Below are 103,794 nucleotides of genomic sequence, written 5' to 3'. Positions count from 1 at the left end.
AAATTGGCAGGCCACTTTGGAATGGAATGGGACAATCTTTTCTCAAGAACCTCAATTCCTAACAAGACCTACAAAGCCTTTGTGATCTGGCCCCTATCTACTGATTTCAGATCACTTACCTCCACTGATGAAGTGGTAGGTTTTTGGTTCTTCTGTGCCAAATTTTCCCTAATAACCCTTGTCTGTGCCCTTTCCCCCTCTCCCCAGCGTTAACATGTACTATTCCCTCTTGTGCTTTGACTGTCAGCTTAAATGTCTCTTCCTCAGAGAGGCCTTTTCTGACCAACCCCCTCATCTAAATTAGAACCATCACTATTAGATTTGCTATTCTACATCTTGTGCTTTTCTTTTTCCAAAGCACTTACCAAAGTTTTTAACTATGAAATGGCTTGTATAAATAAATCTGTTTAATCTTTCTCTTTCACTTACTGTAAATTCCATGACAATGAGAACCTACCAGTCTTGTTCTTTACTGTCTCTCTAATACTTAGCATGCAGATGGTGCTCAATAGTCACTGAATAAATTTTTCAATGTTCAAATGATCAAATTCTTTAAGCCAGTATTTCCACTTCTAAGGGAATAATCCAAAATGCAGAAAAGGCTTTACAAGATGTTCATCCAAATACTAGTATAAGTGTGAAAAACAGAAAATGATTCAAATGTCCAATCGGGAGGGAAATTTAAAAGATAACACAGAATGGAATGCTATATACCTATTAAGAAGGCCACTTATAAAAATTTTTCAATAACATGAAAACTCTGAAGCTACAAAGCTAAGTGAAAAAAGCATAATATTAGCTCTAGAAGATAGGATGCACTGGGAATTTTGTTTTGTTTTTGTTTTTTAACAGGGAGATTCTGTCTGGTTTCTGTTTGCCAGAAGCCTGGCACAACATTTGATGAAAACATGAGAATGGGAAATGGATTATTTCTAAGTGCTGATATGAAGTAGACTGTGAAATTCTTTAAATCACATTATAAAAAGAATCAGTGAATTGACATGCCTAAGATTTGGACATTTTCACATTGGCTGAGGGACCTAATCTACATAATCCTTGACAACCAGGCTTCTTGAGAAACATGAGCAGCAAATTTCCTTCCTTTCCCCAAGAAAATACTGTAATTTGGATCAGAAATTGCCCACTCAAAATTTTTACTTCTCTCAGCAGTTAATCAGTATCTCCCATGCAACACTAAAGCATTTAAAAATAACAGAGCATAACTTACAGAAAAAAGGCACATTATTTGCCCTTTCTTCCATAAGCTACACATGTGGAAAACAAATGAGTACCTCCTAAGTTTTACACAAAAGAGAAAAGCCTGTAAAAGGGGACAAGTATGTCCTTTCACTTTCAGTTTCCCTTGCTTGCTTCTCTTTACATAATTCTCCCCATCCCACCCAGCATAGCAGATAATAGGCATATACAAACTCTACCTGCTATTTCTTTCAGAAAAATGTCTGAGGTCAACAAGAGTTAGAAATGAAATTTTTTCAAGGAGCACACACACCATTAAATTATATGAAAATATGAAACCTTTAAAGTAAATCTAACAAAAAATGTGTAAGACTACCACAGAGAAGACTGTAAAGCCTCACTGGGAGACCTTACAGAAAATCTAAGTAAATGGAGAAATGTACAATGTTCACAGTATAATATTCTAAAGATGTTAATTCTCTCCAAGTTAATTTACAGATTTAAGGCAACCCCAATCAAAATCCCAATATCCAAAAAATAAAGAATAAGCCAAAAAAGACACTCTTAGAAAAAAAGAAAAAGAAGGGAGGATTTACTTCTCCCATATAAAAGGGCTCTTTACAGTTATCACAGCTAAGACTGTAAGGTATTAGTGCAGGCACAAACAGACCACTGGAACCAGATCATGAGCTCAGAAACACGCCCACACACAGGTCTAAGTCCTTGATATATAAAAGAGGTAGCTCTGCTGATCAGTGGAGAAAAAAAGACTATTTTCAATAAATGAGAATCCATTTGGAAAAAAAAATTAAATTGGGCCTTATCTTATCCCCAAACAACTTAAGACACAAAACTCACTAATTATAAAAGACTCATAAATCAATACATTAAATTTATAAATTGTTAATCAAAAGATACCATAAAGGGAATGATAAAGATACATCACAGAGTAGGAGATGTATAACACATTAAAGCAACTGGTAACAAACTAGTATTTAGAATATATAAAGAACTTCTATTAGTTATAGGATTTATATATATTATTTTAGAATATATTTTGGATATACATATTTAGTTCTAGAATATATATATTTAGACTATATAAAGAACTTAGTTCTTTTTAACTAGTATTTAGAATATATAAAGAATTTCTATTAGTCAACAACAAAAAAAGATAACAGTAGAAAAACAGGCAAAAATTTCACTGGACACTTCACAAACGAAGAAATCCGAAAGGCCAATACATGTAAGAGATTGAACCTCATTAGAAAACAGTAAAGTGACAATCAAAAATATCATAAGATACCTTTACATAACCAACGAAGTAGTAAACATTTAAAAAATCTAACAATTCCAAGCACTGGCAAGGATATAGAGCAGCAGGAACTTTCATATACAGGTTATAAAAACTGGTACAACCACTTTGGAAAACAATTTAGTATTTCCTAGTAATTTTATATTACTATATATATTATAGGAACTTCCATTCCTGTGTATATATGCATGTGCTCATATACTAGGAAAAATGAAGAACATTCACAACAACACTGAAATAACCCAAGCCTGGAAACAACCCAAATGTTCATCAGCAGAATGGATTTTTTAAACTCTTGGAGCCATTTCCATGGGAGCATTTATTATACAGTAATGAAAATGGATGAACTATATACATGAATGAACACCACATATGTGGAGCAAAAGAAGAATACAGAATTATTCCATTCATATAAACTTCAATTAACCTATATTGCTTATACAGAGAGAGTTGGTGAAACAAATGGTTTTTCAAGAAGTCAGAATGGGTTACTCCTAGGAAGACGAGACCAGCTCGTGATGAGAGGAGCATTATGGGAGGTGTCCTTAGAGCTCACAATGAGCTATTGCTGGGCTGAATGGTGGTTATGCAGCTCTTTGCTTTATGGTTATTCTGTAAACTATCTTATAATACATGTACTTTTCTGTATATGTGCCATTTCCACCCCCCACCCAAAGAAATAAAAAAATACTTGAATGGTACATATATATCATCAATCTAATTTCAAGGGGGATGTTTAGTATAAGAAGCTTTTTCAGTTTTGCAGACATAATTTCAAATATTCTGTCCCACTGTTCTTTAAGCATACTCATACCTGTTGGAACATGAACAATCTGTGCTTCAGAAAAGAAACTTCCTATAGGTGTAGGTATCAGCAAGTTTTTGGGGGTGATATTTCAAGTGTTTATTCAATCTTTGGTGGGTTGGAGAAAGGCATTTTCTCAGTAATGAGACACTCTTGAAAATGCAAAAATTCAAGTGATATAAAGGTCTCATCAGCTTTAATATCCAAGCAAAGATTCATTATCCAGAACACAATAAATAGACAGCTGTCTAGGGGATACCTAGGAAGGGGGACCAAGAAGGAAAGAACAAAGGTAAATCTCACCATTTTCAAAAATGTTGCCTGGTATTCAACCTCTATCCATGATCCAAAAAATTATCCCCCATAAACAGATCACTATCCCAAGTTTAGTTTGTAGTACCTAAAATGGGGGAGAGAATAGAAATTTGGTATTGATTAGCTCTGATAAAAGAGCAAATGGCTTATTCATTAAAGGAACAGGAGGGAAGGAGGCAAAAACTACTAGCTGTGGTACAATTTATTCTTCTTTATACCTTTCAGTGCCTGCCTGCCCTCCTTTCTCATTTACTACAGGCACTTTATAGATATGTGCTGAATATTAATTTCCACAGTGGTCACAGCATTGAACAGTAGCAGAATTGTAGGAAAGAACAAATGCCTGTCCTGAAGTAAATCTTTAAAAGTCAAGGACAAAGTAAAAAGATCAGGAGTATAATCTCCCAAATCCCAGCTTTTTCTTAGAAATTATTAAGAACTTGTCATCTGTTAATCTATCTAACTTTTGTCTGCAATGCCTTCTGAGCAATGCGTTCCATGTCATTACTTTTCACTGTGTTTTAAATCTATAACCCCAAACTTCAAGAGGCATACCTCTTAGGATATAAAGCGAATCCCCAATTTTTGAATGGATTATATACCAAACACTCACTTGTGATTTTATCATTTGGAACATGAAATACACTTTCCCATAGAAGCCATGGAATATATATTATGGCAAAATTCCCAGGTTTACCCACAAAAGCCTATTAGATAACTGAAATGCAATATATTTGCAATGAGAAAAAGAAGCAGACAGTATTTCAGCTTCCATCCTGGAGACTCCTGAAAATAGGCCTTACACAGTCTCAGCCAGTTCTGAAACCCATTCATATTTAAAAGACTGGTATCAGATTAGTGTGAAGAAGGGGTGGATATGTAAGGAAAAGCTAGCCAAAGAGCACTACACCATTAAAGTCAGAAACCAAGTGAAACTTAAATTTCCATTATGACACATTCATCCAGCGTGTGCCAGAACTCCTTTAGCTGGAGCCAACAGGGAAGGGGTTAGATTAGAGAGGTTTTTCCAGGTTTCTCCAAGCCCAGGTTGACAGGATCCACCGGTAGATCAAGTTTTATCTTTTAGACCTGAGTACTCAACGTAGAAGACAGATGAGTAATATTTTTAAAATACACCTGGAAACGTCTCTACCAACTTCTTCCAATCAGGCTAATAAGGGTTGGGTTAGCCAAAGGCACCCCCTCTTATTAGGGCTCCATCTTTGTTGAGGAAATAGAAGCATCAGGACCTTGAGTGCCTACTGCTCTGTAAGGACCCTTGCTAAACCACTGAATTTCTACAAAATATGCTTCTAAATGTAACAGATCTGAAAAGAAGTAAATTTCTCCTCCCTTTTAACACATGAAAAAGTACCTCTTCTAACTCCAGAATTTACTCTCCTCTATAACACCACACTTTCCAGTTTCACAATCTTACTGGGAATCTTCCATTTCTATTTTTACCTTTACCTCCCTATAAATAACCATGCAAAGAAGACCTAGTGTGAAATATAATAATGATTTTCTTACCAGTACACCAGCCTCTTTCCCCTTTTGACAGGAAGAAGAACTATTAAGGTACACAAATATAAGACCCAATTACGTCCAGGAAAGCCCTGCAACTAGACATTAACAACACTGCCTCTGTTCAGACATTCACCTGATGGTTGTTGGATAGAATAAAAAAGAAAATAAGCATGTTCCACCAGGGCAACAATTACTCTGCAACTCTCTAGTTTCTTCGATCAATATTTCCTGTTTTCTCCCTATAATAACAGAAGCTAATTCTGATAATTAGTTGAGTGGTTTTAAGCAATTAGTATTTCTGGTCCCTGACATATATTACACACTTGTAGTCATCAAACTTGGTACAGAGTTTATTAAGCCCTTCTCCCCTTCAGCATTATTCTAATCCCAGTATTTCACCATGCTTTCCTTTCTGATGTTGAACACAATTTTGCCTTCTTGGGTTTCTTTTCTCCTGCCAAAACGATAATTTTGTTGTATATACCAATATGTTTGTCTGTCAGTTTCAAAAATCCATAGTCCCTTGTAAGTATGATCACAATTAATCAGTTTCGGGATCCTGGCAGTTAGGAAACCATTCTGGCAACTGAAGAGGTTGACTCAGGTACAGCTCAAACTAAAGGAGACAGATGATCTAGATCAGAAGTTTTCAACTTGTGTGCTTTTGAGAGCTTCCAGAGGGGCAGAAAGGATGCCAAGTGAGTGGGGTCTGACTCTTACATTCAGGTTTCATTCCACCAGAACAGCTACTGTACACGCTGGGCTCATATATATAATATTTCAAATTTATCTGAAAAGAATAGTTAAAGCTTCTGGTCTAAATTTTCTATCACTAAGAGAATAAAAAAATTACCCACAAAATACCTGTCACCTATACAGGGATGGACTCAGGTCTTTCTTCCAAATAATCTAAACCCTGAATTAAAACAAATTTTTTTTTCTGTCCAGCCACAAAGTCGACAATCATTTTCTTAATTGCCTAAATCTAAGAAGTCAGTGCCTCAGTGAGTTAACAGTTCTAGTTTCATTATTCATTTGCTCATATATTCAACAAAATATTTATCATATTCTAGGACTTGCTACTTAAAATGTGGTTCTCAGACAAAGAGCACTGGCATTACTCAGATGCTGGTTAGAAATGCAGAATCTCAGTTCTCATCCAGATCTAAACAGAAGTGAAATCTGCATTTAACAAAGCACTCATGTTGATTCATTAGCAACTAAAGTTTTTAGCTAAGCACTAAGGATAACACAATTAATAAACAAACATAATCCCTGCTTTCACAAAGCTCCCCTTGTAGTAAAAAATAATTAAAAAATAAGTAAGCACAGGGTACTTTGGAAGAACACCAAAAGGCAATCAGAAGGGGAAAATGTTCCTTATGTCCGTATCTTTTCATCTACTTCTGTGAGTTTGTCCTATAGTTATTTGTACCACAATTTATATACCAAGTCTAAGTTAGGAGTCTAAGAAAGAAGTCCTAAAGGAAGCAGCACCTTCTCCTGACTCTTGACCAGATAGAAACATCAGCCAGAAAAGGAGAGTGAAGGTCATTCCAGGAAACAAAAACAGAACATGAAGTGGAACTGAGATGTGAAAGTGTTTCTTATGGGAAATCCCAAATCACTTAGTGTGAATGGCAAGAGATGAGGGGTGAGGCAGAAGCTAGCTATGAAGGACTTGGTTCACCATGCTGAGCATAAGCTTTACCCTGAAGGAAATGAGGAACCACTGAGTGATTTCAAACAGGAGAGCAGTAACCTCATTTATGGTTTAGAAAAATCATCCTGGTGGCCATAGGGACAAGATTTGGGACAAGGGGAGACCAGGTAGAAGGCCATGGTTGCAGTAATTCAAGAAAGAAATTATGAAGTCCAAACTAAGTAGCAGCTGTAAACATGGCAAGAAAAGAATGAATTCAGTAGGTATAAACATTGAAGAATCTACAAAAATTGGTGACTGGTAGCTGAGAAGAAATCTGGAAGGGCTAAGAGGGAAATAAAAAATTACTTCCAAAAATAGCATGTTATAATCTTTCTGGGAGACAATGTGGAGACAGTCACTTAAAAAAAATTAAAAACTTCATACCCAAACATGTTATTTAAGCAAACATATGTTCTTTGTGTCCATATCTTTTCATCTACTTCAAAGAGTTGTCCTATAGTTATTTGCACCATGATTTATATACCAATGTCTAATGTAGCATTAGTTATAACTAATAAACAAACAAAAAACAACATATAGGTCTCATAATAGGAGACTGGCAAAATGCTGTATATACACAATTCAGATATCAAACAGAAAAAATGTTTCCTAAGACTGTTAATATAGGGAAATCTCGTGAAATAATATTACATGAAAATAATATATATAATATATGTGTATAAAAGTAAATAAATAAAAACTGATAGAAAATATATTAACTGCTTATATGAGCTATCACTGATTATATAATTATGAGGGTATTATTTTCTTTTTTCTTACACTTCATCTGATTATAAAACAAATAAAAGTCAAAGTTTTTATTTAGGAAGAAAACAAAATAACCCCTGGTTTGAACATCTGGATAGAAGGCAGTGCCAATTCCTACAATAGAGAATTCAGCAGGAGCTGCAGGTAATGTGATGAGTTTAACTATGAGCACACTGTTTATGGCACATCCAGTGAAGGTATTCAACACATAGCCAAGCATATGACTCTGGCTCAGAGGAGAGTCAAGAGCATAATGGAGGTTAAAGCCAAAATTTTGGGTGAAATCATCAAGATAAAGACAGAGAGTAAGAAGCAAAGAAGCTAAAGGGGCCAGTCCTCACTCCTGCTCAAGGCAGAGTCTATGCTGCTGGACCCCACCTCTCCCACCTCCACAGAACGTAACTCATTACCCTCAGCATATAAATACAATGAATTCTCTACCATCTTGGGGGGAAAAAAAGGAAATCAGAAATGGAAAAAGAACAACACACACAAAAAAACTGCTTGAGTGTCCACTATTTCCCAAAATAACAACTGTATAGTTTCCATTGCATTTCCCATTACAAATGTAAAAACAGAGTTCTTGCCTCTAGTGGGACAAACAAGTAACCCACTCATTAATTAATTCAACAAATATTTATTGGGTGCCCACTATAAGCCAGGAGTCAGATATACACCCATGAACAAAATTAAGTTTTTAGCCTCATGAAATGTACTATCAATGGCAGGGGTCAAGGGGTAATATACAATAAACATATGCACACACACACACATATACAAATATATATATACATACATACAGAGAGTTGACCCTTGAACAATATGGGGGTTAGGGGCATTGATCCCTCCACAAGTAAAAAATCTGCATATAACCTTTAACTCCCCTAAAATTGAACTACTAATAGCCTTCTGTTGACCAGAAGCCTTACCAATAACATAAAGAGTAGATGAACACATATTTTTGTTACATGTATTATATACTGTATTCTTATAGTAACCTAGAGAAAAGAACATATTTTTCAAATTGTTGCAAATCTCCAAAAAGTTTTCCAGTGTATTGGAAAAAATCCACATGTAAGTGGACACACACAGTTCAAACCCATGTTGTTCAAGGGTCACCTATATATACATACAGATTATGATAAATGCTTAGAAGAAAAACAAAACAGAATAGAGAGTAATGGAAGGTGCTATTTAGACAAGATAGGTAGAGAAGGCTTCCCTGAGGAAATGATATTTGTGTAGGAACCTCAGTGAAGGTACAGCAAATACCAAAGGCCCTGGTACAGAAGCAACCTTGCTCCATCAGTTATCCTTTTTTGGCTGTTCAAGGAACAGCAAGAAAGTCAGGGGAGCTGAAGCAGAATAGACAGAGATAGGGAAAAGAGATAAGAAATCAGGTCAGGGAGGACACTAGGTTCATGTCATAAAAATCATGACTTCATCCTAAGCCCCAAAGGAAGACATTAAAGAGTTCTGAAAGGAGTATGATTAGTCTTCAAAGATCCACTTATGTTGCTGAGTGGAGACCTACAATTACAATATAGGGTGATGAAATACAATGATAAAGGGCAATTGGGCAACCCAAAAGACGCCGAACACTGACTGAATAAAGACAGGCTTAAAGGGAGTGATGCCTGAACACAATACAGAAAGACCAGTAAGAGTCAGTGAGAAGAGTGTTGGGGAATCCCAAACAGAGGGCACAGATGTAGAAATGCCAGGAGAGTTTGGGAAAGATTTGGTATTTCTATCCCCCAGAAGCAGTCAGACAATATTTTACAAAGATATAACACTTACGACTCTGTGGCATCTTACTACACTGATGGACAGTGACTTCAATGGGGTGGAAGTCCCAATGACTTCACCAGCAGGAGACTTGATAATATGGGTGAATGTAGCAACCACAATGTTTTTCATGTGAAACCTTTGTAAGAGTGTAGAGCAATAATACCTTAATTGACTGATTGATTTATATATCAATCAATCAATCAATCAATCAAACACTTTACAATGTCTACCCAAAAAAAGGACACCTGGAAATAAACCTAATAAAATACTTGCATGACATTTATGGAGAAAATTGTAAAACTCCATAGGAAAGACATTAAAGAAGACCTATTTAATTAGAGATAAAACCAACTAATGGACAGGAAGACCCCAATATATAAATGTATATTCTCCCCTGAGAGAGATTCAAGATGACGGTGTGAGAGGTGAGACAGAGAATTCCTCCCAAAACCAGATAGTATGAAAATGGAGTTAACTGATGCTAAAACAACAAGAAAGAAGGCTGAACCAGACTGCACACAGACCTCACAAACAGAGCGGAGCTCAGAAACAGGATAACCTATGAAAGCCTTAATCAGGCGGGACCCAAGCCCTTCTCCAACCCCAGCTCACTGGCGGGAGGAAGAGAAATGGAGCGGGGGAGGGGGTGAAAGCCTGGGACTGCTGAACCCCCAGCCCTGGAGGTCTGCTTTGGGGGCAGAAACCTACACTGTGTGGTGCTCTGGGCGTTGGAGAGCTCAGACAGGTGGAGTACTTGAGAGACAGACTCCGACCATTTGCGGAGGTGGGGATCCACATCTGGCCACTCTGGGAGAAGGGAAAGGCAGGTGGTCTGAGAGGCTTCCTAGCAGCGAGAGGGCTGCTGAAGGAGCGGGGTTTGCATGGAGCTTGCTGCACGGGGGAGGGGAGAGCTGGACAAGGTTGTCTGGGCACGCTCTGCCCAGCTAGTTGGGAACTTTGAGGAGCTTCAGGTGCCCCATCCCCCTGGCTGGCTACTCAGCTCCAAGGCCCCCCACTGTGACACGCAGCCTGCTGTGCCTCCCTCCTGGCCTGCTGGCAACTGGTTAACAAACCTGCAGTCACTGTGCTGGCATCAGGCCAACCAGAGGAAGGCCCCGCCTACAACAGCTAGAGATGCAAAGCACAGAGGCTTATACCTGTGTGCTTGCCCACTGGCTCTGACACCGGAGACAGGCACAGCAGACAGGAATCAGGAAACAGCTCTTCCCTCACCCCAGGCACCAGCTCCGCTTCCCTACGACCCCCAACCTCACTCCTGGGGCTGAGCAGCTCCAGAGATTGGAGCTTCTGGGCACTAGTGGGCACCACACAGAAATATGAAACGTCAAAAGAACATGGTTCAGACCAAAATCTCACAAACCCCAGAAAAAGGGTAAAATGAAACTGAACTCACCAATCTGCCTGAAAGAGAGTTCAAAATAAAAATTATAAACATGCTTATGGAGGTACCGGAAAATATTCAAGAACTCAGGAATGAATTTAAGTAGGAGATTCAATCATTAAGAAATTCCATATGTGAAATGAAACATTCAATGGAGGGATTTAAAAGCGGATTAGATGTAGTAGAAGAGACGGTAAATGGAATAGAAATTAGAGAAGAGGAATACAAAGAAGCTGAGGCACAAAGAGAACAAAGAATCTCTAAGAATGAAAGAATATTGAGAGAATTGTGCGATGAATCCAAACAGAATAATATTTGTATTATAGGGGTACCAGAAGAAGAAGAGAGAGAGAAAGGGATAGCAAGTGTCATTGAGGAGGTAATTGCTGAAAACTTCCCCAATTTGGGGAAGGAGTCTCTCAAGCCATGGAGGTGCACAGATCTCCCAACATAAGGGACCCATGGGAGACAACATCAAGACACATAATAATTAAAATGGCAAAGATCAAGGATAGAGACAGACTTTCACAAGCAGCTAGAGAGAGAAAAAAAGATCACATATGAAGGAAAACCCATCAGGCTATCATCAGACTTCTCAGCAGAAACCTTACAGGCCAGAATGGAGTGGCATGATGTATTTAATGCCATGAAGCAGAAGGGCCTTGAACAAAGAATACAATACCAGGCAAGGTTATCTTTTAAATATGAAGGAGGGATTAATGATTTTCAGATAAGAAAAAGTTGACAGAATTTACCACCCACAAACCACCTCTACAGTGCATTTTGGAGGGACGCCTATAGATGGAAGTGTCCCTAAGGCTAAACAGATGTCACCCAAGGGATAGACAAAGAGCACAGAATATGATTCATAACATACAAAGAATGGACGACGAAGAAAAAGGAGAAAGAAAAAAAAAAAGAGAGAGAACCTTTAGGTTGTCTTTGAAATAGCACACAAAGTGAGTTAAATTAGACTGTTAGATAGTGATGGAATTACCCTCAAACCTTTGGTAACCACGAATCTAAAGCCTGCAATGACAATAAGTACATACCTATCAATAATCACACTAAATGGAAATGGTCTGAATGCACCAATGAAAAGACACAGAGTCACTGAATGGATTAAAAAACAAGACCTGTCTATATGCTGCCTACAAGAGACTCACCTCAAACCCAAAGACATACACAGACTGAAAGTAAAAGGATGGAAAAAGATATTTCATGCAACTAACAGGGATAAAAAAGCAGGAGTTGCAGTACTTGTATCAGACAAAACAGACTTCAAAACAAAGAAAGTAACAAGAGACAAAGAAGGATATTACATAATGATAAAGGGGTCAGTCCAACAAGAAGATATTAACTGTTATAAATATATATGCACCCAACACAGGATCACCTATATATGTGAAACAAATACTAATGGAATTAAAGGGGGAAATAGAATGCAATGCATACATTTTAGGAGACTTCAACACACCACTCACTCCAAAGGACAGATCAACCAGACAGAAAATAAGTAAAGAGACAGAGGCACTGAATGTATTAGAACAGATGGACCTAATGGACATCTACAGAACACTCCATCTAAAAGCAACAGGAATACACATTTTTCTCAAGTGCACATGGAACATTTTCAAGAATAGATCATATACTAGGCCACAAAAGGAGCCTCAGTAAATTCAAAAAGACTGAAATTGTACCAACCAGTTTCTCAGATCACAAAGATTTAAAACTAGAAATACATTACACAAAGAAAATGAAAAAGCCCACAAACACATTGAGGCTTAATAACATGCTCCTAAATAATCAATGGATCAATGACCAAATAAAAACAGAGATCAAGCAGTATATGGAGACAAATGACAGCAATGACTTAACAACACAAAAATCTGTGGGATGCAGCGAAGTCTGTGCTAAGAGGAAAATATATTGCAATACAGGCCTATCTCAGGAAAGAAGAACAATCCCAAATGAACAGTCTAAACTCACAAATAATGAAACTAGAAAACGAAGAAAAATTGAGGCCCAAAGTCAGTAGAAAGAGGGAGATCATAAAGATTAAAGCAGAAATAAATAAAATTGAGAAGAATAAAACAATAGAAAGAATTACTGAAAGCAGAAGCTGGTTCTTTGAGAAAATAAACAAAATAGATAAACCCCTAGCCAGACTTATCAAGAAAAAAAGAGAGTCTACACACATAAACAGAATCAGAAATGAGAAAGGAAAAATCACGATGGACACCACAGAAATACAAATAATTATTAGAGAATACTATGAAAAATTATATGGAAACAAACTGGATAACAAAGAAGAAATGGACAACTTTCTAGAAAAATACAACCTTCCAAGGCTGACACAGAAAGAAACAGAAAATCTGAATAGACCAATTACCAGCAAAGAAATTGAATTGATAATCAAAAAACTACCTAAGAACAAAACTCCTGGACCAGATGGTTCCACTGCTGAATTTTATCAAACACTTAGTGAAGACCTAATACCCATCCTCCTTAAAGTTTTCCAAAAAGCAGAAGAGGAGGGAATACTCCCAAACTCATTCTACGAGGCCAACATTACTCTAATACTAAAACCAGGCAAAAACACCACAAAAAAAGAAAACTACAGACCAATATCCCTTATGAACATAGATGCAAAAATACTCAACAAAATATTAGCAGACCGAATTAAAAAATAAATCAGAAAGATCATCTATCATGATCAAGTTAGATTTATCCCAGGGATGCAAGGATGGTACAACATTCGAAAATCCATCAACATCATCCACTACATCAACAAAAAGGATAAAAACCACACGATCATCTCCATAGATGCTGAGAAAGCACTTCACAAAATTCAACACTTATTCATGATAACAACTCTCAACAAAATGGGTATATAGGGTAAGTACCTCAACACAATAAAGGCCATATATGGCAAACCCACAGCCAACATCATACTTAACAGAGAAAAGCTGAAAGCTATTCCTTTAATAAGGATGACCACTCTCCCAACTTTTATTCAACGTAGTTCTGGAGGTCCTAGCCATGGCAATCAAACAACACAAAGAAATAAAAAGCATCCAGATAGACAAGGAAGAAGTCAAACTGTCCCTGTTTGCAGATGACATGATATTGTACATAAAAAAACCCTAAAGAATCCACTCCAAAACTACTAGATCTAATACCTGAATTCAGCAAAGTTGCAGGATACAAAATTAATACACAGAAATCTGTTGTATTCCTATACACTAACAATGAACTAGCAAAAAGAGAAATCAGGAAAACAATTCCATTCACAATTGCATCAAAAAGAATAAAATACTCAGGAATAAACCTAACCAAGGAAGTGAAAGACCTATACCCTGAAAACTACAGAACACTCTTAAGAGAAACTAAAGAGGATACTAATAAATGGAAATGCATCCCATGTTCTTGGCTAGGAAGAATTAATATTGTCAAAATGGCCATCCTGCCTAAAGCAATCTACAGATTCAATGCAATGCTTATCAAAATATCAACAGCATTCTTCAAAAAACTGGAACAAATAGTTCTAAAATTCAAATGGAACCACAGAAGACCCAGAAGAGCCAAAGCAATTCTGAGAAGGAAGAATAAAGCAGGGGGGAATCTCGCTTCCCAACTTCAAGCTCTACAACAAAGCCACAGTAATCAAGACAATTTGGTACTGGCACAAGAACAGACCCACAGACCAGTGGAACAGAATAGAGAGTCCAGATATAAACTCAAGCATATATGGTCAATTAATATACGATAAAGGAACCATGGAAATACAATGGGGAAATGACAGCCTCTTCAACAACTGGTGTTGGCAAAACTGGACAGCTACATGTAAGAGAATGAAACTGGATTACTGTCTAACTCCATACACAAAAGTAAACTCAAAATGGATCAAAGACATGAATGTAAGTCATGAAACCATAAAACTATTAGAAAAAAATATAGGCAAAAATCTCTTGGACATAAACATGAGCAACTTCTTTATGAACATATCTCCCCGGGCAAGGGAAACAAAAGCAAAAATGAACAAGTGGGACTATATCAAACTTAAAGCTTCTGTACAGCAAAGCATACCATCAGTGGAACAAAAAGACATCCTACAGTATGGGAGAATATATTCAGAAATGACATATCTGATACAGGGTTGACATCCAAATTATATAAAGAGCTCACCTGCCTCAACAAACTAAAAGCAAATAAGCCAATTAAAAGATGGGCAGAGGAGCTGAAAGATACTTCTCCAGAGAAAAAATTCAGATGGCCAACAGACACATGAAAAGATGCTCCACATCACTAATCATCAGGGAAATGTAAATTAAAACCACAATGAGATATCATCTCACACCAGTTAGGATGGCCAACATCCAAAATACAAACAACAACAAATGCTGGCGAGGATGTGGAGAAAGGGGAACCCTCCACACTGCTGGTGGGAATGTAAACGAGTTCAACCATTGTGGAAAGCAAACTGGAAGTTCCTCAAAAAACTCAAAATAGAAATACCATTTGACCCAGGAATTCCACTCCTAAGAATTTACCCTAAGAATGCAGCAGCCCAGTTTGAAAAAGACAGATGCACCCCTATGTTTATGGCAGCACTATTTACAATAGCCAAGAAATGGAAGCAACCTAAGTGTCCATCAGTAGATGAATGGATAAAGAATATGTGGTACATACACACAAGGAATATTATTCAGCCATAAGAAGAAAACAAATCCTACCATTTGCAATAGCACAGATGCAGCTAGAGGGTATTATGCTCAGTGAAATAAGCCAGGCAGAGAAAGACAAGTGTCAAATGATTTCACTCATATGTGGAGCAGAAGAACAAAGAAAAAACTGAACAAAACAGCAGCAGACTCACAGAACCCAAGAATGGACTAACAGTTACCAAGGGGAAAAGGACTGGGAAGGATGGGTGGGAAGGGAGGGATGAGGGGGAAAATGGGGCATTATGATTAGCACACATAATGTCAGGGGTGGACATGGGAAAGGCAGTATATACAGAGAAGACAAGTAGTGATTCTATAGCATCTTACTTTGCTGATGGACAGTGACTGTAATGGGTATGTGGGGGGGGACTTGATAAAGGGGGGAGTCTAGTAACCATAATGTTGTTCAAGTAATTGTACATTAATGATATAAAAATTGAAAAAAAATGTATATTCTCCCAATTAACTATAAATGATACATTTCAAATCAAAATCCCAACAAGTACACCAAAAGACATATACAAGAATTTCATAGCAGTATCTTTCATAAGAGCCCCAAACTAAAACAACCCAGATAATTATCAAAAATAAAATGGACAAATTGAAGTATATTCATAAAATTGATTACATAGCAATGAAAACAAACAACACCCACACACAGGTCAACACAGATGAATTTCAAAAACATAGAAGAACCACCAACACAATACACACAGAATGACTCCATTCATATGAAGTTTAAAAACAAGCAAAACTCATCTATGGTGTTAGAAGTTGGGATGGTTCTCTGGACAAGAAGAGGGAATACGATTGGAAAGAAGCAGATGGATGGTTGTAAGATACTAGTAATGTTTTAATTCTTCACTAAGTAGTAATTACACACAAGTGTATTCACTCTGTGATAACTCAACAACCAGAACATTTACAATTTATGTGTTATTCTGTATTAATGTTATACTTCAGTAAAATGGAAGTGTACTGGCATCCAAAAAATAAGATGGATTGATGGACAGACAGAAGGTTGGATAGATATTATAAAAGCAAGTATTATAAAATGTTAATGATAGAATATAAGAAATGGACATAAATGTGTTTACTGTAAAACCCTTTCTACTTTATTGGACATTTGAAATTTTTCATAATAAAATGTTCTTAGAGAAAGAAATCCCAAAAGCTTTTTTTTTTTGCAGAACTTCACAACGTGATTTTAAAATTATGGAATATTTAAAGAGCAAGAATAGCTCAAACAATTTTGAAGAAGAAAAAGGCAAGGAGAGACTAGTCCTAACAGAGAACAAGCCTAAGTGTTAAGCGACAGTGACTTAGCTAATACAGTATGACAGAGATGAATAGAGAGACCAGTGAAAACAGAACAGAGAGCCTAAAAACTAACTCCTGCACAAAATAAGGCAGGTATTAGAGATAAGTAGGGAAAAGTAAGACTATTCCATAAATGGTGATTCATAAATTAGATTATGTGAATTATAGAATATCTTACGTAATTCACAGGGAAAATAAATATTAAACAATCAATACAAATTGCAGAATACATATAATATAGTTCTCTCTAATTAATATATATTACATATATGTATCTGTAGCTTTAAAAAGTGAGAAACTATATTTCTTAGGAATATGTTCATGTTTTGTTTTTTTTAAATATAGAACTACTTGGTAATGAAATACCAAATCTAGGATAGTAGTTACCTCTGGGGATGAGTGAGAACCCATGGAGTGTACATGAGGTGGGTGGTATGTGAGTACATACGTATTTGCTATATTACTCTTTATACCATTTTTGAAATATTAACATATTTCAAAACAAATTATAATTTTCATAACAAATTATAATTTTTTTAATTAGCAAAAGTTTGAAGAGTGAGTGTATGGCTTGTAAATAGTACTCAAAATTATTAGTAGGCTGGAGCAAAACTAAGAAAGGGAGAACAATGAGAGAAGCAGCTAAAGAAACAGAAAGAGACCATATCCTGCAAAGTCTTGTAAAGCATGCCCAAAATTTTATTTTGTTTTTGTCTTTATCCCAGAGTGCAGTCACTGAAAAGTATTAAGCTAGTTAAGTTCTAGAAGATTACTCTGACAAGGTGTAAGTAAAATAGGGTAAGTTTCCTAATAACAGAGGCTTGTTTACCCTTTAATCCCTAATCTTAGCACAATCTATAATACAGTGATTGCTCGATAAACATTTGCTGAATTAATGAATTTATGGAGGGGATGAGGAAGGAGAAGCAGAGAAGTAGGAAGACAAATCAGAAAGCAATTATGATAACCCAGGCAGGAAATGTTGGGTTTACAATAACCACCTAAACTTACTTTTCTCTATTTTACAAAAAATAGTAAAATAATAAGAAACTTCAAGAGGACAGAAAATAAAGTTAGGATCTATAACATAAATATGAAGACCTGAATTCCAGTCAGGCAATGAAGTAATCCTGTATCTACTCACCATTCTTCCGCTCACTAAGGGGAGGCAAGTTGGGATTCCTGCCAGCGTTGAGGCCTAGGGTCAGCTCGGGCTGCAAGGAGAGCTCCTGCAGCTCATTGGCAACAGCTTCACTCTGGGGGCTGGGGGCCGCAGACAAGGACACCAGAACTGGTTCATCATCATTTTCGCCAGCCCCTCCTCCGTCCAGCCCATTCACAGCAATGACGGAAGGGGGCAGGCACACTACACTGGAAAAATCCACTTTGGCTTTCGTGATGGCAAACTGGAAATGGAAGGAAAAAAGTTTAGATGTTACTGTGAAGACTATTACGCTGAGTATATGCTCAATATTAATAATATAAATTATATTATTGGTAAGCTACCATTATTCTTAAAAGTTTTTTGTAAAGTAAGCTAGCATGATTATTAAATTAATATTTACTATGCTCATAATGTACACGTGATTTCAGTCTGATTCTGTCAACTACATCACTCAGGAGGACAACATACAACTGAAATAAAAGCAGTACACAAACACACACACACACATATATATTGGGATAAAAACAAATACTGGCCAAGAAGAAAGAACTATGTCACCTCCCAACTACTAAGGGAAAGTATCTTGAGAAATAATATTTAGTGAGCATCCACAGGTATTAAAGTACAGTACTGCACCAACATAATCTGGGGGAGAAAATTTTTTTGAGCAAACAATTCTCAGCCATTAGATTCCATAAAGAAATATAAAGATGTCTGATGATGGATATTAGCCCAAATATTTTAACCTACACTAGTATTTAGTCATAGTACTCAGGAGAAAGACAAATACTGTATGTTCTCACATATGGAATCTACAGCAAAACAAAACAACAAAAAACCCACACTCAAGGAAAATGAGATCAGATTTGTGGTTATCAGAGGCAGAGGGTGAGAGGTGGGAAAACTAGATGAAGGGGGTCAAAAGGCATAAACTTCTAGTTAAAAGATAAGTATAGGGATGTAATGTACAACAGGATAACTATAGGTAACACTGCTCTACAGCATACTTGAAAGTTGTTAAGAAAGTAAATCCTAAGAGTTCTCATCACAAGGTAAAAAACATTTGTTTTCTCTTTTTTGTGTGTACCTATATGAGAGACGGACATTAACTAAACTTATTGTGGTACTCATTTTGCTGTACACCTTAAACTTAATACAGTGCTGCATGTCAGTTATATCTCAATAAAACTGGAGGGGAGGGGACTGTTAAGTCATTATGGACTATGAGTTCATACCTCAGTAGAAAATTGAGAAATTTAACTGAGATGGTAACAACTGTGTATGCAGTAGACAGACCCTGCAAATAGTATTTGCATATTAACAGACACTCAGTAAATACTTGTTATTTAAACAAAGACAGAAGCAAATGAAAGATATCTAAAGATAATCTGGGGACCAACACAGGCAGACCTTGAGGAAAAGCTAAATGCTATTAAGGACCACTGCATGAAAGATACAGAAATACTAAGAATAATGTTAAATCAAGTACAGGAATCAGCAAACCTCATTCCACTTAAATACTCCAGTTACACTGTTGTGTTAGAATTATAGTCTTACATAAAAGTTATTAAGCAAACAGCAAAACTCCATTATTTCAAACTTAACTGGTATCTGTGATACTCTAACAGTCTGAGATTAAGTAAAATTTTATGCTACTTTGCGGGTGTTGGTTAATAAAGAGTGCCAACAATTTTACAGTGCTTACCAGATAAAGAGAAAAACTGAAATATTGCGTCATAATGTATAATTTTTACATGATTCCTAAAGAGACTAATACATTTAATGTCAACATGCAAATGAGTATTTCTCATTTCAAATGAGTTATTTTTTCATTAAAAATGGCCTAGCAATACAGTTTATTGGGTAAAGAGTTTCTGTTTTGAAAGATAAAGTTGTGGAGTTATGTTGTACAACAATGTGAACACAACACTACTGAGCTATACACTTTTAAAAATGGTTAAGATGCTAAATTTAATGCTGTATGTTTTTTAACTACAGTAATTTTTAAATGGCCTGGCAAGATCACTGCTTAAAAAATAATTTACGAAACTAACTCATATCATTCATCAAGCTTGGAAGAATAAGTTATTCTCTAAAATGTTCCTTCACTTACTTTTCACTAATTCAGAGCAAACTGCCCCTTATTACTTTGCATTAAGTATGTTATTATTGCTGAGATTCAGAGATTTGACATTCATGTATTACTACTCCCAAGAGACAATAAAGATTCATCATATGATACCGTGTTTCTTCTAATGAAGAATGAAGTTTAATTGCATGAGCCTGTAATTCTGGTACATACTTAACACACATAACCAGTACTTCTAGAACATAATTTTTTTTAAAAGAAACTGCAAAATGGCCCCCAAAAGAAAGTCAAGCCAAGTCTAGTGCTAGGCATGAAGAGAAAAGAAAGGAACTTGAAAGTGATGTCTCTTAGAACACATACACTTTAAATATATTAAATAAAGGAGATCAAATTCTGTAGTGACTTGGACCGTGATTGTGCCTGCCACTGCCTGGAATGAAAGGAAAAGCAATTTGAAAAACTGCTTTAGTGAGTGCTCCTTTCAGTATTTATTTTAATAGCTTAGTAACTGATTAAGTTCCATATTTATAGGATCATTAAGGGTTTGAGGAGATCACTTAAAGTTTTTATATATATACTTTACCATGTATTTTTATTGGGTAAATTACACACTATGGTGGTATTTGTTAATTCTGAGATTTCAAAAGTTTTCAGGATATACCCTTTTAAAATGTGAATATTAAACTGTACTACAATAAAATTCTTCCATAAAAATCATGGGCTAAGCAGAGGGGAGGACAGATAAACAGGTGGCAGAATACCGACAACTACTGAAGCTGAGCATTGGATACATTAGGATTCATTATGCTATTATTCTCTCTACATCTGTGTGTGTTTGATAACATTTCTGCAGTTCTTTTTTAAGAAATAAGGTACTCCCATAAAACAAAGTGAAGATCTGGTGATACATAAAGCAACATTTCCTTAGTCTCGACCTTAGAAAACAAGCCAAACAGAAGTCAAGCATAAGCACAGACAAAAGGAAATATTAAGCATAAAATATATACATTGGGAAGATTTATTTATTTATCTAGCAAACACAGTGCCCTCTACTCTTTTAAACAGTCGGACGCTTTATTTCTACTTATTGCCTTACAAGTAAGCAACTAAGTGGCTTTTCTTTAATTACTATTATTATAGTATTTTACATGAACAACATTGTGGGTTCAACATTCACCCATATTATCAATTGCAGTCAATTGTCTATCAGCCTAGTAAGATGCTACAGAGTCATTGCTTGTCTTCTCCATGCTGCACTGCCTTCCCCATGACCCACCTATATTGTGACTACAAGTTAGAGTGCCCCATTCCCCAACCCCTCCCCCCTTTGGTAACCCCTAGTCCCTTCTCCGAGTCTGTGAATCTGCAGCTATTTTGTTCCTTCAGTTTTGCTTTCCTTCTACTAGTTTAAAAAAGCCCACAGGATAAAATTCCTAGTAAACTTACAATCAAGACAAGATCCAAAAATGCTGAGGTATAGCTGTCATGCATAAAGAAGTTTCCTCTACCAATTACTGGATACTCCTAAAATTTCTTACTGTAAAACTTGTAAGAAAGAAAATCTAAAGGAGTAATAGTTATCCTGGATTATATGGATCATATTACTTAAAAAATTTAAGTTATATCTCAAACAAAATACTTTCTGAAATACCTCAAGGGAAAAAAAACCAAAAGAAAAAATCTGCATCATGTTTTAGTGTTGTAAATTTATAATTCTACTGAGTCCAAGATCAAATTTTCTTATTCATCACAGGATTACCAACTCCAATTTCTTGGCTGCTGATTTGCATCCAATCAGTAGCAACCAGAACAAAAACAACATGGGGGCAGGGTCATCTCCCACAACCCATCTGTTTCCCTCTCTTGCTGGCCTGATTCTGCCTCATCTTTTCTCCACCCCACCCCCTTTTTGGGCTGCAGGCCTTGTGCATATGTTAACTAGAAGCAACAGCACAAAATGTGTTGAAGAAATGGAAGAGCTCAGGGTAGACAGCTGATAGTTCTAACAAAGTATATCTTAGGATTCTTTATTATGACCCTTGACAAATATTTTCATACAACCAAATAATACAGTGTTTCCAGAAAAAAAAATTTTCCTGTATAGAAATTGTTTTTAATCAATTAATCAACTTTCTTTTAGCTGTATTTTTATTTTCCTTGCTTTACTTTTAATGTAGTAGATACACTAAAATCTTAAAACTCTTACTGTCTCAACAACAAATATATAAAATTTGACACAAAGGAATTCAAAAACAAATATTTTCTGAGAGCTTCTGCCCTATGTCCTACAGAAGGTTAGGAAAACATCAAGTCTTGGATAACTAGCTGCCCTTATCTGTCACCACCACCCCCATCATCTTCAGATGTCTTAAAAACTACTCAGACTTTTAGAGATGGCAAAGAAAAGGCCTTTCTGCTCCCTCTTCATCTCTGAGGTCATCCAAAACCAAGGAATAAGAGTAACAGAAAAACATAAAACCCATTTCAAAACAATGGAAAGCACCGGAAGAGTGGAATGGCAGATGAAAGACAGCTGCAAATTATCTGACACTTCTCCAATTGACAGGAGAGGTCTATTTCCCGCCCTTGCACTTGAGCTGGCCTGTGACTCCCTTGACTAAGAGTACAGTGAAAATGACATGATGCCAATTCCAAGTCTAGAATTTAAGAGGACTGGCAGCTTCTACCTTGACCTCTCAGAGCCCCGTGTCCCCCTGTAAGAAGTCTAACTCCTCTGCTATAGAGACTATAAAAAAAAGGAATCAAAACTATACTGAAAGGAAGAAGGACCAAGCTGAGATTAGCCTCCCAAGACATCCCCACCAACGTTTCAGGCAGGTACACACTTGGACCCTCCAGACAAACCCAGTTACTTACTTGCTGGGTGCCACCATGTAGACCCAGTTAACAAACACCATGTAGAGCAGAATTCCCAAGCTAAGCCCTGCCCAAATTCCTCGCCCACAAAACTGTGAGATATAATAAATGATGACATCAGACTTCTTAATTTCAACATTGGAAATTAAGACAGGAGAGTATGCCTTCAAATTCTGAGGAAAAAATTATTTTCAAACAAGGATTGCTTATATAACTTGAACTTATGAAGACACTGTACAAAACAAAATTTTTACCTCCCAAGCAATTTTTTCAGGAAGCTCCGTGGAGCTATGGCCTTTGCTGACTTCAGGTTTTAAGATCCTCCAGGATCATTCTACAGGGAATCAGTCATCCAAGGTTTTCCTCTTCCCCACTAAAATGGATACAGTAACAATGGAACACCACCTCTTCAATTAAAAAACAATACAAGGCTCTTCAGAGTACTTGCTCACCATTCCCCTTTATGTATCTACTGCTCCAGCTATGGACCTGTTAGGCTGCTCTCTCCTTGGAAATGCCTAGAATTGCCTCTTCTTCCCAAACACCCCCTTCTCCCTATCATCCATTCCCTTCCAATGGGCTATGCTTCTACAGGATCTCAGAATTGCTTCTATCATTGCTTACTTTTACTATTATTATAATGGACTGATCCTCCACTAGACGGTAAGTTCACTAAGGAAAGGAATTCTGCTCTGTCTTTGTGACTCAAGTACCTAGATAAAATCCTTGACACAGAATAGGAACTCAATAAATGTTTGTTAATTTATTGGCTACACAAACACAGCATATATACAAAGTCAGCACTGAAAAGAAAAAAAAAGGAAAGTGGTTCTGTCACAGGTAGGCATTTATGTTTAAATAGAAATACCTAAAAGGTCATAAAAAGCTTCCTGAGAGAGGTAATATTAAAATTTAAAAATAGTCATTAAAAACGGATAGGATTCATATTATTGATAAGTTTTCACAAATGCCTAGGGTACCTAACTGGTTTTCTTGGTTTCACTGGATATGGCTGGTAACTGTAGGTCTGCTTTTGTTATGTATCTGTATTCCTATTCTGTTAATGTGTGTACGCAATTTAATTAATAGTTTGTTAAAACCTATACATGCTTATGTTACTCTACAAGAAGTTATGTCAAAGAAATAATCAATCTTCCCATGTTTTCTTCCATCTGCTACTTCTATAGCTTTTCTTCTTCCTTCCTAATTACAGCCCTTTAGTAGAATTCGTGCCTCATATCGAAAATTACCGAGTATCATAATTCTTCCAAGCAGTAAAGATACCTCAAGACAAATGCTGGGCATAGAAGCCACAGGGCATATATCTGCAAAGAAGTAAAAAGCTAACCTTTTCAAAAAATATTGCTTCTCTCTCACTTACAACTTTACATTTCCCTGTATGGCCCCGGAAGATGGCTGGTTAGCCAGACGGGTAAGATTCCTCAAGGGAGGAACAACCTAAGACAGGCACAGTCGCAGGGGGGCCATCAGGTGAGAAATTGGGGATCAACAGAGGGGAGGCTTAGAACCTCACCCCCCCCCCTGTTTTGAGAGACATCTTCTGCATCCATGGATGTTTTGTTGCCCTTGTCTAGCTTGGATTAATACTTAGTCTATAGGCACACACCTGATCATCTACATTCGCCCTCTTACAGCACTAAATTATGTTTTCTACCTTTATCTTGCATCTACCTACCACTTCAGCATTAAAAATAATAATAATAATAATAATAAGGGAGAAATGTGGGATTCACATATAAATCAAGTATAAAAATCAAACAAATAATCATATCTGACTTGATTGTTTATAGTTCATGATGCATGATCAAAACCAAAAGTTTCTGTGATATGACTGCCCTTGCACTGTTCACCATGTAAGAACTTACTCACTATGTAAGAACTTGTTCACCATGTAAGAACTTGTTCGTTATGCTTCAGAAGATTGGAGACTGACAAGAATTAGGCTTAGGGTTGATTAATGATTGTGCATTGAGTCCCCTATACAGAATTTTATTGTTGTTAACAACCATTTGATCAATAAATATGAGAGATGCCCTCTCAAAAAAAAAAAAATGATAGGATTGACAGGATTCACTTACTTTTCATTCATTCTTTCAATAAATATCTATTGAGTATCTACCACACGCCAGGTACTTTCTAGGTGCTACAGATATCACAGTGAATAAAAGAAATCTCCTGCCCTCAGGGAACTTACATTCTTCCAGGAGACAGAACAGCATGAACAAAAATGTGGATATGAGAAAGTGTGGATTATGTTCTGAAAGAGCAATCCAAACTGGCAGATCACATAGTCAAGTACAAGTTACATGACATGTATCTGGAAGAGCAAGCTGAGTTTAGCTGTAGGAAGTAGGGAATGACATGATCCAACCAAGGTTTCGAGAATTAATCTGATGGTGTGTAAACACTGGAAGGGGAAAAATGTTACAAAACTACATCATTGGGCCAAGTATAACATGTTGAGACCCTGAATTTGGGTAGTAAATGTAGAAGGAAGGAAACTGCCACACAACACAGAATTGTACCTGGCACAGAGTGAGAACTGAGGCCTTTGTTGAATTAATGTGGAATGAGTGAGACAGAATTTAAATGTGATAGGATGTGTTTGTGTCTGGTTGGGGTGGTGGGCAGGGTGAGAATAATAATGATTCTGCTAATAGGGAAGAAAGAGGCAGGAATTTCATCTGAGGGGACAATGAATCTGACTTCAGATGTGTGCAGTGAGCCTGTGTAGAGGGAGCACACATCCTGAGCAGCAAGTATGGCACCCAAGGCTCCTTCCCAGGGAAACACAGTGCATCAGCCTTCACAGCGGATCAAGCAGCCGGAGCTTTGAACTATGTCTGTGAACATCTGTGCTTTCTCTCCATTTATTTTGTGCATCTGTTAACAAGATGTGTCCAAAGCTATCAGAAAAGCCTAAGAGATGTTTTTTGGGGGGTCTGGGAATGCTGAAAAATTTTTCCATATAAATTAATGGTAACACTTCTTCACCACTTTGGCTTACAAATACTTATAGGAATGCTCTACTTAGGGATAGCAGGGGAAACCTGTAATAGAAACATCCACTAGGGGCAAGAGAAGGAGAACATGGAAATGAAGGTAGAATGATAGAAACAAAAAACAATACAAGAATAGGAAAAGAACAACAGAAAAAAGTAGGGTGAATGAGAAAAAAGAGGAAGAGGTATAAATATAAGGGAACAATAAATGGCTATCAAACCTGTCTACTGATAATTCAGGAATTCCAAGTCTTCTCAGATTGCCTACTTTGGGTCTTAGACCATCCCTCTCACTCCTAAAATTATCATATACAGCTGAATATCTAGTTATGTGTCAATACTTTCTACTCACACTATTTTAGAAGCAGCTCAATAAAGCTGTAACTTTATAATGCTGAGGGGCAACCAGCTGTCCCCAAACTTAAAAAACACAAGTAAGCTCAAGGGCTTATACAAAAGGAGATGAATTTACCAGCTGGAGGCAGCAGAAATAGATAAAAACAGAAGAAAAGTAAAATACATACTTTAATCCCAGGTTCAACTCCTTTTCTACTGATTTACCTCTACACCATTCTCAACAAGTCCCTACCAGATATCCATAGAACATAACCTAATAATCCCATTAGAACATAACCAAATAATAATGAGAACATCTCTTAATTAAGTGACACAAGCCGCCTTTCAGCCTATGTCACCTAAGAAGACGTTCTGGAGAAGAACTGACTTCTATTAAGTCACTCAACAAATATATACAAATATTAGATAATCTTCTAGGCACTGGCAGTGCCAACAAGACAGAAAATATTCCTGTTTTCATGGAGCTTACATTATAGTGAAAGAGACATAAAAATAAAAGTAAATATATAATAATTTCTGGTAACTATAAGTACTATATGTGGGGGGGTAGGGTGGCTAATTTAGATTAAATGGTCAAGAAAGGTGTTACTGAGGAGATGATACCCGATGCAAGACTGGAAAAACAGCCAACACACCAACACTTAATTAGCACTTACTATGAGTGAGGCACTTCATGTTGTATGTATTCAGTCTTCACAACACTAAGACACATTTACTTATATTATCTAATTTTTTATAGTTGAGGAAACAAAGGCATTGAGAGGTTAAACCTGAAAGCAGGCAGTTAGGTTTCAGAACCCATGCCCCTAACCACAACAAAATCTGACCACCTGAATTTGACAAGGAGCAGCCAGCTATGCAGAGAAAACAGCATGTGCAAATTCAAAGGCCATGCAGTGGGCATGAACTTGGCATCTCCAAGGAACTGTAAGATCAGCATGGCCAGAAAGCAGAGCAGGAGGGAAGAAGCATTTTCTATGAAAAACTGGATGCCACTGGGCGGTTTTAAGCAATGGAGTGATAAGTTCTGATGTATGTTTTTAAAAGATCACTTTGGCAACTGTCTCGAGAATGGATGGTATGGGAACTTGTTCACCTTAGCCTGCTGCCTATGAGTTTGGTAAAATTTACCACTGTGCCTGGCCCCCTAGTAACAACCTGTACCTTAATACATCACATATCACTGAGTTGGTGACAGGACCTTTAGCAAGCCCTTTTGAGTAAAAATTGATTGTCACTATCTGTCCTGTTACCTTAAAGGGTCTTATATGAGAAGTTATATATTCTGAGTTTAACTACAAGGTGGTATGTTCTTGCAAAGGTTTAACAGGAATTTGACAATCTACCTTAACTTCTACCTTCAATCCTCCCTCCCCAGGAAAAAGCTGCTTGAAATTTAATGCACTATTTTGGCAAATGACTTTGTTACATTCCCTGAACTATATTCATGACCATGAACACTACAGATATACTCTATGATTCCTAATCACTTTTCTATGGTGTTCAAATATGTTCCAGTTTTTAAATGTGGAATTAAATATCTCTTTTGGAGATTTCTTCTCTAATGGAAAGAATGATGGAAGTTAAGATGTACACATACTATAAATAAAATACCTGAATAAATTTAAATATCATCTGAATATATTTTGTGTATTCACCTACAAAAGTATGAAGTCCATCATGAGAAGTTAGGAATTCTTCTGTCATTTCTACTCTTACACCAAAATTGTATACTCCAATAAGCCAGGACAACCTGAAATGTTGCCACATCACAATATATAAAATCTGCCACAGACATCCTACTACACTGATGGACAGAGACTGCAATGCAGTATGGGTGGGTACTTGATGATATGGGTAAATGTACTAACCACATTGTTTTCTTCATGTGAAACCTTCATAAGAGTGTATATCAATAATACCTTAATAAAATTAAATCTGCTACAGAGATCCTGCTCAGCTTTGAATAATGTGGGGAAAAAAAAACTAGTTATTTTTGAACATGCTAACTTTGGAATGAAAAACCTGTTGAGACAACCCTCACCCAAGATGAAGACTGGCAGCAGCTTGGAGAAAGGGAAGACATCCACAGTACTATGCTTTGTTTCCACACTACAATGGAGTGTTTCAAGAGAATTCCTATCCAGAGCCAGAGCCCCCAGAGCCTCATCTCCTTAGGTTTCCCAATCAGCTCTCTCCCTATGTTATATTATATATATAAAGAATATGCTCTCAGCCATGAGTATTTTCCTAAAAATCTTAATCAAATATTTTACACTGGCAATCAAACATCTTGCCACTAAAAGAAGAAAATGAAAAAATCCAAAAACTATTACAATTTTGTAGGAACATCCAAATACAGCAACCCACAGTCAGAGAAAATGTATACTCAAGACTTAACTATTCAAGACTAGCGAGTCTGTGGGTCAAGGAGAGGAGGCCAAGCTAAAGCTCCCCAGGCACTTCCTGGTGCCACAATGGGGGGCAATGTAGTCACCTGTGACAGACAGCTCTGCAGCGTTAGAACTCAAACAGCAAGGGTAGCACCAGCACACTCATCAATTAGTTTTCTGATTACTTTAATGATAAACACTAACTTCTTAATTAAACAAGTCTACTCTGGCAAAATCAGTTACCACACAAAAGCCTTGGCTCTGCACGTTACCTTCCTGGTATACACTGCAAAGTTTCTATTTAAAACTGCACTTTCATAGTGAGTCTGGCATCTTACTACACTGACGAACAGCAACTGCAATGGGGCATGGGGAGGGGACTCGATATTATGGGTGAATGTAGTAACCACGTTGTTTTTCATGTGAAACCTTCCTAAGAGTGTATATCAATAATACCTTAATTTAAAAAATAAGTTAATAAAAAAATGCACTTTCAGTTTCTAATGCTCATCAAAGGCTTCAATCAAGATGGAACCTCTGGAAACAATGAATCACAGCAATTTAAATAAAAACAGCTCCTAAGTCAAGCTCATTATTCTTCTCTTCTGACTGCCTCTTGCTTCAAAGAGTACTCTCAGCCAATTAATATTTCTAAAAAGGTGCTGAGAATTTCTAACGGAATAAAATGTAACAGACATTTGTAAATACCATTTTAACTTCAGTGCAATTACATTTAAAGCACAATTATATTTACAATTATATTTAAAGCTTTAAGTACAATTACATTTAAATTATACAACTATACAGTACAACTAAATTTAAGGTTATAGTGTACAATTATATTTAAAGTACAATTATATTCAAAGCTTTAAAATACAGAAGAAGAAAGAGTATTTAAAGTACAATTATATTTAAAGCTTTAAAATACAGAAGGAAGGAAGAGTAGAGGTAAAGAGATCCATTTCCCAAACAAAGCAAATAATAACAAGCATTCTCCAAAGCAGTGAGGAAGTTTCCACATTACAAATACATCTAAATACAATTATTGTACAATTTATTAAATGTTAAGACACAGGCAGCAGCAATCAGCAGCTAGTACAGTGCATTTTGAAGGCATCTGTGCAGGCAACAAGCAAGATGCAGATAGCAAAAAAAAGAAGTAGTAAATGCACACAAGCATAAAAGTCTTCAAATATCTTGTTGGTGGCATATCTTAAAATGGTAAGGTTCTACACCAATCAAGGAGAAAGGAAGCACAATGTTAATCTATAAAAGAGAAGAAAGCAGATGAACACAGTGACTTAGAAGTCTTAGACAGCATGAAAAAAAGAATACAATGGGAAGAGAATTATGAACATTTTTAAATATCAAAGACTATCAGTAATCATTAAGTAGAAGAACCCCACATGGATCATTGTGGCAGGCACTAGAGGTGCCCAATATCCACTTCCCCCTTCTTTTTTAGTAACAGAACACATGAGTTTTACCTAAGTGCACGCTGGAATGAAGACTGCATTTCCCAGCCTCTCTGCAATTAGGTGTGGGCATGTCACTGAGTTCAAGCTAAGGGGACATAAGTAAAAGTGCTAGATGTGATTTCCAGGAAACGTCCTTAAAAGAACTGTACACATTATTATTTGGACTCTACTCTTTCCTGCTGGCTGGAATGTAGATGAGTGCAAGCAGCCATTTTAGACTATGAGGAAAAAGCCATATGTTAAAAATGGCAAGACAACAAAAATAAAAACTGATGAGAGGATTAAAGATGGCGGTGTGAGAGGTGAGACAGAGGCTTCCACCTAAAATTGCATATAAAACAAAAATACAATTAATACGACTAATCCAGAAAGAGCAACAGGAAAGAGGGCTGTGCCAAACTGCATACACCTGGGGAAAAGAATAAACTTCACGGAACGGGGTAACATACCAAAGCCGTGGCCCGGCTTGACCCAAGCCCTTCTCCCATCCCAGCTCACTGGCAGAAGGAAGAGAAATGGAGCAGGGAGGGAGTGGAGGCCTGGGACTGCTGAATACTTAACTCCGGAGATCTGCTCTGGGAGCACAAATCTACATTTCATAGTGCTTTCAGGGTACTCTTGTGATTAGGGGGTTGGAAAGCTAAGACAGGCAGAATACCTGGAGAGACTGAGATTCCAGCCCCTTGTGGAAAGCAGGGATCCATATCCGGCTGCTCTGGGCAAAAGAAAGGTGGGCAGTCTTAGAGACTTTCTAACAGCAAGAGAGCTGCTAAAGGGGCAAGGATTGCACAGAGCTTACTGCTCAGAGGAAAGGACAGGTAGACAAAATTGTCTGGATGCACTCTGCCCAGCAGGTTGGGAACTTTTTCACTCTTCAGGCGCTCCAGCTCCCTGGCTGGCTACACAGCTCGAAGGACCCCCTCCGTGATACACAGCCTACTGCGCCTTTCTCCTGGCCAGCCCCACTTGGCTCGCAACCCTGGCGTTAGGCCAGCCAGAGGGAAGCCCCGTCTACAGCAACTACAAACACAAAGCATAGAGGCTTATACCTGTGTGCTTGGCCCACTGGTTCTGGCAGTGGAGGCAGGCATAGTGGCTGGGAAGCAGCAAACAGCTCTTCCTCCCCTCAGGCACCAATACCGCTCCCCTGTGACCCCTGACATTGCTTCAGCGGCTGAGCAGCTCCAGAGAGTAGAGCTTCTGGACACTAGAGGGCGCCATATACAAATATGAAACACCAAAGAAACCTGGTTCCAAGTAAAATTATAAATACAGCACCTGAGAAATATTCAAATGAAATCAACCTCATGAATCTTCCTGAAAGGGATTTTAAAATAAAAATAATTAACATACTCATGGAGGTACAGAAAAATATTCAAGAACTCAGGGATGAATTCCGGTCAGAGATCCAATCGTTGAAGAGCACAGTGGAGGGTATTAAAAGTAGATTAGATATGGTGGAGGAGATGATAAATGAAATAGAAATTAGAGAAAAGGAATACAAAGTTGAGGCACAGAGAGAAAAAAGGATCTGTAAGAATGAAAGAATATTGAGAGAACAGTGTGACCAATCCAAACAGAACAATATTCACATTATAGGGGTACCAGAAGGAGAGAGAGAGAAAAAGGGATGGACAGAAACTGACATTGTGGAGCACCACATCAGCCCTGGGTTACCTATTTCTCTACTTCTTTTACATAAGAGAAAACTAAACTCATGTTTAAAGCCACTATTATTTTACTCTTCTTGGGCCACAAATAGTTAAAGATAATCCTAGTACAGAATTTGGTCCCAGGAGTAGGATGCTTCATGAGAAAGAACACAACATACACAGCATTGGCTTAATAAAGTTGTAAGTGGTGACCACTCATATACTGAAGACTGAAAAGCTGGTAATCACTGTACATCAAAACATCTAGTTAAACCACTGCCTGATTATATTGGGATGCTACAGCTTTAAGGGAAATAGTAGGAAAGATTCAGAATGTTTTGTGTTGGCTACTTCTTGCAACTTCCAACAAAATTATACCAGCAAGGTAAAACTCAGACTAGAGTTAATCAGTCAGTAAGCAGAGATATAAAGGAATACATCTTTTGTATGGCATGCAATCAAAGCTGACTAAAAAAGCCTCTTACTTTGGAGCCTTACTGAGTAGAAAAAGTGAACCACTCTGTACTCCACAGTACAGTGGCTGCCAAATGGAGATAAGATTGGAGCTCTGTCATATAAAAGTATGAACACAACTGCCAAAAAATTGCGCTAAGGGTTGCCTTCTCACACAAGCCAGTTGTTTCAGATAGCCTCACTTTAACTGCCATTCGTTAAAGTGGGGTCAAGATGCTCAAGGCACACAGGTGAGTAGATGAAACACACTGGAGTTATCAGGCTTAAAAATAATGCTAATCCAGAAATTAATTTTTCTGTCATGACAGAAAGTCTTCAAATTTCCTACCCAATAGCAAGAATCAATTGCTCTCCCCTAGTTACTTTTATGTTACTAATTCTCCCCTTTTCTGAATGGTAATTTCTTATTGCTATCATCCTATTCCTATTATATCTATTGTACACTAATTATTTTAGAAGCAGTTACCTTGTCTTTTACTTTACAGGCCCTGAACCACAACTGACAGAGAAGACTGCAAATTACTCAGACATCCTGGGTTTTAAGCTAAATTCAGTAACTAAATGAAGAGCTGGAGTAGTCTCTCTTGGGATGAGGGGTGTGTTTGTGTGTGTATGTGCATAAAGAAGGGTAGACATATATATTAGAACAACCAAAGAAGTACACTATAGTAAAATAACAAAATCATATTTATATCCCTGAATTCATTTTCCCCTTTCTTATTAATAAAAGACTCAGGTAAATGGCAACCCAGATTAATGACTATAATTCTGAACTCTCTTGAAATTAGGCATAATCATATGACAACATCCAGGCCAATGAGTTATAAGCAAAAGTATCATATAGGACTTCTAGAAGTATAGTTAAAAAGAGTAAGCATACCTTCAGCTCTTCTTCCTTCCTGTTGGCTGGAATACAGACTGTACTGATGTAGCTTGAGAGCAGCCACTTCAGATTATAAGGTAGAAAATGCAACCTTGGGACAGCAAAAGAAACTGTCTCTGAAGAAGCCTAGGTTTTGGATTTACATCTATTACAAATATCTTAAATCAGCTGTTCCAAATATGTCCAAAGAGCTAAAGGACACAATGTCTAAAAATCTAAAGTATGGGAATGATGTCTCACCAAATAGAGAATACCATTAAAAAGATGGAAATTAAAATGAACCTACACAGAAATTCTGAAAAAACTGAATTACTAAATTGAAGTATTCAGTAGAGGGGTTCAAGCAGAGTTGAGCAGGAAGAAGGAAAAAAAATCAATAAACTTGAAGATAAATTCCAGTTATCCAATCTGAAGAAAGAAAAGAAAAAAGAAGAAAAATGATAGTGTCCCTCAGAGACCTATATACCACCACCAAGCATAATACATATGCATAAGGAAGTCTCAGAGGGAGAGGAAAGAAGGAACAGAAAGAATATTTGAAGATACTAGCTGAAAACTGTCTTAATCAAACTTCAGAAAGACAAAGAAAATCTTGAAAGCAGCAAGAAAAAGGGACTCATCATGTAGAAGGGATCCTTAATACAATTAACAGCTGATTTGTCATCAGAAACCAGAGAAGCCAGAAGGCAGTGGCATGACATATTCAAAATCATGAAAGAAAAAAAGCCTGTCAACCAAGGAATCTATATCAAGCAAAACTATCCTTCAAAAATGAAGGAAATTTAAGACATTCAAAGAATACTTTTCAAACAAATTGGAAGAATCTGTTGCTAGCAGACCTGCCTTATAAGAAATACTAAAACAAGTCCTGCTGTTTCAAATGAAAAGATACTACAGAGTAACTCAAATCCACATAAGAATAGAGCACCAATAAAGGCAACTACACAGGTAAACATAAAAGACAATATAAATGCTTTTTTGGCTCTCTTTTTTCCTCCTGTCTGAAAAGCCATCTGCAAAAAGTAAGAATTATAAATTTGGGTTGATAAGCACACAATACATAAAAATGTAATTTGTGACAATAACAGCAAAAGGAAGGAGGGGAACACAGCTATATAGGAACAAAATTGTTGTATACTATTGAAATTAAGTTGGCATTCATCCCAGAGTGTTATATATGTTTTCATAGAGTTCCACTTCTGGTATATTAGCATGAAGGCCTCCATGGACACACTCCCCTGGGAAAACAGGAAAAAGCTGGTGAAAACCATTACTTATCTTCTACAACTCCAGGTTGAAAAGGCTAAATTCCTGGTAAGTGAGATGAAGAAATCATGGGCTCTTTTCCTCCACCTACCCCTCAACCTTGGGCAGAGGAGGCTCTGACCAAGATGCAGCAGTCTAAAAATAATGGGACCCTGATTGTATTCTCCCCAGCTCATAGGGCAAAGGTTCCATGCCAGGAGGAAAGCAAAGAAGACTAAAAGCTACATTCCTGGCCAACATCCAGAGTAATGACTTGGTTTTTATCCAGGGGAAGAGGTGGTCCTTAAAAAAAGAAAGTTTCACAGCTCTTCTGAAAGCAACTACTTTTGAGACAAGCTATGGAGAAATTCAGGCCTGAGGGGGTTCTCAAAAAATTGCTGCTTTTATTCAGGAGCAACAAACTAAACCATAGGCCAGATACCTCAATAGTAAAAACCAGGGAAAAGGGCAGCTAAGAAAAGTTTCTTCTGGGGTCAAAACAAACTGCAAAGACTGGCCTAAAAAACACCCCAGCCCAAATTTAATTGGATCAGAATGATGAACAATTAATGCCAAGACAATTCAATGGGGGGAAAAATAATCTTTTCTTTTCAACAAATGGTACTGGTACAACCAGATATCCACATGAAAACTATAAATCTGGACCCCTATCTCACACCATATATAAACATTAACTCAAAATAGATCAAAGATCTAAATATAAGAGTTAAAAATATGAAATTCTTACATTAAAATACAGGTGTAAATCTTTGTGACCTTCAATTAGACAACAGTTTCTTAGATATGATACCTGCACCAACCAAGGAAAAAACTGATGAAGTGGGCCATCTAAAACTTTTAAATTTGTGCATCAAATGACACTATCAAGAAGTGAAAATGAAAATGCACAAGAATGGGAAAATAGTTACTAAGTATGTATCTGATAAAGTATTAATATCAAGAAAATATAAAGAACCCTTATAATTCAAGAAAAGACAAATAACCCAACTTTAAAATGGGCAAAGGCTTTGATTATATACTTCTCCAAAGGTATATAAATGGCCAGTAAACACATGAAAAGATGCTCAATATCATTAGTCATTAGGGATGTGAAATAAAACCACAATGAGATACCACTTCACACCCACCAGGACAGCTAGAACCAAAAAGTCAGATTATAACAAATATGGGCGAGGATATGGAGAAACTGGAAATTACATTATATAATTCCATTTATATGAAAATCCAAAGTAGGGTAATTACTATAGAGACAGAAAGTAAATTAGTGGTTCTTTATTTGAAAAGGAGGGGGAAAACACTGGGAGATAGGGATAACTAAATGGTGCAAGGTTTCTTTTGACATGATGAAAATGTTCTAAAATCAACTGTGTAATATCTGCACACATCTGTGAATATACTAAAAACCACTGAATTGTACACTTTAAACAGGTGAGTTGCATGGTATCTGAATTATATCTCAATGTACCTTTTTTTTTTTAAAGAATGAAGTAGTTGCTACAACATGGATGAACCTTGAAAACATTATTCTAAGTCAAATAAGACAGACACAAAAGACACATATTGTTTCACTGTACGGTGGAAACTCTTTTTTTAATTTAAGCCTCTAGATTGTCCTAAAGGGATACAGTAAATAAAGAAGTATTTATTCGAGAGAATTTACTAAAACTCATTTACATGAGATACCAGAGAACAGGAAAATCCATAGAATCAGAAAGTAGATTAGTGGTTGCCTGGTGCTGGAGGTCAGAGTAGTAACAGAGAATGGGGAGTAACCACCAATAGGTACAGGGTTTCTGGGGCAATGAAAATGTTCTGGAATTGAATAGTGGTGATACTTGCATAACCTTGTGAATATACTAAAAACCACTGAACTATGTAGTTTTAACAGGTGAATCGTATGTGTGATTTATATCTCAATTTTTTAAAGAAGATCCATAGTAGAGGGTCCAAATTCATAAAATACAAATTTTTACTACTGTTGATGGCATTTGCAAGTGAAACTAATTTTTTCTCTCCTTATAAGTGCACAGTGGTTACAAAAATACAATGACTCTGAGTACTGTTTGTTGCCTCCCTCAAACCATGCTAAGGTGCCAACAGTCTTACCCACCATTGCTTTTGCATCATCTGTGCAAGTATCAACACAGTGAAGTGAGCATTAACATCTTAGTATTATTATAAAAATAGTTTTGAACTTCTGACTCCCTGAAAGTGAAATCAGGGATCCCCAGCAGACTCCACTTAACAAACCTGGACTAGACTATAAGCTCCTATAAACAGGGAACACGTATTTCTACACAAGGTAGCATAGTATAAGAAGAGGAGCACAGGCTTTTTTTGGCAGGCAGACTTAGATTCAAATTCTAGAATGCCATTTAGAGATTCAATTCTCTATACCTGTTTCCTATACTATAAAATGAGGACATTTTGTCCCAACCAGCTATTACAGGGCTTTGTACATAGAATATCCTCAATAAATATTTATTATAATTTAATTATTTACCTCATACAGATTTATATAAGCCAGAGCTCTAAGATGAAATTTTAATGGTAGTTTTAACTCTGAGACACTTCTAGATGTTTTTCACAAAAGTATTTACCTTAGAGTAAACTTATAACTGAAAAAATATTTTTCTTTAAAATTAGTCCAATTTTTAAAAAATTATTTGCCTTCCAGATGAGTTGTAGCAGTAAAAAGTGAAATGGTATGTCAATTGTAAACACTGCCCCACACCTCTGATTCATATACATTTTTTAGGGCCTGCATAACTCTATAGCTCAACTATTTGAATTTCAGGTGATATCTTTATTAAGCCACAATGGTGATGAAGAACATGAGTATTTTAGTCAAAGAGCCTAACTTTACATGCCTACGCTACCATTTACTAGGCTGTGTGACCTTAGGTTAATGAGAAATCCCCATGAGGGTAATGACCTCAAAGAAGTACTACCAGGATTAAATGAGATAACATGTGAGAAGCTCTTAAAACAATGCTGACAGAGTAAGAACTCAAGTATTACTTTTAAGCAATTTTTTTCTAATTTAAATATATTATACTCCAGTGATACTCTTTTGTAGCATTTTATATATAGCATCCTGGCAAGGTGCATAGATGTAATTTAAGAAAAAAACAAAACAAGGTGCTCTTTGATAAGTTAAAACTTATCTCAGTAATCTTTGGGCAAATGCTGATAAACCTTTTATGATATAAAAGTTTTCCATTTATACTATACTTTCCCACCTTTCAATGGGACAAGCCTAGAAATTCTAAATCATGGTATAAATCTGGAATGCCTTAGATTACCTCTCTAACAAGAGAAACTGCTTCAATGTCAGACTTTGGCTTAAACTTCTAATTATTCCAAAAATGGGCTTGGGAAGATTACACAAATTTTCTTTTGCACACCACCAGTTCCCTACGTTCAATGTCTTGGGTGTATCTTTAAAAATACAAAAATGTCTACTGGGAAAAAAGTCCAACACAATGTTTAACTAGTTTGTTCTCTCTCACTATTAATCATTAATGAGATAGACCTAAAGCCTACAGCTGAGAAGCCAAACATCCCTGACATGAGTGTGTTTCCAGCTTGAAGGACCTCATTTTAGAGTGGGAGATAGAACATCTTTAAAGAATGTTGTGTACATAGTAGACACTAACCATTTTAGTTGATAATGACCAAATACAGCAAAATAAATACATATGTAAACCACCACCTTGGCCCCAAACATGGCATGTTTATGTAAACACTTACAAACATCTCCAGGGTACTATGCATCTCTTGACGTGCCTTCAAAAGTGAGTCAGTAAAGCAAAGTGGAGAGACAGTGAAAACCATCCCTGTTCAATCTAAATCTGACCTCTTTTTAAGTTACACCTCTAAAAAACTCCATAGAGTTCATCATCTTTTCAATAGCACTACTTACTCCCACACACACAATCTAGCTCAGAAGAAAACTGCTCTAAGGAGCCAAGAATATACAATGGGGAAAAGGACTGTCTCTTCAATAAATGGTTGGGAAAACTAGACAACCACATGCAAAAGAATGAAACTGGTATACCATACACAAAATTCAACTCAATTAAATGCCTGAATGTAAGACCTGAAACCATAAAACTAGAAGAAAACATAAGTGGTAAGCTCCTTGACGTCAGTCTTGGCAATGATTTTTATGGGTTCGACAACAAAAAGCAAAGGCAAGAGAAGTAAAAAACAAATCAGACTACATCAAACTAAAAAGCTTCTGCAAGCAAACCATCAACAAAATGAAAAGGAAAAAAAAAAAATGAAAAGGCAACCTACCAATGGGAGAGAACAACTGCAAATCATGTACCCTACAAGGGGTTAATATTCAAAATATATAATGAGCTCATTCAATTCAACAGCAAAAAACCAAAAACCTTCACACTCACATCTTAAAAATGGGCAAAGGATCTGAATGGAGTTTTCCAAAGACATACAGATGGCCTACAGACATGTGAAAGGATGCTCAACCTCACTAATTATCAGGAAAATGCAAATCAAAACCACAATGAGACATCACCTCACACCTTTTAGAATGACTATTATCAAAAAGACAAGAAATAACAAGCGTTGGCAAGGATGTGGAGAAAAAAGGGAACTGCTTGTGCATTGTTGATATGAATGGACTGATGCAGCCACTACGCAAACCAGTATAGAGATTCCTCAAAAAATTAAAAACAGAACTACAGTATGATCCAGCAATCCCACTTCTGGGTATTTATCCAAAGAAAATGAAACATTATCTCAAAAGCATGTTATATATACATCCCAATGTTCACTGCAGCAGTATATGCAATAGCCAAGACATGGAAACACCTAAGGGTCCATCAATGGATGGATGGATTTTAAAAATGTGGTAAGCATATATATATATATATATATATATATATATGTGTGTGTGTGTGTGTGTGTGTTTTCAGATAGATTCAGCCATAAAAATGAAATCTTGCTATCTCCAACAACATGGATGGACCTTGAGGGTATTATGCTAAATAACTCAGAGAACAACAAATGCTGTATGATCTCACTTATATGTGGAATCAAAAAAAAAAAAAAGAGAGAGAGAGAGCACTCATAGATACAGAGAACACATTGGTGGTTGCCAGAGGCAGGAGACCATAGTTAATAATACTGTGTTGCATATTTCAAAGCTTCTGAGAGAGAAAAATCTCAAAAGTTCTCATCACAAGAAAAAAGAATTTCTAACTATATATGGTGACAGCTGTTAACTAGACTGTGGTGATCATTTCACAATACATACAAGTTATCCAATCATGTTGTACACCTAAAACTAATGTTACATGCCACATACACCTCAATAAAAAACAAAACCAAAAACATTGCTCTGAGGAAAGTCTAACTTGAAAACTCAATCTAAAATATCAAAAACTCGGGGGGCGGAAGATGGCGGCATGAGTAGAGCAGCGGAAATGTCCTCCCAAAACAACATATATCTATGAAAATATAACAAAGACAACCCTTCCTAGAATAAATACCAGAGGACACAGGACAATATCCAGACCACATCCGCACCTGAGAGAACCCAGCGCCTCGCGAAGGGGGTGAGATACAAGCCCCGGACCCGCGGGAGCCGAGCACCCCTCCCCCAGCTCCCGGCGGGAGAAGAATAGGCAGAGCGGGAGGGAGACGGAGCCCAGGACTGCCGAACACCCAGCCCCAGCCATCCGGGCCAGAGTGCAGGGCCCGCGATACTGGGAAAACAGGGCAGCAAGAACAGTGAGCAGGCACTGGAGGCTGGGCGACAGAGGGCATAAGAAAAGCACATGACCAATTTTTCTTTTTTTTTTTGCTGTTTTGTTTTGGCGAGCGCTCTTTGGAAGTCTTAAAGGGATAGGGACCCCAATACTAGGGAAACAGGGCAGCAAGAACAGTGAGCGGGCACCAGTGGCCTGGCGCAGGAGGACGCCAGAAAAGCGAGCGCCCATTTTTTTTTTTTTTCTGCAAGCGCTTTCTGGTAGTCTTAAAGGGATAGGGACCCAATACTAGGGAAACAGGACAGCAAGACCAGTGAGCAGAGGCCTGAGGCTGGCACCGGAGAATAAAGAAAAACGAGCTACCACCTTTTTTTTTAATTAAACAAAAAAATTTTTTTTTAATTTAAATTTTTTTTTTTTTTTTTTGGTGGTCGTTTTGTTTTGGCGGGTGCTTTTTGGAAGTCTTAAAGGGGCAGGGCGGGTCACTTAATCCAGAGGTAGGGAATCCGGGATCTCTGGGCACCCTAACCCCTGGGCTGCAGGGAGCAGGGAGGCCCCTTACGGAGATAAATAGCCTCCCAGCCGCTCCTGCTCCAACGCGACTCCACCATTTTGGAGTAGCTGCCCGAGCCAGGCCACGCCCACAGCAACAGCGGAGATTAACTCCATAGCAGCCGGGCAGGAAGCAGAAACCCTGTCTGCGCGCAGCTGCGCAGCACAAGCCACTAGAGGTCGCTGTTCTCCCAGGAGAGGAGGGCCACAAACCAACAAGAAAGGAAGTCCTTCCAGCCGTCACTCGTCCCAGCTCTGCAAACTATTCCTATCACCATGAAAAGGCAAAGCTACAAGCAGACAAAGATCACAGAGACAACACCAGAGAAGGAGACAGACCTAACCAGTCTTCCTGAAAAAGAATTCAAAATAAGAATCATAAACATGCTGACAGAGATGCAGAGAAATACGCAAGAGAAATGGGATGAAGTCCGGAGGGAGATCACAGATGCCAAAAAGGAGATCGCAGAAATGAAACAAACTCTGGAAGGGTTTATAAGCAGAATGGATAGAATGCAAGAGGCCATTGATGGAATTGAAATCAGAGGACAGTAACGCATAGAAGCTGACATAGAGAGAGACAAAAGGATCTCCAGGAATGAAACAATATTAAGAGAACTGTGTGACCAAACCAACAGGAATAATATTCGTATTATAGGGGTCCCAGAAGAAGAAGAGAGAGGAAAAGAGATGGAAAGTATCTTAGAAGAAATAATTGCTGAAAACTTCCCCACACTGGGGGAGGAAGTAATCGAACAGACCACGGAAATACACAGAACCCCCAACAGAAAGGATCCAAGAAGGGCAACACCAAGACACATAATAATTAAAATGGCAAAGATCAAGGACAAGGAAAGAGTGTTAAAGGCAGCTAGAGAGAAAAAGGTCACCTATAAAGGGAAACCCATCAGGCTAACGTCAGATTTCTCAACAGAAACCCTACAGGCCAGAAGAGAATGGCATGATATATTTAATACAATGAAACAGAAGGGCCTTGAACCAAGGATACTGTATCCAGCACGACTATCATTCAAATATGACGGTGGGATTAAACAATTCCCAGACAAACAAAAGCTGAGGGAATTTGCTTTCCACAAACCACCTCTACAGAACATCTTACAGGGACTGCTCTAGATGGGAGCACTCCTAGAAAGAGCACAGCACAAAACACCCAACATATGAAGAATCGAGGAGGAGGAACAAGAAGGGAGAGAAGAAAAGAATCTCCAGACAGTGTATATAACAGCTCAATAAGCGAGCTAAGTTAGGCAGTAAGATACTAAAGAGGCTAACCTTGAACCTTTGGTAACCACGAATTTAAAGCCTGCAATGGCAATAAGTACATATCTTTCAATAGTCACCCTAAATGTTAATGGGTTGAATGCACCAATCAAAAGACACAGAGTAACAGAATGGATAAAAAAGCAAGACCCATCTATATGCTGCTTACAAGAAACTCACCTCAAAACTACCAAAGAACAAAACCACCAGGCCAGATGGATTTACCTCGGAATTTTATCAGACATACAGGGAAGACATAATACCCATTCTCCTTAAAGTTTTCCAAAAAATAGAAGAGGAGGGGATACTCCCAAACTCATTCTATGAAGCTAACATCACCCTAATACCAAAACCAGGCAAAGACCCCACCAAAAAAGAAAACTACAGACCAATATCCCTGATGAACGTAGATGCAAAAATACTCAACAAAATATTAGCAAACCGAATTCAAAAATACATCAAAAGGATCATACACCATGACCAAGTGGGATTCATCCCAGGGATGCAAGGATGGTACAACATTCGAAAGTCCATCAACATCATCCACCACATCAACAAAAAGAAAGACAAAAACCACATGATCATCTCCATAGATGCTGAAAAAGCATTTGACAAAGTTCAACATCCATTCATGTTAAAAACTCTCAGCAAAATGGGAATAGAGGGCAAGTACCTCAACATAATAAAGGCCATCTATGATAAACCCACAGCCAACATTATATTGAACAGCGAGAAGCTGAAAGCATTTCCGCTGAGATCGGGAACTAGACAGGGATGCCCACTCTCTCCACTGTTATTTAACATAGTACTGGAGGTCCTAGCCACGGCAATCAGACAAAATAAAGAAATACAAGGAATCCAGATTGGTAAAGAAGAAGTTAAACTGTCACTATTTGCAGATGACATGATACTGTACATAAAAAACCCTAAAGACTCCACCCCAAAACTACTAGAACTGATATCGGAATACAGCAAAGTTGCAGGATACAAAATCAACACACAGAAATCTGTGGCTTTCCTATATACTAACAATGAACCAACAGAAAGAGAAATCAGGAAAACAACTCCATTCACAATTGCATCAAAAAAAAATAAAATACCTAGGAATAAACCTAACCAAAGAAGTGAAAGACTTATACTCTGAAAACTACAAGTCACTCTTAAGAGAAATTAAAGGGGACACTAACAGATGGAAACTCATCCCATGCTCATGGCTAGGAAGAATTAATATCGTCAAAATGGCCATCCTGCCCAAAGCAATATACAGATTTGATGCAATCCCTATGAAACTACCAGCAACATTCTTCAATGAACTGGAACAAATAATTCAAAAATTCATATGGAAACACCAAAGACCCCGAATAGCCAAAGCAATCCTGAGAAAGAAGAATAAAGTAGGGGGGATCTCACTCCCCAACTTCAAGCTCTACTATAAAGCCATAGTAATCAAGACAATTTGGTACTGGCACAAGAGCAGAGCCACAGACCAATGGAACAGACTAGAGAATCCAGACATTAACCCAGACATATATGGTCAATTAATATTTGATAAAGGAGCCATGGACATACAATGGCGAAATGACAGTCTCTTCAACAGGTGGTGCTGGCAAAACTGGACAGCTACATGTAGGAGAATGAAACTGGACCATTGTCTAACCCCATATACAAAAGTAAACTCAAAATGGATCAAAGACCTGAATGTAAGCCATGAAACCATTAAACTCTTGGAAGAAAACATAGGCGAAAACCTCTTAGACATAAACATGAGTGACCTCTTCTTGAACATATCTCCCCGGGCAAGGAAAACAACAGCAAAAATGAGTAAGTGGGACTATATTAAGCTGAAAAGCTTCTGTACAGCAAAAGACACCATCAATAGAACAAGAAGGATCCCTACAGTATGGGAGAATATATTTGAAAATGACACATCTGATAAAGGCTTGACGTCCAGAATATATAAGGAGCTCACACGCCTCAACAAACAAAAAACAAATAACCCAATTAAAAAATGGGCAGAGGAACTGAACAGACAGTTCTCCAAAAAAGAAATACAGATGGCCAACAGACACATGAAAAGATGCTCCACATCGCTAATTATCAGAGAAATGCAAATTAAAACTACAATGAGGTATCACCTCACACCAGTAAGGATGGCTGCCATCCAAAAGACAAACAACAACAAATGTTGGCGAGGCTGTGGAGAAAGGGGAACCCTCCTACACTGCTGGTGGGAATGTAAGTTAGTTCAACCATTGTGGAAAGCAGTATGGAGGTATATCAAAATGCTCAAAACAGACTTACCATTTGACCCAGGAATTCCACTCCTAGGAATTTACCCTAAGAACGCAGCAATCAAGTTTGAGAAAGACAGATGCACCCCTATGTTTATTGCAGCACTATTTACAATAGCCAAGAATTGGAAGCAACCTAAATGTCCATCAATAGATGAATGGATAAAGAAGATGTGGTACATATACACAATGGAATACTACTCAGCCATAAGAAAAGGGCAAATCCAATCATTTGCAGCAACATGGATGGAGCTGGAGGGTATTATGCTCAGTGAAACAAGCCAAGCGGAGAAAGAGAAATACCAAATGATTTCACTTATCTGTGGAATACAAGAACAAAGGAAAAACTGAAGGAACAAAACAGCACCAGAATCACAGAACTCAACAATGGACTAACAGGTACCAAAGGGAAAGGGACTGGGGAGGATGGGTGGGTAGGGAGGGATAAGGGGGGGAGAAGTAGGGGGGTATTAAGATTAACATGCATGGGGGGGTAGGAGAAAAGGGAGGGCTGTACAACACAGAGAAGGCAAGTAGTGATTCTACAACATTTTGCTATGCTGATGGACAGTGACTGTAAAGGGGTTTATAGGGGGGACCTGGTATAGGGGAGAGCCTAGTAAACATAATATTCGTCATGTAAGTGTAGATTAGTGATACCAAAAACAAAGCAAAAAAAAAAAAAAAAAAAAGGGCAGTTCCTGTGTGGTAACCTCCAACGAGTTCTACACAAGGGTATAAAGGGCATATAAAAGTGTAGGCAAAGGGTCTCTTTGTGTTTATACAGAGGATCAAAGCCTAATTGGGCTACCCCGAAAATGAACTAAGATACGGTATGAAAAAGAACTTCCAACATCTGCACTCTCTGGAAGACTCATGCCAGAAGATGATCATCAAAAAACCCCAACAAAGATCCACGCACTGCTACAGCTGTAGATGCACTCATCCCACCAGTTCCTGGACTTGCCATGGGAATGAGGAAGGAGATATCTAAGCTGGCCTGTGCATACAGTAAAACAACAAATTTGACTGGATCTATACTGTTGGAACTCAACCAAGAATTTGGAGAAGTGCAAATTGTAGCGCTCCAAACTCTTACAACTACAGACTATTTACTGTTAAAAGAACATATGGCATGTGAACAGTCCCCAGGAATGGGTTGTTTTAATTTGTCTGATTTCTCTCAGACTGTTCAAGTTCAGTTGGACAATATCCACCATATCATAGATAAGTTTTCACAAATGCCTAAGGTGCCTTAATGGTTTTCTTGGTTTCACTGGAGATGGCTGGTAATTACAGATATGCTTTGGTTATGTAACTATACTCCTATTATGTTAATGTGTGTGCGCAATTTAAGTAGTAGCTTAAAACCTATATATGCTGAAGTTATTCTACAAGAAGATTTGTCAAAGAAATAATCAATCTTCCCATGTTTTCTTCCGCCTGCTACTTCTATAGCTTTTCTTCTTCCTTCCTAATTACAACCCTTAAATAGAATTCGTGCCTCATATCAAATTTACCGAGTATCATAACTCCTCCAAGTGGTAAAGATACCTCAAGACAAATGCTGGGCATAGAAGCCACAGGGCATAAATATGCAAAGAAGTAAAAAGCTAACCTTTTCAAACAATAAGGCTTCCCTCTCACTTACCAACTTCACATTTCCCTGTATGGCCCCGGAAGATGACTGGTTAGCCAGAGACGGGTAAGATTCCTCAAGGGAGGGACAACCTAAGACACGCACAGTCGCAGGGGGGCCATCAGGTGAGAAATTGGGGATCAACAGAGGTGAGGCTTAGAACCTCACCCCCCCTGTTCTGAGAGAAATCTTCTGCATATGTGGATGTTTTATTGCCCTGGTCTAGCTTGGATTAACACATAGTCTACAGGCACACACCTGATCATCTACATTTGCTCTCTTACAACACTAAACTATGTTTTCTACCTTTATCTTGTATCTACCTACCACTTCAGCATTTTATTAAAAATAATAATAATAAAGAGAGAAATGTGGTATCCACATATAAATCAAGTATAAAAACCAAATGAGTATTCATATTTGAACTGACTGTTTAGAGTTCATAATGCATGAGCAAAACCGAAAGTTTCTGTGATGACTGCCCTTGTACTGTTCACTATGTAACTTATTCATTATGTAAGAATTTGTTCTACATGTAAGAACTTGTTTGTTATGCCTCAGAAGATTGGAGACTGACGAAAATTAGGCTTGGGGTGGATTAATGATTGTGCATTGAGCATTGACTCCCCTATACAGAATTTTATTGTCGTTAACAACCATTTGATCAATAAATATGAGAGATGCCCTCACAAAAAAAAAAAAAAAAAAGGACAGACTTCCAATGGTAAAATAAATAAGTAACCGGGATGTAATGTATAGCATAAGGAATATAGTCAAGATATTGTAACAGCTTGGTAGGGTGATAGCTGGAACCTAGAATTATGTATATAAATGTTCTACCACTGTGTTGTACACTTGAAACTAATGTAATGTAATACTGTGCGTCAACTACCCTTCAATAAAAAATAATTATTTAAAAAAAATAAATAAATAAAAAATAAAAAATAATTATCTAAAAAAAAATAAAAATAAAAATAAAATATCAAAAACTCAATCATTTCTTGAGGAAAAAAATGAAACTGGAAAGGGAATATTCTCTATATTAAACAGAAGAGATCCTGGTAACATCCTTTCCTCTAAAAATGACAGAAAGAACACTGATATCACTAGGGAGAATATTCAGAGTCAAGTCTGCTACTTAAAAGATAAATACTAAGGAATCCCCAAGTTTTGTAAAGGCATGCATATCTTGTGCTGTTTTTCTATGATTTAAGATAAGTGACTAAAATAATTATCACCTCTCCTTCACACTCCATGATCAGTTCTAGAAAGTTCTACTCCAAGAAGCTCTTCAAAAGCACACTTTCATCTGGTAATTTACACTTTCTTACTAGACATTAAGTGTGTTCTAAAAATATTAATAACAATAAACTTTTAAGTCATCAAAGTCATAAATGTCTGCATATATACTAGTTTACAGCCTTCCTTAGTCACAAAGAGTGTGAAAAAACATGTGACGGGAGCATGTAACCCTTCCTAAGCAGCATTCTCAAACTACCACCAAAAGACACAGATGTTGACAAAGAGGAAAAGTCAAGTACTAACTATAAAACATAAAACCCACACACTTTTAATATGAACTCAATCATGTCAATAACTAATATGTTATTGTATTGATCAAGCATTTTTCATCAAGGAAAAAATACCAATTTTGGGGGGGGGAGTGGGAGGATTTTAAAATAAAAATACAACCCACAGCACTTACATTTCACTTCTCCAAAAACTAATGTTCATGATCATTAGGATGAATCACTTCTATGACAGTAAATACGAAAATATCTAAGGAAAAATATATAAGCCAATTGACTTTTTTTAAACAATGCTGTACGATTTTTTCACTTTTCTCATTTTTATTTTTTAGTTGTGAAAGAATTTAAAATACAGAAAGGTGACATGATAGCAAACGCAAATATAACAATTATACTGCTGTATTTGCTTCAGATTTTCTTATGAAACAGAAAGCTACAGGTAAGTTGGTTTTCCTATTCATTCCTCTGTCCCCACTTCTCCATAAGAAGTAAAAGCTTTGCTGAAATTAATATATCCTCTTCTAATCTATTTTTTAAAATAATTTTGTAGCATATATATATAGATCCATAGACAACACAGTATTGTTTTGTTTTTTAACAATCAAGTGGTATCATATTTAACTTGTAACTTGCTTTTTTTCTCAATGTAATGTTTCCAGTATTTATCTCTACAGACACAAATAAACCTGGTTTGATCATTCTGACTGTGTAATAGTAATAAATTGCATTAAAATACTACTGCTTATCTATTCCTTCACAGCTGGATGTTTCCAAATTTTTCCGACTATAAATATTACAGTAAAAATGTGTATACGCTTCCTTTTGCATAAATGCAAGGCTCCTCTGTAGGGTGTATATACCTTTAACTGCTGGTTCAAAGGATATATCCATCTTCAGCTTCATAAGATTTTGCCATCCTTCAAAAGTGTATTAAGGCGTCTCATCCACCAGTGTTGTTAACAATTGGTACAATAAGACTTTAGAATATTGGCAGAATTGAAGTATGTGAAATAGATCTCATTATTTGAGAGTAAGTCAATTTTTTATAATTTTACTAGACAAATGGGCTTTTTCCTCCTGTAATATTTATTTCTATATCATTACATATATGAAACATGCAACTTATTCTTTTGAGTTCACCCATACACTGAGATATTACAGACTTTAAATTTCATATTTAATCCTGAACAAAAGAAAAAAATTTTCTTTATAATTATGACTTTCAAGTTGTCAAAGCCTTTAGGAAAATGATGAATAGGGTATCTTTAATAAGTCATCCCATGTGTCAACTTCATATAACTGTACTCAGCAAAAAAGATCGCTATCTTCTCCAGATACAGAAAATTTGGTTCTATTTTTTTAATAATAGCTTTATTTGGATATAATTCACATACCATAAAATTTACCCTTTTAAACTGTACAATTCAGTGGTTTTTAGTATATTCACAAAGTTGTGCAACAATCACCATTATATAACTCCACATTTTTCATCACCCTTAAAAGAAACTGTACCTGTTAGTAGTCATTGTCCATGCCTGCCTCTTCCAGCCCCCCACAACCACTTCTCTCTTCGTGTAAAAAATTCATTAATTAACTCTTATTCATAGCCTAAAAACTTCCCTAGGTCATTTGGTCATTTCCTTCTATTCAGCCACTGAATAAAGCTTTTACCTCTTGTGGATAAAATGAGAGTTCCTGTGGCCAGGATTCTCACCTGGCCCTGGTTGACTAGCTCACTGCACACCTGTGGGCACTACATGGCTGTTGACTCTATATAAAGAGCTCTGCCCAGTGCTCTGGGCGTGACACGGTGGCAGGGCTGCAAGGCTGCAGGAGAGCAGAGCAGAGGCTGGACTGGTGGCAGCGCCGAGGACAGAGGCCCAGAGAATGGCTGTGTGGGACGACTGTGCAGAGAGGCCCAGAGGACAGCTGTGCAGACAGAGGGGCCCAGAGGCAGAGACCAGCTTGCTGCACGCAGACTCACTCTGAGTGAATGGGATTCTAGAGACAGACCTGCCACCTGGAAATAAAGTTGGGTATAACCCTTTCACCCCCAAGAACGTTTTGCTGTCATTTTCTTTGGTCACACTGAATCCACAGTGAACCTGCCTGGGGCTGAAACCCATTGGCAAGACACCTCTTAAACACACACACACACACTCTGCTACTATGGAAGGCAGTCTAACCTGCATTCCCTTGTGAAAAACTCACCCCAAACCCAATTCATTTATGTTACACAGACATACAGTATGCACTTCATTGCTATCTCTGAAAAAAGGCTGACGCAATCTGTCCATGAGTACATAGGGGTGAGCAGGCCACAGTGCCTTTAGTTAGGGACTGCAATGGTAAGTGCTTCACTGGACTGAAGCAGTTAATAGATTCTAAGGCACATGTGTTCTACCTCTTTTACCAAATGAGGTAAAAGGCCTTTATCGAATAGTGCTGTGAAAGTGCCTGAACGAGTCTGAGTACAACCAAACACCTCTACCTGGTTAAAATACCAGGGCCTTATTCTGCCTGTTTTCATAGACCTTTAACAGATGTCCACCAATCCTCCCAATAACTTGAAAGCAAATACAGCATCTCAGAGAGCTACAATGTTTAATGAAAAACAAGATATGTAATAAGGAAACCAAAGATCCCTTTGTGACATCAGGGGCTGAGCTCACAAACAGGACTGTCACAACTATGATGACCTTACCTTTTTTTTTTAATGGTATCATTAATATACAATCACATGAGCAACACTGTGGTTTACTAGATTCCCCCCATTATCAAGTCCCCACCACACACCCCATTACAGTCACTGTCCATCAACATAGTAAGATGCTACAGAGTCACTACTTGTCTTCTCTGTGCTACACTACATTCCCCGTGCCCCCCCCACATTATGTGTCCAATGATAATGCCCCTTAATCCCATATCCCTCTCTTCCCACCCACCCTCCCCATCTTGGGTTTTGTGAGTCTGCTGCTGTTTTGTTCCTTCAGTTTTTCCTTTGTTGTTATTCTCCACAGATGAGTGAAATCATTTGGTACTTGTCTTTCTCCACCTGGCTTATTTCATTGAGCGTAATACCCTTTAGCTCCATCCATGTTGCAAATGGTAGGATGCTTTCTTCTTATGGCTGAATAGTATTCCATTCTGTATATGTACCACATCTTCTTTATCCATTCATCTATTGATGGAGACTTAGGTTGCTTCCATTTCTTGGCTATTGTAAATACTGCTGCAATAAACATAGGGGTGCATATGTCTTTTTGAATCTGAGATCCTGCATTCTTAGGGTAAATTCTTAGGAGTGGAATTCCTGGGTCAAATGGTATTTCTATTTTTAGTTTTTTGAGGAACCTCCATATTGGTTTCCACAATAGTTGAACTAATTTACATTCCCACCAGCAGTGTAGGAGGGTTCCCCTTGCTCCACATCCTTGCCAGCATTTGTTGTTGTTTGTCTTTTGGATGGACCTTACCTTTTTTTACGCTAAATTCTCTTGCTAAACTGCTTCAGGATAAAAGAAGATAAGGAAACAACTTAAGTGCCTATCAATGGATGAATGGATAAAGAATATGTGGTATGCATATGCATACATACACTGGACTGTTACTCAGTCATAAAAAAAGAATTAAATATTGCCATTCACAACAACTTGGATGGACCAAGAAGGTATCGTGACAAGTAAGTCAGAGAAAAACAAATATCATATGATTTCACTTATATGTGGAATCTAAAAAAAATGAATGAACAAACAAAAAAAACAGAAGTAGACTCATAAATACAGAGAACTTGTGGTAGCCTCAGAGGAGGGAGATGGGGAAAATAGGTGAAGGGAATGAAGAGGTACAAACTTACAATTATAAAATAAATAAGTCATGGGGATGAAAAGTACAGCATAGGAAATGAGTCAATAATACTCTAACAACTTTTTATGGTAATATATGGTAACTACACTTACAGTGAGCATTTGATTATATATGTAATTAAGGAATCACTATCTTCTATGCCTGAAACTAATGTAATATTGTATGTCACCTATAATTTAAAATTTTAATAAAATTTTTAAAAAGTGGTAAGAAATGGAACAGTGACAAAAGAGTGATATATCTGACTTGCAATAGAACCTAATGAATAAAAGGGATAAAGAAGACATGCACTAGGTAGAGAGGTGGGAAACTTTGTAGGAAGAAGATTAAATTTGATGCAGAACTTAACAAAATTTGTAGATGACTTTAAAGGAAGCTAAATAGCAGTGTTTACAAGGGATCTTTTTGGAGTGCTGGATCTTTTTGGGTGTAGTTAATGGTTACAAAACTCTAGATTTACTAAAAATCACTGACTTCTATACTGCAAACAGGCGAATTTTGCAGTATATAAATTATACCTCAATAAAGCAGTTTTTTCTTTAAGTTTGTTCACTGAAGAAGTGAAAATATATTAGGGTTTCTTTGACTAAAGAAAGGAAGTAACCAGAAGGAAAAGTACAGTAATTCACTGAACAGAAAAGAAAATAAAAATTTTCTTAGGTTAAGAAATATTACTGTTTCCATTTCAGACCAATAAACGACAGTATTGTGTCTCTGGGTAATTTTCTACAGACCTTAAGACCACAAAAGCTTATCATCTTAAGAGTAGAAAGACAATATACTTGACAGCCTTAAATGTGGAATAAGGAGAAGGAACACTCCAGCTTAATTTCCTGTCACCTAGAAGAGCAGTAACAATTTATTCTGATCCCATCTTATTGCATATGCCTGAGATGTAGAGACAGCACCTCCTATGAGAAAAGAATTAGGAAATTTAAAAGCAGCAAATCAAATTTATAGTTGCTTTAAAAGAATGTATAGTAATTTCTTTACAAGCATGATGAGATTAGTCAATTCCCTCAGCCAGTCAAAACATCCAAATGGGGAATTTTTTGGTATTTTTGGATAAGACTAATTTGCATTGGTTCAGGGACTTTTTGCAAAAGTTTCCAAAACAGCAGCACTGTTTTTTAAATTTATCCCGTTTGCAACTACATACTGTTATCAAGCCCAACTGCACCTATAAACAACCACAATTCACATTTGCTCTGAGCTATGAAAATATTAACCTTCTCTGACCTCCCCTGCACCAACTTCAGCAAACCCTGTATCGAGTCTCAACTTCCCAAAACACCACACAGGTGTCTCTAATTTCAGACCTGCTAGTCTCCTTTCCTCTCTGACTAAATCATTACCAAGCCCAGAAAATAAAAACAAAACCTCTCCTAACTCATGTAGGTATTTTCTTTCCTTCTCTCTCCATAACAGAATGTTCTAGCAGACATAAATGAAATAACATACATCAATATATAATTTTTGTTCCTCTAAAAATGGCTATAATAAAGGCCAAACTAGTTCAAGATAGTTATGTTCACATTATCCACCCAGACTTGAAAAATTGTAATATCAATGAACTTATTAATATAATCTCAGTAAAAGAACATACTATAAAAGTTTACAGTACCATGCCTACCTTAGTAGGCATTCAATAAACGTCAGCTCTTTTCTTTCTTTTCCATTAATTCTTATAGTATTTCCATGAAATGGTTCCTGTTTATTTTTACCCCAATATAAAGCAGGAGAATAGAAAGACGGTAATTTCCTGACTGACCATTCAGATCAGCCCTGGAAAACTGAGGCCACTACATGATGATGAAGGGATTCATTTGCATTGCTAAACTTTAATCTACCCTCCCTTCCTAGGCAGACGTGTCAAATCCAAGGATGATGTTCCTTCTCCTATGAGAAATGACGTAACTCTTCCTCACAGAGATATATTTACAGTTCCTGTTCTTTTTGACAAAGAAAGCCAGCCTCACGAACTTTTGCTGTTCTAAGTGCCCATGTAACAGGAGTCCAAAGGTTGTCATAAACCCATAGAACCTGGGCACGAGTTCACAGGATTCCCATCTGGAGAACTGTAGGGAGTATTAGAGTGTCACACTGTATTTTTGGCTATCAAGTTCACTTTCTGAGTGATGCAGTTTCTTGCACCAATGAGCAAAGATTATGGAAAACTAGAACTACATGAAGTAGCACTAGCCCTTACTTTGACAGGAAATGTTCTGACAGAAATAGGTTTGCAGAGCTGTGTGAAGCTGCCATCTATAGCTCTTTCTGTGGACATCTGACACAGACAGATATATGAGCCAAAGTCAAATCTGGTGTACTTTTGTTCAGGCCCCAGAGCTTAAGATAGGAATGCAAGCATGCTGTGTCAAATCAAACTCTGGTGGTTATACATGGACAGATTGTGTCATCAGTAACAAAACTGATAGTTGCCAGTGACAGTCTGGCGACTGTCATGACAGCCCCTTTGTTGCAGTCTACCACTCACACAAGCTACTGAATTTTAGAGTGACCAGAAGAATTAGCCAGCCTCTCCCTACCCACTACCCCAAGATGATTTACATAATGGCTTCAATGCAAGAACTTCTGCCCTCCAATGACTGGATCATTGTGTGTGTGTGAACTAAATGGTTCTGTTCTATGGCCATCAAAATTTTGTTTCTTGGCACTCAACATGTTCTAACAAAATACTACATAGAGTCCACAAACCATGGTGACAGACCATTATGGGACCATGATGACTGTTACCTAAACAATAATCCATTCCAAACTACTCTAGTGCACTAGAACTGAAAATACAAACACCTTAGGAAAGGAGGCAGGAAAGAATAAACAAACCTAGGACCTACCTTGTTCACAAGTCCCAAAGACAGATGAAATTCAATCCATGCCAACCATACCCTTCAATCTCTAAAACACAAACAGAAAAATAAACGTTCATGGAATATAAGCAGCTCATCCAGTTCCTAAAGAGTATTTGGTTTCAAAGGGAAGAAGCCGTTTCTTATCTCCTAAAATTTATCCTATCCATGCCCACAACAGTGGCTGAGTTCTGTCACCTGCAAAAAGGCCCAGATAGGTGAGTTACATAATAAGTAACACTAACTGAGCACTTCCTATATATATGCCAGGCACTGTTTGAAGTGCTTAAGTGTGCTAATTAACTTAATCCTTACAACAACCCTATAAAACAGCTATGCTTACTAACTCATTTTATATCCAAATAACAACTGACCTTATAGCTCTGAAACTGCTCTTCCTTGTGTTAAGAAATGGCTTTTAAATAAAATGTAGGCAATCTCAACCATCATAGCTAGGCTATCTCAATGCTTGATATCTATAAATGTTCCATATTTATCCTCCATTATATATTTCTTGAGTCCCCACAATGTGTTAAACACTTATCCCAGGTACTAAAGAGGATTCATTTTCTGTCCTTTAGGAGAACTAGTTGGGGAGATTAGATGAAACTACAAGAAATGGTTCAAGAAATGGAACATCCTATTATGAGGCACACTCTCTTTGTGCAGTCTTTCAGTAGACAATCAGAAAAAAGGGGAGGAAAGCTTCACAAAACAGGACCCTAAAGCTGGACCTTTAAACACAGATGACACTGGCAAAGAGAGGAGAAAGGCTCTTCAGGCAAGGAAATGAGAATAAAAACATGGTGGGAGGGACAGACAACTATCTATGGTCATTCATAATCTGATCCCACCCAGCCACTGATCTCCCTACTCCCCCATTAGCCATACCAAACTTCTTAATTCTAGGACATAAAGTCTTCTATAGTTTCATTGTTTCTCCTACATCCAGAATGCTCTCCCTCCCACTTACCCTGGTGTAACACTAACTAAACCTCTATACAGTAGACATTCAATATAAGTCATTGTTGTAATGATTTTTATTACTTAAGATCCAACAGAAACATTTTTCTAAAGCCTATTCCACTTCCCCAGAATTACTCTGCTTGCCACCACACTCACATGGCATTTGTCCATTTCTCCATTAGAACAGTAATACATTTTATTGTCCCTAGGTTTCCTTTTCTTCTTTCTCTCTTACTTGTCTGAAAGGGAACCATCTTTTACACAAGTTGATATCCCCCAAAACCTATCACAGTGTCTGGCACACAACAGGTGTCCATTATGTTAACTGAAATACTAAATACCTCGAATTTACAAAATGAGTAACAGGATTCTTCTAAAAAGTCAGCTCCATTAGTACTTTACTCAGTTTGTCAAATCTTGCACACTTTTACATTTTCATGAATATGCCTGCTACACAATTACACCAACTACTCATGTACCAAAAAAAGTGGATTCACTAAAAACTGCCACTTGTTTTTGCTTAACAAAACAAGGCCCTCATCCATGCCAGTTGAGACAGGAGAAATTAATTTAATTGGCAATTTAGACATTGTGGCTCATGACCTTTCTTACTGAAACAGTGCCACAGCTTTGTATGCAGTTATGTATGTTTAAACAGGTATTTATATTGGCTTTACTCATGGATCACAGAGGCTTACAAATTTAGAAGTCCAATCATAAATCCAAGGTTTATTTATAGAAACTTTCCATATGGCAGGAGTTTAAGAAGTAAAACAGCAGCCTTTTTCCCTGCTGAAAGCAGAGGGTAGCAGAGCACCAAAGGAGTAAACTCTCTCCTGACTCTATTCTTGGCACTGCTTAGAGGAAGAAATGAGCAGGGCAGGCAAGAGCCTTGCTGAAAATCAGTCACCCAAGCCAAGAGGCATTTTGAATGTCTGTGCTATTCAAGGCATAAGTATTAATTTTATAATTTTATACATGCCCGTGTTCATTTAAAGCACAATTTGTGGCCTGGAACTTAAAAAATGTTCTAATGTGCTAGTTTGTCCACATATTAATCAAGTCAGCCAGGTTTGAACATGCCAAGCTTAAAATACTCTCAAGATCATTATGCAAAGGTATGAGCTCAATCCTTTATTCTCAGGGAAAGGAACTTAGGGAAGAAAGACTAAAGCAACAGTATTTCAATAGAAGACATAACAGAAAAAGTCAACTTCTAAATAGTGATGAATTAACTTAAAAATATCTGAACAGAAATAAGATACTAGCTAATGACAGATTTCTTATACTTATTAATCTCAAAATGAAATCCTGGATTTTTAGTTCAAAGTTGCCAGAGAACATATTTTGAAACTGATTTTTACATGAGCCCATCTTATAAAAAGGTTGTTTTAGTCATCCACTGACTAAGCCCCTTTAAAATCCAAGTCTAACTTACTTCCTTTTAAAATGAGTTAAATTTTTATATGATTATCATAAGCAAAGTCCTTTAAATCTTTTATCTTATTGGCTTCAGAGGAGTGTCAATAAAACCTGAAATTACTAAATTTTTATAACTAAACCTCCAAAGCTCACACATCAACACTTTCATTTTCAGCTGGGGAACCAGAGCAGAAAGGGTGCAATGACATGATAACAGAAAACAATGGGACCAAAATCTGATTACTAATCCAATGTATTTATTCTACAACATACTGCTCAACACACTGCTTTATTAAGACAGAAAATGTTTTGGAAATTATGAAAGAAAAGTTTAAATATCTACACCCATCACTTAACTGAAAAGAATTTAAAAATTAGATGTGTGTGTCCTGAAGACTTGGAAATGCCATCCCTTAAAAACTTGGCCAGTAGAAAATTACAACAGTTATTGTCAATGCTCTTGGCCCAATACATGCTCACATAGAATCTCTGCTGGAAGTTTAGCTTTAAAAAATTCTCCTCACATTCCAAAGGGGATGAGATAATTTTTACAAACTAAGATGACATTATTCTTATCTTCTAAAAAGTAAACTTTCCACAAAAAAATAAGCAGTTTCACAGAATTCAGGGTCTTCTTTCAAAAAGCATTTTTTCTGAAAGAATGCTATTGTCTCATTTTAATTTGGGGGGAAAGAGATGCAAAGAATAAAAGGAAAGTAACAATCAGTGGAATGGATGGGGGGAACAAGAAAAGGAGTACATAGAAAAGAAAATCAATATAAAGGTTCAACTCCGGTATCAAAAAGGGAGGAGAAAAAACAATTCCCAATTAGATTAACTAACTACAGTTTCTAAGCAATCGACCTCAACAGGATATGGTTACATACTGCCTCAAACTGAACACATGTGAAAAAAATCTTAATCTCATTCTGCCTTATTGCTCTATTTGCTCTTTCCTCCACTTCTAAAGAAAGAGCATTAAGTGGACTGGGTCCCCTGAAACAAGTAGAGGAGTCAAAAATGTGAGCCTATGTAGCCACCTCAAAGTGCTGTTACTGCCTGAAGCTACTAGAGAGTCTCCAAAGGAGATTCAAAAGAGACCACTGTGCTCCCAGACATGTCTATAACCTCCTCTAGAAAAGACTAGAACCTACGAGGAGCAATATTCTCTGCTGCCTTTCACACTTACCAAAAATCTTTCCTTTCAAATTACCAATTTAACTTGGACAAAGATTTTAAAGAACAGTTAATATAACATTTTATTACAGTGATAAGGGGGGAAAAGAAGCAATATCATACACAGCTGACCCTTGAACAATGCAGAGGTTAAGGACACCAACCCTTTCGTGCAGTTGAAAATATGTGTATAACTTCTGACCCCCCCCCAAAATTTAATAGCCTACTGTTGACTGGAAGCTTTTCCAGTAACATAAACAGTTAATTAACACATATTCTGTGTATTCTATGTATCATATGCTGTATTCTTAACAGTAAAGTATGCTAGAGAAAAAATGTTTTTCAAAATTGTCACAAATCTGCAAAAAATTTTCCAATATATTTATTTTTAAAAATCCACATATAAGTGGACCTGAGACAGGGACCATGGATGTAGTCAGAGTAGGGTGAGGGCATCCAAAAAAAGCAAGATAGGATATTTACAGTCAGAGCAATGTAACTACATGCAAGGAAACCCCCTACCAAAACTCCATGTTAAACATTAAGCTGTAGAGTCACTCTTCAGAAAGATCAGTTAATATTCCCTAAAGGAAAGTAGCCCATTTTTTTATTATGCTAACCATTTGTAATCATGTCTAAGATTCACTTTGCATGCTAAAAGGCCCAGGCCTATGTGCTGTCTTTCCTCCTTCAGACCTGATGAGGTGATTTGCAATGTGGGCAATTAATAATGGCAAGCAAGCCCAGCCATAAACAACATAGTAAAAGGCAGGAAGGATTCCACCTTAAAAATAAGATTGCATTTTAGTAGCCAGGGAGTTAAGTAGATTCTTAACTTACTCTTTAGCAAACAGACAATAGCTCAGCCCCCCTTGGGGGCTGGGCAGGCAGTCTTGTTTCATATGCTGCTCCCAGACCAAGACACAGGTATCTCAGGGAAAAATTCGAGCAGTAAATTTCTTGTGTTAAGTTAATTTTAAATATTCAGGGCTCACTTAACAAGTCCACACCCCTAAGCCCTTTACCACATTCCCCTAAATCCTTAACTGCCTATAAAACCCCCAGACAATGCACAACCATGGGCTCTCTTGTCCCCTCCTGGTGTGAGCTAGGAGTTCTGTCTTCTCACTTTATCTCTAAATAAAAGCCTCTCCCTGACTCTCCTACCTTGAGTGTTTGCTAAGTTCATTCTTCAACTCCGCAAACAAGAACCCCGGCATCAGGCCCTCATAGTTCAGACCTGTGTTGTTCAAGGGTCAGCTGTGTACTGTATAAAGGGAGTAAATAAAAGAAGGGAATAAGGAAGACCTATGCAGCCCTTCTGGTCAACCCAGCTGCTGCATCAACCTAACAAGATACACTCAGTGAAGTATTAGAACATGCACTTGACAAATAAAAAACTAAAATTTCAAACTTTGCACTCATAAGAGCTTCAAACTCATACCAACATTCCCAGTTTTGCCTTCCCCTGCCAGCACCCCATAACGAGCCACAGAAACATCTCCCATTTCACTGTGTTTATTCAGCCTCAGATGTCAAAGCTCCAGACATGCAGACAGGGCTCTCACTTTTTGAAACTGCAAAGCAAAATCCATTTTATAGTTTTCAAGCATTTGAACATCTATTCTTATATGATTCTCCTAACACTGTAAAGTGGCCATTTGCAGATGACAGGTAGAGAATAAATCTCAGCAAAGTCTCTATCATAATCAGAATCGCAGGGAAAGGAGCCCATTTTTCTAGACCTTGAACCTGACTTGAACATCTCAGCACCTAGTCAAATAAATGTGTACATCCCTATTTTCTTAAACAGAATAAAATGGATATTTTTTATTATTCCTTGCTTTCCCCGTAAGAAGTTTTTTTAATTTTCCAAAATAGGTAATACATAACTATGATTTTTTTAATTAAACAGTACAAGGTATACAGTGAAAAATGGGTCTCTTTCCCACCCCAGCCTCTGAATAGTTCTTTTCAGAAACGATTTAAGGTTTCTTGTAATTCAACGTTTTCTTACTAATGAATGACTCTCCTATGCTTACAAATGTGGCTGCAGGAGAAAGAGCTAAATGACTTAGCTGGTTATTGCACTGCCAGAGAGAGAGCATCCCTACTATCACTGAAGTCTGAGCACCTGTGCAGGAGACCTGCCTTCAGTGTGGCATGGCACATCTGTGCCCTCCCTATACATGCTCCCAACTCGCATGCATACACAGCTACACTGAGAGGAGAGGGTTCTTGTATATGGGAGGTGGAGAGGAGATAAAGCATACATTACATAAAATGTACCTAATTAACCATTTTTAACTGGACAATTCAGTGGCATTCAATGCATTCACAATGCCATACACCCATCATCACCATCCATATCCTAAACTTTCACCATCCCAAACAGAAACTGCACTTATCAGACAGTAACTCCTTATTTCCACTCTTCTTAGTCCCTAGATTAACATCTATTCTACTTTGTCTCTATGAATTTGCCTATTCTTGGTGCCTCATACAATATCCGTCTTTTTGTGTCTAGCTTCTTTCACTTAGCATCAATCATATCCTCACAGTTCATCCATGCTGTAGCATGTGTCAGAACTTCATTCCTTTTTAAGGCTGCATAATATTCTATTGTATGCATACACCACATTTTGCTTATCCATGTACCAGTGGAAAGACATTTGGGTTGTTTCCACTTTTTGGCTATTGTGAATAATGCTGTTGTGAATACTGGTATACAAGTATCTGTTTAAGTCCTCTCTTTCAATTCTTTTGGAATTGCTGGAGCCTATTGGCAATTCTATGTTTAACTTTTTGAGGAGCCACACAACTGTTTTCCATAGTTTTTTTTTTACCATTTTACATTCTCACCAGTGACACATAAGGGTTCCAGTTTCTCCTCACAGTTTTTTTGACACTAGCCACCTAGAATGTGATGTGCTATCTCATGGTGGTTTTCATTTACATTCAAAGGAGAGGGCTCACTTTGTGTTTGGAGGTGTTCCTGTGACACTGATCCATTTTTACCCCATAAAGAACTGTCTTATCTCTGGCTCTTCATCATAGTTCTCATTCAATGCACTGTCATTTCAAATCTTGTCTGCTGTGACTACCATTATACTCCACTCTGCTTTTCCTGCATACCCTTTCACCTATGCTCTTTAGCCTTCTTCTTCAACAAATGTTGATCTACATATAATCAGATATTGCCAGTTTAATAAACATGCTGCTTCAACTTCTGGATGAAATAACTATTCTTAGCACTCTTGGCCCTTTAAGTCTTCTTGAGAATCAACAACAAAGCTCGAAAGTTCTTTCTTCATAGTGAGGTACTTGCTTCTTTTTCTCAGTTTTGAATTCAAAACTCCTTTGGATGCTTTAAAATGACAAAGTTGGTCTCAGCAGTGCCTGGAACATGGTAGGCACTTGATAAATATTTGTTGACTGAATGAAGAGATAACATGGCAGCAGAGAACAAGTATGGGCTTTGGAGTCAGATCTGGGTTTATATCAGATATATATATATATATATATAATATATATATATATATATCAGTCAGCTACTACCTTTGTTAGCCATATGCTCTTTGTGGGTAAAATTGTAATATTTCCAGAATATCTCGCCTGGCTTTAGTACATCTGCATATCAACAGGCGCTCAAGGGTGGAGAGAAGTATGGCTTTAAGGCATTTGCATCATTCCTCAGGGGTAGAAAGAAGTTCATCTCCATATCAATAGGTAATCACCTGGGCAATCAAGGACGTGTCTGAACCTGAGAGGTTAAGGGGAGGGGGCTGGCTGGCTTGCTGGCTTCTTCAGGAGCAGGGGAGAGAGATGGCCAGGACTGCAGTTTGTAGGTGAGGGGGAGGGCCGGTTTTGCTTCTGCTGAATCAGGACAGAGAGAAGGCCCTGGACTGCAGTTTGTAAGCAATAAACGAATTTTAAACTTTATTTCTTCCTTTGACTGATTTCGGTTTTTAGAGATTTTTTGCCCCAGATTTCTTCTCCCCGGACTTACACTCTTGAACTAAGTTACTAAGCTTCTCTGAGCCTCTGCTTCCTTAACTGCAAAAGAAACAGATTAATACCACCTACTTTGCAGAATGACCATGAAGAGATGTTACTGGTGGTATATTCAAATATATAAACTGCTTTGTTGGTACTGGATCTAGGTACCATAAAAGCATGGACTTAACAGCTCACGATTCATTCATTTATTTATTCAGCAATTATTTAATGAAGGCCCACTATACCAGGCACTGTAGTTGCATAAGACATCAGTGCTCAAGATATAGATAACTTGCTCTCATTGGAAATAATATTCTAATATAAAGAGATAGGTAATAAAATAATTAGTAAATTATATAGATCTTAAAATATGATTAATGCTTTAGAACAAAGAAAGGGCATATCAGAATAAAGAGAATCAAAAGTGTTGGAGCAAGGGAATTATAATTTTTAAATAAGACGATTAATGTAGGCCTCATTGAGAAAATGGTAACATTGAAGCAAGCTGTAACAGTGATGAGAGTTAGCTGCACAGTTATCTAGGGTAAATGCATTCCACACTGAGGAAACAGCCATGCAAAGGCCCTAAGGCAGAAGGGCAAGGAAGCAATTGTGACTGCAGCAGAGTGAGCAAGGGGGATATAGTAGTTGAAATCAGAGGAATTAACAGAATACCAGATAAGATAAGGCTGTAAGATAAATTCTAGCCGAAATAAGCAGGCGAAGAGAGGCAACAAAGGGCCAGGTAGTTTATTTGAACGCAAACACCGGGGCGAGATTTCCCCAGTCTACAGAAATAGAGGCTGGGGAATTCGCACGCATAAGCAGACAGGCAGCGAGTTTTTAAAGAAGGTAGGTGGGGGCAGAGCTTAGATTTACAGCGGTGCGAGGATTGGCTAACTGTAAGGCACATTTTTCAGGTTGGGAGGGGCAACAGCCAGGGACTTTGACACGTCATCAGGGTCTGACGTGGGAGGGGGCAGCAGCCAGGGACTTTGACACGTCATCAGGGTCCGATGTGCTTGCTCCTCCCAGTCAGTGCTCTCAGCCTTACAAAGGCCTTAAGGGCTTTGACCCATGGAATGGGGAACTGCTGCAGGGTTTCTGAACAGGAGTGATATGATCTGACTTAGGTATAACAAGAATGATTCAGGCTGCTGTGCTGAGAATAAACAAAAGGGTATAAACAGTGAGATCCATTAGGAGGTACTACAATACTCCCATCAAGAGAGGTCAGTGGTGTGAACCACAGTGGTAGCAACTGAGTTGGGTGAGAAGTGGTTGATTATGGATGTATTGTGAATGTAGGTCCAGCAAGAAGTCCTGGCAGACTGGATATGGCATATAAGAGAAAAATAAGAGTCTAAAGTTTTGACCAGAGCAACTAAAAAAGTAGAACTGCCATCAAATAAAACAGGCAAAGCTGCTAGTGAGAAAAAAAGTTTACAGGAGAAAAATGAATAGTTTACTTTAAGTTCTGTATATGTTGAGTTTGAGACTGTTGGCTTTCCAACTTTTCCAACAGGTAAATAGGGTTATGTTGATGAAACGATGGCTTTTAACATTTCCATTTTACTATCTTGTCATAGACAGAAAACCATAAGTTTAAATTAGCCTAGCGTCTACAGTTTTATAACAAATTAATTTCGGCAGCTATCATACACATGAAAAAGAAATACTCACAGTTTGACGCTAATTCCCAATGACTGATCATATCCTTCAAAGATTGAAGACCAAGACTGAAATCCAATCCACCTCACAGACATAGGTATGGGATCAAATCTTAATAAATGAGGAATAATAATAAAGTACAATGAGCTCCTGGCATCTGTTACCTACACTGAAACTCCTCATCCTGACAGACACAAAAAGATTCCAGTGATCCTAACATATCAGCTTTAGTCTGACATTCTCCTCTTGTTCTAAAACACAAATTTTTCTCTCCTTCTGTTCCCTGGAAGGTCCCAAAGAGAATGGTCCAAAAGCTGAGAACAAACAACATCCAGTAAGAATAATAACAGAGAGAGGACTAGCATTATTCCCATATGCTGGTCAAGGACACTGGAGAAATCGCAAAATCACACCATCTCATGGTTGGAAAAGGATCACCTTGTGTCAACAAATATTTTCCAAGTAACCATGTGATAGATGCTAGATACACAATGATTATGACAAAATCCCTCCTCAAGGCATTCTGTGCAAAGTACTTCAATAGAGGAATCAAATAAGGGTTACTGGAGTATAGACGCCAGAATAAAAAAGCAAATTTTCAAAATAAACTGCAAAGAATCAACTTGGGATCACCACATCTATCATTGCCTACCAATTTTACATGCAGAAGACTAATGTGGTGATTCAGGCTAAGGAAAAACTGAGGTTGCAGTCTGAGCCCTGACACCGCCTTTAAAATGAGTCTTGTTCTCAACCTAAGACAGGCATAGTCACAGGGGGGCCATCAGGTGAGAAATTGGGGATCAACATAGGTGAGGCTTAGAACCTCACCCACCCTGTTTTGAGAGAAATCTTCTGCATCCGTGGATGTTTTATTGCCCCTGTCTAGCTTGGATTAACACATAGTCTACAGGCACACACCTGATCATCTACATTTGCTCTCTTACAACACTAAGTTTTCTACCTTTATCTTACATCTACCTACCACTTCAGCATTTTATTAAAAATAATAATAATAATAATAAAGGGAGAAATGTGGGATCCATATATAAATCAAGTATAAAAATCAAACGAATATTCATATTTGACCTGATTGTTTATAGTTCATAATGCGTGATCAAAACCGAAAGTTTCTGTGATGACTGCCCTTGTACTGTTCACCATGTAAGAACTTGTTCGTTATGCTTCAGAAGATTGGAGACTGACGAGAATTAGGCTTGGGGTGGATTAATGATTGTGCATTGAGCATTGACTCCCCTATACAGAATTCTATTGTTGTTAACAACCATTTGATCAATAAATATGAGATGCCCTCTCAAAAAAAAAAAATGAGTCTTGTTCTCTTACATGGTTAAAGAACATAAGTTAAAGGTGGTTATCATCACTTCCATCCTTCCTTCATTTCTTTTCCACATACAAAAAATGTGGGATCACAAGAAATACTGCTCTAACCCAACCATTCACTCAGTGACAATCTCTACATTTTACAAGCTAGCACTTAATCCTTAAAAATATTTGCTGAAAAAGACTGCCTTCTCTACCCTTCCTAAAGGAAATTTTATTTAACCTAGGCTATTTACAGAGTTCAAGGTTACAACTTTAACTTCCAGAATATAACTAACCATAACCATTTAAAATGCCACTTTCCCTCTGGCCCAAGTCCTAAGCCCTCAACCTCCCAAGGCTTAAGAATCTTTCTAGCTCTCAGTTTTCTGGCACGCTCACTTTTTTTTAAAGTACCATTGATAATCTTATAAAGGTTTCATATTAGCAACCTTGTGGTTATTACATTCAGCCACATTATCAAGTCCCCCACACACACCCCACTGCAGTCACTGACCATCAGCGTAGTAAGATGCTATAGAGCCACTACTTGTCTTCTGTTATGTACTACCCTCCCTGTAACCCCCCTACATTATGTGTGCTAATCATAATATCCCTTAATCCCCTTCTCCCACCCTCCCCACCCCCTTTCCCTTTGGTAACCGCTAGTCCATTCTTGGAGTCTGTGAATCTGCTACTATTTTGTTCCTTCAGTTTTGCTTTGTGATTATACTTCATAAATGAGTGAAATGATTTGGTACTTGTCTTTTTCCGTCTGGCTTATTTCACTGAGCATAATACCCTCCAGCTCCATCCATGTTGTTGAAAATGGTAGGTTTTGTTTTCTTCTTATGGTTGAGTAATATTCCATTGTATATATGTACCACCTCTTCTTTATCCATTCATCTATTGATGGACACTTAGGCTGCTTCCATATCTTGGCTGTTGTAAATAGTGCTGCAATAAACACAGGGATGCATGTCTTTTCAAATCTGAGATTTTGTTTTCTTCAGGTAAACTTCTAGGAGTGGAATTCCTGGGTCAAACGGTATTTCTATTTTGAGTTTTTTGAGGAACCTCCATATAGCTTTCCACAATCGCTGAACTAATTTACATTCCTACCAACAGTGTAGGAGGGTTCCCCTTTCTCTGCATCCTCACCAGCATTTGTTGTTCCTTGTCTTCTGGAGGTTGGCCATCCTAACTGATGTAAGGTAGTATCTCATTGCAGTTTTAATTTGCATTTCCCTCATAATTAGTGATGTGGAGCTTCTTTTCATGTGCCTGTTGGCTATTTGAATTTCTTCTTTGGAGAAGTGTTTGTTCAGATCCTCTGCCCATTTTTTAATCGGGTTATTTGCTTTTTGGGTGTTGAGGCATGCAAGTTCTTTATATATTTTGGATGTTAACCCCTTATCAGATATGTTAATGAATATATTCTCCCATATTATGGGATGCCTTTTTGTTCTACTGAAGGTGTCCTTTGCTGTACAGAAGAGAAGCCTTTTAGTTTGATTTAGCCCCATTCGTTCATTTTTGCTTTTGTTTCCCTTGCTCAAGGAGATGTGTTCAGAAAAAAGTTGCTCATGTTTATATTTAAGAGAGTATTGCCTATGTTTTCTTCTAAGAGTTTTATGGTTTCATAACTTGCATTCAGGTCTTTGATCCATTTTGAGTTTACTTTTGTGTATGGAGTTAGACAATAATTCAGTTTCGTTCTCTTACATGTAGCTGTCCAGTTTTGCCAGCACCAGTTGTTGAAGAGGCTGCCATTTCCCCATTGTATATCCATGGCTCCTTTATCGTATATTGGCCATATATGTTTGGGTTTATATCAGGGCTCTCTATTCTGTTCCATTGATCTATGGGTCTGTTCTTGTGCCAATAACAAATTGTCTTGATTACTGTGGCTTTGTAGTAGAGCTTGAAGTTGAGGAGCATAATCCCCTCAGCTTTATTCTTCTCAGGATTGCTTTGGCTATTCAGGGTCTTTTGTGGTTCCATATGAATTTTAGGACTATTTGTTCTAGCTCGTGGAAGAATGCTGTTGGTATTTTAATAGGGATTGCATTGAATCTGTAGATAGCTTTAGGCAGGATGGCCATTTTGACAATATTAATTCTTCCTATCCATGAGCATGAATGTATTTCCATTTATTGGTGTCCTCTTTAATTTCTCTCATGAATGTCTTGTAGTTTTCAGGGTATAGGTCTTTCACATCCTTGGTTAGGTTTATTCCTAGGTATTTTATTCTTTTTGATGCAATTGTGAATGGAATTGTTTTCCTGGTTTCTCTTTCTGCTAGTTCATCATTACTATATAGGAATGCCACAGATTTCTGTGTATTAATTTTGTATCCTGCAACTTTGCTGAACTGAGTTATTAGTTCTAGTAGTTTTAAGGTAGATTCTTTAAGTTTTTTTATGTACAATATCACGTCATCTGCAAACAGCACCTCCTCCTTACGAATCTGGATGCCTTTTATTTCTTTGTGTTGTCTGATTGCCATGGCTAGGCCCTCCAGTACTATGTTGAATAAAAGTGGGGAGAGTGGACATCCCTGTATTGTTCCTGATCTTAGAGGAAAAGCTTTCAGCTTCTTGCTGTTAAGTATGATGTTGGCTGTGGGTCTGTCATATATGGCCTTTATTATGTTGAGGTACTTGCCCTCTATACTCATTTTGTTGAGAGTTTTTATCATGAATAGATGTTGAATTTTGTCAAATGCTTTTTCAGCATCTATAGAAATGATCGTGGTTTCTGTCCTTTTTGTTGATGTGGTGGATGATGTTGATGGATTTTCGAATGTTGTACCATCCTTGCATCCCTGAGATGAATCCCACTTGATCATGGTGTATGATCCTCTTGATGTATCTTTGAATTCGGTTTGCTAATATTTTGTTGAGTATTTTTACATCTATGTTCATTAGGGATATTGGTCTGTAATTTTCTTTTTTTGTCTGGTTTTGCTATTAAAGTGATGCTGGCCTCATAGAATGAGTTTGGAAGTATTCCCCCGTCTTCTACTTTTTAGGAAACTTTAAGGAAGATGGGTATTAGGTATTCTCTAAATGTTTGATAAAATTCAGCAGTGAAGCCATCTGATCCTGGAATTTTGTTCTTAGGCAGTTTTTTTATTACCAATTCAATTTCAATGCTGGTAACTGTTCTGTTCATATTTTGTTTCTTCCAAGGTTGTATTTGTCTAGAAAATTGTCCATTTCTTCTAGATTATCCAATTTATTAGCATATAAATTTTCATAGGATTCTTTAATAATTTTTTGTATTTCTGTGGTGTCCACAGTGATTTTTCCTTTCTCATTTTTGATTCTGTTTATATGTGTAGACTCTTTTTTCTTGATAAGTCTGGCTAGGGGTTTATGTGTTTTGTTTATTTTCTCTAGAACAAGCTCCTGGTTTCACTGTTTCTATTGTTTTATTCTTCTCAATTTTATTTATTTCTGCTCTAATCTTTATTATGTCCACCCTTCTACTGACTTTTGGGCCTCATTTATTCTTCTTTTTCTAGTTTCATTAATTGTGAGTTCAGACTGTCCATTTAGGATTGCTCTTCTTTCTTAAGGTAAGCCTGTACTGCTATATACTTTCTTCTTAGAACTGCCTTCTCTGTGTCCCACAGATTTTGTGATATTGAGTTCTTGTTTTCATTTGTCTCCATATATATTGCTTGATCTCTGTTTTAATTTGGTCATTGATCCATTGATTATTTAGGAACAGGTTGTTAAGCCTCCAAGTGTTTGTAGGTTTTGTTTTCTTTGCATAATTTATGTCTAGTTTCCTGCCTTTGTGGTCTGAGAAGCTGGTTGGTACAATTTCAATCCTGAACTTACTGAGGCTCTTTTTGTGTCCTAGTATGTGATCTACTCTGGAAAATATTCTGTGTAAGAATGTGTATCCTGCTGCTTTTGGGTGGAGTGTTCTGTAGATGTCTATTAGGTCCATCTGTTCTAATGTGTTGTTCAGTGCTTCTGTCTCCTTACTTATTTTATGTCTGGTTAATCTGTTCTTTAAAGTGAGTGATGTGTTGAAGTCTCCTAAAATGAATGCATTGCATTCTATTTCCTCCTTCAATTCTGTATTTGTTTCACATATGTAGGTGCTCCTATATTGGGTGCATAGATACTTATAATCTATTATACTGTTCTGAAGTATTTACAGATGAAATGGTATCATGTCTGAAATTTCTTTTTAAATATTGATGAGGAAGGGGAAAGCAAGGTTAAGGAAGATCGGTCATGTGTTGACAATTGTTGAAGCTGAGTGATAGGTCCATGGTGGTAGTTCATTTTATTATTCTCTTTATTTTTACGTATTTTTGAAATTTTCCATAATGAATTTTTAAAAAATTTTTTAAGTTATATCGTGATCTGGTAAACCTGAAAACAAAGAACTGATTCCTGGACCAATTAAATCCATAATCTACCAGAGGAAAAATTGCTCATTTCTTAAGATATACCTCAATTCTAACACTTATTTCTCAATGAACAAATATTTACTGAGCACAACTACCAAGTACCAGGCACCAACCTGAGTATACATAATAACTAAATTATTATTTATAAATAAACTAAATTCTCCCTCAAGGAATCAAGTAGAGAATTTCTTGTTAGAGAAAAAAAAGGCAAGCACATGGTGTCACAGGCCAACAAAAGGGAGACCTAATCCAACTCTGGCGAATCAGGAAAAGGTTCCCAGGCCATTTAAGTTAATTCTGAAATATTTAACCCAATGAAGTAAATCATTTCTTTACTGCCCATGTTTACCTTCATCATTTTATAGACTGTCAGATCAACAAATGTCTTTAAGAACTAAAGTATCTATTTCTCTCTGTAAAGCAGAAATTATCAAACTGTCATTCATTATTTAGTAACTCGTCTAGCATGTGCCAGACAAAAAGGAAAAGACATAGTATCTGCCCTCAGTGGGTTTATACTCTTGGAGCACAGGAAGCCAAAAATAGGCAAGCCATCAAGCAGAAAACTAAGCATAAACTTCGCTGAGTAATAAAGGAAACAAAAAAAAACTTTGTTGGCAAAGTACCTACTTTTTAGATAGGGTGACAAGGAAAAGTTAAAAGTTACTAAAGACCAACCAATAATGATGCTGAACGGACTGAAGGGTAAAAGGTTGCCAGAAGCGGTGATGAGACTGGTACAGACAAAATAAAAAACAAGCATGCAATGTAGGTCATGGAAAGAGATCTGGATTTTATTCTAAATGTACTGGGAAACCATTGGAGGTAAGGATTTGTTTTTGTTTTATTGAGGTATCATTGATATACAATCTTATGAAAGTTTCACATTGGAGGTAAGGGTTTTAAGCAGAGAAGTGACGTGATTTGGTTTGTTTTTAAGATCATTCTTGCTACTCTGGATAGAATGGATTGAAAGAAAACAGTAATTTTTACCAAAAGAAATTTAGATGAGTAAAACCAAAACAACAACATTGATATTTTATTTTGGCCAGTGGAAATCATCTGTGCTTTCCATTACAATTCCATCTTTTAACTTGCCCTACTTAGTCCAGGCTTTACCTACAGGGTTTTTTTTTAGTGCTTACAACCAGTGGATCATGACCTCAGAGGCAATCTCTGGAAAGCTGAAACAAGCCCAGATGCCTGGAGGTTAGCCTTCTTCTCATTCTCTAATTGCCAAAGTCAGATTAATTTTCATTTACTCATCTCCTACTCCACAATCAGTTTCTTGAGTGAAAGGAAGGGAGTAGGGGACTTCCTCAAGTGTTTCAGGCAACAATAAACTTTACTGAACATCTGATAAGGAATGTAATTGCATAACTTTTCTTCTCACTGCCAACTATGTTAGGTGGGAACTCCATTATGAAAACAATTCTAATTTTCCTGTCCAAATTTGCCAGATCTCAGAAAACTGCCTAAAGCAAATCCATTTAAGTCTGCTTTAAAAAAAAAAAAATAGTTTCCTCATTTCAAAGTCTGAACAGGAATAAATTTCTAAGAGCATTTGTATATGATAAGGAAAGAAAAACAAATTCCATTGTCAATCCCTGGGGCAGGTGGCTAAGCAATATTCATAAAGGCACTAACAAACTAATTTATGTCCCAATAAATTTTACTGTTATTTAAAAAACAGAAAGGAAGGAGGAGCGAGAGATGTACCAACATCTGCAGAACACCCATAATCTTTCCCTACATTATTTCACTTAATGTGGACAATGGCCCTACAAGATAAATATATCCCCATTTTACTGATGAGGACACAGGCCCAGAGAACTTGACACTAACTTAAAGTCACACAACTATTAAGTGGCTTCTATGGTCCATACTCTTTCCATTAAACAAAATGTTGAAATAAACATCTAAATTACAGAAATTCTTCCACATGACCAATGTACTAATAGATAAGTATATATACATAAATGTGCATGTGTGTGTGTTTCAACTGGAAGTCTAATCATCACTGTAATATTTTTCAGTGGGTAAGTGTTTAAGATTGTTACTTGGAGACAGACTACCAGAAAGCTTCTCTAAAAAGATAAAGGAATTTGGTAGCAAAAGCTATCAGATAACTTGTTATATATATAACTTGTTTTGCAGATACATATATACACAATATATATGTCTGTCTGTCTGTCTCTCTCAGTTACCTGTTAATGAAGTTACCTTCCTAATGAAGCTAAAGGAGTTCCTCTTAGAAGGCATATATAGTATAGTTTCTTGGGGCTAGGAGCAGTGACTCCCTAACAAAAGCTAGCTATAGGGACTCATGTACAAGGACCATTCCCAAGTCCAGGTATGTCTGTAATTGATTTAGGAAGGTGACACTGAGCAGCATATACATGCAAAAACAACTATTCTGTCAACAAATAAGATCAAATAAGCATACATGAAAGCACCTAACAGTGGCTAGCATAAAACAGATACTCAAAAAAAAAAAAAAAAAACAGTTTTCTAATAGTTTCTCCCACTCTCTGCTTGAAGTTATTTGTACAAATAAGTAACTATTGGATGAAGCAATTACATCTTACTTAGCTGGGCAAATTGATGAAATCCTTTTTCTCTCAAACCAGCCAGACTGAGTTTGCATATCTGGTCCCACAGTTGCTGATAATGACAGGGACACAACCAGCAACATCACATAAGCCAGAAGTCTTCTCTTAAGAATTATTTTATTTTCTCCACCAATCAGTAGCACAGCAAACTAACAGAAAGATATCTTTCAAGCAAGTCTTCCCAACAAATAAGTACAATACAACTCAGCAAAACCAACAAACTCTCACTATAATCTGTCAATTATAATCTTCATTCCTCCTTTTCTATGACCACTTCATGACCATTCTATGGGGATGAGTGGTCATCCCCAACCTGGATCACTATTAAACACCCACACTAGGGCAAATAACTACTTCAATGGTTTAGCTTTTGAAATGGAATGATCTTTTCTTTTAAAAAATCCTTTTAAATCAATTCTATCTCTCAGATGCTTCTGAGATTCAGACTCTGGGATTAATTATCTACTGTTTAAAGATGAGATACCGTGAAGTGGTAATAATTGCTGGAATGAATATAGCAACAACTGTAAGGACCAAGTGAAAATCACAGAAGGATCCTTAAGCAATCATCTAATTCAATAATCTTATTTTACAGAGGAAAAAACTCAGATCAGAGAAGTTAGACAATTTGTTCAATATTACATAGCTTATTAGTGACAGGATGAGGATTTTTAAACCCCAAACCTACTGATGCCCCATTGGCCAGCTGACCTCTCTCTAATAATAGCTGCCACTTATTGGATAATTACAATGAGCGAGGTGCTGTACTAAGGGTTTTCCACATGTGATCTCATTTACTCTCACCACGCTATTAGGAAGACATTATTAAGCCCATTTTATAAATGAGGAAACCAGGATTCAAACCCAAATCTGATGCCAAAGTCCTTGGTTTTAACCACTACACTGTGCCTACTTTCCACTTGTTCATGCATCAAATACTTGCTAAGGAAGCATAGTATGTCAGATACTATCTCAGCCCCCTGGAGACTACTGAATGAAAATGGACAAGGTCCCCGCCCTAATGTAGTTTACGGTAACAAATAAAATTAATAATAATAAGCACTTCAGGTATGACTGATAAGTGTTGGAAAAAAATGTAATGTGATAACTACAGAGGCAACACTATGCCACCAATCATATACAAAAACACAGTATGTAAAAGACCACCTCTTCACACCCATTAGGATGGATACTTATCAAGAAGGATAAAATAACGAGTACTGGTAAAGATGTGGAGAAATTGGAACCCTTGACCACTGTTGGCAAGAATGTAAATGAAAGAAAATTTAATCTTAGATAGTGAAAATGACTGAAGATTCTGAACCCATCAAAGATAACAGGTATCTAAAATAGTATATTTTGAAATGCAGATAAACTAATGCTCTCTTTCTTTAGTACATTAATTCTAGCTTGGGAATAGGTAAAAACAATTCCAATCAGGGAAACCTTTCAGTGAGAATAATAGATTTTTCCAAATTAGTCTATTATAATTACATACACAATTCCAAAGCCCACTTCTTTTTTCCTCACCTCTATATTTCTGTTAAATGCCTCTGTCATTTCCTCTGATGTCTCAACAGAGAGATAAACTCTGACTACTGTACAGGTAAAGGCAGTTCATTAGGCTCTTTTACTGGACTCAGACTGCTGCTGTGCAAACTGCCTCCTCTTAAATTTCTGGGCTATTACCAGATAGAAGCAACTCGTAATCTCCCTGGCTACCTTCTCAAGGGAATGTGCCAAGAGAAGGTGGAGAGAAGACTTCCGTCCACAGTAATCTAAAGTACTGTACTTTTGTCCTTATGGACTCTTAACAGCATGCTACTGAGCTTCGTGTAGAATGCACCATCAACCTTCTTTGCTTTGTTCACTAAATCCACTTGGTACAGATCTATTAGGTAACATAGAGAAAGTAATATTAACTAGGTGCAACTACTACCCTGCAAATGAACTATGATGGTGAAAGGAAGAAAAGTTCTTGGTGGAATGAAGAAATGTGAAGTAAAAAAAAGAAAAACTACAGGCACAAAAAGGAGTGTCTGAAAACAAGTTTGAGGCTGGCTGACTCAACTGTATTAATCAAGAATTGTTTTGTAAAGGAGTCAAGCCTCAGACTAACTTTAAAAATGGACAAGGACACAGTTTGAGAAATGTGAGGATGAAGGCTGTTCAGAGAATTCAGGGCAGCCTGATCAAAGTCAGGAAAGTTAACAATTATCAGTACAGAATGATAACCAGTACTTTTCAAAGCTCTGGCTGAAAAAACATGTAATAATGTTTTTTGGTGACCTATAAAAGTCTACATAGCCAAACTTAAAGAGGTCATACAGCTATAGACTAACTAAAAGACCAACAATTTGGTTCTAGCAACCAAATTGAGTCCACTCATCTCTCATAAACTCTAATTGGAAAGAAATCTGCCATTTCTATAACTATAACCAGAATGATAATCTGAAATGTTTTGTTTCCTCTCACCTGACAGGTTATTATGTACCATCTTTTATTAAGCCTATGCTATTTTTCCAGATAGCAGAGTGTAAATTTGCAAGACAAAGAAAGGATAGCTGGGCAGATTCTAAGCAAGAGCTTCCCAGCCTTTGCTTTTTTTAATAAATCAAATGTAAATTTCATATATATAATCAACTAACATTTGCATAATTCCTCACAAGTTAGCAAGTCCTTTATTTAATCAGCCTTTTATACAAAGTAGAAGCTCAGTAGCTATCTGAATGAATGAATGACCTCATTTGTACTCAATATACTACCACCAGAAGCCAAACAAATTCACTCCATAAAATGACTGGAGTTAAAAAACTTCAGGGGGATGAAGGATGGGATATTTTCTTGCAATGGACTTGCAAGGCAGCACATTATTCATCCATTCACTCAGACAACAGAAATCTGAAGAACTATTATGGGCAAGGCGCTCTTGACCTGTTGGGGTAAACATCAGCTGATAGAAACTGGTTGACCTCAATCAAATTTGCAGGCAAACATCTTTTGTTTAGTCCAGAATGTTAAACAGCACAGTATTTTTGTAATCAACCCTGAAGTATAATTTACTTACAAAAACATGTGCACTTTTAAGTGTACGATTTCAGTAAGTTCAATGAGTTCTGACAAATGTATGTTCTGTAGTCACCACTCCCAATCAAGGAAAAAAACATTCCTATCACCATAGAAGTCCTTTGGCAGTGGATCTTCCCCCAACCCCAGGCAACCACTGGCCTAATTTCTATCACTGTAAATTAGTTTTACCTATTCTAGAACCTCAATATAAATGAATCCATAAAATATCTTCTCTTTAGTGTCTCACTTCTTTCACTCAACATAATGTTTTTGAGATTCATTCACATCACTGAATGGATAATTCATTGTTTACCCATGGTTTATCTATTCACCTGTTTGATGGCATTTGGGTTATTTCCAATTTTGGGCTATTAGGAATAAAGCTTCTATGAACACTCACATGGTATTTCTGTGGATATATTTTCATTTCTCTTTGGTAATAAACAAGGAGCAGGATTGCTGGGTTGCATGGCAAGTATGTGATTAGCTTTATAAGAAACGAACCAGTTATTTTCCAAAGTGGTTGTACCATTTCACACTCCCACCATCAACATACATGAATTCCAATTACTTCACATCCCCACCAAAACTTGGAACTTTTTTTTTCTTTTTAGCTTTTCTAGTGGATATGAAGTGGTACCTCACTGTGATTTTAATTTTTATTTCCTGGTGACCAATCACACTGAGCATCCTTTCATATGCTTTTGGACATTCAAATATATTGTATGAAATGCCTATTAAATTATTTTGCTCATTTTTAATTGGGCCATTTGTCACATTATTGAGTTTTAAAGATTTTTACATATTCTGGATATAAGCCCTTTGAGACAGAGATGTATAGATACCCACATACATACACAGTGTGTGTCAATATTTCCTCCCAGTCTGTGGATTACCTCTCCATTTTTTATGGTGTCTTGAAGAACAGAAAGTTTTAGTTCTGACAGGTTCAATTTATCAATTTTTTCTTCTGTGGTTAGTGCTTTTTGTGCCACTTACCACAAGGTCTCAAAGATCTTCTCTTACAACTTCTATAAATGTCATGGTTTTAGTTTGTGTGCTTAGGTCTATGACCCACTTTAAATTAACTCTTCTGTAAAGTATGCGATAGGGATTGAGATTCACTTCTTTACATACAAATATCCAATTGTTTCAACATTTATTGAGAAGACTATCCTTTCCCCTATTGAATTATATCTGAGCCTTTGTTGAAGAACCAGTTGACCATACATGTATCTATTTCAGTGCCCTATTGTGTTCAATGATCCAAAGTCTATTTTTACACCAATACCACACTGTCTTATTACTCAAGCTTTACAAAGTCTTGAAATTAGGTAATTTAATTCCTCCAGGTTCTGCTTCCAAATTGTTTTGGCTATCCTAGGCCCTTTGCATTTCCATGTAAATTTTAGATTCAGTGTGTCGTTTTCTATAAAAGTCTGCTGGTAACCCTTTCTTACCTATGCCACCCAATAAAACTTTATTTACAAAACCAGACAGCTGGCCTGCAGGCTGTAGCTTGCCAATTTGATTTATTTTTAATGTTGCATTAAAAGAGTATTTCTCTTGAATAATGATTTCTCTGGTGCCCCTTTAACTCCTTCACCCTTCCCCCTGTTCTGCTTAAGAGCACAGGACCCTTGACTAGATCCTGGTTCAGAAAAAACACCTCCTATAAATGACCTCTTTGGGAATAAACTGATATAATGGCCAAAAAAAAAAAGTCTGCTGGGATTTTTGTTGTGAACATACTGAATCTTTAGATTATTTTGGGAAGATTGGACAGCTTAACATTACTGGGTCTTTCAAACCATGAACATGGTCTATCTCCACGTATTTTGGTCTTCTTTAACTTCTTTCAGCAATGTTTCGTGACTTTCAGGGCAAAGATCTGAGATATCTATCATTAAATTTATTCCCAAGTACAGAAACTTCTAACTTAAACTGGTAGTCAACATCATAAAATCATAAAATACGGAAATTTCACAATTTAAAGAATCTAGATTGCTGGCTTATCTTGAGAAAAATCAAAAGATCAGCAACTGTGGGCCTACACTCCCAAATGTCAACAATGTACTAGCACTAAGAAAGGGTAACCCTCTCTAGTCAGGGCATGCCCTCCCCAATTTGCCACAGTTTCTACCACTCTCTATTAAAAACCCTGATCTGCCAATTCCATCCATTTAAGTTACCTGCTTGGAGCCTACAGTGAAAAGTTTAGGAGAAGAAGAAGAAATATGATTAGATTTGCACTTTAAAACTCTGGTTTCAGTGTGAAGAATTGATTAGGATCAAAGAGAAGGATAGAAGCAATAAAACTAGTTAAGAATTCATTGAAGTAGTCCTGGAAAGAGCATGGCATGGGATAGCTAGAGTGATTTTAGTAGAAAAAATAATAAGTTGAAAAACGAGATAATATTACGGAGTGGATGTGAGTAGGGAGGAGATGTCAAAGATGACCCTTCAGATTTCTGGGTTTATGTAACCAGGTGAACAGAAATGTCATTTACAGAAATGGGGAACTTGGAGCAGGAACAACTTTGGAAGTAGGAAATGAAGGTTAAGAGTTCAGTTTGGAATATAAATTTGAGATATGTCTGTCAGACATCCAACTGGAGAGGTAAAGTGACTCATGTTCAAAAGAGATGGAGAAGCACATTTAGAAATCATTGGCACATAACTGGTATTTAAAGCTATGGGACTAGATGAAATCTCCTAGAGAGAAAGAGACAATAAGAGGGTTTGAGACTGAGTCCTAAGAAAATCCCACATTCTGGGGCCAAGATGAAGAATGGCTAGCAAAAGACTGAGAAAGAACTGCAGAAGTAGAAGGGATGGACAAGATATTAGATGAAAAACTAGGAGAATAGCATCATACCAAGAATATAAAACGGTTCAAGAAACAGAGTGACAACTATGTTAAAATACCACTTGAGAGATAAAATAACAGTGAAAAAGTCCATTCCTTCATTCATTAATCCACTCAAAAATATTTATTAAGCACCTACTACATGCCTACTATTGGTTCTGAAGGTGTATCAATAAACAAAGTTCTTACTTACCCCTTGCAGAGACTACCATCTAGTAGAGGTAAACAAACACATATATGCCATGTTTTAAGTCCTACAGAGAAAATGAAGCAGTATAAGGGAAACAAGGAGTGCCTGGGATTAAGGAGTAAAGTGGCTTTTTAAATATGATCTTCTAAGAAGGAGACACTGAGCAAGGATCTGAAAAAAGAAAGTAAACCCACAATGTTTTTTCATGTGAAACCTTCATAAGAGTGTGTATCAATCATACCTTAATAAAAAAGAAAGAAAGTAAGCCATGTGAAGATTCAGGGACAGAGTGTATCAGGTAACGGAACAGCAGGCACAAAGACCTTGTATGAGCCAGGAACAGCAAGGACTCCAGTGGGCAAGAGTAAGAAAGGGAGTAAGAAAGGCAGAGAGTAGTAAATCATGAAATTGACTCTGCAAATAGACTGTAAGGTCTATGTGGAGAGTAGATCACAAGAAATGAAGGGCAGAAGCAGGGAGTCCAGTTTAAAGGAAGCTATGCAATAATCCAGGCTAGAGATAATGACAGTATAATGGACAGTTGTATGTCAACTTGATTAGGCTATAGTCCCCAGTTATTCAAACACTAATCACCGCTGTTAAGGTTATTTTGGAAATGTGATTAACTACACAGTTAACTAAGTAGTTTATCCTACAAGGGCTAGGTGGGCCTAACTTAACCAGTTAAAAGGCCTTAAGAGCATGAGGAGGTTCCCCAGAAGAAACTTCACGTTACCTGTGGATAGCGACTTTAAGCTCCTGCTGAAAGTTCCACCCCAGCCTTCGCGATGGCCCTGCCAGCCCCCACAATCATGTAAGGAGTAAGTCCTTACAATAAATTCCTTTATATATCTCTTACTGGTTCGGCTTCTCTGGTTAAATCCTAACTGATACAGATTTTGGTACCTGGAAGTGGGGTGTTGCTGTAACAAATACTTTAAAAATACGGAAGTGGCTTTGAAATTTAAATAATGGGTTGAAGCTGAAAGAATTCTAAGAAGCATTAACAGAAAAAGCCTAGACTGCCTTCAATAGACTGTTGGTAGAAATATGGACATTAAAGATACTCCTGGTGAGAACTCAGAAGGAAGTAAGAAGCACAGTAGAGAAAACCTATATTGAAGTTTTTCAGAAACTTGTCAACTTATCAGGCACAATATGCACCCACTTGAAATTTCTGAAAAAAGAACATGTAATCATTTTAACTTTAATGTGTATAAAGTTTGCAACAGAAATACAGAAAAGCCTTTTTTTTACATATAGTTGATACACAGTATTTTATTGGTTTCACTTGTACAACAGTGATTCAGAAATTGTATACATTACTAAATGTTCACAATAAGTGTAGCTACCATTTGTCATTATACAAAGATATTACATTATTGACTATATTCCTGATACTATACTTTTAACCCCATGATTTATTTATTTTATAATTAGAAGACTGCACCTCTTTATCCCTTTCACCTATTCTGCCCACCCTCCAAGCCTGTATTGTTTTAGAGAAAACATTTGCCATTATAAAGAGAATGCTGATAAAATGAAACAAAATAGCAGTAGACTCAGACAGTGATAAGGGACTAGTGGTTACCAAGGGGGAGGGGATGGGACAGCTGAAGGGGGGCAGTGAAGGGGATAAAGAGGCACAATAGGCACAATAATTCACAATCAATACAAATTGGTCACAGGGATGGTAGTACAGTATGGAGAATACAGTCAATGATTCTGTTACATGATGAGAAATAGTAACTGCACTATAGGGGATAAAGATTTAATAATATGGAAAACTGGTGAACCACTGTGTTATATATTTGAAATGAACATAATGGCAATGATACTTTAATTTTTAAAAAAAGAGAATGCTGAACCAAATTCAAAAATGCATCAAAAAGATCATCCATCATGAACAAGTGGGATTCATCCCGGGGATGCAAGGATGGTACAACATTCGAAAATCCATCAACATCATCCACTACATCAACAAAAAGGACAAAAACCACATGATCACCTCCATAGGGGCTAAAAAAGCATTTGACAAAATTCAACATCCAATCATGATAAAAACTCTCAACAAAATGGATATAGAGGGCAAGTACCTCAACATAATAAAGGCCATATATGACAAACCCACAGCCAACATTATACTTAACAGCGAGAAGCTGAAAGCTTTTCCTTTAAGATTAGGAACAAGACAAGGATGCCCACTCTCCCACTTTTATTCAACATAGTCCTGGAGGTCCTAGCCATGGCAATCAGACAACACAAAGAAATAAAAGTTATCCAGACTGGCAAGGAAGAAGTTAAACTGTCCCTGTTTGCAGATGACATGACATTTGTACATAAAAAACCCTAAAGAATCCACTCCAAAACTACTAGATCTAATATCTGAATTCAGCAAAGTTTCAGGACAGAAAATTAATGTACAGAAATCTGTTGTTTTCCTATACACTTACGATGAACTAGCAGAAAGAGAAATGAGGAAAACAATTCCATTCACAATTGCATCAAAAAGAATAAAATACCTAGGAATAAACCTAACCAAGGAAGTGAAAGACCTATACCCTGAAAACTACGGAACACTCTTAAGATACATTAAAGAGGGCACTAATAAATGGAAATGCATCCCATGCTCTTGGCTAGGAAGAATTAATATTGTCAAAATGGCCATCCTGCCTAAAGCAATCTACAGATTCAATGCAATCCTTATCAAAATACCAACAGCATTCTTCAATGAACTAGAGCAAACAGTTCTAAAATTCATGTGGAACCACAAAAGACCCCTAATCATGAGAAGGAAAAATAAAGCAGAGGGAATTACGCTCCCTGACTTCAAGCTCTACTACAAAGCCACAGTAAACAAGACAATTTGGTACTGGCACAAAAACAGACCCATAGACCAGTGGAACAGAATACAGAGTCCAAATATAAACCCAAGCATATATGGTCAATTAATATACGATAAAGGAGCCATGGATATACAATGGGGAAATGACAGGCTCTTAAACAGTTGGTGTTGGCAAAACTGGACAGCTACCTGTAAGAGAATGAAAGAGGATTACTGTGTAACCCCGTACACAAAAGTAAACTCAAAATGGATCAAAGACCTGAATGTAAGTCATGAAACCATAAAACTCTTGGAACAAAATATAGGCAAAAATCTGTTGAATATAAACATGAGCAACTTCTTCATGAACGTATCTCCCTGGGCAAGGGAAACAAAAGCAAAAATGAACAATGGGAAAACTAAAAAGCTTCTGTACAGCAAAGGACACCATCAGTAGAACAAAAAGGCATCCTACAGTATGGGAGAATATATTCATAAATGACCTATCTGATTCGGGGTTGACATCCAAATTTTATAAAGAGCTCACGCGCCTCAACAAACAAAAAGCAAATAAGCCAATTAAAAAATGGGCAGAGGAGCTGAACAGACACTTGTCCAAAGAAGAAATTCAGATGGCCAACAGACACATGAAAAGATGCTCCACATCACTAATCATCAGAGAAATGCAAATTAAAACCACAATGAGATATCACCTCACACCAGTTAGGATGGCCAACATCCAAAATACAAACAACCACAAATGCTGGCGAGGATGTGGAGAAAGGGGAACCCTCCACACTGCTGGTGGGAATGTAAATTAGTTCAACCATTGTCAATAGCAGTATGGAGGTTTCTCAAAAAGCTCAAAATACAAATACCATTTGACCCAGGAATACCAATTCTGGATTTTACCCCTAAGAATGCAGCAGCCCAGTTCGAAAAAGACAGATGCACTCCTATGTTTATCACAGCACTATTTACAATAGCCAAGAAATGGAGGCAACCTAAGTGTCCATCAGTAGATGAATGGATAAGGAAGATGTGGTACATATATACAATGGAATTATTCAGCCCTAAGAAGAAAACAAATCCTACCATTTGCAATAACATGGATGGAGCTAGAGGGTATTATGCTCAGTGAAATAAGCCAGGCGGAGAAAGACAAGTATCAAATGATTTCACTCATCTGTGGAGTATAACAATAAAGAAAAAACCAAAGGAACAAAACAGCAGCAGAATCACAGAACCCAAGAACGGACTAACAGTTAACAAAAGGAAAGGGACTGGGGAGGATGGGTGGGAAGGGAGGGATAAGGGGGAAATGGGGCATTACGATTAGCACACATAATGTAGGGGGGTGGGACACGGGAAAGGCAGTATATACAGAGAAGACAAGAAATGATTCTATAGCATCTTACTACGCTGATCGACAGTGACTGTAATGGTGTAGGTGGGGGGGACTTGATAATAGGGGGTGTCTAGTAACCATAATGTTTTTCAAGTAATTGTATATAACGATATCAAAATAAAATTTTTTTAAAAAAGAGCAAATGCTGGTAAAAATATGAACATTAAAGGTGCTTCTGGTAAGGACTCAAGGAAATAAAACATTATTGCAAACTGGAGGAAAGTATCCTTTTTATATGAGAGCAAAAAAGAAAAAAATTGGCTGAATTGTGCCCTACAATTGTGTGAAAAGCAGAAATTATTAAGTGATGAACTTGGATCTTGAGCTAAGGCAATTTCCAAGCAACATGTTGAAGGTGCAGCCTGGTTTCTTCCTGTTGCATACAATAAAATGCAAGAAGAAAGATAATGCACAAAATGTTAAACAAAAGAAACCAGTACTTGATGATGTGGGAAATTCTCAGCTTATCTGGATTTTTTTTTAAAGGGCTAAAGTAAGGAGATGCATTATTAAGAAAACACTGCTATAGAGAGAAAGCCAAGAGTATGGTGGACAAACTTTTACTAGTGAAGAGATTACACGTGTAACTTAGGGATCTCCTCAACCAACCATCTAAACAGAAGCTAGGAATAGACATGAGATTACCCACATAATATCCATGGAAACACTCTTTTCTAATGACAAGAATCCCTGAGACATACACAAGAGACCTGCAAGGTTTCCAAGAATGTTGTACCCGCAGAAACACTGCCAACTTGGCCTGAAAGGAACAGTGAGAGAAAAAAATAAAGGCTATTGGACTACCAAAATTCTACAGGCAAGAAACAGGGTAATACTGCAAACAGTAAGGGTAATAATTCTAAGAGCTGAGCTTTAGGCCCAGAAGCTATAGCCATGGGGACTGAAGCCACAGTCACAGGTCTAGTGGGCAGTCTCAAGCCAGAGGATTATTCCCAGGCTTTGAAACCTAAAGAAATTTTCTATACTCAATTTTGAAATTGCTTAGGACCAGTGACACACATTCCTGTGTTTTCTTCTTTTAGGAATAGAAATGTCTTTACCTGTCCCACCACTGTATTAGGGGAACATTAACTTGTTTTCCAGTTTCAAAGGTCCACAAATGGAAAGGAATTTTGCCCCAGGATGGGTCATATGGGTATGATCTCACATGTAAACCTGATTTATATGATGAGATTTTGGATTTTTGAGCACAAGATATTTAGATGAGATCTTGGGCTTGAGTTGATGCTGCAATAGGTTAAGACTTTTGGGAATGTGGGAATGGAAAGAATGTATTTTGCATGTGAGACAAATGTGAATTTTGGGGGGTCAAAGGGCAGACTGTGGTAGACTGAAAAATGGCACCTTAAAAAATATCCTTATCTTCCACATCCTAATCCCTGAAACCTGTGAATGTTACCTTATATGGCAAAAAAAAAAAAAGGCAAGAGGGGGATCTTTGAAGACATGATTAAGTTAAGTGTCCTGAGTGGGGAGATTATCCTGGATTATGAGTGAGCTGTAAATGCAATCACATGTCTTTATAAAGCGAGGAAGAAAGAGATATGACAAACCCATATGAGAAGGAGATGTGCAGATTTGAAGATGCTGGCCTTAAGGGTGAAGTAATACTGCCACAAGCCAAGAAATGCCAGCAGTCACCAGGAGCAGAAAGAGGCAAGGAAGAGACTCTCCCCTAAAGTCCTCAGGAGTGCAGCTCTGCTGCTGACACCCTGATTTCAGGCCAGTGAAACTGACTTAGACATGTGGCCTTCAGAACTGTAAGAGTAAAATATGTGATGTTTTCAGCCACCAAGTTTGTGGTAATTTGTTACAGGAGCAAAAGGAAACTAAACTAGCACAGATGCTTGGAGAAGATTATTATGGTAGAAGTGGTGAGAACTAATAGGATTATTGGATATATTTAGAAGACAGAGCTAACAGTATTTGCTAATGGATTGGATATGAAGTGAGAAAGAATACTGCCTGAATAACCAGAAGAGTTACCATTTTACTAAGCCAACAACAACCCATTGACTCAACAACATGCAAGTCAATGGTGGTCGCACTGAAAACTGTCTTGGTAGAATTTGGGGCTGCACATTAGACTACAAAGGGTTACAAAGTCCAGAGTAATATGATTTTATAGCGTTACAATTTACTCTGAATACTGTTCTGCTCTATTTCTGGTTATTATTCATTTAGCTCCAATCTTTAATCGGCCAAATTTCAAATAAAAAGTTGGTTAATTCTCAAGTATGTCAAAAGAAGTAAGTTCAGGACACATGCCTTAACACAAGGGAGGACAGGGTAAGGAAAGAGAGTGGGTCACTCTGGTTCATTCAACAAGTGTTTGTTGACCATGTATTATATGCTATGCCAAGCACTATGCTGGATGCTGGAAATATGTTAGTGAAAAGATAGACAGGGTCTCTGGCCTCACAAAGCTTTTAAGAAAAACCAATTAAATACACAATTATTTAGCTGTAATTGTAGCTAGTGCTACAAAAGAACATTTCTGGGTGTTATGAAAATTAACATGGATAGAATGCCTATTATGTGCTAAATGCCTTACACGTAACTTTATTTAACTCTCAGGACTGTCCTATGAGGAAATAGAGATTCAGAAAGATTAATTCCCTTACCCAGGGTCACTGTCAAGTGAACAGGAGAGCCAGGACAGAAAAACAGGTGCATTCAACTCTAAAATTCATCACTACTATCTCCAAAGACGTAGGGAAATCTATTATGCTTTTTCAAAACAAAACAAAGAAGTGGCCAAAGAGGTAGGTAGGATGATGCAGGTAAGTTTTGAGGATCCCCGTCCAAAAAGAGCTTTCTAAGCTCACTTGATAAAGGTGAATTTTGGAGGGTATTCAAAAATCCCTTAACACTCTCCAAATAGAACAAAAGGTTACACTATAATTAACTCAGTTTTATTTAGGCATCCGACAGGTTATTAAACATGTTGAAAATAAAATGTCATGAATAGTGTATCCAAACTGTACAGGTCATGCCCAGTTTTCATACAAATTGTGTTTGCCTTTTGCCTTCAGAACCAGCTTTCAAGCAGAAGTCAAAAAGGAAAAGGAAAGGTCAATCACAGCAGAGTTACTGATACAGAAAAGTGACTAAATAATAACCATTTGACTCAATGTATACAAAGATTCATGGAAGAGATCACACAAATGAACCATACCATCCTATGAACTTCTACTGAGTAAAGAAAATCTTTAAATTTATTTAATTTCAAATCAAATCACTAGTCTATGATCTCATTATATCCTTGGTTCCCTATTCCCATTCCAGGAGTCCTCCACCCTTGCAAAACAAAAACAAAAAACTGAACAGAAAGGAAATATTAACAAGATAATGTAGAACTTAATGAATCTATAAACTACAACTCAAAATACTGCATCTTTGCCTCTAAGGCCACAAACTTATCAGGACATTAACCTGGAATGTTAGAATTAAAGCATAAAAGGCCCTTGAATGGAAGCTGTAGTTCAAGTTGATTTTTCATAAAAAGTGATTTATCACTTTTTGCATCAAGGATAAGAAAGAAAATGTCCTTTACTTTTCATTTCTAAATTGTTTCCCCATCTCTACTTCTTAAAGGAGAAGCAAACATATATAAGGAAATTTTTTTAAACTACTTTAAATATAGTCCATCATATAACAAAATACAAACTCGACAATAAAGCCAGTTTCACAACGATAATACCACTCTCACACCAAAATACAACATGGTATGTCCTCAAGTATGAGGACAACTTTCCAAGTTTCCATAAATTTTGTGGTAGTGAAAATATGTCCAAATTAACCACAATTAAGAGACTCTGGCATCACTAACACCATTTATAGTTACAAAGATACTCAAATACTGACAAAAAAATTTTTTTTAATTTGGACATTTTGGTATGCCCTTATTTAGTATTTACTGAGCAATTTAGGATATGAAATCACTATCACAGCTCTCCATATCAGGAATGACAACAAGATACACATAACGAATCTTGCAAAGAATACTCTGAGAACTATACCACCACCATAAAGAATTCTCACTATCCTGACATTTTCACTAACTGCAAAAAAGGAAGTGAACAGGAACAGACATTTCCTGGAGGCAAAGTTAGGCACTTCATACACATTATTGTTGAGAGTCAGCATCTTCTAATTCAAAGACAGACCTGGGTTCAAATTCTGACTGTGACCTTCCTAAATCAGTTCATATCTCCATGATTCTCTTTCCCCATCTGCAAAATAGTGCTATTAATTATTTCAGAGAGCTCATGGGAGGACTATGCAGCACAATGACTATGCTGCTGTTACTTCCCTTCAGGTTTCTCCATAATCCTTATAGCAACACCTCATGCTGTAATAATTATTAACTCCATTTTACAGATGAGGGAACTAGTCACAAGAAGGTTAAATAGTGAGCTTATGGTTACAAAGCTGACAATTGTCAGTACCTAGCTCTCCTCATGCCCTTAAACTTGATATGTTACCTAATTATTTTACTCTCTCATACTAGGGAGTTTATAGTATTTTTCAGATTACATCCATATACTTCAAATTTTGACACCAGAACAAAGATTTCTTCAAGAAACCAGTCATCCATAATTCTCACAATTTCAGAGGTCAAAGACCTCTAAGTAACCCACCTATTTCCAAATTCAGCAGCAAATAAGAGGCTGCACTCCAGATTTCAAAATATGCTTTCTAATTCCTTGTTACCAGCGCTCATTTATATAGGGAAGTGTTTCTAAATGCATAGGAACAAGAGTAACTGGGGAAGAAAATCAGATACACCACAAAAGTTAAAGTACAGCATCTGAAGAAAGAAAAACAAATTTTCACAACACTCAAGTCTTCCAAGGATTCTACAGATCTATCACCGCTATGCAGGCTGGCCTTAAATACGGGATGAAGAATTGGCCCAAGCTCAGCAACTAGGCTGTTGCAGAACCTCACACCATTTAATTTCTTGGTGCCTCTGTTCAACTAAACAATGAGAGTTGGACTTGAGTCACTGAACTGCAGACTTGAAAGCAACTTAATCAATTAGCTCCACCCAAGGCACCCTAGCAGATCACCCAATTTCTGCTTTCACACCTGCAGTGGCATACAGTTCAATGATCTTACCTCATCACAGAAGTGATACTGTTAGTATTTTACAGAATTTCTGCAAATTCTTTTGTGACTCAGTCACAAATGTTCTCATTCTAGGTATTTTTACTATGAGTCCAGTTCCACCTCTAAGCTCTTCTAAAGCATGCTCACCTTAAGTACTGCTTCTGGGTAAAACCCATTCTGCAGATAGAGGGCCCAGTCATTTAAAGTAGGACAAAAGGGTATGAGATACCTCTAAGGGACAACTGTGTACCTCCTGAGGTCTTGTTTTAACTGCAGAGTTTAGCTAAATAAAACCACTGGTTTGCTCTGTTCTGCAAAATGCAAATGATCTAGACATAGGTATTTGATCTGGAAAAACTGATGCTGAAGCAGCTATGATCAACACTTAAATGCCTCCTTCTAAATACATTATTCTATATTCACTCATCTCCAATTCCAACCTCGTAACAGTAATGATACGATGATGCATGTAAAGCTGTCCCAAGGACTGTGCGTATTTTTAACTTATTTAATCCTCATAACAGCAAAATAAAGTAGAAACCATTATTATGCCCATGTTCAAGTTAGCAAGTCACTAAGAAGTAGCAAGAATATCATAGTCACACACCCAAGGTCACAAAGCTAACAAGTGACAGAGTCAGGATCCAAATCCAGGAAATCTAGCTCTAGTATTTATGCAGTTTACTTATACTCTGTAACTGCCTGTCTATCACTATGGTAAATTACTATTCTCTTCAGTACCAGAAAAATTACTCCATCTTCACCTTACACACAGAGATCAAATATTTGTCCTTAGTTCCAATGCTGGCCTAGACTACTTAAAACATTTAATAAGGCCCTAATTCAATGTCTACTTCCACATATTAGCCTACAATGTGGAAGGCACACAGTAAGCACTCAATAAATACTTGTGAATACCTGTTAAAAAAATTAAATTGTTCCCAACTCCCTCATCTTCCCAAAGGTAATCTTTCCCTCCTCTGCATCCTTCCCTTGCCTCCCCCAGCACTCTATACCTTCTTCCAAAACTTTTTTTTCTATGCTACCCACTGCGGCAGCCAGCCTCCACAATGGCCCCTAATGATCCTCAACCCCTGGTATTCATATCCTTGTATACTCCCTTCCCACTAGGTGACCAACAGAATACCGAAGAAATGATGGTATGTGACTTCTGAAGCTAGGTCATAAAAGACAATGCAACCTGGTCTCTTGGATTAATTGCTCTGGGGGAAGCCAGCTGCCAAGCCATGAGGACATTCGAATAGCTCTATGGGGAGGCCCACATGGAGAAGAACTGAGACTTCCCACCAACAGATGGCACCAATTTACCAGCCACCTCACAAGAGCATCTTAAAGTTCAGATGACTGCAACCACAGAAGACATATTACCACCATCTCTTGAGATCCTAAGCCTGAACCATTCAGCCAAGCTGCTCCCAAATTCCTGACTCAACAGAAACTGTAAGAGACAATAAATGTTTACTGTTGCCTTAAACATGAACTTTTGGGGCAATCTGTTACACAACAATAGATAGCTAACACACCTACTCTAGGAAACTATAAACTCTTTAAGAACAGAGACAGTTTCCTTGTTTCTCACAATTCCATTAAAGCCTTAGAAGAAATAAACAGTGCGTCTATTTACTGAACTGGGTCAATGGGCCATTCTCTGTGTTCAGTGCTCCGTTTCTTCCCAAATATATTCATTTATAAATTACCTTCTATGCTTATACCACTTCATCTTCGACTTATTCATGTTCTCCCTTTTCTCTTTCAAAGGCCTTCTAAAATACAACCTCCTGACCAAAGTTTTTTTCTCAGATGAAAATGTTCCTTATGTCAATCAATTCTATCAACCATAGTAATTAAAACACACTACTCACTGTAAATATGTTTGTTCACGTTCATCTTTTATTTAACAAATATTTACTGAGCATCTACCATGTTCCAAGAGTTGCTCTTGAAGCTGGGAATAAATGACACAAATACATGAACATAGATGCAAAAATACTCAACAAAATATTAGCAAACCGAATTCAAAAATACATGAGGAGGATCATACACCATGATAAAGTGGGATTCATCTCAGGGATGCAAGGATGGTACAACATTTGAAAATCCATCAACATCATCCACCACATCAACAAAAAGGACAAAAACCACATGATCATCTCCATAGATGCTGAAAAAGCATTCAACAAAATTCAACATCCATTCATGATAAAAACTCTCAACAAAATGGGTATATAGAGCAAGTACCTTAACATAATAAGGGCCATATATGACAAACCCACAGCCAACATCATACTTAACAGCGAGAAGCTGAAAGCTTTTCCTCTAAGATCGGGAACAATACAGGGATGTCCACTCTCCCCACTGTTATTCAACATAGTCCTGGAGGTCCTAGCCATGGCAATCAGACAAAACAAAGAAATAAAAGGTATCCAGATTAGTAAAGAAGAGTTGAACTGTATTTGCAGAAGACATGATATTGTACATAAAAAACCCTAAAGAATCCACTCCAAAACTACTAGAACAAATATCTGAATTCAGCAAAGTTGCAGGATACAAATACACAGAAATCTGTTGCTTTCCTATACACTAACAATAAACTAGCAGAAAGAGAAATCAGGAAAACAATTCCATTCACAATTGCAGCAAAAAGAATAAAATTCCTAGGACTAAACCTAACCAAGGAAGTGAAAGACCTATACCCTGAAAACTATAAGACATTCATGAGAGAAATTAACCCATGAGAGAAATTAAAGATGACACTAATAAATGGAAATGCATCCCATGCTCTTGGCTAGGAAGAATTAATATTATCAAAATGGCCATCCTGCCTAAAGCAATCTACAGATTCAATGCAATCCCTATCAAAATACCAACAGCATTCTTCAATGAACTAGAGCAAATAGTTCTAAAATTCATATGGAACCACAAAAGACCCCAAATAGCCAAAGCAATCCTGAGAAGGAAGAATAAAGCAGGGGGGGATCTCGCTTCCCAACTTCAAGCTCTACTACAAAGCCACAGTAATTAACACAATTTGGTACTGGCATAAGAACAGACCCATAGGCCAGTGGTACAGAATAGAGAGTCCAGATATTAACCCAAACATATATGGTCAATTAATATACAATAAAGGAGCCATGGACATACAATGGGGAAATGACATGACAGCCTCTTCAAAAGCTGGAGGCAAAACTGGACAGCTATATGTAAGAGAATTAAACTGGATTATTGTCTACCCCATACACAAAGGTAAACTCAAAATGGATCAAAGACCTGAATGTAAGTCATGAAACCATAAAACTCTTAGGAAAAAACATAGGCAAAAAGCTCCTGGACATAAACATGAGCAACTTCTTCATGAACATATCTCCCGGAGAAAGGGAAACAAAAGCAAAAATGAACAAGTGGGACTATATCAAGCTGAAAAGCTTCTGTACAGCAAAGGACACCACCAACAGAACAAAAAGGCATCCTAAGTATGGGAGAATATATTCATAAATATCAGATCCAATAAAGGGTTGACATCCAAATTATATAAAGAGCTCACCCATCTCAACAAACAAAAAGCAAATAATCCAATTAAAAAATGGTCAGAGGAGCTGAACAGACACTTGTCCAAAGAAGAAATTCAGATGGCCAACAGACACATGAAAAGATGCTCCACATCGCTAGTCATCAGAGAAATGCAAATTAAAACCACAATGAGATATCACCTCACACCAGTAAGGATCACCACCATCCAAAAGACAAACAACAGCAAATGTTGGCGAGGATGTGGAGAAAGGGGAACCCTCCTACACTGCTGGTGGGAATGTAAATTAGTTCAACCATTGTGGAAAGCAGTATGGAGGTTCCTCAAAATGCTCAAAATAGACATACCATTTGACCCAGGAATTCCACTTCTAGGAATTTATCCTAAGAATGCAGCAGCCCAGTTTGAAAAAGACAGATGCACCCCTATGTTTATCAAAGCACTATTTACAATAGTCAAGAAATGGAAGCAAGCTAAGTGTCTACCAGTAGATGAATGGATAAAGAAGATGTGGTACATATACACAATGGAATATTATTCAGCCATAAGAAAACAAAACCTACCATTTGTAACAACATGGATGGAGCTAGAGGGTATTATGCTCAGTGAAATAAGCCAAGTGGAGAAAGACAAATACCAAATGATTTCACTCATATATGGACTATAAGAATAAATAAAAACTAAAGGAACAAAACAGCAGCAGAATCACAGAACCCAAGAATGGACTAACAGTTACCAAAGGGAAAGGGACTGGGGAGAATGAGAGGGGAGGGAGGGATAAGGGTGGGGAAGAAGGGGGTATTATGATCAGCATGTATAATGTGGGGGGGGGCATAGGGAGGGATGTGCAACACAGAGAAGACAAGTAGTGAGTCTACAGCATCTTACTATGGTGATAGGCAGTGACTGTAATGGGGTTTGTGGGGCAGGGACTTGGTGAAGGGGGGAGTCTAGCAACCATAATGTTCTTCATGTAATTGTAGGTTAATGATAATAAAATGAACATAAAAAAAAGAAAAGAAAAAGATGGGAATGAAGGCGAATTCTGGCGCCCTAAGACCCCCACCCCTTAAGATCCAATCACTACTGACCAGATGGTCGTCCATCCCTTAAGATCCAATTACCAACGCAGAACACCCCCTACCCCTACTCCTTAAAAACGCACTTCCTCACCCATGAGCTGCTGCACCCTCTCTCTAGGGGCAGCCATTTTCTCTTTCAGATAATATAATCTCTTGCATGGGGAAAAAAAAAAAAGAAAGGGGACATTATGATTAGCATGTATAATGTGGGGGGGAGGTCACAGAGAGGGCTGTACAACACAGAGAAGAAAAGTAGTGACTCTATAGCATCTTACTACCCTGATGGGCAGTGACTGTAATGGGGTATGTGGGTGGGACTTGGTGATGGGAGGAGTCTAGTAAACATAATGTTCCTCATGTAATTGTAAATTAATGATGCCAAAAACACACACACACACACACACACACACACACACACACAAATACTCTTGTCTTTGTGGAAGTCACAGGCTAGTATATGCTCTTGGCATAGTCATCTCTCTAAATATAATACAGCAATCTTTGTTAATACTTCAAAATTCTAATTCTTTTGTAAAAACTAATTATTCAACACTGATGGACAGTGACTGTAATGGAGTACGTGGGGGGGACTTGGTGATGGGGGGAGTCTAGTAAACATAATGTTCCTCATGTAATTGTAGATTAATGATACCAAAATAAATAAATAAATAAATCAAAACTAATTATTCAGAACCATTTTACCCTTTTTGTTGTATATTTAGTTGGCTATATGTCTGCATGTCCTTTTTTTTGTACACTTAAATATTCAAGTTGCATTCTCAAGAAAAGTCCATATCTATTAAATCACTTTGTAAAGTGCCCCATATGGAATCTGTATCTATCAATGTCCTCCATTTTTAGTGAATATTTCCATGGGCCACACCTTTTAGCAAATGTCACCACATTTATAAGCATAGAATATCATTCGATAAAAATAACCTTTATCAGACAAGCTTTAGTTAATTTAACTCTACATCAAATTTGAACAGTCATTCCACGGAAAGTGATTTGTAATAGATACAGGAAAATGACATATGTAGGTGGAACTTTTTCAACTCATTTATATTTATTTCTACAAAGCAGAGTGTTAAAAGGAAAAGAGCATACTACACTTTTAAGTCAGAGACTGAAATCCTGGCTCATCACTAACTGTAACCTTAAGGAAAATTATTTAACTACCCTGAGCCTCAGTTTCCCTATTCCTAAAGTGGAGGTAAAATCTAACTCACAGGGTTGTTGTGAGGATTAAGCAATACACTGAACAGCAGCTTAATACCTGTTACATCGTGGGCATCAAGAAATTTCATTTTCTCTTCCCTAGAGCTTATACCTGTGGGCAGATTTGCCAGGAAATCTTTCCAACCTCAATTACTTCTGTTTTGAGTGATCTTCCTCCCCTTCATCTAGTAAGTTAAAATTCAGCTCAAATGCCATCTTCTCCTTGAGGCTCAAAGGAAAAGCTCCCTTGACTCTCCCATACAGTTCTGGGCTTGTACTTGGAGTTTATTTCAGTGTGTTACAAGTATCTGTCACTTTCTGTCTCTCAAACTAGACTGTGAGCATCTCCTGAGCGAGGACAATCTCCCTTATTTTGATAAATGAAGCTTTTAGAAAAACACCTGCACATTAAAGGCATGGAACAAGTTCGCTGAATGAATGATTGCAGTCATTACTTCAGTAATACCCATAATTGGTGACCCAAACTTCATGGTTTTGCCCTTTACAGGCTGAGATGCTGTTCTATACTTTTTTAATTGGAATAAAGTTGATATACAATATTATATTGGTTTCTATTCTTTTAATCTCTTCCTCAGAGCATTTGGCAGAGTATTAAGGATGTGGAAGACCTACAATAAATACTTTCGATTATAGGATACATATGCCCCTTCCATCTCATGATTTTACTCTAAATAAAATATTTACCAGAATGGATATGAGTTTTGGAAGCCTTTTTAAACAGGGACTCTTCTTAACAGTTAATGGCAAAGAACTGAAGCAATGCTAGAACTTTTTTCTTTGTATTTTTCTAAGTCACTTCATTAAGAAACTGAGTATCACAAAGCCCTTTGATTCACTATGAAAAATGCAAACAACATTAGGCCAAATTTAGTTTAATAACTTGCAGCCAAAAGTTCCCCACCCTGCAGTCATGGGGCTGCAGGCCAGTTGGCTGTACCACCTCACCCAGGGAGGTGGCTGTTTTTCAAAAGTAAAACTGTGTAAGTGAACCTTGGAGTTTTGGGGGATGTCTTCCAAAGTAAAATGTATACACTTAACTTCTTATGAAAAAAAAAAATGCTACAGGCTTTGGCTTCAGATAGGAAAGACTGAAAGATCTCAAACAACTGGCAACCCGGGGACATTTCAGACATCTTATGGATTTAAAGTATGTAAAAACACATGAAGCTAGGTGTAATTTCATTGTTACATTTAAGTGACATATTTCACATTCCTGTGTACATACACTTCATGCCAAGTACAGGCTGGCAAGCAGTCAATCGTTGCTGGTAAGCAACCAACTGCCCTTTAGTTGTGCTACATAATAGTGAGAAAACAGAGAAATCCTTACAAAGCCAAGTTGGGCTGGTGCTTAAATACAAACTGGTTTACTAGTCGTTCTTAACTTATAACTACCCCATTTGCCTGATGAGGAAACTGAGGCCCAGTACTTACAACTAGTAGTTGGCAGGTTTGAAAATCTGACTGGAAAACTCAAGGCCTATCCACTAAGAGTTACCAACGCTTTTTCATATGGCACCGGCTCCGGTGAGGAATGTAACACACGAGTTCTGACAGAGACACTTTCTTAGATGGTAAAGTTCTTGGCCATCAAGTTTCATAGCTGCCAAAGCCCTTACACCTGGCGGCATTCAAGTTGCCACACAGGCAACAACAAGTTCAGGTGAGCCTCCTTTGCCTGGGATTCCTGGGATTGCACACGAGGGTTTGCACAAGATCCCGGGGAAAGCGCCGGACACCCGGTCCCTGGAATCAAAACACACCCGGGGCGCTGCGAGGGCGGGAACCTCCGTGCCTCCCACAGGCGTGGCCCGGCCAGGAGGCGCACAGTTGCACGGCCGCGCCCGGTGCCACCCGCCCCGGCTCGGCGACCCCGGCCCGGAGGGAGCCTGGCCGCGAGGCCCGCCCCGGGGACCCCCGGAGGTGCGCTGCAGGGTCGCGAGGAGAAAGGATGCTCGGGGCGGAGCCGCGGTGGGGGAGGGGCCCTGCCGGGACTCTCACTCACCGCCTAGCTCTCCGCCGGCCGGGGCTCCGCGGCGGTCCCCGCTCCAGCTCTCGCCGCGTGCGTCTCCTCTCGAGACTCAACGTCCAGCCAGGGCGCGCGGAGCTGGGGAGAAGTCGGTGCGAGCGGAGGGCGTGTGGCGAGTGGAGCGGAGGGGGTGGGGAGGACGGGACGGTCGCTCACGCCGCCGCCGAGGGCACCACAGACACGGCTACCGCCGGCTCCTCTCAGCCACGGAAGCTACGGGCCCTCCCACCTCACCCGCCTCTCACCTCCCACACCGCCAGCTGGAGGAGTGATGGCGGCGCTGGCCAATCAGAGGCCTTGTGGAGGCCGGGACGGCGGACTAAAGGGAGAACGGAGAAGGGAGGGATAATAGGAAGGCGAGGACGACGGCGGGACTTCCTGTGACTGACAGCTCAGTGCAGCCAATGGGCAGTTGGGAGGTGACCTCACCGCCAAGGGAAGTGTGGAACTGGCGGAGCCGCTGCTGGGAGGTGGGAGGTGGGAGGAGGTCGGCAACCAGCTGGGAGCGGGGACTGGCGCCTTAAAGAGGCCGCAGCCCATTGGTTATCCAGGGCGGTGGACCCGGCTGGACCTCACCAAGTTGCCAAGGGGTAACTTACTGCATGAATCCTCCCGACCCCATCCCAGTCCATTTAGTGGACTAAAGGGTCCCCGCCTGGGGCTCATAAATCGATCACTTCACTTTCACCCTTCCCAAAAGGAGGCGCAATAAATTCCGCACTGGCCTGGAGCCCTGAATTCCCGTTACAGCCCCCGCCCCACCGAGGCCCGTTGCCTAGTTTCTCTGAGTCAGTTTCCCCAACGGTAAAGGGAGTAAGAACACCTACCACTCCCGACCTGCCTAGAATGTTGAGATCATCAACAGCGAAAGTGCTTTGGACTTCGAGAAGGGGCTGAACGAACCTAAAAGCTTGTATTCTTCAGGAAGAGTATCTGTAAAAGGGCGGGGGACACTAGGTGACTCCCCAAAACTCTTGCATTTCGAAAATTCTAAAATGCTGATGTCCAGCTCTTTGCGATACCCACTCACACAGCGAAGAAAGGGGTGTGTGTGTGTGTGTGTGTACGCGCCTGGGTCTCCTGCACCAGGCACAGAGGCCACACATAAACCTGGTCTGTGACTTCAACAAGGAGAAAGAGAGCAGACAAAAGGAGAGAGAGAAACAAGTAAAGCAAGGTACACCGCGGTAAGCGCCTTGGCGCAGACAGGCCATTTTGCTCCGCCTCCCCCAGAAATGGGAAGGAGCCCAGAAACGGAGAAATAACTCCAACTTGGCTGGATAGAAAAGGGGAGGAAGTGCTCTCCCGAACGCTTCCTGGGGTTGGTATCATCTGGCAGGGGAGGTTGGAAGGAGAAGCAAGAATAGCTAAGAAAGAAGGGAGTTAGGACAGGTTAGGGGAAGCACAGTGCCAAGGCAGAAAGACTGTAAAAGGGGAAATCACTTTCCATTCCAGAGTGAACTCTTACTGTGAGCCCCTGTTCTCTCCCAGAGGTCTCCAAGGATCGCTCATTGATGTAACTCTCAGAGGAAGGGCAGAGGAGGATGCCTCCTTTTCCCCTGCAACAGCTGCACAAAGAAAAATGGCTCTGAGTATTCCCAATTATTCATCTGTAAGTCAGCTTCACCTTCACAAGGACATGCTGGTAACCGACTCTTGGAGTTCAGCAGGATCATTGTGGCCCTTTAGTCACACACCTTCTCCCAAGGCAAAAATCCTTCCACAAAAGTCCTGATAAAATTACTTATTCTGCAAGAATTTCTTGAGTAAGACACTCAGGTGCTATGATCAATGGCATACTCACTGTCCTGGGGTGCTTTCACCAAACTGGGGGAAGTTAAGGCACATGCTGAGGTGACTGTAATACAGCATATCCCAAGTGCCATGACTATAAAAAGAGGGCAGGGAGGAATGCCTCAGAAGAGAAAGCACTGCTGGCTGGAATTATTGGGATGGGGCAGACTTTCCCCAGACAAGACTGGGTGGGGCATTCCAGAGAGTGGCTACCTAGACACAGCCTCCATGAAAAAACCAAGGTGAAAAGGAAGTACAGTGTGTTTTATTAGTCATGCAAAGAGTTACATACCCATTCACAGCTTTCCAGACATGGCAAGCTCACTGCCTCTCAAACAGGCCTGTTCTTTGTTTTTGGACAATTTAAAGTGTATGTATGTTGTATATATACACATGTATACATTGTGTTATATATATATTTATATTTCATATGGATGATCTGCCTCCCTCAAATCTCTGACCCTAGGTCCCAATGTTGTTCCCCTGAAATTTTACAGATGTCTAATCCCACTTTGTCTCCATTCCAAATATTTGAAAATGACCATTATGGCCCCTTTCCATACCCTCTACCTAACCCCCGAAACAAGAGAGATAAAGTTCTTTTTTCCTCAAATGATAGTTTTCATACACCTTACTATCCTAATGATATCCTGTGGACATCCTTCAGTTTGTCAAGATCTACTGGGGACATGTATAATTTTTGTCATTCCAGCAAACATTCTTTTTCTTCTGGTAAGGAGAACCTAATTTCCTCTAGGGATCTAGTCTTCCCCATGTGGCTCTGTCCAGCCATTCTCTGTCCATATGGCTGCCATGGGGCTGACTTCACTCTTTAACTTTCCAGGGGCGAGTACACTGACCCAGTCTTATCCAATAATAGCCCTTCTTTTGCATCCACCCCTACCACCACCATTTGAGTAATTGGTTTAGGTAAAGGCAGGTGACCTAAGGTCGTTCAAGTAGGAGTCCTGGAACCTTTGTAGGAACTACTGGGAGGAAGAAGTACTCCTTACACTGAGGCTGCTGAACTCTCCTGCTGTTCGCCTGGAGTTGACAGGGAGGACCACGGGAAAGCACTTGCTCGAGAATACGTAAAGCCAAAGCGAAAACAACAGAAAAAGCTACCAGAGCTGAGATACAGATAAAGGCCAATAAAGGTGATGACTTTGAGCACCTGGATCCAGCTGTTTTCTGGCTATTTGGTTTCATAGGTGTCTTAAGTCAGAGTCCTTGGAAACAGAGCCTATAAGATAGAGCCAGTGAATGGGACTCACTGAGGGAGGAAAAACCTGTAAGGAAAGAAGTTGAGCAAGACAGAGAAAAAGAAAGAGCCAAGTCAGGTTCAACTTGTTCTTGCCTTGGCCTAATCCACAGCTAAGAGCTCTGGAGCATAAACCACACCACAGAGTTATCCCCCCATATGGCAGTGGGCAGCTCTGTGTACCCAAGTATCAGTCAGCATTGGCTGTGGGCCATGAGGGGGTTAAGGTCCCCTAAGCTGCTCCCTTCAGCAAGGGCAATTCTCTGGACTTTTGGGCATCTGGGAATCCTAAGCTGCCAACACTCACAGCAGCTGGGGGAGGGTGCCCTGTCCTGTTAATGAGATCTGGAAGGGGCACTATTTCAGTCTAGCATTGCAGGCCAAAACATTTTCTTCCCAGATGGGTTTCTGTTCCTTACAACCAAGATGTGACTACCTAAAATAGTGAGGTGTGATCTGACCACCAGAGTACAATGAGAATTTAGCCTTAATCTGACTCCCTGCTCCCTCAGCACACTAGGTGATTGCCTTAACAAATGTGATTTTTGCCCTGACCCTTTGGCTCAAACTGACTTTATAACCAATCCTTTCCAACCCCTTTCCTTTAAAGTTTTGTCCCCACAAACTGATACTAAGCCAAATTCACTCTTTCTTGTACTTCTGTAATTCTTAAACACAAACATAAGATTTTAAACTTAACCCTGGTAATAATTAGCAGCTGGTTGTCATTTTGTCCATTTGTATCCTTTTTTGCAACTTGTTGTAAACACCAAATGCTGATTCAATTCTGTCACTCATCAAACTGGCCACCACTTCTAATTTGGTCGCTAATGCTGAAAAGGGCAAAACCAATGACAGAAACCTTCAGCAAACCACAAAAGATTGCTTTCCCCTCCAACCTGCTAATCCACACTCCTGGAAAATTTATTCCACCTGCCCTTTTCCTGTCTCTCCTCCTGAAGAATCTCTGAAAGCATTTGTCTTGTCAATGGGTTTCAGCCCCGGGCCAGTTCGCTATGGATTCAACGTGACCAAAGAAATTGACAGTAAAACGTTCTTGGGGTGAAAGGGTTATACCCAACTTTATTTCCAGGTGGCAGGTCAGTCACTAGAATCCCATTCTCTCAGAACAAGTCTGCGTGCAGCAAGCCGGTCTCTGCCTCTGGGCCCCTCCATCTGCACAGCCGTCCTCCGGGCCTCTGTCCTGGGTGCTGCCACCCCTCCAGCCTCTGCTCTCCTGCAACCTTGCAGCCCTATCACCACGTCACACCCAGAGCACTGGGCGGAGGAGCTCTTTATATAGAGTCAGATTGCTCACAGGTGCCAACCAGGGCCAGGTGAGAATCCTGGCCACAGGGACTCTCATTTTATCCACAGCATTTCCCCGGACTTGACCAGCCCCAGTCTCAGCACATCCTGCTGTGTCCTGTTTCTTAAGTCTTTGTTCAGGTTGATCCCTCTACTTAAATGTCTTCTCTTTATCTTTACCTTTTCAAATCCCAGCTCATATCCCACTTCCCCCAGGAAAGCCCTCCAGTATTCCTTCCACATAAATAGATCTTTTCCTTCTTCTGACAATCCGTAGTTCCTACTGTACTAAGCACAAGGCTAATGCCCACTAAATTCATTGTCTTATTTAATCTTTCTGGTAACTCTGAGATGAGTGCTGTTATGATCCCCATTTTTTGATGAGGAACTGGAGACTTAGGTTAATTAAGTAGCTCAATAGCACACAGCTAAAAACTAGCAAAGCCAGGGCACAGATACTAAAATTCTGGATGTAATTTAATAAACATTTGTTGGCTACACACAAGGAATTAGAGGAAATATAAAACAGTGATATAGACAATCCTTGACCACAGCCAACAGCAGGGTCCATACACAACACCAATATGAACAATGCTGTAAGGACAGTAGAAATGAAGTAAGAGAAGGGAGAGTTCATGTCTGGTGGAAAACTCAGTGAAGTCACATTAAGGAGCTTATGTTTGACAGGCAGAAATGAGGTGGGGCACTCGGTTTAGGGCACACCATGAGTGATAGCATGGAGGAAGGAAAACAGGATCTGTTTGAGCAAGGGTGTTGTCTGGTTTGTTTGAGAGATAAGACTTGAAGGTTTGGTGGAGGCCCTATTGTAAAAAGTAAAGAATGTCAAGGCTGAGGTAGTGATCCAGTTTTTGAAAACTGGATCCAACTGTGTGTTAACAAGGTTTACCTCGTACTTAATTGATAGGATTGGAAGGAGGCTGAAATGGGTTGGAGAGGTAAATTAGGAGATTACTACTGCTGTTTGACAGCTGTGAGGAAGTTAGCACCTCTGAGCGTGTCAGCTGTGAGCTTGGATTACTTTTTTGCCTATTCTCTGTAAATACTTTCAGTCTCTCCTGGTTCCCTTAACATCATTAACATCCTTGAGAAGTGTCAATCCTTTGAAAAAAACTGTGCCCATAACCTCTAAACCACTAACAATTTCTTCATAAATAATAAGCGCTCAAATATTTTTGGATTGACCTGGATGTGTGAGCAGAGTGATAAAAATGCTGGGGCTCTATTTTAATGATGTTATAGGAACTCGGGCCATGGCTGCAACCAATCTGTTATTATTATTTAATAACAAAACTAAGCTAGTTTTGTATACCTATTCTGTACATCATCATCTCATTCAATTCTCCCAATGGTAGATACTGACATTATTTCCATTTCACAGATCAGGAAAACTGAGGGTGACCAATCATCCCAGTTTGCATGGGCTGAGAGGCTGCACTTAGGACTTTCCCTGCTAAAACCAGGGCAGCCTCAGGCAAATAGAGAAGATTGGTCACCCTACCAAGATCACTTGCCCCACATCACACAAGCTAAAGCCTAAGCACAAGTCTGACCGACTCAAACCCCCATGGGATTTTATATTGGCTGCAGTGATCACTGCAGCCAGTATAAATATCTTATTTGGGTACTTTCGGGATAGAATCCAAGCATACTCGTATTGAATTTGGCTCACGTATTTGGAGCATATTTGAGACTGGAGCGTATAGAAAGGCAGAGAGAATCACAAAATGGATGGGTTTTTGTCAGAGAAAAGGAATCCAGGCTGAGGAATGCCTTCCCCGGAGGACGCCCTTCCGAAGAGTTCGACTTTATAAGCGGTTCTTTGGCGCCTTCTAGTGTTTCAGGGCCGCAACCCCTTCTTTATCGCCAGACTAGAGAACCTGGGAGGAACCCAACAGAAAGTTCTTACTGCTCGGGGCGCATTAAACTAATAGAGGTTTTTTGTTATTGCTTTTGCTTTTTTGTTCTTAAATGAAAGCAGAATGGGCTGTCATAATCTAGAGTGAGGACCCTCAGACACAAAGTTTAACTGGGCAGTGGAGGACTCCCCTGTGTGGCACCTCAAAACCTCACCCACCATGTGAGACAGAAGTGGTGCTTTTCAGACTTTTCCACTAAAGAACCTTATAGAAGAGAGAGCATCCCCTGCTAGGAAAAGCCAGAAGGCCTGCAGCAAGCAAGAAATTTCTTTAGGGCTCTTGTTTAGGACCATTAATTTGTTATGAATTTGACTTCATAATATATCCAATTTGTGGTTTTGTTCTGTTACCATTATTGAAGCTTACATACTTAAGAGGTATACAGAGAAGCACATACCATAACCATACAGCTCAAAGAATGTTCACAAGTGAACACACATGTTTAACCAGCACCCAGATCCAGAAAAAGAACCTTCCCAGGGCCCCAGAAGTTCCTCACACTCATGCTCCCTTCCATTCACTACCACCCCAAGGGATCTCCATATTGATATCTGACAGCATAGGTTAGTTTTTGCCTATTTTTGTTCTTTACATAAAAGGAGTGATATAATCTGAAGTATTTTGAGTCTATCTTATTTCACTCAAAACTAAATTAGTGAGATTAGGCCATATCTTTGTGTTGATTGTAGTTTTTTCATTGTCATTGCATTGCATGAACATATTACAATAAATTTATCCATTCTGCTCACGTGAATTGTTTTCAATGTGGGCTCGTACACATGCTCTGTTATGAATATCCTTATGCATGTCTTTTTATACACACATTTCTGTTGAGAGTGCATTTGCCGGGTCAGAGGAGGCATATCTCCAGCTTTAGTATCTATTGCCAGTTAGCTTTCTAAAGTAATTGTAGCAATTTACACTCAATGAGAGTCCTTGTTGCTTCACATCTTTGTCTAGACTTGATATTTTTTAGCCTTTTTATTTTATCTAGTCAAGTGGAATGGTAGGGTGTTGTAGGTTATTTACATTTCCCTGGTAAGTAAGGAAGTTAAGAAACTTTTCATATGTTTATTTGTGCAGAGTCTGTTCAAGTGTTTTGCCCATTTTTCTGTTGGGTTGTCTTTTCCTTGTTGATTTGTAGGAGTTCTTTTTAAATTCTGGATTTGAGACATTATCAGGTTTATGTATCAAGACTATCCTAACCTATTTTGTGGGTTGTCCTTTTTACTTACATAATGGTGTCTTTTGATGAATAAAGGGTCTTAGTTTTAAAATAATTCATTTAATAAATTTTTTTCATTTATGACTAGTACTTTTTGTTTACTATTTGTGAATAATCTGCCTATTCCAAGGTAATAAAAATGTTCTTCTACATTTTGTTCTAAAAACTTTATTTTAGCCTCAGATCCTTCCAGATGTTTTTGGTAAGGTATGACGTAGTGGTCAAAATATATTTTTTCCCTATCTGAGATGACCATGTATGTGTGGTACCTGTTTTTGTTTTCATGTACAAGTAAATAATTAAATTAATTCCTTGTTAAATTATATGACTTTCCTCTAATAAGTAAAATTGTCACTCCCAGAAATGGCTGTTTTTGAGCACTCACCAATGCACATTGTCTACGTTACTTCATTCAATTATTACCATACTTGTATAAGGCAGGTATTTATAGTTTTATAGTTGAAAAAACTGAGGGTTAGGGAATTTAATTATTTTAAGGGTGCACAGCTAGTAAGTTCAGAGTTCTAGCCTACCTACCAGAGAAAAATTCACTTTGAGGATAATTATCTAACAAGGTACCAAAATAACATTTGTTTATTCACAAGTTGATGGACATCGGGACTATTTCTAGTTTGGGGCTATTATGAATAATGATGCCATAAACATTTTCATTTTTCTTGGGTAGATGCCTAGGAGTAGGATTGCTGGGTCACATGGTAAGTGTATACGTTTAACTTTTAAAGAAACTGTCAATTGTTTTCCAAGGTGGTTGGGCCACTTTACATTCCAACTTGTGGACTATGAGCATTCCAGCCCTCCACTTCTTCACCAGCACTGGGTATTGTCATTCTAGTGAGTATGTAATGAAATTCCTTTGTGGCTTTAATTGGCATTTCCCCAATGACATGATGGTTTGAGACCTTTTCATGTGTTTATTTGACATCCATGTGTCATTTTTGGGTAAAGTATCTGTTCA

General features: G+C 38.1%; 1 long non-coding RNA gene across 1 annotated transcript; it reads right to left on the bottom strand.

Moving 5' to 3' along the window:
• Window positions 1-18,129: 18,129 nt before the first annotated feature.
• Window positions 18,130-95,538, bottom strand: LOC130678931 (uncharacterized). The gene is made up of 3 exons (XR_008991886.1): window positions 95,270-95,538; window positions 54,285-54,345; window positions 18,130-18,278 (listed from the first exon to the last, which is right to left on the bottom strand). It is a non-coding gene; the product is annotated as an uncharacterized LOC130678931 (long non-coding RNA).
• Between the last annotated feature and the right edge of the window lie 8,256 nt (window positions 95,539-103,794).

Source organism: Manis pentadactyla, chromosome 10 (assembly GCF_030020395.1).
Source record: "Manis pentadactyla isolate mManPen7 chromosome 10, mManPen7.hap1, whole genome shotgun sequence".
NCBI lineage: Eukaryota > Metazoa > Chordata > Mammalia > Pholidota > Manidae > Manis > Manis pentadactyla.
This window is presented reverse-complemented; position numbering and strand designations above follow the sequence as displayed.